At 38.0% G+C, this 144179-nt stretch overlaps 1 protein-coding gene across 1 annotated transcript; it reads right to left on the bottom strand.

The window, feature by feature from the left end:
• Positions 1-38800: 38800 nt before the first annotated feature.
• On the bottom strand, positions 38801-140214 carry KCTD8 (potassium channel tetramerization domain containing 8). Its single transcript, XM_056326890.1, has 2 exons — positions 139321-140214; positions 38801-40121 (listed from the first exon to the last, which is right to left on the bottom strand). The coding sequence occupies exons 1-2, from the start codon at positions 140162-140164 to the stop codon at positions 39661-39663; spliced, it is 1305 nt and encodes a 434-aa protein (XP_056182865.1). The 5' UTR covers positions 140165-140214; the 3' UTR covers positions 38801-39660.
• Between the last annotated feature and the right edge of the window lie 3965 nt (positions 140215-144179).

Genomic DNA, 144179 nt, shown 5'->3' with positions numbered 1-144179 from the left:
GGCAGAAAGACAATAAAACAAGCCACTGTTCCTGTTAAACCATGGGTGATATTTAAATGCTGCTACGTTTGAATCACAGCCTGAAGTTCATTTGATTGATTTCCATGCTGTTGATTCCAAGAGTTATTGTTGGAACAAAGCGGCTTCACTCTGTCTCTCAACAGGGATTTCTGGGAACAGATCTTTTCCCATAAGGAGTCACCTCTCTTGTGCTGCAGCTGAAGAAGAGTGATGAACTAGCATCACATGGGAAGATGAACTAGTATCAGATAGGGAAACCCAAACCAAAGAGCAGTACACCCGAGGAAGCCATAAATCATCTCGTCTCTTGCCATGACAGAGAAGTGCAGCCAGCCAAGTGGGGATGGATATATTTCCACAGTAGTTTAACTCCCACTGGGCTCTTTCCACATCAGAAGTTACCAGGCACTTGAGTAACCTCTGCTCAACGTGGGGAAGGCCAGCAGTGTCTGAGGAACGCTTTCTATATCTCACACTCAGAATCACTGCCTATAGAAAGTCAAGACTGCTTCTTATGTTCTTCAATTCTTCATCGTGTTTTGTTTTAAATGGTTCAAAAACCCAACTCCCACCAGTTCCATCAGGAAATTATTCTGAAGAGTGCTGTCCCAGGGTTGAGGGGTCTCTGTGATCTCGCTGGCATTTTTTTCTTCCTGGCATTTTTCTTTCAGTTTAAATAGGAACAGCAGTTGCTGAATTACCCCACTACAATATGTATACCCTCATTTGTAGCTCATTTCCAGTCCCATTAACAAGCTTTTCAACACCCTTAAGTAGTAGGAAAGAAAATATTTGCAGCTACTAACAAATGCAGCGTTTAATGACACTATAAGCCTGCCTGATCAGAGCCTTTTTCTAGATATTGGATTGCTTGTTGAAAGTCAATTTTACAACAAAGTAAACACCGGCATGACATAAATTCCACTGGTTTAGTTTTCAGATAGAGTTATATACTATATTACTCCTCAGGGGTGAAAACCATAATGTGTGCAAATGAATTTAGATACACAGCAACTGATTTTCCAGTGATGATATAATTAAGACTATAAAAGACTGACTATATGTAACAGCTACTGTGGGAGTCCCTCACATGCTCTTATATACGCAGCAACCATATTTTGTTTTTCTTGGTTTGCTGTAACACTTGTCTTTTTGTAAAGCAAGGAAATTATTCAGTGTCTAAAAAAGTTTCTAAAAGACTGAGAGGCAGAATAATTAGACCACTGACTCAAATTTTGCATTAGAGAAAAAGAAACATTGCTGAATCAAAATACATCCTATCTAAGTACTTGTTTTCACTATATACACATGTATGTCGTGGGAACAAAGGGAGTAGTTCTAGCACTTTGGGTTTCAGCTGTTTTCCAAGATGATCACCTGGTTTCTGAAACAAGTGCCTATTAGAGCCTCTCTGCTTCCTAAGCAACATATTGATCCACTTTGGCTTCATTTGGGATTAGGACAGTACCAAGTAGGTACAGTGCAATATTTTCTTTTGTATTAAGGAAGGCTTCACTGCACCGTTGTTTTTTTGTTTTGGTTTGGTTTGGTTTTTGGTTTGTTTTTTTTTTTTACTGCTAACAAAGGAATTGACTAAGTGCTGCAATTACAGGCACCCTTCAACTTTCTGTTCTTGTTCACCTGAGAAAGCAGAAGATAAGTGATTGTGTCTTTACAGCACCAGGTCAGAGATAGAGGGCTGTTGAGCAGGGTAAGCATGAGAGTGAAAGGGGAGGGAATAAAGATACCCAGGCACTAGGAGCTGAGCTCCACCACTTAAAAATTCTCAGCTGTTTTACAACAGATTTTGGAATCCGTGAATAAGAATTTATAAAACCATTATATTAAACAGGCAACAGTAGATAAATACTAATAAACTCAACAAATAAACTCAACATCACTCTGCAGTATGAAGTGGATAACTATTTCAGCAGATATTTGGAGCTGTTTTTTACTCAAGATTTACATGTAAAATCTCACAGATTTCTCTGGGAACTTTGATTTACTTAAAACAAAAAGACAGACTTTCTGAAGCAGAACAAAAGGAAATTATTTCTCTTCAATCACATAAGATATGTAAGTACAATAGTTAATAATCAAGGCTGGTTGATAGACTCCTGTTAAATTTCTTTACCAATACAAAACAACACGTATGTTGATATTCTGTCAGAAAACCAAGTATCTGAGAAATGAAAACTTTGAAGTATTGTATGAAAATACAGAATATTTTTCTGAAAGACAAAACAATTTCAACTCAAATAGTGCTATTTTCTACTGTGAGTTATGCTTTTTAATTCACTCGTAGCTCATAAATCACACAACATGTTTCCTACCTTCATTAAGAGGAGATAAAAAAGATGAATTATATCAGAAGGAGTCAGGCTGGAGAGCCCATCAAAATGCTAGAATGGGATTCTAAATCCTGAGCAACAATTGTAACAATACCTTCATCTGGCTTGTGGCACCATTTTGAAGAGAATGCTTTGACATGTTTCAATTCTGGATTAGTTACTGAAAAATTGAACCTTTTTATTTAAAATTGTTTTGTTTGAAGGCACATTGAAATCTGTTTTAATATTCACTACATCTTTGCCTTTGAATCTCTATTTAATATACCTGTTCAGAGTGCCTCACCCTTCACAGGATGTAATCTGTGTTTTATTCAGACTAATATTCCTTATTACCAGTTGATCAACCCCAATGTCTTTGGAGCCTTGCTTTACTTTCATTAAAGATGCTCAGGGAGCTTCCCAGGTTAAATTTGCTGACGTTCTGAGTCTCAGATTAGAGCCACATCACATCTGCCAAACAAGCAGAGGCACTTTCAGTGCCAATATCATGAATAACATAGATCTGTAATATGTTGTTAAAAAAATTATTAATAAATTTGAAGGCTGTGAGGGTGTCATCACTGTAATGCAATCTCATTATTTACACATAACTACTAGTTCTTGCCAAAAAAGTAAGTCTTTTGGAGGTTTCCTAAAAAGAAATGCTGCTTTTTGTCTGTTTCACTTTGATTTTACTGTCTAAAGGCTCTCCGTAATGTCCAATTCTCTCTTAAAAGAGCTTTAAAAATAATATTAGGCATAATGAAACCTCAGATTGCAAATCTCAAATAACATCAAATTCATAGAATTCTGCTGGGCCCAGTCAGTACAGACTTAAATCTATTGCAATATTTCCATTCACCCAGATGACTACTTCAAAGCTTCACAAATTCAGAATTGAAATATATATTTGCTCTTCATCATTTTCTATTCACCTGCTATGAAACTTCAATCTTCTGTCAGGAGCAGAAAAAAAAACAGGCAATTTTTGTGACTACTTTTCAGCTTTCAATAATAGTCTCTTTGGATGCTTGAAAGCAGAATTTAGTCTCACTGCCTGTAATCATTCTTAATTGTTCTTAAGTGTCAAACAGTTGGAAATATTTCATAAAGTTTGTAATTCTTTTTTTAAAACTCATGAATTTTCACAGTGTTTTGCTCCATTGTGACCCTTGGTTGCCTTCAGTAATATTGTCATGAACTATTTTTCAAAGATTTGAGATTGTATGTGCAATCTTACTGAAATCTTTAAAAACAAGAAGTTGTTCTTCTACCCACAGGCAAAAAAAAAAAAAAAAAAAAAAGTTAACTCAGCAATGTGATTACAAGACCTTTCAAGTTTTCTAGGCCTTTTATAATATCTTATGCCCTCAACATGTGAGAAAAAAAGTTTACTGCTTTTACTCTCAGTAACCTAGCCAATTAGTGGGTGACATGATAACAAGGAAACACCAAGAGCTTAGACACAGAAATAACTCTCTTTTCAACAAAAAGCTGGTGCTTTGTGATGCTCCAGGTGTAAGGTCACTGGGTATAAAGGCATTTGAGAATGGGCTTCTTCACTACCTGCTACAGCTCTTCCAGAAATGCATCATTCCAGCAGCTTTAGAGTTCACTGCTGGGCTGGTTTGCTTTTATCAGGAATTTGATTATTATCTGTGACAATTTTCTTTTGTTTTCATTAGGATTATAAGCAATGGGAAGTACAAGAAATGCTGACTCCTGAATAGCCTTACAACTGTAACAACTGATTTCACAACAATGAAGAACTTTAAACAGATACTAAGTCCTAATGCTCACAGCTGATTCTCAGGTAACCTTACTCCAAGGCTGATAAACACAATTATAGAGGGATATATTAAGAAAACTTAATGTACTTTTTTGCTCACTCCCTTGCTTTTAAGGACTACCACCAGAAAACAGCTTCCACAAATCAATGGTTCTGCTTTCCACTGGAAATGGAAATGCCATATTTCTTTTCTGCATTTACACTCATGGTGTAAAATACCTGACCAAATTACCAGCAAGTCCCAGAGATTTGTACGTGCTTGGAGGGCAGCACAAGAGGAGAAGGGAGGATACATGAATCCTCTACATGAGATCATTTAGGTAAGAAAATATTCCCCAGCATGAGCAAGGGGTACACAAGACCCTGTTATATATATTTTTTGTACAACTTGCAAATTATAGTTTGGTTTGCTATGATAGAACGATAAGCTAAGAGCTTTACTACTCTCAGAAGACCAAAGATTTATTACTGAGGTTAAGTTGGATAGTGTAGTGAAAATACAGTAAGTATATTAACAGGTACAAACCCCACAGATTTCATTGTCACCTACTGATTTTTAAGGTTTTTGTTTGTTTGTTTTTAAGGGAGAGGGAAAATGGATTACAGAAGCTTAAGAAGGGAGAAAACATAAGGACGTCCAGAACCAAGTTAAAAAGAAGAAGATATCTATGGTTTCATATGGAAAACTGAAAACAATCTGAATAAACATTAAGGACTATTTTGTGAGAAAGGGTGACTAAGATTTTCACATTTATATTTGCAAGCAAAACTCCTGCTCATAATCGCAAGACAAGAGACAAAACATTAGATAACCAGTAAGTCTAGTTCCCAGCCAGACTGGGGGGAAAAAATAACAAGAGATCATTTATAACATTTTCAAAACTGCCAGAGTGATAAAGAATCTTAAGTCCCCCTTACAATATAAAAGATTTTCCATCAGCTTTAGTGAAAATCAAATTGAAGTATATGAAGCAAAAACAATTAAAGATAACTTCTTCCTCTGGGGCTCCTAGTGCATCCCAGGCATAGAATCAACATGCTTCAGTGGAAAGCTCCACATGCAGTTGCTTTTTTATTCAATGCTGGTCCTGTTATACTATGTAATAAATAAATACAGAGAATGAAATTAAATTATTTCTAGATTCAAAAGTATATGTTCAACTTAAATGCTGAGCTCAGTTTTTAAGGCAGATTTTCAGAACCATCATGCTGAAACTATGCTTTTTGAACAAAATGAGAACCTGACATGATGGTGAATACTTATTTTTCAGAAAGTAAAACTGGGAATTGAAATACACAGTGAATGCAGGTTTAAGTCTAAAAAAGGCAAAATTCTGAATACATTTTATCTATTTATTCCCTTGAGAAGTCAAAATAAAAAATGCTAAACATTAGGAAGAGGAGGATAAATATAAGTTGTCTCTTTGTCAGTGACAGGTTTCAGCCCCGTCTTCATTATTATTTTTTTATAAATCTAAATGTTATTCTCTATATAACATAATATAACATAATAGCATCATAATGAAGGCTACACCTGCAAAGGCTAGATTTAACTGTTCTCCCCAAAGGCAAATCAAGTTACTGGGACCAGCAGTTTATTTTCTACCTGAATTTTTTCATCTAGCCATTAAATATTGTTATTGCTGTGCTATGAAGGTTAGACCTTGACTGCTCATGTGGCTCAGGACTGACTGATTATTCTGAGCTGATGCAGCTGATCATTGTTTTCTAACTAACTTAATAACAATCACAACCAATTACTACACAGTTACACACCATAAGGTTACTAAGCAAGAAAAGCATAGCAGAGAGCAACTTAAACACCATCAAATGATGAGAATATGTCATATTAAATAATAGCATTGGAGATCAGAAAGCATACTCTATCTCTGCCCAAAGACAACTTCATTTGTTCCTTATTACAATGATGTGTTCTTAGAACTTCAGAACCTGTTAACAAACAGAAGTTACAGCACCAGTACTGAAGTAGTATCAGTTACACATAAACTGCTGCATTTACTAGGCAGACACCAGATTCCCAGCTGTGGCGAGTTTTGTGCTTACTTGCAGTTAAAAGAGGCTCTCCTATCCTGTTAGAGCCTCCCTACCTGTTTTTAGAAGCCTCTCACACTTATTCATGTAGTGCTTATCAATGTGTGAAATTAAAGCATGAACTGATCAGTATGTGACAGTGAGGTTCACAGAGTCAATTTATGAATAAATTATAACTGGGATGCTGAATACATTTAAGGAAGGCTGTGCAACCTACTGAAATTAGCTACTACAACAACATTGGGGACTGAAATCAGACCAGTTGAAAATGAAGACTGGCTGGAATTCACTAAGGTCAGGCAAGTATAGGCAAGTCGCTAAATACAGATAGTTAATTGCATTTTGCTGGGATGGCTAGTATAAAATCATATTTTTAAATGTGAAAATCAGGATTGCCGAAACAGCTTTTACTGTTAAAGTTTTACAATTTAAAGACAATGTTTTAACCTAAAGAAATGGTTTACAAATAAACTATTTTTCAGCTTAAGTTATTAAAAACAGCTCCATGTATAGTTGTAATGTCTCTATGTTAGGAATATAAGTGCTTTAGCTCCTCAGAAAAATGTGTTCTGGAGTAAGAAAGAAGCAGATATATCCTGCTAAGTTAGTCTCATGCTCCCAAATAAACTGGATCACTTTCATACACCTAGGGCTCAGAGAGGCTATGAACAACGTGTGGAGTCAGGAGTAAAACAAAATGGAAAAAACTAATAGCATGGAAGAATATTGCAGCTAAATGTTCCATTGGACCTGAAATTCTCTAGAAACTCAAAGCACCCAGGAAAGATTTAAGCCATGCACAGGGTACTGGTAGGAAGACAATCGGCAAGTAGCCTAATTTCTGGTAATGGAAGGTTCTGGTACACTTAATGCATCTGGACAGTTAATTGAATATATCAAGCCAAATTTGCTGGACATGGGATACATAGCATAGCATAGTAATGGCTGACATGGTTGATAGTTTATCTAATGTCCTCTTTTAAACAGAGTGGTGGGCTTTGATAGCATAATAAATGGCTATTTTACAGCACTTGTTAAAAATTATTATGTGGACATGATGACGAAAATAAGTAAGGTAAGGTTGGTCTCCTCATCCTCAAAATGCTTCCAAAACGTGCTCTTGCTTTTTCTTCTGAGGTGTTCCATGAGTATTTGACAAGCAGAACATACTAGGCAATAAAGCTGTCAAAAAAGTGGCAAATTAGAGGTAGATATTTTCCCAGAAAATTATGCTTTAAAATCATAAAAAATGGTCATATAGTAACTAGTCATAAGTCAACAATTAGCTGTATGAAGATGGAGCTGTGCACCTACAGAAATACTGCTAGTAAACTGGGACATACATTCAAGCCCTTCTGAAACTAATGAAAACTATTTCAGGGGTTTACAACTACTAAGCTGAATCATTACCCTTCAGTTTTGTAGGCCATAACAGTTGCGATACTCTGCTAAAACAAAACGGATTTGTGATTAAATTGCCTAACAAATAAAGCAGATATTTCTCAAGTTAGAGTAATGGATGCAATGCTCGCTGCACGTTTGTCAACAGCAGCTGTAGCAGGGATGGGAGGCCATATTTTGGGAGAGTTTTGAGAATTATTTGTGCAAGTATGCGTTAAGTGCAAGGCTAACCATATATGAGCTAAACACCAATACAGAGAGTCTCTTTCCTCATATTGAGAACTGGAAGATGCCAATTCTCAGTTTCTTCTGAGCTCTTCTCTGAGCTTTGCCTTACTCTCAAGCATTTTTTCTTTCCCACCCATCTTGCTGATCTTGGTTCTTTGCTTTTCATCTCATTCATAGAAACTTTCCTACATCTCTATGGATTCCAGTCTCCATGTTAATGACACCAGCGACTGTCCCTCTCTTTTAATATTTTAAATCAAAATTGAGCTGAAAGTAGACATGTCATGGAGACTAGAGTCTTTTTTTTTTTTTTCTTCAGATATGGTGGATATGTTTACTCCTGGCTAATAATATTATTTTCATATACTCCTAACATTTCTTTACAAATAAAATGGAAGAAAGGAAAATGTACTAAAATCAACAAAAACAAGTATAAAGCACTATGTGTCAGCTGAGCAGTTTAAAATGTTTTTGGTTGTGCTGAAAGAGTGTTAAAAAACCAAATTTGATAAAAACATCAGCAAGGGTTTCAAACATCCTACAAGACACATAAGAAAAATCTTTCAAAAAACTGCAGATGTCCTCAAACATTTAAGTCCAAGATTAATCTATACTTGCTTATTCAGCTATAAAAATTGCTTAGCTTGTTAACCCTTTTTCAAGGTAATATTTTAAAAATTAAATTAGACTGACTTAAGTTTCTACAGCTCTATCTCAACAGTGTTGTGGGATTTTTTCAAATAATACCACAAAATGGTATTTTGATACTTTGGGAAGATCAAATTTCCTTTTCTGTTTGAAAATTAACCTCTTGTTTAATTTAGAAATATATACATAATGGAAATTAGCATATTGGTTATAAATTCACAATTGTTTTTTTGTCAGTATTTTAATTGATCAGGCAACAATTTCATATTTTTTTCTGTTCCGTTGTTAAATGGAAACTTTTTTTAAATTTTGAAATTACGGGGGGTGGGGAAAATCCTAATTCGATGCAGTAGTAATATACTGGGTGTCAAAGTAATAGGTGAATTGAGGCCTCTTCAAAAAGACTGGCATTTTTCAGAGGTCAAAGAAAAGAAGATATGGTTCCAAGAAGTGCAAACATGAGAAGGGGGAAAAAAAAAGCAAGCACGGGAAGGTATTTTGTAGCACAGCTTTCGGTGCGATTAATGAAGTACTAGTACTAGTACACTGGTGCACTGAAGACTTGTACTTCTTGTCATATTTTCTGATCTGGTAAATGTGGAGACTGATTTTTAACATACCTGTTGGTTCTCTCTAATTTATTTTTTTTTTTTAGTCCAACGGTTAGCTCTGTTTAGGCTGGAAGCATGTGTCATCTGAAAGGACACAGACGCTTTTGCTTCTGTGAAGACTATGCTTACACCTTTGAAAGGAAAGGAAATGCTTTAAGTTTATTTAAAAGCAAGCAGGTTTCTAGACATAAAAATGGAAATGTGGTCAGGTATATTTGTGTAAGTTATACATACTTTAGATTTTAAAAGACTGTAATCCTCTGTGTACTGCTGTTGTTTCATGTATAAAAGCACAATTTGATGCACAATTAAATCATACAAAAATACATTAAAAGCTCTCATGCTGCCTTGTATGGCTTATGAAATAATGAACATGTTCTGCTCATAGCCTTGGCCATTATAACGTTATTACACACTCATTAAATTGAAGCTGTTATTCCACTGCTAAAACAACTGATCAATATCCATTACCATTCAATGATGGTTGGAGCCAAAATGAGATTATATTGCAAATGAGCCACAGACAAGGTAATGATCCCTCCACTTTGATATATTTAAAGGCATTCCCTAAAGCAGATAATTTCCTTCAGAGAGAATACAACTTTTTATCAGGTCTCCAATCTAGGCAAATAAAAATGGGCTTTAATTATAAAGAGCCTTACATAATAAGGTTTATAATGAAATAATAGTGTCCTCAGCAAAGATAACCACCACTGGATCAATGAAATTGTTTCTAGTTTCTACCTATTCAATTTTACACGTTCTGTAGTTATAAATGCTGTGCTATATCAAGTTTGTGCCTTACTAAAGTAATGAACCAATTAACGTTGGCTTGAAGTCATACCTTAGTGAGGCAAATTTTAAAGCCTGACCAGAAATAAATATATAAAGGCAGGAGAGATGACCCATGACAATCTCGTTTTCCACTTTCTTATCGCTTAGAAAGTCTGGTTGAACATCTTCCAAGCTGTGCTTAGGTGGTTCCTTCAAGACCCTGTCAGTCATTGACTTGAGTGATCCAGTTTATGCTATCATCTCTATTATCTCTGGCTCATTAACATATCTGGGTGTTTATTAGTTATTGGTGTTTTTTTCTTTTATGTTAACTAGATAGCCTCACAAGAGAGAAGTCCTTACACCCAGGTGTTCATATCTCCTTTACATTCCACATATCTTTACAATATGCAGAATACAACAGGTTTTCTAATTGCTCTGTCTTGCACCTCTTTTCAGCTGGTCCTGCAGTTTCCCTATTGAAGCAAAAGGCTTCACAAGCATGTTAAACACATTTGGACAATTTACTAATAAATATATAGCATAGTAATATATAATTATAATATAATCCAGTGATACAACATAGTTTACTACTATGTCCTGAGTTCATTTTCCCTTTACCACTTGTTTTTCTTCTATATTTTCCAGATTTCTTTCATACTTTTCCCCAGAATGGCTGGTTTTTATCATACATGGACAAAATGCTCAGCTTCTTCCAAATAGCCCTTTTGTAACTAGAAAGTAATTTCTTTTGTTTTTTATTTTGAACTCTGTCTTCCATGATTTTGAGTATACTTCCAGAATATTAATAACACTGTAGCCCTCATTAATGCAGACCGGCTCAGAAAAACAGCTTTACTTTTGACACTATAATGACTATTTGGAAAGAAAAATTACCAGTAATTATGATTAGGCTTACATAGGCATTTATATACTAAGTACAAATACTTCCTATGATGGAAAGAATTTTTCCAATACAAGGCAAAAATATCAGAAGTCTAATTTCTTCTTCACATGCCTATATTTGATATTCCTGTGAGTCTTACTTTCTGTGATACTGTTCAGTGAGCTCTGCAGCAGAGGTCTGAAAGACTTTTGGCTTGTCCAAAAATCAGTGTCTCTGCAAATGCGCAGCATAATAGGCAAAGAAGCCTAGCCCCTCCATGGATATAAATTAGTCTATTCTCTTGGTTATCCTACACACCCATAAAAAAAAGCTGTGATTTAACTCTCTATAAAATGGACACATTGTTCACCTGAGTTATTGAGTAGCAAAAAACCATGTTGGATATAGGCTGGGTTCTGATGGTAATCTTTGCCATTGCTCTCTTCTTTCTTATGTAAAGCTAAGGGCTCTTACAGCTTTTGCAAAACTCATGTTTCTAGTCTATTTCTTTGAAGAGGTCATCTTCAGCTTCTCATCTCTCTGGCTTGTTCTCAAAAGCTTTTCCTCTCTTACTATCTGATATCTCTGTTTAGCAAGTACAATTTGGTTTTCTCCACCACTGCCTCTGAGACTTGAATGGCCTCTGCAAGAATAAACCACTCCTTTGCAATATCTCCTCTATTTCCCATGAAGCCTTCAGTAACGGCATTAGCAAATAGGCAGCTGTTGTCCTATGACCACTGTGCACGTAACACTGGGCCTCACTGCTTCCTCTGCTGCCTGCCGGCCTGTCTCACTTTCACCTTATCCTATATCTTGTCCGTGATGCTGCCCCACAAACTGCCTGGCTTGGCCACCACCACCATCACTGTTGTACTGCATACTGCAGTGGCAGCAGCGTAAAGGCACACAGGAATAAGATCTTAAGATCATATCAGGAATGGACCGAGGCAGCCACAGTGCATGCTATGGTGATTTCACTGCTGCTGTTACCCACGCTAGAGCGAGTAAAGCTGACCTGCTATGCTTTAGTCATGCCTCTGATTGGTCTCTGACACCTTCTCAGTTATAAGTTCCTTGCCAGAACTGTGTACAGCAGCAAGAACAATTGGATCATGGTCCATGGCTACTCCAAGGCATGATGATAATAATACCAACAATAAATAATAAACAGTAGCAATAACCTCACATCATCTGACAGCTCAAAGGCATATTTAATGCAAAAATAAATAAATCATTGTTATGAAGAGACTCTTACAGTCCCTTTTATACTACTATATTCTGCTTCATTTAATGTAAAGTACGTATCCCAGCCTGACAGCCCTGACAGCAGAACTGTCAGAAGATTTAGTGGAATTGTATGATTTTCTTTCTCTGATCAAACTGAGAACCGACTTTGTCTTGGCAAATCTGTAATGAGGTTTTGAATGTTGACAGAAGAAGGACATGTTGGGGAGAAGCGCCGGTCATGAAAGCTATCTAATCTAATGAATATTATAATTCTTAATGAGTTTTGTCTTGTTGATTTTTTTTCTTACACAGCCATTTGTAGGCAGTCTTCTAGTCTTATTAGTGTATTCATATAGAATACATAAACTTAGATCTCAGCTTTCAGAGATCTGAGTGTTGGCATTGGTAGCAAAGCTAGATGCTCCTATTTATAACAACTCTTTGATCAATAATATATTGCAGATGCACAGTCCATGGTATGTTGTTACAAACATACAAATGGGATGCCTTCCTACTGTGGTAGCTTGCTTTGCACTGCCTAGCACTGTTCCACTCCAACAGAGGCCGGTGAAAATCTTGCTGTCTAATTGCAGGTCCATTAGAACACTACTAAAGGTTAAGTCATTGCAGTTACTGACATTTAAGTGGTAAATAAACAAGGCCTGTCCAGGAGAAAGGAAGCGGGATGATATTTTTATTGCATGAAAAGAATAATTGTACTGGAGTCATAAGGACATTTCTGTTATTGTTTTGGAGCTGCATTCTCATTGGCTTCAGCTGAATATAACAAAAACATGCAGAAAAAAAGAATTTTAAAAGATTGAAGTTAAAGACCTTAATTCCTTTTTACTTACACCTGCCTCATCAAGACTGACTTCACTGAAGGAAAAGTGTGGGTGAACTCATTCTGGTGGATTGATTCTCCCTTTTATGACACAAATGTCAGTTGAACAGAATCAGATTCTGTCCGTATTACTTCAAGTTCAGTGGGTACAAATGAGAAAAATTTCCAGTGTAATGCAGCTTAATATAGGCAGCAAGCTTACTTAGATTTGATGTTATTATAATAGACAATGAAAATTATTGCATTCTATTCAATAAGCAATAATGATCAACTGTAGTCAATATATGCCTCAGCTTATAAGAATGGCTTAAATAGCCCTAAGACACATACATGTTAATGAGAATGTTTTCTCTTTTATAAATAAAACTTCAAAATGCTTTTTCTACCTAAACTACTAACACTGTTCCAAGGAGTAATCTGGCTTCATCATTACTTTGAGGACTTAAATCATATTGAAAGTCTTTTTGTAGATATTTATCTGTAACTTCCTGAGCTGGATACAAGAACTGCTTGGTAAAATTCTACTGCCTTGGTTACGCAGAAAGATGTAACTGTCTCTTTTAGCTTTAAAAGCTAATAATATTACCTTTCATAACATTACATACATAAACATCACAGTCAACATAGTTTGTCAAGATAAATGATGTTAGAATAGAAAAGATATCATTTTAATTCTTTCAGAAGCTAGGCAAAAAGAATTTAACATACTAAACTGAACCTTTTGCTGTCCTTTTTAATTTCTAAAGTGTTTTTTTTCATTCAGTTGATTTTTTTATGTTCATTATTAAGCACTATCGTGCATGACTTCTATTGTCTTCATACATTTCAGCCGTTTCATCAGAACTTCACATAATGTTTTACTCAACAAATGGTAACTGAACAGCCAGTGGTCTTTTTGGTGTTTGAGAATAATTCAGAAAATAATTGTTTTCTTATGATTTTCAGATATTTTAAAGTACACTTGTTTATCAGACTGTCTTATGAACTCAGAAATTTACATAGGTAAGGCTAGTCACCCTTCTCAGGAAAGTCAATATACGAAAGGCCAATATCAGTAATATTCCCTTTAAGAAGTTCCTTTCAGAACATTGAGTCACTCCATTTCTATTACAACACATACACATTCTGTGTTGAGGTATATAGAGGTTTTTCTATCGTATGTGAGGAAAATTTCATTACTAACATAATTCTATAGACAGAACACATAAATTAAATTTTAATGCCTGGATGCTAATCATAAGTCTATCATATTAAACTTTAATTATTTTAGTATTCGTCTCAAATATTTCCCTGTAAAATTACCCAAATTTATCCTTTGTTGTTTATTCCTGCTGTTTTCCTAAAAGGCCTTTTTATATGCTTGAGTTTAACAGCAGAAATTATAGCTACATACTGTTTTATATCTCTGCAACACTTTAGTTTATAAAGTGAAAAAACCAAACCGTACCAATCCATCTGGGTCTTCTTGCCTTCTGAGCACATCACTGATGTGTGTAGTGTTGTCTGTGGGATAACACCAAGTGATTGATGGTACATTTTTCCTACCTAAATGCTGTGTTATGTGTGTTTGGAATAAAATTAGTTTTTCTAATGGAGTTTACTGGAGTATGAACATCATTGGGGAGGGTTCTAACACAGTTTTCCAATGATCCAATCCTGCTCCAGCTGAAGTCATTGAAAAACATCCATTAATTTTCAGAGAGGCAAGTTTAGGCCACAAGAAATTTAGGATAGGGAGTCATACAGCATGAAGATAAAGTGGCTGTAGTCCAGTATCTTTTATAACAACATTTTACAAACATAACTCTGTCAACATCACTGGAGTTGCTCCCAGTTATGTTGGTATATAAAAAGAGATTGGGCCCACCAAGATTAGATTAAGTTTAAAATTTAAAACAGTCACATGGAGTATTACCTGATTCAGTAATTCTCAGTCATCAAAATAAAGTCTAATTTCTGCAGGAATACCTACATAGGTAAACAGATACAAAACTCAATCCAAAGCAATAGGAGTTTATAGTTTCTTCTGCATCATTGGTTTCATCATAATGGAAGATCATATTATGTTTTTATGCACCCACATGTATATTTGCCATGTCTCTGAGGAGTTGGATATTTATTACTTTGACTCTAGGTGAAAAGGGAAAAATGCTTCCTTTTCTTTTAGGAACTTGATCTTCTGTAGCACTGAGCACATTGTGGAAATGTCAAGGGCTTTGAATTGCCATTAAAGTCAGAAGCTTGAAAGGTTGAGTCATATAGACATTTATTTTATAGCAATTAATAACCTGAGAAATTAAGTCACTGATATACTATACATCTTAATTAGAAGCAACGTCTTCACTTCATTTTAATTACTTTACCACGTCTTCAATTTAATTACTTTTCTTTGCAGCTTGCATAACAAAGGTGCAGATTCTATATAAGATTTACAATAAATTCAATTGTTGTTTTGTTGTTTGTTTATGTGAAACTTGATGAGAAGAAAGATGAACACTAAGTGATCTATTTTTAATCCCCAGTTGACATGCATAATTCTCACTGATACTGGAAGACACATCACAGAGAACACTCCCCAGTCCTTTTAGGCCAGTACTGAAGTGACCATGTATTTTAGATGGCTAGCTCTTTTTAGTTTATTCCTTCACAGTTTTTACATTAATTTATTTTCCCACATGTCCAATTACAATTACAGGTTCAATAAAGTGAAACAAACAGAATGGAAAGGATGTCCTTTACACAGAAATTTCAAAGTACATCATGGACTAAAACATATGTCTCAACTTTTAGGGAAAAAAAAAAAGAAAAGAAAACCAACCCAAAAAACCAACCCAGTAACTCCTTCCCCTGGTGTATTCAAATCAATTTACTACATTAATTTAGCTTTTCAGGCTTTGCATAATTTGTTCACTTTTTTTCCACTGATTCAATGCTACACAGCTACCACACTGACTTCAGCCCACTGTCATGCATACCTTACCTCACCTGCCTAATTCTGTCTTTACCGACCTCCTATTCAGATTACACTTCGTGTTGATGCTGTCCCCCAACTGGCATGCTGTCCCCAATACTTGAATCTGTTTCACATAGCTTTGCCCTTTCCAACCAGCATGGTCATTTTTTATGGTGACAGCATGCCCCTTTATTCACAGACATCCTCTTTTTCCCTCTGCTTCTTCCAGATGCCAGTGGTTTGGTTTTGTAGCCTTTGAGACTCTTGGATATTGTAACAAAACTGTCAAGAAACTCATCATAATCTGTAGAGGAATGAAGCTGTGTTAATTAGCATTGATAATATACAGCTGTGGGTTGGCCGATGTAGAAAAGGTGCATCTGTGGCTGGTTCTGTTAAGAGGTTGAGAGCCAAGGAAGAGAGAGCAGCTGTGGAAGAAGCAGAGAGAGGAAGAAGCAAGAGAAGAGAGAGTGGGCCCTGGATGAGGTGAGGTGAGATGAGATGAGGAGAAGGCAGCAGAGGGCCTGGCATGAAGAGTGTGCTGGTATGAGGTGGTAAAAGACCTTATTGCAGCTTGATAGTTTGGAGTGTGCTGTGACAATAATCTCATAAACCTGAAGAGATCTCAGACACCTCCCAGTGTAAGGTGTTTAGGTGCTTCTCCCTTCCTGTTATCCTAGTTCCTCAGTGCTCAAGAGAGGAATTGTAACCTTCTCATTCAACAGAAGGTCAAGAGAGGTACAGAAGGCCTGGAACCAGCAAAAGGCCTATCCCTTAAACTTTCTTTGTATTTTGCAAAAGGAAGCCAAGGTCCTTAAATTAGGGCCGTGGATCCTGCTTCTAGGTGCCAGCTTAAGTTATCTAAGTTTGGGAATGAGTTGCTATAGGATGCTGCAGAACTAAAGGCATAAATGGGTTAATGGGCAGTCTTGGAGAATATATGCGTGAGTGTCTATTAAGCATAATGATCCTTCACTTAGGTCAGGAAACCCTTGGCTGCTGACTGTCGGTTGTGGAAGGGGGTGTGAGGATGCAGGTGCTCTGTTTCCTGAGGTACCTATTACTAATCACTTTTCAATGCAGGGCAACAGACTGAATGGGTTTTGTTGCTATCCTGTAAGGCTGTTCATATCTAGTTTAGATGTTTAGACTAAGATACTTCTTGATTTAAGATACTCAGGATGCCAGAATAAATTCAAATGAAGTAATAATCATAGATGTCTAAAAGGAGAATAGTCAGTATTGAAGATATTAATTCTTGACATAAATACTATCCTGGAGCAAAAGGCACAATTAATAGCAATGATTTTTTTAGATAACGAAGTTTATTCAGGATTTAATATAATCTTTTTTGTCTCAGTGAACTGTACATTAAAAAGCTTAAATTAGCTGTATCAGAAATCTACAATGATGGTAACTGAAAAATATGCATATACATAAGTGTGTATGGATTTCTGCAGATTTTAACTGTGAAAATATTAAGACGTGAAGTGTTGATGTAAGGATTTACAAGGACCAAAAAAAAGAAAAGAGAAGAAAATACTCTTTAAAAAGTTGCTGCTTTTTTTTTTTTTTACAATGTTAGAAATTCTGCAAATACACTGAATCACTTTTGTCCGATTAAATCTTCCTAGAGCTGGTGGATTTTTGTTTCCTCTGATCTGTTGTGCAGAAAACTGATAAAGTAAATCTACCCTCACAACCCTCCAAAGACAGTTAGTTTCTTGACATTTTAATGGTCCCAATTCACAGCAGATTACTGTTGTTATAATGTCAGAGCTATTCCAAAAATGAGAGTATTCCCAGCAGCCGTGTATCTCATTGCTTACAAATGCTAGGCCTCTGGTTTTTAAATAAATATCTTGTAGGTATAGTGATTGGGGGAGTGATGGTTCATCTCTTGAGTCCCAGACTGCTGGATTTGTTCAAGCTAGTAAAATAAATGGAAGAAAGTTCCCTAGATTCAGAGAAATATGTGCTTCATTTTTCAAAAAACTAAGTAGTGTAGAGTCCTGCTGAGGAAGATTTCTGAATCACCTTTGGCAGGGCAGATGCAGACCCTCAGAAAGTAACAGGGCTGTAGTAACCCTACACCTGCCTGCAAGGAAAGGTTATGCATGGTTAGGAAAGCTTTCATCACCTGGCTGAGAGCATCCCTCTTCCAGCTCCCACAGACCTTTCCCTTTGCCTGTGCAACAAAGCAGGTGAGGGCATGGGAGGGAGGAGGGCCAAGTGCACAGGCAGGCACATGGTGGCCATCCCAGGGGAGAATGGCACAGAAAGAAAGAGAATTTGGGAGTCCTGATATCAAATAGTAGCACTGTGAATGACTGAGGCATATGACTGACCAAAACAGAAGAAAATACTTGTCATACGTGTGTATATATAAGTGTGTGTAAATATATATATATATATAAATCAAATTTATTCTCCCATGTCTTCCTTGGACTAGCTCTAAAACAGGATTTGCAAGCTTCACTCCCAGAAAATTCAAGACTGGCATTATACTCTCTGCAGGGGGTGTGCAACGTTCTCCCTGGATGACAAGGCAGTTTCCTAAAGATGTTCACTGACAGTATGTCAGTCTGCTGAGCAGCCAAAGCCCAAAACTGTCCTTCCAAGAAAGCCTCAACAGAACTTTTTCTGGAAGACCTCCCTCTTACTCATGTTAAGGGGTGGCCAATTATAACATGGTCATTCATTCCTCTGAATGTCTTGTGCTTTCCTTGGGTCTAGTAGGTTCAAAATGGTTTGTCATTGCCTCCAGGAGCTCTTGAATCAAGCAGATGGCCGTACCTGAACGTGCCTCTTGTTCTTTCCTGCCCCTACATTTCCTAGGAAAGACCTGAAGTAATAAATCTGGTCCATTTTACAGCAAAACATCCCTCTGCTGAAATCAGGCAGTCCCTTGTACATCTCTGCTAGCCTCTGGTTGATAGTGATTTCTCAGTTATGTGCATAAGGAGCAGAAGAATAACTCATCTCTGCATATCAGCTGCTACAAATATAACCTTTCTCATTATATATTATATAATGAGAAAAGTCACCAGTTCAGAGCTGGTGAGCACTCAGAAAATGCCACAGGTGAGAATGCACCCCCTTGTCCCTTTCTTTGCCTGGATGCTTCTGAGCTTACCTGGGTAGAGCACAAATTTTGGTTGTAGCTTGCCAGTAATATCCTGCATCTCTACCACGATATCATTTGTTTGCTGCACTCCCATGCCTACAGCAGTCCTACCAGTAGCAAGCATCTCTGATTCAAACAGCCCAGCATCTCCAATCTGAGTAGTAATGAGCTGTACTTTACTGGGTACCTGTAAACTGATGGTGCCCAGTCCTTCCTACAGGATGCTATAACATCTCCCAAGAGAAATCACTCACTTCTTTGAAACTGAGACCAGCCTCTCAGCTGTGTTAGCAGAGATCTGGCTGACTTGGCCCCTTGTGGTCTCTGAATACCTTTAGGCCTTGGAAACACTGCTCTTGCTTTAAAGCATCTTTTCATGTCCTCCAGTTCAGCCTATTAGGTTCTTCATGGGTCATTTTTGGATGGTTACAGTCTGTTTCCCTAAATGTTATGTGGTCAAAACATTTCCTTTAAAACAATATTTTACCAGTACATTAAATTCTATACCAGGGAACTCAGGCTCTTGGAAGTAATTTAGCTGCTTTATTCCTTCTGAAGACATTAAAATAATAAAGACACAGCAACCAGGACAAATTCAAGAGATAATGAAAACCATTCAGAGATCTATTTTTAGTACATTTCAAGCGTTTTTCCAGAATGTATTTAAAAAAAGCTAATGTCGTGATTCTCTGCTGCTACCCTGTGAGAGAGCAAGTGAGTGTATGTGTGTGTAAGGGAGTGGGGAAGATGGGAAAAGGCAGGTATTTCTGGGAGACACAGTTCCAGCTAAGGAGCAGGAAAGCTCCCCTCTAAAACAGATTTTTATTTCAAAGTTTGCCAAATTCAGGTACAATGAATATTTGCTAAAAAAGTGAGGATTTTTTTTTAAGTGTCCTGAATGTGACACCAATCCTAAGAAGAAACTGTATACATCCAGGTAAGATTATAAAATATGTTTGTATATTTTTAAAATACCAGGTGTAACTGAAGATTCCTAACTTTGCAAGGACTGACCTTGACACTTTTCACAACATCCTTTCAATATAACCACGTTGATGGATACTGTAATAGGTGAGTTTTGTGGTATGTCCTTAATAGGCTTCTGGAACAGAATTTTAAACTTATATTTTTATTTGTTATTATTTATTTACCATATACTTGCTTTTACTAAAGGTTACACCCAGAGGTCTCAAGTGAATTGATTGCATAAGAAAGACTATTTTTAACACAAACCATCTCAATCTTCTTCCAATATTATTGTTGCATTTCTTACTTACTTTTCTCTTCTTCAGGCATGAGTTATGCATAGTATTATATAGCCCAAAGAATTACTATACCAGCAAAATATGCAAAGAAAAGCTCCACAAGAGGTCTTTCACAGACAAATCTTTTTATGCTTAAATACAATGTCCATATTAGAAAAATGGCCACTATTATAAAAATTATAATTGAATGAAAACTGATATTTAAGAATTGTTCACCAGCTGTTGAAATGGGAGAGCTGTCAACAGAAATGAAAAATAATAGAATAATATAATAGATTATTATAGACAAAATAATCTAGAATAAAATCAGCCTTGTACTTAGATGCAACAAAGTTACATCTTATCTGCTTTAATTCTAGTGTCTTTATGCTATTTTTCTTTACTTAAAATATGGTGTTGTGAATTATTTTCTGTGGCTTTAAACTTGAATAGATGAAGTTTGTTTCTTCTACTGACAGATCATGAAAGAGAAACTTTTTGCTCACAATCAGCTCATTTCGCTAACATATCTATGATGAAACTATTATATCTTATTCATATATAAACAGGAACATAGTCAGATTCTAATTTTGGCTCCCAAGCATACAAGTTTTAAATCAGAAAAAGTTTGAAGCATTAAGCATTACACATCTGTTGTGTATTGGGCTTTTCCCCTTCTTTTTTCACTGTAATGCTCATCTGTGATAATTTCATTCAGGTTAATGAAAGCAAAGCTTATACCTGCAGTATTATCTGAAGATGAAGTTTCATAATGCGCTCTACGCTCTGGATAAGTAAGGATTTTATTTTCATCTTACGTAAAGTGGCTCCCTAGGAAAAAGAACAGAAAAAAAATAAAAAGAACACAAGGGATCCTCAAGGTTTGCAGAAATTCTTGGGTCTTAAGGGTTCAATGATGCAATCCAAGCACCTTCCTGATATCCTAAACAAATGATTTATGGCAGGTGGGGGAAGAAACTCTTATAGCAAAACACAGAACACACAGGTCTGTAATTGTTTGCGTTCTACAGAATTCCTGTTTGTTTGTTGCTGTATTGTTTCATCAAAAACATTTATTTTACAGTGATTTTAAATCATTATATCTCGTTTTTATTTTGAGTTTGTCTTTTCCTGTATTTAAAGAAGACAACACTTCATAGCTTTTGCAAATGTTTACAATCAAGAAAATCATAATTTCTCAAAACTAAATGTATTTAAGTATCTGATGTTGGAAATAGCTGACAACAGAACAGATACTCATCACGTGCAGTAGGACACAAAGTAAGTTTCTCTTACATGATGGCAGATGGAAAATTTTAAACAATATTCAGCAGAGCCAGATGAAGTGAAATAAATCTTTTCTTGAGCATCTCTGAGAACTAATAGATTATAATAAAATGCTTCTTATGAAATAAACTTTGTCCTAGGACAGAAGAAAGAGAAGTCTTGGACAGAAGATGAAGAAATTAAAAAACCTAAAACAATGAGAGGTCTCAGTACTTGAAGATGCTCAGTTTCAGTAACTAACTTTTCAAATTCTCAAATTTTAAGTAGACAGAAATCAATAGAGCTACCAGGGGCCTGGCTGCAGTCAGCTGTGAAGACCTAGCTAATTTCCTAGCTAACTGGAGCTACCACTACCAAAGCAGAACCACTGTGCTAATGATTCCGTCATTTTGTTTTCAGCGTATACATACAGGTATGAGTCCTGCAGAGAAAATAAGAACTCAAATACTGTCATATCAAATCAGGACTCGAGTATCTATCAGCCTTAATACGACATGAATTAATAGAGAGACTCTGCTAGCTTTGTGTTGCAAGTTACTGTCAAAGTAGAAGCTGGGGCTCTCCAGTCTGAAGCTGCTGTTGTTTCCCCCGTACTTTTTACTTAAATCAGCCAAGTCTTATTAGAAGACAAAGATCTGATGTAACACTTACTAAAGCTACTGTGCATGTTCTCTTTAATTTCAACTGGCTTCAAGAATTTAACTTAAAAGCTATTTGGCTAAATTTGTAATTTCAAAGGGACAGAACATTCATCCTGGGATCTCTGGGTCATGTATGATGAGACAGATTTCATTCCTAAAGGTCTTAGTTTGAAACTGTAGTGTACTGCTGGCTTTTGGTAAACTGTCTTTACAAAGAGGGGTTTTTTTCCCCATTTTGTTCATTGTTAATTTGTTTCATCAAAAGTGATATAGAGTTTGTTTAGTCTCATTATTGAAGTTGGTGCTGCCTTAATAACCTTTCTCAGTTCTTCCTCAGTCTTTTCCTTACAGTACAGAAAATAAATTTGCAAAGACAATGCCCCATTAATCAGATTGAATCCGAGTCATTAATGTCTGTTAATTACAAAGCAAGAATAAACAAATATACCCCTCAACCATTTTGTGTCCTTCCAGAGACCTCTTCACAGCCTTTTGAAAGTTAGATCATTTCTAACATAAATATGTTCCATCTCATCAGAAATACAATTTAATTTTGATATAATAGGATTCAAAGTTCCTATAAAACAATAACATGACTTTACTGCAGTAAATGGTTTGTGTTTGCTATATTCATATTTCATATCTTTTTTTTTCTGATTTTAATATGGTACAAGCTAGGTGATTGTTCACTGAAACACTATTATTGAAGTTGGTGCTGTCTTTAATAACCATTCTCAGTTCTTCCTCAGTCTTTTCCTTACAGTACAGAAAACAAAAACTGTCATTTCAGTCAGAGAGTCCACTTGCCCTATATCAAAATGTTAAAAAAAATTCATTACTTGATGGAAATAGGCAACTTCCTTTCCCCAGCACTTCCTGAATGAAATAACATAAAATCTTTACTTCATAGCCATGTTTCATATCCATTATTAGAAATCTGTCAAAGAAATAAAGGACATGTAATTGTGATAATGGTAAAACTGGCAAGTAAGAACATCACCAAATTCAGGTATTATTGCTAAAGAAGGGGAAAAACAATGACTTCCACGCATGTATCTCAGATAGCTATCTATTAGAGTCCCCATGGTAATGAAAATTCAAGAAGACTCACTGTCAAAATACTTGCTAACTTCAGTGTGTTAGAATGGGCTCAGAAGAAACACTTAGTCTTTCTTTTAACAAATGGATAACAATTTGCATTAGTAGGCTCTTTACCCATCTTCATTTTACTACTTTACTGTGTCTGGAGTCTAACTTCAAGTCAAGGATTAGAACTTTATTATCAGTGGGAAATTATTGAGTGAGAATGGTCCCCAATTCTTATCAGAGATTTTTAATAGCATGCTTTTCAATCTTTCCTCACTCAGGAATAAGCAAGGAAAAACAGAGAACTTCTAACTGCAAGTTACTGCTGTGAATGTAAAAGATATTACTTAATGTTACTAAATGTGTAAGTGTTTTTTTTAATATGGTGGATGTTTAATGAGAGAGAACTAGTTTTCTGAAAAGTAAAATAAAAAATGCTATAGGCTGTTGCATCAGTAAATATGAAAAATCATGCATGGATTTTAAAAAAAAAGTCTTCCTTTTTCATTTAAAATCATAAAAAGGAAAGCTGACAGGACATATGATGTGGGAGGAAAAGAGTTATTGACTGTGAGATACAGATCACAGAGGGAGAGAGATGAAAGAAAAAATTAAATGGAGAATTTTCCCTGATAGATTGGGTAGTTATTTACATTTTATATATGCATAAATAAATTGTGTGTGGAAAGAAGTGGTAGTCTGAATCACGTGTCCCTGTTAGAGTGATATGTTACCTTTTGTTTTAAAATATGGCTTAATCCTAAGGATATATTTCAAAGATTATTCAATCAAAGTTTAGTTAATGCATGATGGCAACTGTAAACAGAGAAAAATAGGAACAGAGAATTATAATTAAAATATGTTTAAAAAATTATTTTAAATTAAATAATGATAAATTTAGATGGGCTGGATAGGGAATGGAGTGTGTGTGGTGTTTATTTAGTATGGCACGTCTGTTGTAAGGACTGATGTGAGCACTGAACAGGAGGGAACTCCAATACGTGGCAGTGAGACACAAGAAACTGTGGATAACAGGAACCAAATTTAATTGCAGTACAGGCTGCTGAAATCACACTGATCAACAGCATGTGACAAGAGAGCAGGGAGCAGCTCCATGGAGGGAGAGCTCCACAGAGACACCTGCATGTCTTTGCACTCTAAAGGGTGAGTCCTACGTTATTTCACATATTTGCATTCCAGTCTAAACTAAAATGAGGGAGAAGCTGACAGGAAAGTGGAAGGGAAGTAGAAGCCACAAGTGGCATTGATAAACGTTTATAGAGATGGTATATATTTGCATTAACACAATCCCCAAGATATATCCTTCCTGGGCAACATGAAAGAAAACATCTGTTGCAGAGAGTGCAGAGGCTTTGCATTCAGAAGATGTTCCATCTTTATGCGCAATTTGGTTTTTTATGTATATTATGAGACATTTATAGTGCTGCCTCACATAAACTGTGTCTCCCTTGTGGTATCTCACATTGGGGTAGGTTATTGGAAGCCGGTAGCCATTACAGTGGTAATTTGAGCTGGGACAGAGTAATGGCACCACATTATGGACCAATAATGGGATACTAATGTTTGTAGTATGCGCTTGCAGTGCATAATAATGAAGGGGAAGTATAAGTTTAAAATCAAACCTTAATTAGGTGGATGACTTTCTATTTCTCACAAGCACCGAAACTTTGAGTCATAGAATATCTCAAGATGGAAGGGACCCATACGGATCATCGAGTCCAACTCCCTGCTCCTTGCAGGACTACCTAAGACTAAATCATATGACTAAGACCATCCTCTAGATGCTGCTTGAACTCTGACAGACTTGGTGCTGTGGGAATCCTGTTCCAGTGATCAACCACCCTTTCAGTAAAAACTTTTCCTAACGTCCAGTCTGAACTTCCCCTGATGCAGTTCCATTCCATTTCCTCGTGTCCTACTGCTGGTCGCCAGAGAGAGGAGACCAGCACCTCCCACTCCGCTGCCCCCCTTGAGGAACATGTAGATTGTGATGAGGTCACTTGCATGAACTTCAGTGCTGACTCAGTGTTTGCAGTATTTCTGCCTTAGGATGCACAGGTCCTTACCAAACAGTAATGATGGGCCTGTTTGCTTTAGTTTTTATTGAATAAAGCCATCTGAGCCTCTGTGTAGCTTTTCCAGTCCCTTAGGTTTGCACACAGTTTTATTCCTCTAGCACCGGTGATCTTAAGCCATCTGGCAGCACCCACGGTGAACTGATGTGATTTCAACAGAGTGGGACAGGCAACAAAAATGGAAAACACTGGCATTTTGGGAACAACCGGCTTACATTCAGTCCTTGTGAGGAGGCAGACACTTAGCTGATGAAAATGTTTTCGGTAAGTATCCTTTAATCTGTATTTCAGGTGGCAAAGGCTGTGAACCTTCCCAGCACAGGCCGTGGCTGGCTACAGGATGTCTTCTGTGGGCAGGGCAGCGTTTAAATCAACCTGTTGCATTAGATCCAGTGCAAATGGCACCCACAGGGAATGCTGTGGATGTAGCTCTTTTCATCTCCTGGAAGGCCTGAATATTATGCCTTACTCATATGTGGGGATTTAAGTCTGCCATGGTATTTATACGCTTGCCCAAATTCTCTTCTGTTGCACAGCAGTATCAGTCAGAGTTTATAATCATATAAATGGAGAGTGAAGTTGGGTTCCTGAAAGATACACTGCAGAATCTCTTTTTTTATTTCTGTTTCTGTTTTAATAAGCTTTTTTTTTTTTTTTTTTTTTTTAAATTTAGGAGCTTTCTTTTTTTTTAAGAACATTGTGTAAGACTTCTGCATGTGACCTCAGGTTCAGCTGTACCAGCTTCACAGTCCATTAAGCTAAATGTCCCCACTATTTTTGCTGATTTTATAGATGTGGTGTAAGGGTTAGGGAACTCTGCTGAATATCTAGGCCACATGTTAAAATCTGAAGAGCACAGATACTCTATATAGAGCACGTTCATCAGTCCATGTCTTCAGACACCTGTGACAGCTGACAGACTGCTTGCTGGGCACTCACAGCACAAAGGAGCTGGGAGTTAAGTGAGGCAGGAAAACACAGCAGCAGAAGAAAAACTGCCCATTTGGCATCTCCCGCTTTAAAAGCTTGTATTGGGAACTCCTTCATTCAAAATACTATTTGAAGTCTCCCTGCTAAAGCCTTTGGGTTTTCCCAGAAATTAATGGAAACAGTTTTAAAATTATAATCTTCATGGGCCTGGAATTTTTATATACGTTATTTGTATTTTCCTATAGAGATGCATGCTCTTCTCTCAGAATACACATTTATTATCAATCCCTCCTCAGTTTGTTATTTACTGTCTGCTTACAGGTCAGGTCAACCAATTCATCTTTTTAATATCCAATCATGATTTTAGGTCATTTAATTTAGGGCAATTAAATGAGTTGCTAGAAATTTCAGCACATTCCAGGTCAATCCATTACATTTCATAATACTTCTGAAGTTTAAATTTAATACTTTCCTACTGAATTACAACTCTTAATTAATTATCTTCTATACTATGCATCAAAAGGACTCTTCTTCTATCTTAACCTGCTAATAAATGGCAGTGCTTATGCAGAGGAATGCGCCATATTCTCATTTGCATTAAGGCTCTTCCCAAGAAATGACAGTAGAAAAGGCCCAACAGGGGTGTAAGATGCTTTGTCTTCAGTTTTAAAGACCCCTTCTAGTGATATAATGGAGAGTTATTTTGACAGTGTCTAAATAAGCAAAGATTTAAGATTTTGTGAGTAGCGAGGCAGATAGCAAATGAATGACAAATGCTAGTTCTAGACTTAGAACCCATTAAATGTATATACACCATTTTCTGTATGATACACTGTATGTATATTACAATGAAGACATGTCTCAGTATCCCTAGGGACATACCCAACTCTCTCCCTGTTGATAAAACTTTAAGGTTCATGTTTTTGCTTCTCCCAGCTCCTTGTTTATAAAAGCCGGTCTTAGCAGTTACATAAATTGAAGTGGGGGACAGATAATGGGGTTATCTTTTTTGTTTCTCTGACAAACAGGTATTTCCAGAAGCATGCTGACATTTCATCATCCTCTGGAGTCTTCTGTTTTGGAAGAAGGGCTATATTTTGTGGGTGATTGCTTCCAATACACAGACTTACAGCTTCATTCCTGTCCTGTATTAGGTTAAGCACATAACCTTTTTGTCCTGAACAAAATTATTATGAGCTGTTTCAAATGCAAGGAGGGGGAAATGAACAGTGAGTAGAACTGTCCAAGGCAAGTATTTGCACAGCTTCTATTCCTTGACCTGAAAAATACAGAAAAATTATAGGAAAGTGATTACTTTTAATGAACCACAATAGTAATATGACAGAGGCACTGCTGCTGTTCCTGAATTGTTGTGATGATTCTTCCCCCAAAAATCCCACCCCCCCTTTAGTAGTCCAGTGTTATTTTTCTTCCTAAGAATATATCTAGTTGAACAGCTCCTGTATGCATATACATTGTCAGGGATCATGGGAGGCTCCCTGGGGAGCATCAGGACAGGACCTGGCAGCCAGGGCCAGACCCACTGCCCCAGCCAGTGAGCAGGGCAGCCAGAGCACCACCAGCAGCCTCAGCCCTGGGCAGTGGGCACCTCCCTGTGGACGGGGATGGACAGTGGGCAGGACATTAGCCCATGGGTGGGGGTTCATAAAGAGGCAGACTGCAAGCTTTGCTTGCAATCCAGGCATCCCAGACATTTGTTAGACTAACTCATCTGCTGCCTAAACCTCTAGTTAGCTGCCCATCCATCATTATCTAACTACCCAAATGCCTACAATCTGAGTACACACCAAATGATTACACCCCAGGGCTTGTACACAGGAACAGTCTCCAGCTCATCCAGCAGAACATCTGGATAGTCACATCTCCACCTCCTGGAATCCCTTTGCTGCTCCGAATTTCCCTGAAAGCCTAATTTTTGTTAATGATGTGAGGGACACACCTGTTGTGCTGTTGGGGATGGCTCAGTTAGTGATGATGGAACTGAGCAGTCATTCCCCATCACAGATCCATGTCCGATACGCAGCACTGCTGCAATGCAATCAGTCGAAAGGCAGCTGGTGAGGAAAGCATTGAGAGCAGATGGGTAAGGAGGGGCAAGGGAAGATCTGCACTGGGAGGCAATCATTAGTTCAGTGAAAGGGTGGGTTAATAAGAGAGAAAGTTTTCTGGGTTGGATGAGGTCGGCAGAACTCAGAAATTCCTCTTCATCTCCCTACTATTCAAGGTAGTTTCCTTCTGGAGGCGTGTTTCTACCCTCTGCAGCTTGCAAGGGGAGAAATTGCAGTTTGTTTCCCATTCCACCCTCTTCATCCACCTACCGAGCAGTTGCTCCTTATTTTCATGCCCTTGACTCCAGCCTCAAGCCCCCTCTCACAGCCTCCCCTAAACAAGAGGTGCTGCTGGCATCCCCACAGCGCATCTGCTGAAGATTCCCACCTTAGCCTGGGAAAAACCATGCTCCCTGAGCACACCGCACCTGCTTCTGCTCCCTCCAGGACCCTCTGCTTGCCTGCCCAGGTGTCATGGTGGCCCAAGGAGAGCCCAGGCCCAGCCAGTGCCAGGGGCTGTAGGTCTTCTGCTCCTGCAGCTCTGTGCCCTGCAAGTTCAGGAGAAGCTGAGATCACCTTACTGCCATCACCAGCTGGGCTCTGCTTGGCGAGGAGCCACACATCCACAGGTGCCTATCTGTCCATATGGATATTGTTTAAGACTCCTTCTCTGGGGCAGCACCTCAGCAGCTCGCTGCACCTCGGGCAAGCGTCATGTGATTGATACAAGTCGCTGTGTGATCTTCCGCTGCCCTCTCTGCACTTCTCACTAGATCCGTCTTATTTTTATTCAAGGAGAGACGAAGTTGGCTGCCAGCCCAGATTTGCAGCTGGTGTCTCTAGAAGAAAGCTTACCGAGGGGAAAAAACCCCACAAACTAATAAAAAAACCCAACCCTAATTCCGTGCTGAATTCACAGACTATGTAATTGGCATCATTCAGCCACATAAGACATCGGAGACTGAGAAGGAGGTTAAGGCTATAACTATCTTCTCCTGTGGTGGGGAGAGTAGCAGCAGTCACTCTCTCTTCTTTAGTGGTGCCCAATAAACTGAGAATCCCATGCGGGAGCAATGTTGTTAGTTATATGGCTCTGCTGTGCAGTGCAGGAATTAGAGCCTGAAAAAAGAGGAAGAAAATAGGAATTTGCTGCTGATGGCTTATAGAAGATACGCTACGACACTGCTAGAAAGTACTGCCACTCCCAGAAATAAATAGCTCTTGCTTTCCAAAAAATCAGCTTGTTTTCCCACCTGGATTGTACACAAAACAGCAGAGCACAGGGTTACCTTTGAAGAACTTTAGGTGGAATGTCCTATGTAGTCAGGGAGCAGAAAAGTGCCCTCCACCCACCTTCTGCCCGGTGGGTGGGTTACCTGGAGAATTCAGTTGTGTGGTATTAAGCTGGAGAGACCCTGCCTTGAGTCTCTGGGAAGGTCTGGGTCTCCATTCTTACAGGTAGGTGCACTTGCAAAACTGTTAAATGTTCATTTTTTCAGCTGTTTAACCAGTCTTTCTAAGGAATAGGATGCTTTTCCATCTATTACTCTTCCATTAAGTAAAATCTCATGGCCACCAGCTGCATCAGAATATTGCTCTGCACTGCTAGAACTTGAAGAGATGGGAAGCTTAAGGACTCGATTTTAAGGCGTTAATCCTGCAGTTTGGTACCCGTGGGCAAGGAGCACATTCATACCAGCAGACCAACCAACAGGGCCTTGCTTAAACATTAGGCTGTAGAACTGCCTATGAGAAACCATCCTTATCCATTCAGGAGCTTTCTTGCTTAGTGACACATGACAAAACTCAGCTATCACATACCAAGCAGAATGTTCAGTACGGGGAGAGGTTGTATGTAAGTGCTTTTTTTTCCTCTATTTTTGTATTCACATTATATGATTTCTATGTTAGTTGATCACACAGTTGTTGAGCAAAGAATAGAGCAAAGTAATTTGATAAGTTTTAAAAATATGAAAGTGTCAAAAACCAAGAGAGGTAATTAGGAAGATTTGGTGTAGAAAAGCATGGTCTAGACACAATTTCACCTATAAGGAGTTTCGTTGATTTAAAAACAAGAGTATAAAGAGATTGTGATATTAGCCCACACTGTAATAGAGTTTAAACAGAATGATTCTAAGGAATACTAATAGAAATTACAGAGGACAACCGATCTCTTTACATTTATGTTACATTCATTTCAATGCTCCCAGTGCTTGTTTTGCAATTTCCAATTGTCTTGGGCCACGAGACAAGTCTTTATGTTTAACTGTAAAGCACTAACCATGCATCTCATGTAAAATAAATAAATAAGAATGGATCATTACAGGCATTCTGGGATATTAAGTAAGTCAGCACATGCCTACTGCATCAATAATCATTCTTACTGAATCTCCTTGTGTAACTTAGGCACCAGCAGGGAAGAAGAAAAAGAAGTAAACATCTCCAGAACTGGGAGGAAGCATCAACCAGATAATCACATAAACACGTGTACAGCTTAAAACCCTGGTATCTTATCAGCTGAAAATAATCCTTTAAGAGTTACAGTAAACAAGATATGATAATTGTGGATGTGGGTCCTGCATAATATGGCAGTTTTGCTGGATCTTCTGCAGTTAAGATCATGATGGGATGTGGCACACATCCAAAAACTTAATTCTTTGGAGTAGTATATTGCACTCACGTTGTTAAGGTGTGATCTATGAAATTACAGCTGTTTTCTAAACTGGGGTGTTGATGGCATTTAGGTGAGGCTCTTGATAGCTGCTATGAAGTAAAGCAGAATCTCAGCTCCTGAGCACCAGCTAGGAACTATTCAACCATCAGGGAGCCCCAGCCCACAGGATGTCCATCAGCAGACAATCAAGGTAATCACGTGGGAAGGATGACTGTTAACTGCCTAAAGATCTCACTGCTCCCCAGTTACTTGGAAACAGGAAAAACCCACTCAAATCACTTTCAAAGCCATAGAGAAGCTTTTTGTCTTGTTCTTGATTTGATTTCCCTCTGTTCCCTCCATGACAGCTTCACTGTTGGTAGACTTATGGAAGAAGCCTTTGGAAAACTTCTGTAGATTTTCAGAAACACTGATGTACAGCTAATTTATTGGAAGCTTATATGCGTAAGAGCTCTTCTCATTTCTGTACCCCACAGAGCAGCACCATTGCTTACCTCCTGCTGAGATGCCTATCACAGACTGGCTCAGGCAATTGCTGTCTACCACAGTGTGAGAATGAGACAGACTCACAAGGAGTATTAAAACATAGCTCTTGTCAGACAAACTTGATTATTCCTTTCAGTAAGCTCTACAGAATTAGCTGATGAAGGGAACAGGACAGCATAATAATTCCTGATTTCAGTTTCAAGAAAACTTTCTTGTAAAATTAATTCAAATTGCCTTGGAGGGGAAGTGGAAAGCTGCAGTTAAAGATGACTGACAGTTCCTGTTGAAATGAGGGGAAGGGCGTAGGGATCACTTCAGAGATAACATGAGTTTTTCAAAGAGAGAAAAAAAAAAAGTTACATGCCCAAATCTCAGTAAATGCCATAGGGAATTAGGAATCTCTCACCTGTGTGCCTTTGAAAATCTCATATGTTTTATTTGCCACCTTCTCTAATTATCTAAGATAAAGTAAGTGGGATGTTCATGAAATTCAGTTAAAAAAAAAAAAAGGAAGGCTCACGAGTAATTAGAAACATAGAGAAAGGTAAAATGACTGAACTTTTGAAGAAAGTGGTCTGGTTGGAAATAATTGGAAATCCGTGCTGTGCATTTCCAGAGGGCTGAAGTAACCAGCAGAAAGGGATATTTAAGAAAAAATATAAAAAAGTCAAGAATAGTGACATAAGTTTGCAATATAAGGATGCAGTAAAAAAGAGCATGCAATAATGTATTCTATATATGGAAGCATCCCATCACATGCAGGAAGGGAATAATCTTTTTTTTTCTACCTCTGTCCTTCCATTACTGGCCAAAACTAAAATACGTGCATTTGCGGGTATCTCCCAAAAGAGTATTGAACAGTTGGAAGACGTTCAAGGAGAGTAACAAGACATATTTGAAAAGACAGACCTACACTTGCCAGGGAAATTGCAGGTAATTATTCATGTAAATTTAGTGACTGTAGTCACAAAAATGGGAGCCAAGCCTACTTTGTCTTCAGGGACCAAGAGGGTGCTACTTAATTTTTCCACGAGGACGTTCAGGACTAGCATCATAAAACCTGTGAAAAAGCAACTGTTTTTTCCCAAAGACAAGGCTTAGTTCTGCAAGATGGTGAAACCAAGACTCCCCTTGGGGAAGGATATGCAAGGGCTTCCCCTTCCTCCCTGTCCAGAGACTGAAACATCACATGCCATGTCCTGGAGGGGCTGGGGCTTTCTAATCCTTCGGGATGCCCCCAAATCCACAGTGGCACCCAGGGCTATGTTTAACCCTATATTCTTTAAGCTCATTTCTTGATTGTATGGCAGGTGTTCAATTACCCAGCAGGCATCTCAACTGCTGATGTCAGAAGCTTACTAATGTAATTTAAATCAAGGATAGGTATAAATCAGAACAATTCAGGGCCACAGTGTCAGTGAGTGGTTTGTGCTGTGTTGAATCTAATGCTACCTTCTACAGAAAAATGATACACGTGAAACACATAATTCACCTAAATAGGAAGAGAAACAGAAAAGAGCCTTTTTAGGGTCTTTGACTGATGGTTTCCACACTTCATTCTAGGCCAAACCAGCAATCTAGCAGGGATGAGAAATATTCCATCAGGTGTTACCTGCTGCCAAAATTTACATTTAATATGTACAGTATACACTGATGAAGCAAGCAATCTTTCAGAAATGTATTATAAGAAATCTAAGCTTTGGGCACATGACGAATTGATCAATATTAAATTAATGACTTGCATGGATGTTAAGCAGATAGTAGATAAAGTGATAGTATTTCAGCATTAAATGTTGCTTTGAAATCTGTAAAGATTATTTATTGCCTGTTTGTGTTCTCCCTTCCTTTTATGTTAATTTAATTTACTTCGTGTTACTGGCACTTATCTGTTCTGGGGTGACTTCTTGCTAAAAATTACACTGCATTGTAATTGAAATACTTAACATGCTCAATACTAGAACTTCATCAAATACATGTACGAAAGATTGTATGATCTAGGATCTGAGACCTAATCCCATCACGCTATTTCTACATTCCTTTTTTCCATGTGTAAAGGAACATTAAGTAGCATTGTGAAGAAACACAGGAATTTTAAAAGGCAATGCAACACAAAGACACAGAAATTCCCACTATCTCCATTTGGCCTATTGTTTTCCACAATTCCTTCTCGTTTTTTATTATCTGAGGAGAAGAGATGGCTCAGCAAGAATAGAAGAAGTCCTTAGGGGAGGAGAAAATTCTCAAATATGTATTCTTTTATATTCATCATTTACTGCACTGACTCCATTTGTACTTTTCCCCAAAGTGTTTTACACAATCTAATCCCTGCAGCTGAAGATTGCCAGGGTGCCACACTCCAAACAGATGGGAGCGCTGTTGGTGCTGAGCTTCTTTTCCAGGCACCATTCATACTTTGTTTTCACAGCACCCCATTTCACATTGTCACAAACCCGATTTCAAAGAAGGATCAGTGTGCTAAAGCAGCAGAGATTGCCATCTTCTGTGAAGAATACCAGGATTTGGTCCCACGGGACAGCTGTTTTCTGTGCAAATAGTGATGCTCCAGCAGAATAAAACAACAATCCTAGTTCAGATACAGTGATGCAGGGTGTATCTATGTGAAGGCACGTATCCACTACAGCAGCCTGCCATAAGTAGTATATCCCCATGAATGCATGAGTAGCAGCTCTTACAGCTCTTGCTGGTACCAGCCTCGTGCAGCCCAGCACCACCGTATCTGGACTAGGATGACTGATTTAGCTGCAGTGCCAACACACAGCAGGTGCGGATGGCAAACTGGATGCTGACAGCATCGGCAGTTCATTTATGAGTGAGTAATGTCTTTGTGGCCCCCTTCATTGGGTGACTGGGCAGCACTAAAGGGATTTGATGCCTGACAGTCTGACAGAGAACATGAGCTGTAGGGTGGGTGACTTCACCTTCCATCTTGTGCTTTATGGCGTCTTCTTGCTAGCAGGGCTGAAGGTTATTCAAACCAGCAACATTTCCTGGATGCCCAGCTTCCCATGACATTGCCCAGTGTGAGGACTACTGTAGTCCCTTCTAAATTTGGACACATGTCTTCAAGTAAGGAACAGATAAGCTCTTAAATAAAAGTGATTGTACAAATGCCCATAGTAACAACAGAAAAGAGAGGTAGTGTGGAGAGTATGAAACAAGTTGAAAATTACTTCTAGATAACAGATCCTGGAAAAGAAGAAATTATTTGACGGCCTGTAATATATAAGCTGAAGTAAAGTGTGAATGCTATTTTTATGGTGAGCCATACCAGTGGTGTGATCCCACAAAAAGCTAAAGATTTCTTGAGAATTTCTGAGCATCCTAAAGAGCTTGGTTTGGGACATGAGTCACTCATAGAGGGAACCCAACATTGCCCTCTTGCTACCAAGTATACTAAATTTGGTTTTCCACCTCCAGTAGGAAGTATAATTTTGCATGTCATTACTTGAACAAAGTCAGCATTAGCAAGTCAAATGATTTTGCATAAGCACTTTTTTTTTTTTAGAAGGCCACAAAGTGATGGTTTTTATACAATTTAACATTTTTTGTAAGTTGTTAGAAGTGAATCAAAATTAATTATAAAATCTTATTTCAGAATTAATTTCAATTGTTCTGAGACTTGTAAATTTTTGTTAGTGGAAGAAGAGCTCAGAAATATTCCTTAGCAATAGACTAATGACTAATCAGTACACCATGTGATTCTGATCTTTGTTCACACATCTTAGAGGTGTAAACATCATTGTATGGCAAAACTATATTGCTAGTCCCCATCTGTTTGGTTAGAACAATAAAGTATATGAAAATTGACACAAATAACATCCATTATGAGGCCTTAAAATTAACTTTTATAGTGGATGGGCAATAATAACAACGGTATTTTTGCAGCAGATTCTGATATGTTACTCTTGTGAAATATTAGTTTAACTGGGAGACTACTTGTGAAGGAAGATTTATTAGATCCAAATCCTTAAACATAATCTAGAATATAGCAATCTATACCGCTGAACATGATAAAAATTATGAATTAAACCTGGCTGAAAAACATAAAGGGATATGTATTCTATGTTGAATTCTGAATGGGACCATAATTTAAAGGATTGTGTTGATTTAGAAAAAAACTCTGAAAAAGAAAAAATTCAATTTTTTAACAAGAACTACTTTCAATACTGTAAGGTGCTTCATTTGCATGTTATATTCCCTCATTGTAGTTTATTTTCTATTTTTTTAAATCTATATTATCAAAGCATTTATCAATTATGATCTATGATAGCAACTGCTGAATAAAAACTCCTTGGTCTTTAATGACACTAAATTAAATTTGCACCCATTGCACCCAATTTTAAAAAGGGTAGAAAGGAGGGCCCTGGAAACCACTGACCTGTCAGCCTCACCTCTCCACCTGGGAAGATCATGGAAGAGACCCTCCTAGAAGCTATGCTAAAGCACAGGGAGGACAGGGAGGTGATTTGAGACAACCAGCATGGCTTCACCAAAGGCAAGTCTTGCCTGATGAACCTTGTGGCTTTCTGTGATGGAATGACTACACCAGTGGACAAGGGAAGAGCTATGGATGTTGTATACATGGACTTCTGTAAGGCCTTTGACACGGTCCCCTATAACGTCCTTTTCTCTAAACTGGAGGCATATGGATTGGATAGACGGACTATTTGGTGGATGAGGGATTGGTTGGATGGTTGCATCCAGAGGGTAGTGGTCAGTGGCTCAATGTTGAGATGGAGATCATCGGGAAGTGGTGTCCCTCAGGGGTCTGTATTGGGACCAGTAATGTTTACTTATCAATGACGTAGACAGAGAGATTGAATGCACCCTCAGCAAGTTTGCAGACACCACCAAACTGAGTAGTGTGGTTGATATGCCTGAGGGATGGGATGCCATTCAGAGGGACCTGGACAAGTTCAAGAAGTGGGCCTGTGTGAACCTCATGAGGTTCAATGAGGCCAAGTGCAAGGTCCTGCATGTGGGTCAGGGCAAGCCCTGATATCAATACAGGTTAAGGTAAGTAAAAGACAAAATTATTTATTATTTACATTCCTTTTTTAATTTAAGATTGACAAAAGTCAGTATTTTGAACTTTCTTTACAGAAAAACATTGGGGGGGGTGGGGGTGTTAAGCATAAAATTTATATGAAGTGGAATTCTAAAGTACTGACCACCTCACTGAAGTCCAACAAAAGGCATAGATACACATGGTAGCTTATTCCTGTTTGTAACAAAGTGAATAGCTGGAAAGAAGAGAAAAAGAACACTGAAAAGGAAGAAAAAGTAGCTATCGTAGTAAAGTAAGAAAAATGGAAGACAAAGGGGAGAAATGAAACTCTCCACGTACTTCTAATACACAGTTCTCTTGTAACACCTGGGAATTTCCTACCAGCCCTAGCCATGTAACTGCTTACAAACTCCTCTGTTCCACCAAATTTCTCAGCTTACTTTCTCCCCAGTTACTGGCTGGAATCTGAAAACTATAGATTAATAACCCTATAGATAGAGCTAGGGCTCTGAGTGAGTGACCTGGATGAAAAGTGTGATGGGAATTAGAGAATATGACCAAAAGTTTCACAGGAGCTGTTGTTTTCTCCTACTCTCTCTCTGACTATAACACATACCAATTTTTCACTCTGCAAGGAGGAGGACATTGTACACTGTGCAATTTCAAAACCAAAACACTTAATCTTAAGATGCCGGTGTGGTTGCTAAGTAACAACAATGTAGTTTATCTGCCACATTACTGACATGTCTTGTGGAAAGCATTAAGGTTATCAGAAATCTTACATTGCCCAAGTATTAAGGTATGTGTTGATAATATTTTGTTCTCCTCAAGAATGAATCAAAAATGCTCTGAGAAATTTTAGGTAGTATGTTACAAGAAAAAAAACAACCACACCACACTTAAAAAGCTCATAAAACCTTCTATATATAGACAAATTATAATGGAAGGACAGGTCAAACAATCACGTAAGCATACCTCAGGCAGATACTACCTGGAGTAGTGAGAATAACTAAGAAAGCAAAACAAATCTCCAAACTTAGTGGCAAGGTTTAATGGGAAGGTTCAAGATGCTGTCTTGATCCCGGTATCATCCCAGATGGAAACTTAGCCTCAACAAACATAACAGAAAAAAGCATAAGGTGTAAGAAGTGCAATGAAGACAGATTCAAAAGGCCAGAAGAAAACTCAGGGTGAGATTTTCAAAAGCTTTTAAGAATAGCCTAACTTTAGATTAAATAAAACCAGAATTGTATCTACTGGAGGTTAGTAAGTCATGGTTAAATAGGTGGAAATTTCAACAGGTAAAGACCAGGAAAATTAAAAAAGACAGAGAAAGCAACGTGTCTAAGAAGTAAGAAATTTTCAAAAGAAGGAATCGGTCTTTTGGACCCCAGAGAAAGAAGCAAGCAAGGAACATAAAGGCAGAGCTGAGAAGCCAAATGGTTTCACACTGGACTGCATCAGTTCAGACTAGACTTATGCCAGATATACTCTTTCAAGTTATAAAAATGTTGTCAAAAGATGGAATGTTGGAGCAAACTGATTAACTGAATAGGAGAGTAATTAGCTCTAGATAGGTGTTTTTTAAAAAAAGTGAATAAAGTTGCTGAGCTACTATCAACAGTATGCACCCTTTTCTTAAAATGGCCTGTCAGAGGACTGAAAAGTAATGCAGGCGTTAGGCATAACCCTGGAAATTAAAACAAAGTTATCTTTACTTTAGCTAAACCAGTTAAAATTAGCATCATATGTAAAACATCTGACACAATTTTACAGTTCCTTCTATAGAATACATATGGGGATGAATCCTTCTAAATGTGTATGTATATGTTCATGTATGCACACACTAATAATTTCAAGTCTATAAGAACTCAGCAGCTCTCTTGCAGACTCCAACAGTCCTTACCCATTCCAGCTATGGCTATCTGAACCACAGTTGTCATCTTGGTGGTGTTGTAATGGGTTTTTCTTGTACCTGGGCTGAGAAAATAGGTTTGCCATATAGAGCTGACAATTCATAGAAAGCTTTTCATTTGTAAATGTAGCACACTCTGTTGTGATATTTTAAATCTTCTATTTCTAAGCTGATTTTTGTGAACTTGTCAAATTGGAAGCGCTTTCTGCTCTGTTACTAAAACCACTCAGTTTTTTAGTTCATTCGCTGCTGCTTCTTAGCATAACTCTCTTCCTCTTGGAAAGTCTGTTTGGTAGTTCCCATTAAACAGCACTACCCTATTTTTCACCCACTCTTGAAACATGTTTTCTCTTTTGTTTTATTTTCAGCAAGGTACTTATGAAAACATTTTAAAAGTAACAATTTGCTGGATTCCATTTTTAGAAAGGAGATAACGATAGTCAAGAAAATCTACCAGATGGTTCTTTTAATAAATACATTAAAGTCTCTTTTATTTTTCTCCAATTTTAGCAACTAACATAACAGAAACTTTCAGACCACCAAACCAGTTTTCACAATCTGCCATAAATTTGCATTTCACAGAAATAATCCCGACAAGCACTAATAGATGAACATTGTTGGTGCAATAATAAAACAGTGTAAGGCATATTTACACCATCTTTACATACAGAACACTGTACACACAAAAAAATCACAGATCCAGAACAAAGTAAATTCAATCCCTTAGACATTTTACTTTTATAGGCTTGGTATTAAACAAATAATTCTCCAAGCAACAGACAACCTCTTGTTCTTGTGTGATTTATTTGTAACATTGTGCTCATGCAAAATAGGTATTTGCTTTATTGCATTAACATTGAAACAACGTTGGGAATTAGTTCTGAAACCAGTTCAATCAAGTTTTAAACCCTGTTTCTCTTCATCCATAGCAAGTCTGAGTAATTTTTATTGGTGACATAAAATGAGGCGTTAACTGATGATTGAGATTTTTATTTGGTAAGTTCCAAAACGATAATGAAGCTCAACTGACTACAGTTCGAAAACCATCTTTCTTGACCATGCACTTTTTTCTTTGCTATCATGAGGTGGTGTAGATGAGACGCCTTTTATATTTTTTAAGTTTCTATCTTTTCATATATATATTTTTTTAAAGAAACCATGTACTATCCAACATCCACTGTTCACAGAAAGAAATAAGCAGCAGGAATAGCTCTGGTGGCAGAGTTGGCCAGAAAGAGGACATCAGTAAGTTAGTGGCAACTTAATAAACATCAAATGCCCCAGAGATACGTCACAAAAGAGTTGATTACTATAACCCATACTTCTGTAAGAGTTCAGACTGCCAGGGACGTTTGCGCTCTGGAAAGTAATCTGGAATGTGGATTTTTTTAAAATCTTGGATACATTTTCTCATTTCTTCCTCAACACTGAGCTTCTCACATACCTTCTTTTTGGAAAGATTTGTTTCTCTGGACTTGCTAATGAGAGTTTGAAAGAGTTCACTGTTCCTGCGTTTGTCTGGTGGTGGCATCCACTGTACCGGGGCCTTCTTAGACGGACGATCCAAAGTCAGAGTATTTGGCTGGTGGGCTGTGGATGGCTGAGTGTTGGTGGCGTTTTCTTGAGGGGTGCTTGCTTCTGAGTGGCTGTCACAGCTTGAGGTGGACAACTCATTACAGGAAGTCCCACTTTCACTGCCCTTGTCCAAGACTTTGTCATGCTTCCTTTCTTCGTGGTCTTGTTTGGGGGAAACGGTTCTCTGGGGAGGCCCTAATACAAGGCAGGGGAGAAAAAGTGTTAAGAAAGCACTGGTTTCCACAGAAAACCAATCAGACATCATTTAGAAAAATGTGATTCAAAGTCTCAGCTGGCACAAATTGGTGGCAATTCCTTGCAGTCGAAACAACTATACAAGACTGGTACACAGGTTGAAGCTCTGGCCCTCAAAATTCTCAATCCTAAAAATGCTTACAGCAAGAGTAACTTTACATTCTGCCTGCCTAAGAATCCAGGTAATGAAATTTGCATAATGCTCGCAGATTATCTGCACCAGAAATCCCTTCAGGCAAGTTTAAATGAGCTAGTAAACTATTACACCCGAAGAAGTTTATTATGAGAAATTAGATTTTGCAGTATTAGAAAAATACCACCATACAATTTGCAAACTCTTTGCTTAAAAATATTCCAAGGGCTTCAGATTTTTTTGGTAGCTCTTGACTCACCTTCCCAGAACAGTCTACTGATGATATGCTCTGCAGATGTCAACTCTGCAGAAGCCTTGTACAGAAAAGGTGGTATTAATCCTAGAATAACAGAGAGATCACTCACTAATGACAGAGTCTTTAAGATAATTTTTTTTTTTTTTTGTTATCCTATAGTGATTTCACCGTACTTCTTACTGTCAGTGATTATCCCAGACTTGGCTCAGTGCAAGCTCAGAATTCAGTGTACACCTCTTAATGCACAAGCTGGCAGGGAAAAGGAGGTTATGAAGTTATCGGTAAAGAGGCACCCTGCAATGGCAGGGAGAGCGGTCTGATGGCCTATCATAAGGCATGGCTCAGCACTTCACATGCCTGAAAATCGGATCTACGTTGTTATTCTCTCCAGATATCACTTTTGCTTTGAAGTCTTAAGCAGAACTTGAATGTGAAAATTAAGTGGTAGCAGCTAAATCTGTACAAGCGTTTTCATTCCTGAAGCCTTATTTCAAAACTCCAGCTGTGAAGTGAAATGATGCTATGCTGACATCATAAACATCATGATCTTAAATTAGGACACTATCTAAAGCTCACAGAAATATCTATAGAGTTTAAGAGGTGTTGAATCAGACCAAGGGGAAAAATTTCAAAGATGTTTAAAAATCTAAATAAAAATATAGGCCAGGGCTTCAGTGGCAGTTGTGTGTCTGCTACAAATCCCGAAAGTGTCCAAACAGTTTAGGTATCTAAATATCTTACAAAAACTAGATTATCCTTACAGTTTACCTAAACACCACCAGCATCAATTAACTGCCTTTGCCAGAATCAAAAATTCAGGGTATGACATCTCAACCTGGAGTTACTGGGACAGAGTTGCAAGGAGATTTTTGAGTCACTTACTAGTCTGTCTTTTCAGAATTAAAAATGAAAAATATAATTACAATTATAAAGAATGCAGGAGCAATATGAACACTCTAGTGTCCATTTGACAGTGCAGTTCTATGACTTATAGGAATCTAAGTAGATTGCAATATTTTATATGAGACACAGGGGAAAACAAAACTCAGCAAAACACAAAAGTAAATAAACGATAATCTAACAGCAGCAGCATTCAACAAACTGCTTTGCTTTTGTTTTAGCCAGCATCCCAGGAAGCTATGTCACATTTCTGTAGTCAATCTAGAGAAACCCATAAATAACCAAGATCCAAAGAGGAGAGAAAACAATCCATCAGGGTTTGTACTTACATTATTCATAGTGAAAAACACAAGCGATTTTCTACTTCATTATAATCAACCCAAATATTTAGCACATGTCTGCAAGAATGTCCCTTATTTTTTTTTTTTTTGTTCAGAATTATGTTCACCTTCTTAAACAGATTTACATGCCTTCCGTCAATTGTTGTATCTGGCATTTCATTCCATACCTCAAACCATTATATGAATATGCTAAATTGTGAGTCAGCTGGCATTAAGGAATTACTCTGGCTTTGCAGTGTGAGATTAAAAAACTGAGTAGTTAATCAGACTGTGATTTCAGTATCGTTAGTCTGATTTTCAATAACATGATTAACATCAATACCTAATCTAGTTTACAATCTTAGCTTTTTCAAATGTAACAACATAATCTATGACTAAGAAACTGAAGTTTTCTGTTAGCAATGCCCTGTAGTCTTCAACTCTGCCTTTCCTGCTCATTTTGTCCTGTAACTTCATAGATCAAAATACTATACTTAGTTGGTCTATTTATATTTACTTCTTTATTGGTACTCTCTGCTTCTGAAGGGCTCAAACCTGGAATGTACTAAGGATCTATTTCAAAAAAAAAGCATGGAAATACACCTTCAAGAATATAAAAAAAATATCCATTTTCTGCTACAAGATTATTCAGAACCCTGACAATAGGCAGTATTTAAATGCTTTTTTGGATCACAGCCCTGAGGTTCAGTACCTTACAGCACTGAGCTCTGTATGCTTCACTGAATTGCCTAAATTCACAATGACTTTAATCCAAACATGGGTTTCTCCCACACATCTCCTTTTAAAAATTAACAAATCCTCCCTCACAAAGAATTCTTTATATCCTCCTGCAGTTCTTTCTCAGTAGCGTGTTATTAACAGAAGCAACAGTTCTGCTAGAGGGGAGGTTTTTCTCACAATATTTTCCATCTGCTGAAACCCAAAAGAATTTATAAATATGTAAGAAAAAATCCTGAAAAGATATTTGTTTAATGTTCAACATCAGGGATTATCAGATAAATTTAGCTACACCTCTAAGTCGGAAAACATCTCCTTATTGTCTTCTATGCTAGCCCACTCATCTGTGGCTAGGATTGTGTGATGGGATGCTGTCTCCACTGTACCTTCTCAACCGTTCCAGAATAACACCAAAGACCTTCAAATATCTCAGTCTACCTGAAACTACTAACTTTCCAGGAGTCCAGAATAGTTCTTAAAAACTCAGAGGAAGTATATTTGCTCCCCTGTGCACACAGGTTCATAGAATTGTTTAGGTTGGAAAAGACCTTTAGGATCATGGATGCTGTTAATGTAATACCGCTAAGTCCACACATAACATTAACAAGCTTTACTGACTTACAACTGATGACTCCTGTTCCTGCCCCTTCTAGGATCTCCCACCTGCTGCTGGTTCCCCAACTTAGAGAAGCTGGAAATGAGTCACTGTACCTTGGTCCTCTCCAATTCATCCTCCTCTACTCAAGCATGTCCAATTGCCCTCTCCACTGCCCAGTTCTCCGAACAGCTTCCCTGTAATGCTTCCTGTCCAGGCAGTTTCAGTAGACACTGAACTTCCTACTTCTTTTTCCTTTATTTGTCTTAATGGTTGTGCCTCTCTTAAGAAGTTAGAAAGTGAGCTCGCCCTTTACCTGGGCTTACTTGCAACCTCTACTATGGTGGCTACTTGACACCTAAGTCTAGTGGACTTGAGCAAATACCACACACACATTTCTCTGATCGAGAAGGCATATTACATTTACTTTGACTGTATTTATTCCTCATCTATGTTGCTCCCTGCACACGTTTTAGCTAACATTTCCTGGCAGAACTGACTGATAAAAGGATCACTTTCAAGCAATTACTACAAAATATTCATGGGAAATGAACTAGAAACTTATAAACTTAATTCTCTGCAGTGAAAATCTGCTTCTACCAGTTATGACAATCAAAACAGAAGTCCTCTCTGAATTCCCTGTCAAGCAATAACCGAGCAACAGAGCTCCAGTCAGGAACAGAACATGACAAATACCACAGAAAATTATCAACTGGGCAATAACTATTGGTTGAAAATTGTAACCATGTAATCCTGGAAGTCAATAAAATTTAGGTCTAAACTTCTTGTGGATGTTCATGAAGTGCAGTCTGAATAACTTTTTGAAGATTTTTTAGCTCTGTCTCTTGCAACTGAGAAAAATACCACACTGGAAACGTTAAACACATAAAAATATTCTGCTTATCAATATTTCAGGTTTTGCGTACAATTATTTTCTTAAATATTAATACAACAGGCTTAAAATAAAGGAAATCATATTAAAATCCAATTAAACTGACTGCTTCATAACCTGGCTTCAACAAGGGTAAGTCCTGCCTGACCAGCCTCATGGTCTTCTGTGACAGAGTGACTACATCAGTGGACAAGGGAAGAGCTATGCATGTCATCTACACAGACCTCTGTAAGGCCTTTGACATGGTCCCCTATAACGTCTTTTTCTCTAAACTGGAGGCATACGGATTGGATAGATGGACTGTTTGGTGGATGAGGGACTGGTTGGATGGTTGTATCCAGAGGGCAGTGGTCAACAGCTCAATGCCCAGATAGAGATCAGGGAGCAGTGGTGTCCCTCAGGAGTCCAGTAATGTTTACTATCTTCATCAATGACGTAGACAGAGGGACTGAATGCACCCTCAGCAAGTCTGCAGACACCACCAAGCTGAGTGGTGTGGTTGGTATTCCTGAGGGATGGGATGCCATTCAGACGGACCTGGACAAGTTCAAGAAGTGGGCCTGTGTGAACCTCATGAGGTTCAATGAGGCCAAGTGCAAGGTCCTGCATGTGGGTCAGGGCAAGCCCTGATATCAGTACAGGCTGAAGGACGAAGGGATTGGTGGCAGCCCTGTGGAGAGGGACTTGGGGTACTGGTGGATGAAAAACTGGACATGAGCTGGCAGTGTGCATTCACACCCCAGAAAGCCAACTGCATCCTGGGCTGCATCAAAAGAAGCATGGCCAGCAGGTCGAGAGAGGTGATTCTGCCCCTCTGCTCTGCTCTGGTGAGACCCCACCCAGAGCACTGCATCCAGCTCTGGGGCACCGAGCACAGGAAAGACATGGACCTCTTGGAGCGGGTCCAGAGGAGGGACACAAAAATGATCAGAGGGCTGAAGCACCTGTCCTATGAGGAAAGGCTGGGAGAGTTGGGGTTGTTCAGCCTGGAGAAGAGAAGGCTCCAGGGAGACCTTATTGTGGCCTTCCTGTGCTTAAAGGGGGCTTACAAGAAAGATGAGGACAAGGTTTTTAGCAGGGCCTGTTACAAGGGGTAGTGATTTTAAATTAAAAGATGGTAGATTTAGACTAGATATAAGGAAGACATTTTTTCCAATGAGGGTAATTGCAAATGACAGTTGCCCAGAGAGGTGGTAGATGCCCCATCCCTGGAAACATTCAAGGTCAGGTTGGACAGAGCTCTGAGCAGCCTGATCTAGTTGAAGATGTCCCTGCTCATTCATTGCAGGGGGTTTGGTCTAAATGACCTTTAATGGTCCCTTCCAACATAAACCATTCTGTGAGTCTATGATTCTATGATACTCCTCTCTCTTTCTGTCGGTCAAATGCTGGTGTTATTGTACGTGTAGTACAGATGCACAAATTAACCTCTTCCTGAGTCAGCTATTTTATTCCTACAGTGTCTTAATATCATTTGCTTGTTTATAAGTCAGTTTATTTTTACTGCTGAATGCAAAAGAAGTTGTGAACATTTGCACAGATTGCTGTGGTTAGCTATTTTAATAACTGACTGCATTGACATGAAGAACGGAAAATCTTACCTGTGGACTATGACAGTTATAGCTTGATATAAGACATGTAGATAAGAGTTGAAGCTGATATAAATATAGTCATTTGGGAACAAAACATAACCAACACGTGAAATGTGTTCAATATGTGGTACCTCGATCAAGAAAAATGGAATCTGTTAAAGAGATGCTATCTCGTGGTTTAACCCCGGCTGGCAACCAAGTACCACACGGCCACTTACTCACTCCCCCCCCCCGCCCCCGCCCAGAGGGATGAGGAGGAGAATCAGAAAGGAATGTAAAACTCGAGGGTTGAGATAAGGACAATTTGATAGGTAAAGCAAAACTCTGCACGCAAGCAAAGCAAAACAAGGAATTTGTTCACCACTTCCCATCGGCAGGCAGGTGTTTGGCCATCCCCAGGGAAGCAGGGCTCCAGCACGCTTAACAGTTACTTGGGAACACAAACACTATAATGCCAGATGTCCCCCCCTTCCTTCTTCTCCCCCCAGCTTATATACTCAGCATGACGTCATATGGTATGGAATATCCCTTTGGCTAGCTTGGGTCACCTGTCCTGGCTGTGTCCCCTCCCAATTTCCCGTGCCCCTCCAGCCCTCTCACGGGCAGGGCCAAGAAACTGCAAAGTCCTTGACTTGGTATGAACATCACCCAGCAACAACTAAAACCATGAGTGTGTTTTTAGCACTGTTCTCATGCCAAATCCAAACCACAGCACTGCACCAGCCCCTGAAAAGAAAATTAACTCTATCCCAGCTGAAACCAGGACATTATCTTTCACTGCTGTCCCAGAAGATGTACATGAAAAAAGTTAAACGGTTCGAGTTTTACTAGTCCTCTTGCCAGCACTATCAAATTAATCCTATTTGTTGGTTTATATGAAAGACTAAACCAATTAAAAAAAACCAACAAACCAACACCACCAAAGTTTTTCTATTATGTAATTTTAGTGAAAACCAAGTTATTGGGGATATTTTATCTTCATCATTTTCTTTTTCTTCAAATGCACTTTTTAAAAACCAGAAGTTCTAGATATAGTCTACTGAATGAATCAATCAAATAATCCAATTAAGGGTTCCTTTGAACCATTACAGGTATGAATGGAACCAACTCTTGCATAAGCAAAAAAATTTTAGCAGATATTTTTTACATTTATTGAGAACACCACCTTAAAAACATTGCAGCAAATTTGTCAATGAAATTATGGTGTAAAAAAATACTGATGCAGTAAAAACATTCCATGTTTTTAAATGATTTCATAAAAAATGAAAACAGGAGAACAACAGGGTTTAAAACTGATGGATTATGTTGGATGTCTCAGAAACATAATAGCAAAGACAACACAAGGTTTTTTTGTTTGTATCTGTAGAAGAAACAATACTATTTCCCGTCAGATTCATAATTTTTGCATGCTTGAGAACATCAGTGGTATGTGATTTGCACATGATTTTGCATGAAATGCAATCTTTTTGCATTCTTTACACAGGGAAAAATCCTTCTTTTTATAGGCTACGCAGGACCTTCAGTCTGGTACATAGCTATGTTAAACCCCTGAATAGATTTTTCCTCTACCTACTCTCAAAATTACATTATATTCAGAGTGACTATAAGGTGAATACTATTGTGTTTTATGGTTTAATCTTAAGAATTTAAATAAAATTAACTATAATTAATATAAAATTATAGAAAAAATACTCATCAAATCTCACAGTGTGATGGACTTATCTATCTTACATATCTAGGGTTTTTTTTTATTAGCTTTCACCAACATTCAAAGTATTACACTAAACTGAATTCTTAGAGAGAAGTAATCTGTGAAATCTGATGACAGGTTATGGCCACTGTGGGAACAGTTTCATTACCAGGCTTTTGACTACTTAATATCACACTTCAATGGTAAATGATTATCTTTTATGTCTAATTTCACTTTGATTTTATTTTTTAAAAAGATTATTTTTAAGAGCTATAAAAGGATAGCTCTAAACCCTTGACATTTGCTGTGGCATATTAATGATATTTCCAGTTTTAAAAGAAAATCCTGTTCTTAGAGCCCAGCTCAACACATGAATTCACACCCTGAGACCAGCAAGGTATTCAGATTGCTTCTTACCACTAGAGCTGTAGGTTAAAACTAGCTTTATGGCAGGCAAATTTACAAGGGACTGCCTGACCACTGCACTCTGTCCTCTTTAATTTAGCTACAGAATCAAGCTAAATGCACTGCTTGGATTTAGCAGTGAGACTCTACATGTTTGGGTTTTTTTAAAACTCTATATGGTTTGTCAAGGAAACTGTTCTACTTATTTTAGGTATTGCAATTTACATCTAACTTAGTCCTGTTGGGAGGTGGGAGGAGAGGGAAGGCCCTGCCATACTTGACTTGTATTTTAAGGTTAATATGCAGGCCTACAAAGGAACTAAGTGGCACGCAGCCCTTAGCTGTCCCTCTGCCTATGGATCAATTTTAACCATCATGAACATTCCAAGCAAACAATACTAATAACTAAGTATATAATGTAAGAAATATCCAAGTGCTCTTGACAAGCTCTGCTCTTGACAGCTTGCACTTACAGCAAAAATTGAAGAGTTCAGTGTAGACATTTCAGTGGAACAAAACTTTGCGTGGGAGTCTTTCTGCTTTGTGGCTTCAAATCAAGTAAAAAAAATACATTCAGTTTCCAATTTGGGTCTCATCTGGCACAATATTTCAAACCACTTTTTGGATTAAAGGCCTGATCCAGAGAATGCTTAGTATATAACAGTGAAGTATTTTTCAGAAAGGAGGATTGAAACTCAGCATTTCCTATTTTCTTCCTCCTTTCAGATGAGTGACAAATTGTTATGGATAGCCAAATGCTCACACTTTCATGTTTCTTGACCCAGCTGAGACTTGACTTTAGTCAATGCAAAGTAGAATAGCTTCAATAAAATAAGAATATTCTCTTCACCTCCCATTACTTCAGGGTAACATGTTCATTTGGAAGAAGTGAGTTAACTTCCCTCAGGCACAAGAAAGAATTAGTGTCAGCGATACTTTGATATATTAATGTGCTAAGTCTTGAACTCTTGGGTAAAAGGCCAACACTGTTGACATATCAACTTCAGTACTTCGAGCAGAACCTGAATTTTATGTGATTTAAGGAAGCCAAGCAAGTCGGCTTGCAGATGAGACTGCCACAGAGAGGTCTTGTGAATCTCAGCAGGGCTTCCCTGACATGAAGAATAGCACTAAGGTTACTCACATTTTATCAAAGCAGTTTTGTAAATATGCCTTATGCTCTGGCAAAGCTTCAAATTTGTATCTACAGGGCATGTAAATTGGTTTGGCTTCACTAGGCTGATTCTGAGCTGTGGGTCTGGATCCAAAACTGCATTCATTTAAAAAAAACATTTTAGACTTAAATGTTGACCCCATTCAAGTCAAAACCAACACACTCTGTGACCTCAAGTTACAAAATTTAATTAAAAAATAAAGCCTGTTCATTCCAGTGTGAATGCAAAAAAAAGATCTTAGAAGGAAAGCAATTTAACAGTGAAAGCAGAAAGGGTGAAAAAGTACTCTCTCTTCTTACAGAAAAAAGGAAGTTAGAATGATTTCTATAACTTTTCAGCACTTTACTCAGAAAGCATATTTTTATTGGTATCCATGGAAAATTCATCTTTAGATGAAACAAAGCCAAATTACTGCAGGTAATAATTTGGCCCCAAAATATTTGAGCAAGAAGATCTGAAAATGCTATGTTCTAAAGAAAACCTCACCATATACTTAATTATCTTCTTTGCTAGAATATAGAACCTATAATAATAGTCACTGCAGACAAACTAAAGAAATTATGGGAAATTGGAAAAAAAAATGGTGATTATGAGAGATGGAGGGAAAATATGCTCCTTGATTATTCTGAAATGTTTTACTCCATTCAGAATTTAATAGGAAATGCAAATTTTCAAATATATCATGTCCTCTACTACCAAGCTCATGAGGCATCTCACATGTTTTGATTCCAACACAAAAATTCTAAGTGGGAACTGTACACTGAAATCTTGGTAATGTTTAGAAGGATTAAGATCTTTAGGAGTGTTTATTTGCTGTTCCATGGATATTTCAATAGGAAGAATATGTCTGTGATTGCAGTCTTGATGAAGCCTTTTATTTAAATCTCCTTACCTGCCACGGAAAGATAAAAAGACACTGTGTAGAGATTGCAGCTCTATTGGGCATAGCTCCCACAGGGGAAATTACCCTTTAATAGCATTAAGCTCGATGGTGTGTGAATGGTTATGTGGTACTTGAAGTGAATGAACCAATTCATCTTTCAGATTAGGACCACATGCCTGTAAGTGATAAGTGCTTTGTCTCAAAAGAAAAAAAAACAAACCCAAACACAGAACACAACATAAAAATATTTTTCTGTCACATTTACTACCACTTGATGTTAAACTAACTTCTAGAAATGGTACAGTAGAATGAGTTAAATAAATCAATGAGGAAAATTTCTTTGCTTATTTCCAGTTAGGCTGTATTTTAAATGTTAACATTATTCACAACATAAAAAAGGCTAATTGATATATAGAGAGGGAACTATTTCTGTTATTTGGAATGACAGAAGATACACAATTAGCAGCCACATGCCCAACTTGAATTCATTAGATACTTCGTCCTAATCTTGTTTTGAACAAATAACAAAATGACATTGCTTTCATTTGTTAGTTTTCCAGCTGGGTTTTGTGGTAGGCAAAACAGTACTTAAATAGGACAGAGCCAGTGAAGTTCTGACATAGACAATTTGTTGCATTCCAGTAAAACCAATTAAGAGTCCACACCTTTTTTTAAGAAAAATATATATTAACCTGAAAATTTTGAAGTCATTCAGAGAAGTGTCTTTTCTTAGCAGATAACCTAAAGATAACAGGAATGACCAGTTATTTTCATTTCCAGCTACAAACTGAGTCAAATATTGAAGATAATATATTTTTTTTTTATGGAGTTAGAGATGGCTACCACATTAATGCACTGCTGGAGATATAGGAAGAAAATGAAATGCTTGCACTAGATAAGATAAAGCTGAATCAACATCAAAAGACTAAAAGTCAGGAAACTACCAATACTGCCAACATCCACCCACTGTGTATGATGCATGACAGATTTTACCCATTTCAGGACTATATCATTAGGTCAATACTTCATAGCCAAAGATGTCGACCCTCCTGACCACTGTTTAGCAAACAGATTGTAAGATCTTCTGCAGAATCCCAGAAACAAAAGTTAAAATTCGATCCCAGGTAAAGGAATATTGTAAAGTTATCTGAGAAGTTCCCAGCAGGCAACACAAACTTCCAGGGTCAACCAGATGGTTCATGATTTGCATGTAAATTACTTGGAGAAACAGGACTTACTGAAGCAGTACAGAATTTTCTTCCTGAAGCAAGATCCTGGTAAATCATCACTAAATTTCAGTGATGGTCATATGCTATATTAATCTCCACTAACAGTAGAGTAATAGCAATAAAATAAAAATTATACTAGTAGCAGTAAGAACTTGAGCTTGAACTTGAGCTTGAACTTGAGATTGGAGGGGTTTTGTTATTTTACAATGAAAGCAATTTGACACAAATGTATTTTGCACGTAGAATGGTTGACTTGTTCTCTCTCTACCTGCAGAAATATTTTTCCCTCGCCCAACATCTGAAAATGTAGGAACTTAAAATAATTTTGATGTTTGAAGGAAATCTCAGAAATTAATGCATTTGTATACTTAACAAATGAGAACTACTTTTATAAAAAACATGCCTCTTCTGCAACTTCACATGCTACAGTGAGTAGCCCCAATTGCTTGTATTGCAGTAACATCTCAGCAACATCTAGTAGATGCACTAGTCATTAATTTCCAAACTATAAAGTAGGTTCATGCTCAAGACTGTATACTAGTATTAATTTGCCTTTTTTTACTGGGGTTTTTTCAGTGCCTATCAGTTAAGAGCTAAAATTTTTTGTCTGTCCATGAAAAATGCTTATTAGTTGCTTATTAGATGCAATATTTTCCCTTAAAGAAATAGTTACTTTACATTAAACTCCACCAAATTATGTTCAAATGATAAATTTAGCATCTGAAAATTAGTAAGACTTATCTAGAGTGATATTCTCAATTTACCACAACAAGAAGTTGGAGAATGATCGAAAGCAGGACATTTGATCATGTTGCTCTCATAAACTCCCTTAAGACTTCAGAGATTCTTTCCCCTAGATGGTCCTAGCAGAAAGTTTACTTTGTTGATGCTGATTGTGGGAAGAGAGTCTTCCAATTCCTACTCTAGCCACTGTAGTTAAAAGCAAAGGTAACTTCTTACTGTTTCAACACCAGGAGAATGGCCACTACTACAGAATCCCAGGGTCAAGGATGTAAAAGTCCTTAAGTTGCTCTTTTTTAATCATTTTCTTGAAATCACCTCTAACACAGTCTTAAGTTACAAGAAGGAAAAAAAAATTAAACGCCAATGACACACTTGCGAAATCTCTGTAAGGCCAACGTGACAAAAAAGAAAATCACCCCACTGTCGCACTGCAGAAACACATCCGAGATGCCTCTCCCTCTCCGGATTCATAGGACAAACCATAAATGACTGCTTAAACATGTGGGTTTAGAGGCTCAGTTCCATTTCCTATTCCATGTCCTTAACACCACATTCAGGGAAAACAGCTGTTGGGCTGGGGAAAGATACTGACTTCTATCCCTGTCTATCCCCGATATAGCTCCTGATCCTTGGGGGTCCCTCTGAGGTTGCCAGATATTATCATTCTCCTTTCTCACTCCCTTCCCCTTTCTTCTAAGGACATATTTATTTGTAAGATAATCAGGAATTTCAGTCTGTTGTCAACCACATTGCTGGCTGCTGCCTTCTGCTTTGTAAATATTAATATTGGTTGGGCATCTGCTGAAGTGTGAAATAGTCTTTTAGCCAGCAGGTCTGTGCTTGGCAAAGCCCTAATCAGAGTTCTAGGCAACACGAAGCTGAATCTCTTTCCACCTAGATAAGCAATGCTCTTCTTTGAACCACTCACATTTTGGTTTTCATAAAATTAATTTCAACTTCTCAGCTGTCAGATGTGGCTCCCTATGTGGCAACCTAAATGCTTGTGCCAGAACAAAAGGTACCAGAGAGACCAGAAAAATTATTCATGGGAAGGGACTACACCTCTCAGTGATGGCTTTCAGCAATTTGAAACATACGTGAAGCAATTTCTTGCCTTCTTGTGACACATGTGTACATTAAATATATTGACTTAATAATGTCCTCTTCAAATATAGTTTACTTTCAGTGAAAATATACATGGAATGTAAAAAATGCCATCTCAAGTAAGGTCTACCAATCAGAAATATATTTCAGTGGGACTTCAGGCAATGAGAGTGATTAACACAGCAACTTCAGGAATCTTCATTCTGAGATTTTCTTTTAAGAAATGTTCACTCATAACTCATTGGTAAGAACTCTCCTCTTTGGGGACTGTCAGTGGCCTCAGTCTTAGTTACTTTGTTCTAACAGTATGAGCAACAGGAAAAAAACCTGAACAAAAAAAAAAAGGACAGAATCAACTGTAACCTTTGTGGCTTGCTTCCCCATTCAACTTCAGATACTAAACCGAATCTTTTCCTTGCTAATTTTAATTTCTGTTTGTCTACTATGATCTCATACTACTTTGTCAATTATTTTCTCAATCGCTTCAGATAAAATGTGTAATCTTCATTTTTTCCTTCCAGCTCTTTCAATTTTACAGGTTGCTTTTCTACTGGCATGCAAAATAAATTCATGTTAATGTGAATTTACAGAATGTGTATAAAACATGGTAGTAAAAAGTTGCCAAAATGCCATGCACTGGCTTTGGCATTAGAAAAAGTCTCACATGAAAGAAATATTTCAGACACTAAAAATCTCAGGCTTACGTGACACTTATGATAGCACTTCAGGCAATAAGCAAGTGCAAAACAAGGAAATGCATGCTTGAATCAAGTTTTCATTTTACTTTTGGTTACTGAGAACTAGCAGTGAATTATATGAACTGGGTAAGAGTCCACAGTGAATTATCTTAAGGGTTCAAGCACTAAAAGGGAAGCAATTGAGAACACACTCAGATGATATTTGTATAGTTCTTCCTTGCTGGTCCCTGGGATAATAGAAATGTCTCAATCTGCAAGAATCCTGTGAAAAGACCAGAAATGTTTCCTGAAAGCTTTCCCTAAGTAACAATGATGGTCATCAATGAGATCTTACTCCTGTGTATATAACACAAAGTACATTTCAAAATAACATTTCAACTATTATATCATTAAGGTCTGGTACATGAAAAAATAAAGTAAACCAATTTGAAATTAATGGGGCATTGCATCCTAAAGTATGTAAACACATGCTGATAATAACATGCTATATTTAGATCCAAATTCCTAGATCAGCCTTATGGAACACTCAAAGCATCCACTCCAAATAAATAACTACAGAAAACCTGACAACATATGCAGAAAACCAATTTCATTTATAAGGTATGTATTTTAAATAAAATAAAAATTATTGAATCCCTAAAGGATAATGAATTCACTCTGCACACAACATCTTGTCCTCTCCAAAAATCAAAATATTCTGCAAATAATTTGCATGTAAAAATATATTTCCGTACAAACAAAATATTATGACTATACAACATAAGCCCACAAAGAGATAAAAAAACTGGCGGTTGAATTCATTAAATTAATTCTCCTTGGGAAACAGTGAAACCAGATTACAACTACAGTATAGTAAAGACAATGTGAAGTTCTGAACAGAAATCCTGAGATTTCTGAGCAGAGCAAACTTCATTTTTGACAAGACAGAACCAACAGCATTTAAGGGACAGGACTACATTGTTCACATTTAGAAATTCAAAATACACAGGGATTCCTAACAACAATATTTGAAATACTGCAAAATTTCTCCAGACACTTCTAAGATAATACTTGAAGATAAAAGTGACGTTATGTATCTTGAACTAACTTGAATGTTTCCTCATCACTTAATCCTATAAAAGTATTAAAAAGGAAAGTCTAAAAATGATTTACTGCTATTACTGAGGTGGTTATTAATATTCATTTTATTTCCCTTGCAGACTATATGTTCTAGTAATAGGCTACATTGTGCACAATGTAGTTGGGCTGCATCATCATTAATTGACGACCTCTGCCTGGAACAGGTTAAAATCTAAGAACAAAACAAGAAACAACAGATGGGAAGCGACAGACAGATGGGAAAGTACCGAAAAATGCAATATTGGTCAGCACGATAGGATGGTTGTCTCCAACCTCCAGCTGTCTAATCTTTTGTCAAAATTTATATGATCAGCACAAACCCAGAGAGTTTTAAGGAGGATTTTGAAGGATAATAACACAATAGCTTTTCAGATGTTGGTGGTATCTTCTCCCTCAGATAAGAAGCAGCATCAGAGGTGACATGAATGTGAGCAATAGAGAGTCACCATGGTCTGGTTGGGGCTAAGAGTTACCATTGCAGCAGCAGATGGTAGGGGCTGGGTGAGCATAGACAACCAAAGGTCTTAAGTGTGAGGACAAGCAACCCGTGTCTGACATAAAAATGAGAGATTTAATGTAGGGACTGAGAAATAAGGTCAAAGCAATAAACCGCAAAAAAGATTATTTTTATTTAACAACACAAAGCAGATGGTCTGGAAGCAGATAAAATAGTACTTTCCACAGCTAGATACTTAAAGTCTGGATGGAAGAGGTGGAAAATAAAGCCCCTTTCTTAGAAATATAATTTAATTCTTCACATTTATAAGCAAGCTCATTTAAGGCTTAAAATCCAAGCTGCTTTTCATATAAACAAAAGTGCCTGTAAGCAGTTTCCATCCAAACATAAGACACTGCTACTTCAGAGTATCTGAATTTAATTTGGATATAACGGAAAATATTTTCCAGAAGACTTTCCTCTGTCCTTGGTTAAGCAGCTACATAGGTCTATGGAACAGCCATATCCTGGCTGACTTTTCCATGCTTTCCTCAGAACTTTCTAAAACACTTCCATGCCTCACTCTAGCTTTTCCCAATGAACTCCTCCCGTCTTCTTGCAGCAGAACTCAAGGGATAAACAGCACCAGACATGTTTTGAGCAGTCTTAGGCTTGTAAAATTGGTCTTACAGAAACTACATACCCTTTGGATTCAAATTTGCTTACGTGTTCAACATGATGTGTAATTTATTAGCAGAGAGATCTTGTGTGCAATATTTGTTTATTCCTTAAATCACTTATCCCTTACAGAAATATTTTCTGTAAGGTGACTGCTAGTTGAATCCAACAGTTGCATTTACATATGACATTTACACCCCTGACCAAGTAACAAAGACTCTGGTTGCTAGCCCAGGTGAAACCAGCATTAGAAAGAACAGGAATATTTCATCCTCTTATTTCAAGTTTCAGATATTTGTCAGGAAACGCGATCAATATACATAACTGAGGTATTTAATCACTTACTACAGTTTGCAATGAATAAATTATGTCCAGCTCACTGAAATGTGTTTGTTTAAACTTATTCTTTCTTAAAATATTAACTAAATTTGCGAAGTTTTTAAATAATAAAAATGTTAAATAATAAAACATGGACTGATGTTCTACTATCCTGCAAATTGAATATCAAATGGATACAGAAGGCTATCTAAAGAAGCTGGCAGTGTTCTTTAGTGAAAATTTCATTTCTTATATTATTTTTAGATTTTTTAAAATAAAATATATCAAATCTTGAGAGATTCACAAAACATGTCTTAGCAGTACTGAAATAGATACTATTAGTCGATATCTAATGTAGCCCTAATGGAGGAAAAGAAAACAATAAAAAAAAGACCTACAGGAATAAGTGTGAGAATTTCAGAGGAGAAATACACATTTATTTACACATTTCATCACAATCCTACATTCCAGTAAAGTACCTGAAGAATGTTTCCATTAGGAGCTGAGTGGCTTTTGTAGCTTTGCATAGCAAAAAAAAAGGATGAGAACAGAAGGAAAAATACATTAAAAATCATCTTGGGAGAGTGAACAGACAGCACTACTGAAATTTTTTACATCAAATTTCATTTGCCGAACAAACCTGAGCATTTTCATTTTATCATTGTAACCTACCTTATGGTAAAAACATTACACAGAAGAGAATAACTTCATTCTGATTATCACTAACAGTTCTACCTCAGTTTGGCCAAAGGCAGAGTCAATAATTGTTTTACTAGAGTTTCATTAAAACTTATCTACTTTGTCATATTTTCTTTTCCCATCTTTGACTGGCTCAAGATACGATTAAGCAGCAGATGGAAAAATTACTTTGGAATATTGTCTCAATAAAGAAAAAAAAAGTCACTGAGTCAGAAAAGCAGCATTCAATGCATTTTCGTAAGCAATCATTTATAATGAATATAATCTTATTTTGTATCAATTGACATTTTCATTGCATTCATGTAAAAACTATTATATTTTAGTTGTACAAAACACTAAAATGCACAAAATGTGAAAATTAAGAAAAAAACACATGGCAGTTGATAAAAACCGACATCTTTCTTCTAATAGCCATAAGTCTTGGGAATATTTACTCTTTCAGAATACCAGACTCACTTGTTGCCTTACAGTAGTCGACATGAGTCTGCAATAACAGTTGTAGTTCTGTATTTGAAAGTTTCCAACAGCAACCCAAACTGAAACCTGCTTCTGATGACAGCTGAGATGGCACTTCTTTTCTGTCACCATCCAGAGCTGACAAAAAAAGACCAGACTATGTGCATAAGGACTGTCAGGGGCCAAAAATGTACCTGTAGTGACTCAGATTTCTGAGGGCAAACTGTAGTTATTAATTGGTGAAAGGGCTGTGTGTGCCTTTTCTTCTGATTTTTTGTATTCCCCAAAAAGGAACCCAGAATCAAAATACTCCTCTGTTGTTACATTCACTGGTCTCAGGCTTCTCATAGTGAAATATTTTACTTCCTACATACTTTTTTCTCATGATTCGCTTACATAGCTAGCTCAGTTTAGGCAAGCTATATCAGTGATAGTCTATCTTTTCTACTCAGCTGTACACTGAGCTTTCAAATACAACAAGGCAGTTACCCTGAACAAATTGTTTTTGTGTCTGAAAATGTAATTTTCTCCTGCTTTTCAATGTCAATATGAAAGTCAGGGCCCTTCTGTCTCGGTGCCTGACTCTCCATCTGTAAAATGTGAGTTGTCCCTTCTGTAAAACACTTCAAGACCTACTGCTGAAAATATTATATGACAACTGGATACTAATAATATACCAGAATAAACTCCACTGATTTCTTACAAAATAAATTCAAAATTTATTTTGGAGGTTACAAAATAAAGTACAGCCAGGGCAAAAGAAAGTAAAATCAAGATCATAAACTAAGTAACATCTTTATTTCAGGGGACTGTAGAAGTCTCTCTTGTACATTCTTACTGGTATTTCTGGTTTGCTAATGCATGGTGTGCCACAGTATTACTGTGGCTTGGCAAATTTAGGAAAGCAAAGGAAGTCAAAGTCTTTAGTGGAAAAAAATAATCTAAATCTAGTGATCACTGTGTTGTTCTCACTGCTTCTGATTGGCTTTGTCTGATTTTCACTCTGCAGTCAAAAGTTTATGAAGTTATCCCTTTCTGTGTGTTTTTTATTAGCCTTAAAGAGTATACAGTGTGGAAAGGAGGAAGAAAAATGTGCTGATATAGAGTCCTATATTCTTCACACATGATCCTGTAACTTATGACACTGAAGATCTAGCTTTCGTGTTATCCTTAGTATGCACGAATGGCAGAGCTTTAGAGCTGCCTGTATTCCCGGCAAGGTCACAGACGGGAGATGAACACTGTCAGGAACACTTATTGACAGAACAAAACTTTGAGATTTCCTTTGAAAGAGACTGGCTGCATTTAAAACAAAACAAAACAACAAAAAAAAAGGAAATGCGTAGAGAGAACTCTCTTTCCTTCCATGTCCCCACAAGCGAGGTCAGGGGTTTCACAGGCTGGGAATGGTGACTGCAGTACAGTACCATTTTATTATTCCAGCTGGGTGTGTCCTTCATATTATACTAACATGAAGCAAGAGGTATAATCTTGGGGGTTATATGTTCTATTTCTTTAGAGAAAGTCTTTAAACTGGATTCTTTAAGCCAATCATGAAATGCTTTCTGACAAATGCCACCAACTGTTCCTTGTATAAAAAACAAAATAAAAGAGCATTCTTCACAGTAAATTTAATAGCTTCTTTGACTTTACTTTTCAACCTTTTGTCATTGGCATTGGTTGCTTATAATTTATCCTCCTCAGCAGAAGTTCATAATAAGAAAGTGGAAAACATAAGTATTTGCAATACCTAATCATTGTTGGAGGTATTGCATTTTTTTAAAATATATAAAGGTCTACAACAGAATTGCTTCTTCTCTTGTTCAGGGTGGGTTTTGACTTTTCTCTCCTGTTTTAAGACATAAGCTCTTCCATTTCAGCAAGTAAGATGCTTGTTTTATATTTATACAATAATGTAAAGAAAGAGGGGAAATTCAGATAAGTGGAAAAAAAATCAAAGTTACTAAATTAACTTGACTTTTGGAAATCACCTGTTTTTCCTCTCAAAATTGCTTTATCTAAAAAAATTAAATATTTCAATCCGTATGCTTAAAATGTTTTAGTTTTTGACAAAATGCATATTTTTCAGTGAAAAAATATTTTAGATTTTTCTGAATACAACCAATGCCATAAATGTCCTCCACATCTTCCACCACTCTGTGTCTGTGACACAACTGAACCAAAGGTCCCACAGATCACTTTTATGATATTTGTCTAAAGCTCTTTGATGTCTTTATATGAAAGAATAAAAGGGAGAAAGGAATAAAAAATAAGAATAATTTTAACATGGATGATAATTAGAATAAGAGTATCTGTGGATTATGCAGTATCTATGGATAATACAGATACAGTACTAAAAATACAGATCCATAAATAAATTTCTACTAATGGCAAGACATTATATAATATATCTGTATAACACAAAAAATGCCACTTTTTTCTCAGCGGGTGGAGGCAGGCAATTATTTTAGAATCATCATGTCCTTTGCTTCCTACTGCTATTGCTGCACTCAATAATGAGAATTTCAATTCTGGCACATTCGTATGGATACATTTCTGATAGCCTAGCTCAGATTCTGAATGGAGTTACACTGCTGTGAATCCAGCTTCTCTTTAGCAGCGCTGATGAAGGTGCTCTGGCCTTTCACCACGCTCACAACAGAAGTTAGGTTCAGGGAGCTCATCTCTTTTATTCTTATACATTAACCTGAATATGTGTGAGAGAGACACACTCCAATATTCAGCAATGTTACAGTTGGACCTGCAGGTTCTCAGCCTCTCTTCCTTTTAGCACCTTCTAAAACCTCTTGGTTTCCAAAACCTCAGAAATGTTTTCACGGTCATCATCAAACAGCACTGTTAAGATTATATTCTTGCAGTTCATTTTTTACAGTTTCTGTATTTATATGTTTTATAAAACACAGATGCTAGGAAAGGATTCATCATTTTTAGATGATGAATTATTTTCTGCCTTGAGGAACAACCTCAGTAGATGGTTCAGGCACACACACACGCGGAAAGCTAAATGTCTGGAAAGTGGGAAACTCTGCTAGAGACTGCAAGTGTTTCCAGAGGAAAGCAATAGCCGAGACAGATTTCTTAGGATGACATTTTGGGCTTAGCGGTCTAAGTTCCACTATATACGTCTAAATCTTTTTTTGATGTGGCTTTCGGTTTTCCCCTAAGTGGAACACAGCTTAGAGGCATTTGCTACTCTCCTGTCACGTAACCAATGAAAAATTTCAAGGTTTCCTGCCATCACGTTTTTTTTGATAAAGACTTTGCTAAGCACATTGAGCATTTCAATTTAATGAAAACACAGGGAAAAGCTTATGGCTGGGAAGTGAATGAGTGAAAGAGATTTGGAAACGACAGTATATGTAGGAGCTGATCAGAGGCAAAGCTAACAAAAGTAACATGGGATGAAATCCATCACAAAATCCTGCTTTGACTGGGACACAAGTACCCGCAAGAATTTGCCATGCTTCTTTCCTGCCCTGCCTCCCACTGTAACATCACTTGGTGGTGCCTGTCCACCCCTGCTTTGAAGCATCCATGTAGGAAAATGGGCACCTACTTCCTCAAAGAGGTCCACTGCAGTGCTGACCGTGAGGGCGGTGGGGCCAGGCTGGATGGGCATTTGACACGTGGCTGGATGCCTGAATGCTTGCCCAGCCTGGGTGTTGAGACAGGGCCACCCAAGGTACTCTCCGGGAAGAGCTGGGAGCTACACTTTTTAAGGAGAAGCATCAGTGCTGACCTTTAAGACAAGCTTCAAACCTGCTTCCCACTCAGTTATTGGTTTTACTTGAGGGTGGTTTTTTTTCAGAAATAAATGAAACACTTGCATCAAGGGACACCCCGAGAATGGGCTCAATTTACAGAGAAGCATATATTGCCTGATGTGGACGATTTCAGACATAAGAAACAGTGGTAGTCACTGAATGGCAGTCTGCAGCATTAAACTAACCCCCTCTGTGAGCAGCATGTCTTCTCAGGATTAACAATTTATGAAGTTAATGCACATCTAAGTATGCAGCTGTCCTTTTCTATTTTTAATAACCAAAAAGAGAATGTCACCAAGTAAAGGAGAAAAAAGCTGTTTCTCAGTTGGGACTGTACATAAAACAGTGGCAGAATTATTCTCTGTGCTGTAAAATGGTACTAACCAGTTTTGTCATGGAGCTTAAAAATATAATAGACCTAAAAATTTAAACTCCCTTCATATCCCCTTCATGTATTATTAAAGTGTTCTTCAATTGAACTTATTTTAACTGTGATTGTAAAAAGAATATGACCTCACGTGTGTGGCTTGGTATAAACAAGCATTAGGCAAAGCTACTTGAGAAATTCCAGGATTTAATTGAATTATCCTACTGTTTTACACAAGAATTAATATAAATAATAATTTACTTTCTTTGAGAATTTAAGTATAAAGAATCCTTAAATGCTTTGCAGAATTATATACATGAAGGAAAAACTTACAGTGTTTAAATGCAGCAGTCCTCTGAGCGGGCTTTGTGTAAATACGTATTTATTTCCGCTTGCCATGGGTTTCTTGGACTTTAGTAATGGGTGTGCTATAAATACTTTGATAGGAATAGAATCTGCAGCTGCATGAAAAGATGAATTCCAAGCAATAAATATTTTGCTAAGACATCGGTACAACTTCTCACTCATTTAAGGAGTATTGTGAAGCTTGTGCAGCAATGATCTGCAAAAAGCAACAAGAGGAGGACTCATAGAGGAATGCAAAGGTGGTTACAGACTTGAGTAAATGGGAGGTGAAGATGCACTGAAAATTAAATTCTTGAGCTAGAGAAAACTGACAAGTGTTTTTTGTTAGGAATCGTCTTTGAGATGAGTCTCATTTAATATTTGTAGTAATGATCTCTGCACAGAAGCATGCTGCTAAAATGTGGCATTGACATAAAGCTGTAAAATATTATGTTAAGAGGGAAGATCAGGATATCACATCAGAGAAGTGAAGTGATGCTGAAGACTTAAATGATAGAAAAAGGATAAAATTTAATGGTACAAAATACATCTTGGACATTATTAACAAGAATTTCTTCTTTAAGCATCTGAGTGGAAATTAAAGGAGAGGAAAGGATTGGTTGTGTTAATTGATCAGAGTTCCTGTGAACAAGGTAAAAGTCATTAAAGAAAAAGTTGTGTGCAATTCCAGAACATGATGAGTGAGGCATACCCAGAAGGAAATACTGTACTGCTCTACAAGGTAAAGGTAAGACCTGACCCAGAATTCTGTGTTTTATTATGACTTCTCATGCTTGTAAAAGACAATTTCAAACTAAAGAAAGTGCTTCTAGCTTTTTTTCTTTTTGCTTTTTTTTTTGCCTTTTTTTTTTTCATTTGAAAAAGCCCAAAAGAAGAAAAAGCAATGCAAACAGAAATGACAGTGCTGGTCCAAAAATAAGTTGATTTAAACCAATTATGAATTCAGAAGCTTTTTAACAAGCAAAACAACAAGGTTTTGCAGTCTGATAAGTTTATACACAGGATTATGTGTGATTGCTGGTGGTAGTACAAATGCAGTAAACTGGGAATTGTATTCCAGCCACATCTATGATGAGACCCACAAATCAGCTAAAACTCTGAGCTGGACGTGCTTAGATAATTTCGTTATAGGTACATCTCAAAAGCTTTTAATAAATGAGAGGAGAAAAAAGAAGAACAAACCCAAATCCAGGTTTTACTTGAATTGCTTGTGCTGTGCTTGTACCAATTTTTTTCTGGGAATTGCACACCTAGTAGCTTTGCAGACCTTTTCCACCTTCAGTACACCCAGTGAGGGCACTACGCAGAAACAATCCTCCTCCCTTTGCTGAGCCTATGTAAAAGAGCACAACATATCAGCCTAAGGACAAATAAATGCAACATGCATTCTGTCACACCTCACAATGACGTTGGTCAATTATACGCAAAATAATTTTTATGAAACCTGCATTCTAATCAGAAAAAACAAACACACAAAACCCCCTACCCAACAGGTCTTCCTGCGAATTTGCTCTGCTGCTGGCAGTAGCACACGTATTACACGTGTGGTGCTGCAAACATGGTGCTATCAACCAGGCTCTCAGTACTCTGTCTGGGACCAAGACAGTGTGTCATCCCTGACAAGAAGAGGCTACAAAATATTTTGAAGCCAGATGAGAATAATAATCCAAACTCAAAATGGAAAAAAAAAAAATATTCCACAGTTCAGACTTCATATGGGTAGATGACAGGATGAGACTGTGTTAGAAGAGCTGCTGGATTCAACTAACTTTTATCTATTTTAAACTATATATGCTGCTCTTGTTCCTTTGGAAACTGTCTTAACAGCTCTGTTTGTGTGTAATGGTAGTTGGTCTACCTTTTAGTGAAACCCTGGCATCATAATTGGTGAGTATGTATCCTACATGCTGTTGATTTCATAAGACTTCATCACTTCCATGGCTGTCAGTCTCAGCACTTGCAATGTTATGTTTCTTCCTCCCACACTCTAATTTCTTTAGCATGGGGCAGGCAGCAGAGCATGACGTTTATGCTGTTATCTCTGCTGCTGTTGCTACTTCAGCTAATGCATCTGTGGTACAAGCTGTTATATCATCATGAGAATAATAATACATTATGAAGCAGGCTACTTTATTATATAAGAACTATTCAGTAACACTTTTTAATGTACAGTTCATTTCCCTTCAGGACTACAATATAGCTAAAGCCACCTGTAAGTCTAGAACAAAACCAAATAATTGCATTCCAATGTCAGTAGTGCTACAGGTTATTAAGTAAATTCACAAACACATATGAAAAACTTTTGTGTAATTCAGTAAGGCAACTCTTTTGGGGTTATGTTAATGACTTGTACATTTTCCTAGTTTATCTGCATTACGTATCAGTCACTCCATTCAGAAAAAATAGTATCCTGTGTCCTGTTCTGGGGCAAAATGCAACATACTTTGCTCTTTTGAAGGTCTCAGCAGCAAATGAATACAATACAATATTCACTGGGACTGGATATGAAGGTTTCTTCCATATTAATCCTGAAAACCCTAAATTTATCCACCAGTGCCATGATTATAGGGGGGAAACTTAGACTTACCAAACCCTCTGGGTGCCAAAGCAATTTATCTTTTCTTTGTAGTATATTTGTAGGGCATACAGCAGCATACAGCAACACAAGTGGTCACCAACAGGATCAGAATTCAAGGGACATACAAAAGTAGCAAAACCAGACAATCACTGGTAGATCTTGCTGAAGGGGGACAGGAGGACAGGAGATCTAAAGCTTAAACTCTCTTTTGTTCTCTCTGCACCTCTGGAAGAGGTTATTGCCCCCTGAAACAATAAAGAAAGTAATATGCTGGCACCTCAGCTGCCTCAGATCACAGCCCAATAACCAAATCAATTAATAAAAAAACAATTTCAGTGTTGCACTAATAAATACAATTCTTGTTTGGTTCCATCATGGTACATCAGAGATGTTACCTGTATCACTGAGATACCTTGTATTTCTAATGTAAACACAGTATAGCCTGTGAATTTATTTTCCCTGTTTTTCACAGGCTGTTTTGCCCAGTAATCCTGTAGTCCATAGATAATAGTCTTTGTGATCAAGTCTCCTGATATGTAGCAAATACTTTACCCATAATAGCATTTATTTAATATAATGGCTTCATATTAATAAATAATTTCATCATTAACACTTACTGAAAATTAAGAGAAAAGTAGATAATTATAGCACCTCATTAATTTGCATCACAGTGTGTGCAAAAGTCCCACACAAATGCAAGATATTGTATATTATGGAAATATATTGTGAAGATTATCTATTATGACTTGTATCGGGATGCTAGATATTGGATAGTGTCTATGTATTATAGCTCAATTTTACTGATATTGGTGCTGTTATAACTGTTGCAGAAATTCCTTTGGCCTTATTTTTCTTTTTCAAATGTTTATGTAGTCCAGCCTCACTTTTACTACTTTGCAGACATTTCAGTGTTGATTTGCTTCACTCTATAACCTAAATTAATGAACTACAATGAAAACTTTAGATTGTAGCATACAGCTGAATTGCGCAAAGAAAACTTCTACAGATAAATACATACTAGTAAATATAAGAAAACTCAGCTACTGGTCAAGGACTGGCCAGAGTGTGTAACTGCTAGCAGCTGTCTTTCAACAGTTATATCCAATGTCAACAAGCTCTTTCCCGAGGTTTGGACATGGCTTAGGAAAGAGCATGGGTTAGGGTCTCCTCCCACTAGGTCGGTTACACATGGCCACAATGTTTTTGTGTGAAGAGACTTTCAGTGTGTAAATGGGGACTTTTGGTCTCAGGCACAGTTTTGGTTGGGTTTTTTTAGGTGCTGTGATAAACACAGTCCAGATATCCAAAAGTGACTTAGCACTCACTTTTGCATAGCTTTCTTACATTCCTTTGCTGGGGAGCCTAAGAAATACTTCATGAGGGATCAGAAACATACAATCCAAAAGGTGTTGTACAAGCACATCTGCCTATATCTGCTTTGCTACTGTTTTTCTCTAATGACCAGCTTCAGAGACAGATAGTTAACAGGCATTAAGTAAGCCAACAGCAGCTCTGACTCTCACAGCCATTGCTTTGGGTTAAGCTTTCCACAACAGCCCCCATGCCTTTAATGCTGCTGTGTGCCACATAGTCACTCTTTAGTCTTCTTTAGTGAAGTCTAAACTTACCTACCGGTACAAGACACTCAGGATGAGAAGTGAGGGGACAGTCTGTTCTGCAGCGCTATCTCCAAATGAAACAAGTGTGCATTACAGTTTAGCAACATATTGCAGCTGAAATCATTAAAAGTTTCTTGTTGCAAAATGGTTTGGAAAAAAGAAAGCAATTCTAGCTTGAAAGCAGATTTGCATAATTTGCATACAGAAGCTTAATTTATCAAACTGTGGGATGTATTTTCGAAAGAGAGAGCATACAGGTGGAGAAAAAGAGGATATTTCAGATGATTATGCCTTCCAGTAACATATATCTTCACGCCCTGTATACTTATCTTCTGACACGTAAAGCTTCTATTTTCCAAATAAAAAAACCTCAACACCTTAATTGAAAACAAATACGTTGACAAACAGAGGAAGAAGCATATCCTAATCCTATAAGGTAAAGTGATATAAAGTCAGCTAACAGCGTAATAAGGTAAGAAATACAGCCTAATTGGTGATAAAATGCCAATATTCCAATAGATGTCTACCAGCAGTCCATTAGATTTAATTAGGCTCTCTCAGCAAGCAATAAATCATGTAAAAGACAAATTGAAAGAAAATCAGCTGACTGCTGTGAAACACTCATGGGCTGGTTTACCAAAGCTAATCTTTGGGTAAATGAAGAACCAGCACAGACATGTTAAACAGGATTTGGAAAAAAAAAAAAAAAGACCAATGTCTAATATTAGTACAGGATTAAGCGATTACACATGAAAATCTAAAGGCACTGTTGATCTGCTCAGGTTTTAATTATGATCTCATTTATTGATATCATAAAAAAGTATTAAGGAAGATTTGAATAAAGGGAAGCACTAGACTGAAAATCTGGGCTGCTTACGCACAGCCCCATTCTGGAAACTGATAATAATTAGTGTGCAGCACGCAGACACTGAAGCTGAAGCTTCACCCCATGTTCAGCAGGGCTCCATGTATCTGCCTCTGTACACACTACCAACTGGATTAAAACCAATAGTTCACAGGGCATGAATGGAGAATGAAATGCAAATTAATTGGCAGCCACATTTGCAGAATAAGGGCAGAACAGTAGCAAGTGCAACACGCATTGGCTGAACGCACAAAACCAAGTAGACAGTGTGGATATGACTATGATAAAATAAAAGCAGTATTTCTTGTATTACTGTAACACTGAAGAGTGAAAAGCCAATAGTATTGGCTTTTATACAAAAAGATTTTATATTTACATGGCTTTTGTCAGCTCTTCATTAAAAAGATGTCTGAAAAGGAGCACATGACATTTTAAAAAGCTTTAAAAGCAAATGAAACACAGAGCACATGGAAACAAAAGAAGGGGCGATTTTGAGTTACTGTTTGGAGGAGGCCAAGGCATGATAGTAACGAGAGGATACAAGAAAACACACTTTCTGATTAAATCTGAAAATAACAACTGATTTTTTTTTTAAAACTCATCACAATAATCATGATTTCTACTGTTATTTCAAATGGGTCTAATGAAACTAGGGTAGGAGAGAACTGACACAGACTGTCATTTCCCAGAAGCTAGACCTGCTCTAGTCATGTGCAAAGCGTAATAAAAAGTCTTCATTTATTCAAAAGTGATGCTATGACAGTTTGCATTAGGCACTAAAACAGGCATTTAGTCTGCACGTTACAAATAGAAAGGGACTGGTGAGAGGGGAAGGTTGAAAAAAAGTTTCTGTGTTTTTTGTCTTTCAGGAAAAATTTTACATTCTTTTAAACTTCTGGCCCTAATCTGCCCTCTGTGAAATTACTGAGAAGAGAGGAAGTGAGAGGCCAAGTTCTACAGGTGTTTGTGGATTTAACTACTACCCTCTGTTTGTCTTTTTTTTTTAACTGTACATTAATATTCTATGAAATTAGCTCAGTGGTAAAAATGCTAACTGGAACAGTGATTAGCAGTGAATAATGGAGAATAGCAGCACCAAATAAGCTTTTAATTTGTAGTCTTGTAAACTCCCAATTTGTCTTTCTGTGTGTGTGAGATTGCCTTCATGTCATATCAAAAATAGTTAAAACTGAATGTTAACCCATCTGTATCAACTTTTTAATAGTCATGCTTGAGGTCTGGATAAAATCAATTAAGGAAGAGAAATTCTGTACTCTGTTTTTAAACTAATTAACTGATCTTCATTTGTTTCCTACAAACACGTCTCTCTCTGTTGGACACCAGTGTGGTTTCCTCTGTGAAACTTTGACCTCTCCAAAGAAGCCATATTTATCAAGGAAAAAAGTTCAAAATAGGGGTGGACTGGCTATCCTGTACATCGAGCAGGGGTCTGGACTGTTAACTCCATGCTTTACAAAGCATGTGCTCTGTCTGCTCAGAAGAACAGATTCCTGTGGATGCTGGTTTTCCAGGTGTGCTTCATTCCTCACAGTGAAGTGCTGTACCTCAAACCCAGAACACCAAAACACATGCATCACTAAGTCTGCAACACTAAGATCAAAAGTAGTGCTTAATGTAACGTGCTCCAGCCAGGAGTGGGGATTTATTTTCTTAGCTTATGTACAAAATTATTTCACCGTTATAACAACCACTGGATCTGCACTATGCTTCAGTTTGAGACTTTCCGTGTTACTGACAGCTAATACATTACACTGTGAATTACCTATGGCATATTTTCAGTGCTACACCTGAGCAGCAGGACAGTGCTAACATGCATCAAGTGTATCACTTCTGGCATCAGACAAGCTTCATCAGCACTTGCCTGGAGATGTGCTCCATTGCAATGTGTAGACCTGTCCTATAGGAGGGAAAGTGTCCAAGCTCCACTATGCCTTAAGCAGTTCATTCTTCATTTCATTTTTATTAATTTGGAGATGTCCTTTACATTTGCAGTTTATAGAAATGGAAGTGTGTTCACGCAACCTCTGCATCGTTACTATGTTTTATATGCACTACTATTATGTTACTATCAGTAACCAGCGAGTCCACACAGAGGGGGATAATTTGCTCGATTATTACTTTGGTATTTTGCAGTTTTTCGAAGACTGGAGCTTGCCACCTGGCACCTTCTGATAAATAAGGTCTGATAAACATCTATTTTTCAATAAGTTTCCTGGTAAAGTTGGTGTTTTTTCTTGTTGGATAAATATATGGGAAAGGTTTAAATCTACAAGTTTATCTGTTGGATTTTTTTTATTATTACCTTTAAGAATATAATTTAGGTGTTAGAGCATGTTCTTCTGACAGCATTAAAGCACATACCTACTCAAACTATTCAGTGAAACAACTCTGGGAAAATTCTTTAGTTAGGATCTGCAACCTACACATGCAGCCACTTCCTTAGACTCACTTAGAACACATATAAAGATAGGATAATTTTAGTATTAACTTGAGGATTTAATTAGTTTGATTAACTAATTCCATTTCAGTAGAGAATAATTTGCTGAGCTGACCTTGCTATGATAGAGTGCTTTATATTTGCTCTGTTTAAAATTATGTATAGTAGCCTAGGTTTGGTGATGTGCTTTCATAAGTGTTTTACTAAATTCTACTAATACTGTCACATTTTGCAAAATAAATAATTAGGTTTACAACTTTTGAGGGATAAAAGGACATTAAACTCTCACCTAAATCAGTGTGTTTCTTGCAAAAACCTTACACTGAACTTTTCTTGACAAAGTCACAGAACAAGAATTAAGTATAATTTGATGCTTGCAAATCATCCTGTACATTAATTAAATAAATTAATAATTACAAATTATTTGCCTAGTGGGAATTGAGTATTTAAGGGAGAATTTGGCATTTAAATTCTGTTTCAAGCTGTTTTCATATAAGAAAAAAATGAAAACAAACACCACCATTAGATCTGATCAATATATGACAGAGTAACCCAGCTGAGGAAGCACTTTGGTGATGGTTACTGAAAATTGCTCATACCTTTATGTTGATGCATATATTGCATCTTTTAATAACCACATAAATTACCCCAAAAGAAAGTTTATTTGATATTTTCTGTAACTGAGTCTTATTCAGACAATGAACAGCATATACCACCCAAATCACCTCCAGTGGTACCTCTGAGGCATTTGCTGGTAATAGAAGAAAAGCTATTTAGGCTACAAAAAACAAAGACTGAATGTAAAGTGTGCCTGTATGATCCAGAGCTGTTTAGCTAACCCTTAGAAGTTACCTTCGTAATCCTCAGCAAGACTGAAGTGAATTTACAAGATGCTGACGCTGGAAGGAATCTCTGGGGATCATCTAGTCCAAACTTCCACTCAAAGCAAGGTCAACTACAGCAGGTTGCGCAGGGCCATGTCTAGTCAGGTTTTGAATATCTCCCAGGATGGAGACTCTGCAACTTCTCTGGGCAACCTGTAGCACTGTTCAGCCATTCCCACGGTAATAAGTTTTTTGTTTTTTGGGTTTTTTTCCCATATGTTTAAATAGAATTCCTTGAATTCCAAATTGCGCTCATCATACCTATCTTGTCAGTGGGCACCACTTGGAAGGGTATGGCTCCATCTTTACTCTCTCCCACCAGGTATTTATACACATTGGTAAGATCCCCCCAAGCCTTTTCTTTTCCAGGCTAAACAGTTCCAGCTCCTCCTTCTTCTTCCTACGTGACAGATGCTCAAAGACTTTAAAAATCTTTGTAGTTGGACTTTCTCCAGTATGGCCATGTCTTTCTTGTACTGGGGAGCCACCACAGGAGTCAGTACTCCAGACGTGTCTCACCAGAGCTGAGCAGTTGAGCAGTGTTCAGTATGTATCCTAGGCATTTATGCATGAAAGAAGTTTGCTACTCGGGGGTATTCTTGAATCTCTTGATATTAGAGGTGATAATAGGTGGTTCATGGGAGACTCTGAAACTGTGCTTAACATACGAAGATATAATCTTTAATATATTTTATTATTAAATCCTGCTGATTCATTAGTTTTATGCAGCTTCATTTAATTATTTTCAAACTAAATGGCTGAAAAATGTATGATATTGCTTTTACTTGTGTTACCAGAATTCTGTATCACACTGGCAGCAAACTATTCTCTGAACTAAGCAGTAAAGGCGCAAGGTCTTACTCAGAATGGAAATAATTTAAAAATATTTCTTATAATTGATAAATAACTTCCAATTTCATTTTCTCTGTCAAGAATTTTGCACAGCATTGTTAGAGAGAGAACCATGTGGAAAACCAGAAGGGACTCAAGGAAGAGCTGTCAAAGCCACCCAGGTACAGCTTGGAATATGCAATCCCAGCTAATGCTTCCCTCCTGGATCAGAATGTGATTTACTGAAATTAAAAAAAAAAAAAAAAAAAAAAAAAAAAAAAAGGAGCTATGCTGTGAAAGGAGGGGCACAGTCCTCCTGCATCTAGCCTGATCTTTTGAATTAGGCAGTGATGATTACTGCCTCAGTTTTTCTCTGCTGCTTTTATGTAAGCTACACCAACAACAGCACTGGGTTGGATGCCTATTACACTTAGAGACCATCCTCTGGAGTAGCTCTAAACATCCCGTTCTCCACAGCCTGCTCACTTTCTGTTCAGAGGCTGCCCCAGAAGAAGACGAGCAAGCACATGTGCCAACAAGCCAATGCATTCAGGCAAGGTTTACAGGCTTGGAGGCGTTTCTACTGGCTTGTAGTGAAAACCAGTAGCATGCATTGGTTTCCAGTCAGCACTGGGGCCACCCTTAGCAGACAGCATGCACGCAGATACTGAGCTTTTGTATCCCAGTGCGGAAGCTGCACCCAAAGCCGCTGTTAATGTAAAAGGTGTGATATGGGAGAGAAGCAAGAGCTTTCTTGACAACTGTCTCATGGAGATTCATGACAGAGGCGGCCACCAAAGCAGCTGCTTCTTACCATTTGTCAGGCTGCTGGCAATTCATCAAAATTTACAAACCATGTATATTAGCTTTAGAGAGAACAGGGAGGAGCCGGTAATTCTAGTCTCCATTTCAAGTACAGGACATAGGAAAAGGGAGGAGATACAGGAGTGTCCTAATAGGTTATTACATTATTTATCTCAAGAAACTTTACTACTTAATGTGTTGTCACAGTTACTGCATTTCCTTCAAAGCCTTCTATTCTCCTGTTACTGTATTCCCTATCACCTATGTTTTCCTTAACCTCTCTTTCAGATAAAGAAGTAAAATGCTTTGATATTTCTGAAACTAATAGCTGTAAGGAATGAAAACATCTGCCAAATTGCTGTTTCTGTCAAAATATTAAAACCATTTTTAACAGCCATACCTGATAAATACAAAGATGAGGAACAGTGTGTGCATGTGGGCAGCCTTCACACCTAGCACTACTTCTTTCAAAATATATGCATTTCTCTAACCCTACCTGTTTTCATCAGAAATGTGAGCTTCAGAATAGAGTTCAAAGTGTCCCTGGTTTAAGTATCCCTTTTGGTATCTATGGTACCCACATGTCACTGTATCACTGCTTATAGGGCTTCACTACTGTACTATAAAGAGAAATGTTTTATTTACTAACAGGAACATGGGTAATGAACATCTGTTTAGAAAATGGAAAATAAGTGAGTCTGAATTCAGTGCATGTTGGAAATATTTTGAATGTTACACATAACAGTTCATTTCTATTATTCATCAGCTGTTCATCCAAATAATATGAATGAGATGCTCTAATAAAACCAAATTTAACACCTATAAATATTCAGAAGGAAAGTGCTTTTCCTTTGGGGCACATATTCATTCATTTGTTCTACCTAACTAGTATCAGCATCCGGACAAACTCCATGATGAGAAACTGGTTTTATCCATGTGTGGTGTAAAGTTTTTAATTTGTGCCTGAATACTGTTTTTTGTAGATATGAGGCATCAATTTCCCAGTAGTGGTCCTTCTGTAAGAAGCTGAAGAATTCTGAAGGTTAGTACTTTATGAAGTTCTGAAGGTTTTAAAGCTTAAAGAAATTTTTAATAAAAAATTGCAGGGCACAGGAAGCCTGGAGGAGTTTTTCTAGGCTGGATGACATGAAGTAGGCTGCAGACCATGACTTTGGAGTTATATGTACAAGGTACAGAGTAATATTTTGAGATCTTTGAGGTTTTCTTTTTATGCCTTCAATTTTTTACATATTTTGAGTCAGACAACCATATATAAATAAAAAAAAAAGGTTGATAGCTATACCATTTGATGATAAATCATTATAGTTTGGGGATATTCTCATTTAATCTGTTCATCAAATACAGACTTCATAATAGCCTCAATTTCTCATGCCTTTTAAATAAATGAGAAAACATAAAGAATTAATACGTATTAAAGAACACACACACAAACTCAATATACAGATATAGGTATATATTTTTCCTAGTATATTTTCCTAGATGTAATAGACTGAATTCTATAGAGGAAGTTACAAGTAAAAAGGGCAAAAATGTTAATGAGAAGATAGTTTTATAGAATCACAGCATCTTTTAGGCTGGAAAAGATCTTTAAGTTCATCAAGTCTAACTGTACCTGTAGCACTACCAAGTCCACCACTAAAGCATGTCCCTAAAGTGCCACATCCACACATCTTTTAAACACCTCAAAGGACAGTGCCTCAACCGCTTCCCTGGGCATCCTGTTCCAATGCTTGACAACCCTTCTGGTGAAGACAATTTTCCTAATATCCAATTTAAACCTCCTTTGGCACAACTTGAAGCCATTTCCTCCTGCCTTATTGCTTGATATTTGGGAGAAGAGACTGACACCCACCTCACTACAACCCCCTTTCAGATAGTTGTAGGGAGTGATAAGGTCTCTCCTGAGCCTCCTTTTCTCCAGGCTAAATACCCTCAGTTCCTCAGCCACTCCTTGTAGGACTTGCTATCTAGACCCTTCATTGGCTTCATTGCCCTTCCTTGGACATGCAAAATATCTAGATTTCTAATACTGAGAAAGCCCCTTCCTGGAGGAGTATGGTTATTTACTAAACACCTTCCAGTTTACAGAACTTATCCCAGCAAGTACAGGCTGAAGGAGTCACAGCACTAGGGTACCAACATGCTGACTCTTAGGACCTCAATCCAAATTTTTTCAACAACTACTGCAGAATAAACACCACAAAATGAGCACTGTTTTGGTGAAACGGGTGTTTATTTCCTCCTTATTAATTATCCATATACAGCTTAACTGGCTCATTATTAACTCAATTGTGTGGAAAAATGTGAGTTAGAATTTCTCTGACGTGGATAAACTCCTTTGACTGTTCAAACATCTACATGCTAGATCAACAAAATTGTACAGGCTCTGCTCTGCCTAAACATCCTAATCTTTGCAAAGTGAAAATGTAATACACAAAGAATGCTTATGGATATTTACAGAAAATTAATTATATTTGTTTATTAAGCCAGATGTCACCATTCCCAATTGTGATGAGTAGGGCTATACTGCACAGGTAGTCCTTAGATCTCTGCAGCAGTCTGCTTGCTTGAAATACTGATGAACTGAAGAAATAAGCTATCTCCATCCTGACAGTGATGACCAATATAAACTGATACTCCAACAAGATGTTTAATATTTCATTTAAATTTCAAACAATACTTAATAATACTAATAAGTAAATCTCCTCTCAGGGGTTCGTAAATTGATAATAGAAATTCATAGAAAGAATCCTTGTTAATTTAGTAAATTTTACAGTGAATACTAAGTATGAAAATATCTAGTTTCTAGCAATAATAACTTGGTATTCTTCTCATGATTTTTAGTTACTGTGGTTATATTCTAGATGCTGAAAATAGCGAAATAATACAATATAATTGGACTGAAAGGCAAAAATGCTAAGTTCTTTATTATGACACCTAACTCAGTAGCCTGAAAAAGCACCAGCATATCCTAAAGACATATCTTGGAAATAATTATTTCACTTTTATGTAAAACAGAGCAATTAAAAATCCTGCTCAAGTGATCTCGTTTATTCACACTTATCTACATCATGCCTGCCACTACATTGTGCCAATAATCAGCAGCAGCAATCATGTTTTTCTATTTCCATTTAGATGCCTGCATGATGAGACTGTTTGAAATAGACCCATTTTCTTGCCTGACAACCATGTCATCCAAACAGAGGTGAAGCTTTCCCACCCTCTCATGAAAAAAACCAATATATGTCTTTGAAAGCACATGGGCACAAAAGGCTTTACTGATGAAGACTCCAAGAATTCCAGTCACCTGCTAGACCAGAGCAGTGATGGGGAACTGAAGCACAATAATGTTATGCTTTTCACAGTCATCAGAAATGCTCAATCCTAGATACCTCATTTCTTCCCACTATGCCACCAGTCGCCACAGTTCACTTACCTGCATCAGGTAAGGTAAGGTATCACAAGACAAGAACACAAATGTAAAAAAAAACCAGCTGAAATGGATTATTTCAGTACTGAATCTCTTCCTGAACAGTGGTTACAAGTGAGACCAAAAGGTACTTTGCCTTCTTCAAAATCAGGTTATAAATGCAGTCCTTGAGAGAGAGTTTGAATTCTCTGCATGTAGCTTCAAACTCTCAATTCCCTGTTTTGTGAACTCCAGTCATGGAAAGTTCTTTCCAGAACAGGAGAAAACACGCTTCCTTAACTACATTTATAACTATACATCCATCACATCAAATAAATAAATAACTTTTTACCTGATGTAACCTAATAGCAAATGTGTGACCCAGATTGGGTTCTCAGGCTAATCCAAGAAACACTGCATAATATAAAACTGATGGTAAACATTGCAAGGGTATGGAAAAGCTGCCGTTAGAGATCAATATATAAATCAATGGTGACTGCACTGTAGCGTAGAAGCAAATAATTTAGCTTCAGTTAACTTTAAGATACTGAGATCATATTCTGTTAGGCATCTAATTGTATTAGCAGAGCTCAGTGAGCCTCACACCAAAGAATTAATTCTGTTCCTTGAGCGATGATATGAACCTCACAGCTACAAACCCTGTATCTCGGTCAGGGCAAAAGAACAGCAAAGACCGCAAAGAAAAAGCCTTTTCCTGGAAGAGGGCACTAAAGGTGTTAAGTTTACTAGAGCAATGAAGAGGAATATAAATCTTGCAGCATCGTCTCAACATCTTCAGTTCGAAAGGTGGGAAAAAATATGAATTCACCCTGAAATTCCTTGTATTCACCTTTCTGGTGCATAAGAGACAACTATTGACTTAATAGTGCTGATAAATGAATGAGTAGTTTGGTATTGGTCTATGAAATGGATCTTTCTGAAGTAAATTCGAACTTGTGTTGCAGTCAGAAGCAAAACAGCTGTCAGAGAGATTTAGCTCTCAAGAAGCAGTGTTTGATATGAGGGTATGTTAAGTTTTATGTTCTTACCAAACACAGTAATTCAAAAGAGATTTACACTTTAGGAATGAAAACTGATAGACCAAGAACGTTTAAATTATCATAAGTAAATAAAAACTATAAAAGAGGAGTAATTCACTTTCATTAATGCTTCAGGCTGTCCTTCTCTTGAGAACTGATTCAGGAAGAATAGTTATTTGCCCACTCCATCCCAGTACTATTAAATTGGCTCTTGCTATTCAAGCAATAAGGAAGCATCCTCTCAGATCAGGTGGTATCATCAGCCATCTTATGAAAGAAATGTATTTGATTAGTTTTAGCTTAGATTGGCAGGTCTCAAAGAGATGATAGACTGATTTTTTTCTTTTCTATATAATATGCTAAATAAAAGACTTACAAAGTATATTTTATAACCCAAAATGATCATGTGCTTGGTAGAAAACTAAAAAATGGTGTTGCCAGGGTTTCTCTCTCAACTTCTTTTTCCTGTTCCCCACTGTATTTCAGCCCCAAACCCAGGACAGTCATCCAGCAACAGGTTGCTGACATGTTTCTTTCCTAAAACAGAGGCTTCGCAAACACTTACTGCTCACTTCCACTTTAAGAAAACTGTCAATACATATTCAAATAGTAAAAGAAATTCTGAACTCCAAGCCAATGTTAACATAACCAAGCAATTATGTCATTTTACCAGCACAAGAAATGTATCTTAACTTACACCTTTCTATAACCCATTTCATTATTATTTCATTTCTTTAAAAAAACTATAGAAACAGATTAAGTGGCAAACTTCAGGGAAGGGGTTCCATTTTTTTATTTTTACAGTTAAACCCCCACAGTTATAGGTACTATAATACCAAAGCTTAATAGTAACCCTTTGGATCTGTCACCAAATAAAATTTTGGTAGTTCTCTGGCCACTTCATTGTAGGGAGGAAGATTAACATAGTATGATTTTGTTAAAAGTGGTGAGTCTGTGCAGTCTGTCTGAAAATAGTCTGTACTTCAAGTGGAATAAGAAATATTTCACATCTGCTGCTGTAGCATGAGATGCAAAAACATTTTAAAGGAAGAATATATATCCCACAAGGAAAAGAATTTGCTGGAGAGAAGGAGTAAAAACTCAGACAAAAAACCGAGTCCAAACCAACAATATGAAACAGGCATCAAAGTGGAACTTGGACAGGATTATATTTGTAACTCTTAAATGGATGATTCTGGATTTTATTGCCTGTAAAGGAGGCAAAAACCTATCAGTATCTTATTATTGGAGTGTTGGCTAAACTCAAATGACATACAGCAAGCAGGCCTCCAGCAAAGTCAAAGCACTATAAATCCCTAGAAATAGAAATATAGTATTAGATACTGATTTTCAGCACCATATGACTTTGCCAGTTTTCTCATGTGAACTCTCCATGTAAAAGTTCGAGAACCCCTAATGGTAGACGAGCAGATTTCCTACTGATACACACAGGTGCACACACACTGCACTTGTCACGTGTTTTGAACCAAAACAAGATGGAAAACTGTGGCATAGAGGAACACATGTCCAAGATCATGAGCTTTGCTGAGAGAGCTTGTATTTCTGTTAAATCAGAGTCAGCACATGTTGCAACGCCAAATGCTGAGCAATGTTTGGATAGGAGCTTGCCCAGAACTTGAGCAGGTTTCATCTGCGTTAGCCTGAAATCTACCATCTCTGGTCTAAGAGGGAAAATTACCCTGGTACAGAGACCATTTGCAACAAGGATGCAAAGACCAGGGGCTCTTTAATGCACCTCCCAGGGGCCTCCAGCTTACTCATCTCAAAGTACCCCAGAGTCACCACCACCTCCCTTGAAATGACTTCTGAAAATCAGCAACTCTACCGGTGCAATTCTCAGTACCAAAACACATACCGGTAAAGGTTCTTCTGTCAGAGCAGTTATGCAAGAAGATTAAGAAAAAGTCCAGCTGAACATCAGCAAAAGCTACAAAAGGAGCCCAAGAGGCTAACCCTAAAGTCTTCATATGTTCTATTTCACTAAAGTGTTTAATATGTTTCGCTTTATTTTATAAGAAGATTTATGAGCACTCTTGAAGAAACAATATCATTTTCAGATAAATTCTATCTTTATCTACTGGAACCAGAAGACAAATCAATTTTAGAATCCTAATTACAAGAGGAGAGATAGAAGTCTAGACACTCAATCAAAACCAAAAAAGCAATAGGGGCAGATGGCCTGAAATAAGAATTCTTTCATGCAGTGCAAAATCTCTTAATCCTTAAAACAGAAAAAAACCCAGACAGTTTCTAAAAGTATTTGGCCTAAAGAGTTATATTTTTAATGTGATAACTACTTCTGATGTTTTTCTTTTCACAGTGTTCAGTGTAGGCTGTAATGCATTTTCAAGTATTTCCATGTTAAAGTGGGAGAATATTTTATTTAAAGCATTCCACAGGATGAGGATTAACAATACTTCATTGTATTAAGAAAAGCCCACCTCTGATAGACTTTCTTAGAATTGCATTTCCTTTTTGATAAGATTTCCTATATAATTTCTTTTCAACCTCTTCCATTTGGTGATGACATATTAAAATAGTAAAATATTTCATGAAGACACGGCAAGACGCATCTTTAAAAGTTCATCATTTTCCCTGGGAAATCTGTACATTAGTTGATGGGGGCAAAAAATAAAATAGGGCAGCAGTTTTCTGTGTCCAGATGTAAGCATGACAGAGGTAACTGAACCTTAACATAATGGAATACAACTGCATAATAATTTTTAAAAAACACTATTGGCTGCTTGAAAACCACGGCCTAAAGACTTTCAAGCTTTTCAGTCCCTACCATTTGGCTTCAGATTTCCATTAACTTCCAAGAAAGTATTAGGTGAATTCAAGTTCTTATCGGGGCCTGAAGTTAATGATAGTAAAATGCTCATAGATAAACTCCAATTTTCAAGTCCTGTTATACTACCTGAATAGAGAGAGTAGTAAATAACAACTGCTTCCTCAGCTAGGAAAGCTCTATAAAGTCCGTACAATCTCTTAAAACAAATGGCCATGGTGTGCTAAGTACAACTCAAATAGGTAGATGACGATCTCAAGACGATCAGAACAATTAAGTGCCTAAAAAATGAATTTAACCTATGACCTTAGTTAAAAGCCTTTGCATGACTAAATCTAGCAAGTTTAGAAAAGACTGATTCAACTCCTACCAGCATTGATCGGTAGGATTAGGTAGAAATGAATGCCTGGCGAAGACGTTTAGTTTGTTTGATGTTATTTCCATAAACGTGTATATATGAGATAAAACAGTTCCTTCTAATTGCTACAATTACCTCAGCTCTTTAGCAAATAGGAGGCTTCATTACTGGGCTCAGAAGTTGACTTCTTTGACCTTATTTTGTAGGGAACAATCCAGATGGTCTAACCTTGCTGTTGGCAGCATTAGAGATGAAGCTGATCTTAATTCCAGTTAAAGCCTTGCTTGCTCTTTGATCACACTAAACAAGGCTGAATTTATTTTACCTGAAGGTGTAAAACTCAAAAGAGTAAGCACTACAAAGAAGCAATAGAAGCATTCATAATTCAAATGACATCATGTTTTATACAAAGGACTGTCATGGAATATGACAAAGCTATAAAGTAAATTTAATAGAATTTAAGGAATCTAATACAGTTGGTAGAGGTAAATGAGAAGGATTCGAATCCTAGGTAAAAGAAAGGGCAATGGACAAGAAAGTAGTTAGAGATAGGTGTAAAATCATTTTAGTGATTGTGGCTAGCACATTTCTAGTATTTTACAAATAAAAAATAATTGCCAATTAGAAGAAAATCGTTATTAACAGTGTAATAAAAAAGAGAACGGAAAGACATGAATTCAAAGAACCAAAAGACATAGAAAACAAAATGGGGCAGCCTGCAAACAGTATTTCAGTTATAAGTTGAGGTACTTCTAGTGGTTGAAGTTCTCTCGCTGATGAAAACATGTAGGGGGTCTTACACTGCTCATGTGGTCTTGTATAAGTGTCAGAAAATAGATGCTGTATGAAGATACCATGCAAGTAAAGATGGAGTACCTTAAATCCTGATTTTCTCACTAACTTCTTGTGCAATACTATGGAACATTGTCTTGTGTTTTATTTGATTTGTTAATGGTAAATAAATAAGAGCTGTTTTTCTTCTCTCCAATGCATACACATGCACACAGCAGTCTTATAAAACATTGTTACACCAGAAGAAAGATCAAACGCTGAGAAATTGTTTATATCAATATCAAGCTTTATGCTCTAATTACCAGCAAGCTCACAAGAGATGAAACTAAAGTAGGGAAAATGAGAAGAGCCACTGAAATGAATGAAGCTGTGAGACATCCCAGGGATGGTTTCTGTCTGTACCCATGTCCCCGAGCTGTTCTCATTTGCCTGGCAGTATCTCATTAAGATGAATGGGCTACTTCACCAGTCTTTGGAGAGTTTCTAAAAGGGCACAGAGACATGAAAGAGAGAAATGATAGCATTTACCTTCTTCACCATTTAATGGATACATACTGGCATGGGGATTGGGTGCTTTACATTTTAAAAAATAACAGAAAGAACCACTTAAGTTCTTTGAGATTTTTCAGTTTTCTTGCCCAAACTTTCACAAGCCACTATGAAGAGCTTTTTTGTTTTGTTCTGTTTCTTCTAATTAACTAGTTTAATGTTTCAAATTTCAGGTGCTAACAACAGAATTATACAAAGTTTTTATTAATATTGGTAACTCTCAAATATAGCTTCACAACAGGTAAGTGCTAACCTAAATAACTTCAGTATGTATAGATTTCTCTGAAAGCCCATTAAAGCAGCCTGTTTCCCTTTTAGTACAGATGTACCCAATGTACCTTCTCCAGCTGATCTGAAAGTTGTTAGCTTGTCTTCAGAGTTCACACTGACTGAAATGCAAGCAATCCTTAAAGCAGCAGGATAAACCTGCTATTAGCCTAGCTTAACGGAAATTTCAGCCTGCTTATTGAAAAACAAATGGTGGTAGGTGAAGTTTTGATACAGCTTTAATTAGGCCAATGTAATTTCCAAGGGAGCTGTAAGGTCTTAGAAAATTTCAAGCCAATCTCCTCTTCAAAATAAGCACAGATGGTACGCTCCATCCACTACATGGTGGGATCTAACCATGCTCCTTCCCCTCTGAACCAAACTGTCTTTGGATGAAGGTACAGATTTCCTTGCTGCCTGGGACAACTGAATTTTTCCTGATGGAAAAAAAGGACAGTCCACAAAACCAGTCACTACTGCATCTTCTCCTCATTCTGTACAGATTCCTCTTCTGTCTTCCTACAAGGAATTATAAAAGTAAGACATGATGCTATGTCTTCACTGCTAGTTCGAGGAAAGAAAGGATTTTAGCAATAACTGCCTTCTCCTCCAACACCTGTAAAGGAGAGGAGATTGATTGATCCCACAGCTATTTGATGGCTAGGTATACACAGGATAGAACAAAATTCCTCCTGGTAGAGACAGATAAGGTAGTAAGACGATGTAACCTTGCAGGAACATATTACAGTTTGGGAGGTTCAGGTCGCATGTTAAGAGAAACGTTTGCACCAGGAGGACAGAGTAACACTGGCACACATTGCTCAGGGAAGCTGTGAAACCCCTTGCTTTGCCGCTTTCAAGACTCAGACAAAGCTAGGCTGACCTTACAGGAGCTTGATGACAGTCCTGCTTCAGGCAGCAAGTTGAGCTAGATGACCTCGGGGCGGCCCTTCCAACCAACACTTCTAACATTCTACGAGTATTACACACTTAGACAGGCCAGGCTGGATGCCTTAAGGCAACAAGTGGAACCGTATTTGTGGAACCATCAGATGGTACAGAAGCATTTGAATCCGCTCCTTACCTGTGCCACCTTTAGGATTATGGATTTATTTCTAACTAGGTCTTTAAGTATGTCCAGATGTTCATCAAACAGTTAAAATGGACTCAAGTTAGTTAGCAAGATAAAGCTTTAGCTTTAAGGAATCTGTAGCTCCCTTAGTGAGTCTGAGAACATGAGATCTGTAATCCTTTCTCATGTTTTTAAAATCATTGTCAATGCAGAGTGTGTCACAATGCAAAGAGGTAACAGACAAGTTTTCTTCCTGAATGGGAATTTCTCATACCCATATTTTAACAATAACTAGCTATAATATGGCAGAAGAAGCCTCAGCTGATGATATAACATTCACATCTTATGGAACATTTAAGATTTATCAGTATTTAACATTTGTATAAAGACAATTATTTATACAGCTATATAAATAATAGGTTCATTGAATAGCCTAGCTGAAATTTATATATACTACTGAACATATACGATTTCCAGTCTCTTGCTCTGGAGGACCAAGCATTTAGCACCACAAGATTTTGTGGCACACATTGTAAACATAAGAATAAGGAAAATACAGAAGACGTAAATTCTATATTTTATAATTATTTTAGCAAGTGTTCAAAGGATTCAGACTTTTCGTGAGACATTTTTGGTTGAGCAGTAATTTTTAAATATCCTGATATATGTCTAAAGTGTTGTGAAGTTACAAGCTTCATAGAATTCCATTCCAAAAAGAACAAAAAGATCATTTCTCTTATGCTAATATTTTTCTTTGTCAATTTATATTTTACCTTGGAAATCTATTGGAAATCTATAATTATATTATTTTTTAAAATAAGTGACGTTTAAAAAAATTTTGAAGTTGATTCTTTCTAGTAAAGAAATGTTAAACTGATTTTTAGTGACTGTTTATGCAAGTAATTTTCCAATTAAATCTACTTGAAATATCACTTGCTTTGCACACATTTGTAGGGTGTTATGAAAAAAATGTTATCCCCAAATGACAACAGTTTTATAAATGAAGATTCACCCCAAGTGGACATAAATTCCAACATTTTTTTTTTAGAAATATTTTAAAATAGTTTTTACCTAGAACCTTTTCAAGAAGTGGGATTTTTTCCTCACTCCTCCCTGATAAAATATTTGTAATACCCAAGTATCAGTTTTCTATTAACAATACATATTACATGAAGATTGCTCAATAGATGTGGTCACTTTTTAATCACTGCTTCTAAGTTGTTGGTTTTTTTCTGTTTAAAAACTGAAATGAGAAAATAAAAATATGCACTTTAAGCCAGTTGGGTTTAAATCGACTTTGAATGATTAAGTGTTAGAATAGAGAAATTAGCATGCTTGTAAGCAACTCAGTAAGCATTCAGTCTTCATGAAACAGCCATATATCTATGGGCATTAATTCTGTAATTAACATAAAGGACAATAACAATGTAAAGTAGCTGAAGAACACTATTCTAAAGGAGTGATTTTAATAACTCATAGATAAAGGAAGCAAAATTGGGATTATCTCTTCTTCCCATCTTAAAAATTCTAGTGGAAAGAACAGCTCATGTGGAGCCATTTAACTTTTCTTTTCCTATGTTGATGTCAGCTTTGCAGTTATACTTGGCATAACAGCTTTGATTAAACATTTTATATAATTGTAAGCTTCCTGAGGGGACTCAGAATGAAACTATCAGGTGCTTGGGTTACATTCCAGATGGCAAGAGATTTTCTCAGCTTCACACTTCTCTTCCCACTGATAATACTAAACCACAGTGGAATCTATTTGCAAGTAATTGCGGGAACCATCAGGTTGAATTTAAAAGAATTAAAAAAATCAGCAACTCTGCTTTTAAAATAAAGTAGATGATTTGTACTTGTTTTTTAAACAATCCCCAGGCTTTCCCCTGAGAAATTTTTAAACCCATGTCTGCAAGTATTACACATTAAAAGCACTGCTGTTGCATTAAGGTTACAAGGGAACTGAAGTGGCTTTCTACAGTTAATCCTTCCCCACTCCTGATTTAACATGTAGCCAAATAGATACTAGAGTCAACAACATCTAGAAGCAGACATGTATGTCAAGGTAATGTGGAGAAGGCAGCCCATAATAAGATTCATTTGGGCTGCCATCACACCTGGCCACTATCTAGACAAACTTTCTTTACTGCAGAAAGTTATTCTGCAAGAGAAAGGAAGCTAGGAGGGCTCTAATCTCACCTGCAAAAATAGCAATGCCAAGGCACATCCTAAGTATGTTTGGGAACAAACCTGGCGACACTGCTGCTCTATATTCCAGACAGCTTTAGCTGTGGAGGGCTTGGAGGACAATCACAATAATCATTCTCAGAAATCTCTAATAAGCCTGTTCCACTGTTTGCCATTTCCCTGGTTCTAGCGGGTTGTTGATTGGTCATACTTGTTTCTGAGTTGCAAGTACAACATTTTAATGTGCGCTTACACATGCATAACAATAGATCTGAACTGGCTTCTGGAGTTTTCCTATTCTCTGAAAATGGGCATCTACAATGGGACCTCAGCACAGTGGAGGTATTTCCACCCAAAGCTTCATCCCAAAAATTCTCTTTGGCGACTGAAGATTCCTAAACTCACTGTTCTGAGTTCAGATCCACTGCTTCTCATGCACAACACTAAACCAGGCTGAGCTAAGTACCTGTTCAGCATGAATTGGACATTCTTTTCTTTTAGCACCCTAAAAGACTTCATCTGCTGGATATCAGGCTCAACACAAAGCAACAGACTGCTTTTCCCCTCCCTGTGTTCAGTAACACATGGTTACGACAGCTTGAGGGTGCCTGAGGAAAAACAAGTGGCCATGGAGGACTGAGTACTGGTTTTGCATGTCATCGAGAGCTCGATGATAATAATAATGAGATTGTCCTGCATAAGCTATTTGAAAGAGTAATGATAGATACCCAGTCAGAGGAGAGGAGTTTGAAAAGGTATTTTTTTCCTGACCCAGACCCAAAGTTTTGTTCTGCGTGCTGAACAAAATTGTAATGCAGAATCAGAACTGATCTAATGCTAACAGCTATAGGGAGGTTACTGGTTAAAAGCAAACGCTCATCAGAGCTACTGCTATCTGCAGATTCACTCGGAGTTATTGCAACAGGTAATAGTAGAAGTGGTGACTGCAGTGAAATTACTGTCTGATAACCAGGACTGATAACAACAAACACAAAAGGAATTCATTCACCCCAGTTCCCTTTGCTCACTCTGTATTATCCACTTTTTTACTGATAACAAGGGAAGGTGGAAGAGCAAAATACTTATAGAAAATTTAGACTGACTTGATTTTCATGTCAAAGCTACAGGGGGAATGGCAAACCCTTGAATGGACTTCACTGTTATACCAGTAGACTGTAGTTTTTAACCAAACATTCATCAAAATGCTGTCTGACAGAATTCATTATCTTCTGTAAAACAATCAAGAAATTTAATCGTGGGTAGTAATTTGAAAAATTAACATTAGTAATCTAATGTCAGACTGTCTTGCCAATGTAAGATAAGACCAAGCAACCCTTGGATCTCAGGTTAATTCAGGACACAGTTATTTCAAACCCCACTTAACTTTGCATAAGCAAATGGAGAACCATTGCACTGCAGCATCTTAGTAACAGTATGAACACAAAGAAATGCATTCTGTGGAAAGACCTCTGCTTTCTTATCAATATAGTTTGCAGATAGTACCTTTGACAGGAGAAGAAAAATGTTAAAGTAGTATTTTACAACATGGGATTCTCTGAATAAAAGAATAGATGTTAAACACAGAGTAAAGGTCAGATCTTGGAAGATCAGGGTAATGAACTACAACTCTTTAAAGCTTCTGAAATCTCAAAAAGAAATTTAGAAAAAAAGGTCAATAAAGGATTTAGTCAATTTGCTGATGAGTAACACCTTAATGAAAAATAAATCTTATGTTCTATCAGATGATTAAAATGTCACACCTGAGCTGTATTACAGATCTAGCAACATAAATGAGAATAAAAAGGACATTCTTTCATCTCAAATATATACAGTATTATGCGACAAGTATTAGAAGTTTTAAACAGTAATATAGAAGTGTAAAGAGTTCTTCATAAAAATAATGCTTAGAAAATAATATTGTAATAACAAAAAAATCACATGAAGTTAAGTTAAAAAATTAATATATACCCAAAAGGATATAACTTCAATTAAATTTAAAGTTTGAAGTCTGTTTTGAAATTACCAATTAAGGCATTTAAAGGTATTTGTGTGCAGTACTGATATTTTTTGTGTACTTAAGAGCTACACCTTAGTTCTAAGACTTTGATCCATCAATTTTTTAAATACAAACCCACCAGTTTTGCATTTGAATAAAGTCTTCAGGACATATGCATCAATTAAAACCCACTGTTCTCATTGTTTTATAGATTAAAAAAAAGAAAAAGAAAAAACTTTCAAGTAATAACATAATCCTATGGTACAGGAAGCAATGCAACAGAGAAAGCTACAAAAATTAGTGGTTTATGCCACTTTGGAGACTTGAATATGTAGAAGATTCAGAATCCATTCAAGGAGCAACTACCTGAACTTAAATAACAAAGGATTACCTCCTCTGTAGTTCTTAAAGAAAGCTTTGTTCAAGAGAAGAGTAAAAATGGGCAGAGCTCCTTTAGCCTGGAAGGAAATCTTCAGGAATGTTATCAGGCAGGATAGTGGACTTTTGCAAGAGATGATTTTGCTTGCAATTCAGCTGATTTCGATTTATGAATTTCCTTTGCTCTTATCTCTTGTTACTTACATTCTCAAAAGGGTCTCTGAAATTAGATAAAACTGCCAATAAATGCCTTATGCCTTGTGTGCATAAGGATCTGCTGTGAAACTATGCAACATCCAAACGTTTGGAAAGTTAGATTTCAATGTAATAATTACTGAGACTTCATTGGATGTCCATGGACTTTTAAATTGTCAATGATATATTAGAAAAAGTATCTGTAATTACTCTGTTTATGCAAAATATCATTCTCTATTCCTATTAGAAGTATATAAATCAGAGACAATAAACAAACCATTTTAAAATACACTAATTTTTCATGTAGAACGGTTCTGGAACCTATGTATGATATATTTATTTATACCCAAGTTTTGTCCCTGTCAAGACTTGTTGCAAACACCTAGGAGAGATCATATTCTTAGTTCACCTCAGTGCAATCTTTATATTTTTTATGAATTTGTGTTTTATCAGTCCTTCTGAAATGCTATAATGGAACATAGTAAAAGTTTGCCTATTCCTAAATGGATAAACCAATAGGTATTTGGGAGGTCTGGGAATGCCAAGCTGTTACAAAGACATGATAAAATAAAGACATGATATTTGCAGATGTAGCGATGCTACCACACTGATGTCTACTTAAGATGCTACCCTGCTGACAGTACTTATTTGAATAATAAATATCTGAAACTTGATTAATTTTAAAAAACTTAGGCACCCATTAGGTGTCTTCTACATTTTCAATTTGGTATAGTCTTGTCTGTTCAGTTTTACGACCTTTTCTCTGCCTCTGAAGCAGAAAAGATGACTATTACCTGCAGTGAGATAAGTCCCGTAAAGAAGTTGTTAATCACGTGAATAATTTCATAGATAAGAAAGATTCCTCTTTTTCTTAAGAACTGTGATCATACCTGAGTCCAAGGCTGCCTGCCTGACTTGCTAGTCATTACAAGTAATCAGAAAAATTGTGGGGAAAGATGTACTGATAAAGAAACCATCTTGATGCTTGTAGTTCTTTCTTTTCTTTTAATGCAGACTTGTACTGTCCATTGCTTTTAGGTGTTTCAGGAGACACACATGAACATCTCAAATAAAAATCTGGCAGCTTCTTAGTAATTTACATGACATTTCAAAGAGCAGTTATGGGTCAGATGGTGCAAGCTCTCTGTGAAGCTGCACAGAGCGGCAGAAATTAATAAATCCTCCATATCTTCTCTTGTGCACCCATCTGGGAAGAACAGCAGCTCCAATACTAACACAGCTGTTCTTTCTGCATTTTTGCCCTAAGAGAAGTTTCTGGGCTGCTTGGACAGTCCTTGGGAAGGCAAAAGGAAGTGAATTTTCTCGTCTTTTTTAGCAGATGTTGCTTAAGGTGCACATTACCTGCATGCTTAGCCTTTGAGAGGTCATTGAAAGGACATGGATTTTTCTGAAAGTTTCAAAAGAAGAAAAGGAAGCAAACTGGCACCCTGTGTTTGCTAAAATATGGTTTCTTGTAACAGCCAAGTGTAAATATACCTGATCTTCACCCTTTTGGATGTTGTGTATAAAGGAATCTGGGAGGAAAGGAAATCTCCAGTTACACTGAAAAAGAGAAAGGAAATTGTGAAGATAAAGAAAGAAGTAATATTTTGTTCCATGACTAAGTGAAAAAAAGGACAGCTCATCACTTCTATATAAGTTCCAGATATTAGTATAGACTTTACCCTCAAAGTAAACGAGACAGCTCAGATTGACAACAAAAACTTCCCATGGTAACCAGTAAATACAGGTTCAGCATTTTTAGGACAAAGGTTCTGGGACTGCCTACACACAAGATCCATCAAAAACTTACTGAATCTGGCAGTAGGGCCGCTTTTTTGCTCAAATAGGACTACAATGAAAATCCACAAATACTCAAAACTTTCTAAGAAAAGCAACAATGTATGTTCATTTTTTTCTGAATGGACCCCTGCATGTATGTCACCTTCTTATGTCAAAAATAATTCTGTAATACAGACTTCTACAGTGAAGAGAAAGACTTCAAAGACAATGAGAAAATATAGTAAAGTATGCAATACAGCAAGCAAAGGGAGAGCAAGTCACTTCTGGATGCTATTTTAGGGCAATGTTTTTATTAATTAAGCTCACAATCACAGAGCATCTGTCAGCTATAGCAAAACATTAAGGAAGAATGAATGAAAGTTGTACTGTAGAGGAAAAAATTATTCATAATGAGCTGAGTACAAAATTATCTCCTGTAGAACCTCCGAAGAAGACTAGATTATATCATATGAGGAACAAACTAAATGTGTTCATATATCCTGTCTTGGAAATGAACACAGCCACATCTGGCTGAGTCAAGGGGAAAAAAGCTATCTTGTGCTTTTATTCTTATGGGCAGTGTGGACTGACACTTTTGAGTGGCTGAAACCACAGAGCTAAATATTCATTAGAGAATATATCCTTACCGATGTAGGTAAGCCCTTTCTGAGACAATGAAATGTTTGTAGGTGCACATTTTCCAAGCATGTTCATTTTTCATGACTCATTTTAGCTGAATATATTTTTGCTGGGAAAAAATCATGAAGACCCTACCTCAGCTGCATTTTTCCTTATTTTTGGCACAGTTCCTGGAATTATTTGTCAATAATGAAACCACGAAGCAGAAAATAGAGAATGAGACTATGTAACTGTTTTTCAAGAGGTACCTACCAAAATGCACACACCCTGAAACTAAGGTTTAAGGTGTGTATTTTCCCCTGTACATACCTTGTATAGTGAATAACAGATGAAACTAATACGATTTTGATATGAATTTTAAGCAAATAATAATCTAAAAAATGTTCTTAAGTCCCATGAGTTTTCATACACGACTGGAAAGTTTCTGTGTAATCACAGATAATGAATAATTTGACATAGAAATCACAACAGTATAGCTGTAACTTTTATTCATGGAGGTGTTTTAAACTTGTATCTCTAACCATATAACTATTCCCTGTGAATCCCAGAGCTCCCTGTGTAGCACCTTTCAATAATTTCTCATTTATTAAGACCTACAGAAAAGGTTAATGCTGCCCTTTCATATTCTGTGCAGTTCTTTTGCCAGAATAGCCAAAAAGCAATTTTCTTCAGCTGAGTCTTGAGCCATATTGTTTTGGTATGTGTGTATTCATCGTGCAGTGCCACAAAGATTTCCAATTTCAGTTATATTGCAGGTTGGTGCTGTACCACCAAAAATATATAGCACCATTGTGACTAAAGAAGAAAATAAACTGAAAAGCTCCAATATATTCTTAAAAAAACAGTTGCAGTAAAGCAGCTCTCAATCTGAGTAACTGCTATGTGGCTGTTGCTGCTCCTTCTATAACTGCAGAATTACTTCTGCAGATTAAGCCTGCGGTAATACGGTGGTGAACAGGGGCTGCCTAACTCTGTCATCTTTTCCTTTCCATCTGTTAAGAACAGCTATTTTATTTTAGTATTTGTACTACCATCGTCGTCTAATACACATGCGTATTGGAGATCAAAACATGGGGAGAAATGTTTCCTTAACAATATAAAATCAGTTATGAAAATTGAAGTTGTTTGTAGACTCATAGAATGATTATGTTGGAAAGGACCTTTAAGATCATCCAACCACTGCCAAGTCACCAAACCACATCCCTAAGTGTCACATCTACACATCTTTTAAATACCTCCAGGGATGGTGACTCAACCACATCCCTGGGCAGCCTTTCCAGTGTTTGACGACTCTTTCAGTGATGAAATTTTCCCTAATATCCAATCTAAACCTCCCCGGCACAACTTGAGGCCATTTCCTCTTGTACGATTGCTTCTTACTTAGAAGAAGAGAAAAAAACACCCATGGCACTACAACCCCCCTTCAGGTAGTTGTAGGGAGTGATAAGGTCTCCCCTCAGCCTCCTTTTCTCCAGGCTAAAGAACCCCAGTTCCCTCAGCCGCTCCTCATAAGACTTGTGCTCCAGACCCTTTCCCAGCTTCGTTGCCCATCTCTGGACACGCTCCAGCACCTCTACATCCCTCTTGTAGAGAGGGGCCCAAAACTGATCACAGTATTTGAGCTGCGGCCTCACCAGTGCCGAGCACGGGGGACAGACACTTCCCTTGTCCTGCTGGCCACATTGTTTTGGATACAAGCCAGGATGCTCTTGGCCTTCTTGGCCCTCTGGGCACACTGACTGCTCAAACTCAGCTGGCTGTCGACCAGCACCCCCAGGTCCTTTCCCTCCAGGCAGCTTTCCAGCCGCTCTTCACCAAGCCCATAGCGTTGTGTGAGGTTGTTGTGACCCAAATGCAAGACCCGGCACGGAGCCTTGTTGAACCTCATACACTGGCCTTGGCCCATCAGCCCAGCCTCTCCTGATCCCTCTGCAGAACCTCCTGCCCTCCAGCAGATCAACACTCCAACCCAGCTTGCTGTCATCTGCAAATGTACTAAGGGTGCACTCGATCCCCTCGTCCAGATTGTTGACAATGATATTAAACAGAGCTGGCCCCAGTACTGAGCCCTGGGGAACACCACTTGTGACGGGCCACCAGTTGCATGTAACTCCATCCACCACTGCTCTCTGGGCTTGGCCATCCAGCCAGCTTTTTACCCAGCAAGGAGTACACCCGTGCAGGCCGTGAGCAGCCAGTTTCTCCAGGATGCTGTGAGAAACAGTGTCAAAGGCTTTACTACAGTCTAGGTAGACAACATCCACAGTCTTTCCCTTGTCCACTAGGCAGGTCACCTTATCATAGAAGGAGACATAGCAGGACCTGCCTTTCATAAACCCATATTAACTGTCCTGATCACCTGGTTGCCCTGCACATGCTGTATGATGGCACTCAGGATGATCTGCTCCATAACCTTCCCTGGCACTGAGGTCAGGCTGACAGGGCTGTAGATTCCTGCATCCTCCTTCGGGCCCTTCTTGTAGATGGGCATCACATTTGCTAACCCCCAGTCAACTGGGACCTCCCTGGTTAGCCAGGACTGCTGGTAAATGATGTAGTGTAGCAGGTCACTGACCATTTCCCTTTGGATTATGGGGGCTTCATTCTGCTCCCTGTCCTTTTCTTCCAGCTCAGGGGGCTGGGTACCTAGAGAACGGCTGGTCTTACTGTTAAAGACTGAGGCAATTTTTATTTTTTTTTTTTTTTTTTTTTTTTGTCTTGGATTCATATACTTGGAAAGCATTTCCCTTAATCTTACCTGAGGAATTTAAAATGTGAAGCTAATGTGCAATTCTGATACTAACATACTTTATCTAATGCCATTTAAATTAAATATTGTGTGTGGGGTTTATCCCTATAAGTCAGGTGTATTTTTTTATTTTCCAGGATTAAGCCACACTAGTTTTACATTCCAATTAAAAGCAATCATCGCAGCACAGTTTCCAGTTGAGTACATCCCCCTCTGCCCAGGTGTTCACATGTCCCTCGGCATATGTCTCCTTTCCTATATTAGCCCAACATTTCTACAGTCTATGGTATAAGTTCAAGCAGGACTTAAAAATTACTGACTTAAAAATTACTCATGCAAGCAACTTGTAACTATGTAACAACCAAGTTTTCTCTCCAGATTTTTTTTGCCCTTATGGATGAAACATCTTGCAGTCCTAGCTTGATTCATTTTGCTGAATAACATAATATATATGATTAAAATTTTAATAACATTTTGATACAAAAGAGCATTTGCATAATTACAACGAAAGACATGAAGCTAATATTAAATATAAAATTTTGTCACTCATTCTATACATTGAATCCAGCTAAGCTTTCACAGAGCATCTGCAAAGGTTTTCTTGAACTCTCCCAGTGTTTGCTTTGGTGTGAACTTGGTTCATCCCTTTAAATTTTGGTAGCTGTCAGCCCCTTTAAATTATTCACAGTTAATGAGTTATATGAAAGCCCTCAGCACTGCTGAGGTCAGAAGCACAGACGCGGTGTTAGACTGGTATTCTGTCACCTATGAGGGCATGATGTCTGTATGGCCACTAAAACAGCCTTAAAATGATAATATGCCACTACAGCACTGAATAGTAATGGCTCTGAACATCACAGTTCAGACCATACTGTTCTGGGTATCCTGTAAACAGAGAATTGGATATAGTTCCTGCTAAAGTCAACAGTTCAATACACTAATAAACTAACAGATTTTTAAATGCAATGTTTTAAAAGAACCTTATAACCTGTTTCAGACCTTGGTTATACTGGTAGCAATCTACTGTAACATCCCTGTAATTCATTAATCAGTAGTTTTCTTCTTGAAAAACAACCCAACAGTCTTCTGGATTCCGCAATGCTAACCAGCCACGTAGACATCCACAACAGAAAAAAAAAGTGCTCATTTCCAAATATGACTGCTCAGGTAACAAATGCTTTATCTATCATGTGATCTACTGGAGATAATGATTAACCACAGCCATGAGCTGCAGACTTAGTTATCCCAATTCATGTACAAACTTTGCATTGTAACACAAGACTATGAAGATACTATGATAATTATCTGCTCCCCGTGTGCTTTCTTCACTGAACAGTGTCTCAGACATCTCTGTTTCCTGGAATTTGAGCACTCCTATATGACTTTTCCCACCTTTCCCTTTCTTCTATTCCCAAGCATGATGATTTTCTACAATAGCTGGGTTCCTCTGAAATGGTGAAATCATATGGTAAAGGAAAAGTATTCTGAATACAAGACACTACATATTTCACTGAAACCAGAAAAAGATAAATGAACTCTACATGAAGAAACATCAAATTATTGTGGGCCATATTCATAAGAAACTGCAACATTAACTCTTTTCCTTGGTTCATCCTCATTGTCTCCACACACATGCAGAAACTCCTGCTGAAATACATATACATGAGAGTACACACACACACGATTGTTTTCAGTTTCTTGTAGAAAAGTACGCATATTTGCAATACAATCTGAAAAAATAATAAATAAAGTACACATGACTTTATAGCTAATTGTTTTTTATAACACTTGAGATTTCATTCTTAGCTATACCAGTCAGCTTTACGTCTGATGGGGAACCTCTGTTAAGGAGAATCCTTAGCTTGCCACATAGGATATTTGACTATCTGAAATGGCCGCAAACATCACTTTTTCAGTTAGGGTTGTTACAAGTTCTTTGCAGTATTTCTGTAGATCATGAAATTACAAGTCTGCATTAAAAAATATTGTAGGAATGAACATACAATTTCCTATACATGAATAATTCCATTGAAACAGATTTTTGTTCAATTTCTAAGATGGAGAGCAAAGTTAAGCAACAACTAGTAGGTATCTTCCAAAGATAGAAAATTTACATGTTAACAAGAAACTGGAAAAAACATATGTAATAGTACCAATCAGTAATGCCTATCAAATCGTTTCACACTGACAGCAACCTTACTGCAGATTTCCTCAACACAAGACATTTTGTTGATACTTACAAATGACAAATTTCATATCTCATTTAATCTTATTACATATACTGCTATTATTAACATCACTTTATGATAATAAAGCCATTTCCTTTTTGTATAATTTTTCTAAAGTGAGTGATGCTTCTTTATGATACATTAAATAGATACATGCACTGTATTTTTGTTGTCCATTAAGCTAATATTTTATTCTGAAACAAATCCCAAAGGCCTGCTATCAGTGGGTAGCAGATGGAACTTACGAACACATGAGCAGGGCTGCCTTTACTCTTTTTAGTGGCTGGAAAACTTCCCAAAGTAATATATGTCTTGTTCATGCATTCATCACTCATTTCTGATGTACTCTGACTAGTTCTCAAGTTAGAAACAAACCTACACAGAAAAGGAACTGCATGTATATTCCCTTTTCAGGGAAGATTTATTCTTCCGAGAGGTTCAACGGAAGCCTTGGGACCATTCATTTAGCACTGCTGAACACTGCCCGTCTGTGTGAACTTCTTTGACTTTGTGGAAAGTCAGTGACTATGGAGATACCCAGGACTTTGATGCTAAAACTGACCTTTGATAATTAGTTAGAAGAAGAAAAAAACCCCACAAGCTATTACATGCATGAATAACCTTATCTTAATTGCCAGCAAATGAAACCAGCCTTTTTTTTTTTTTTTTTAAATGCCTCAGACTTCCACAAACTCACCATAAAAAGTTATGTTTGTGGTACTTGCAGGCAACTGAAGCTCAGGAGAACCAATTATGCTGAGCAGAGCCAAATGGACACATTTTGACACAGGCAAGGACAGACTGTGAAAAAGCAAATGCTTTGATCTGAGCCCCAGTCCGAGTAAGAGGGCACACACAACGAAGCCTCATTACAAAGCACTGGATCTGGCACTAAACAGTTGGCAAGAAAAGGAGACTGGGTTCCACCCACCTTGGTAAAAATGCGAGGATTGGCGTTGGGCCAGTTCAAGATTTTGGTTTATTGTCACATCTCTCTCTAGGATGAAATGAGCCAGTATTGTGACGTTAATGGACTATTCAAATAAATGTTATTAAATTTCAAAATGCCCTCCTTTGACTTCAGAATCTGCTATTTTTACTGCAAATTTCACTCATCACAGGAGTCTGTGATGACTTGGTTTCCTCTGCGCTTTTTTGATAGGATTGTGTGTTATGGCCTTGATTTTAAGTAGGGTTTCTGGAATGCCATTTTTACAGTTTTAGATTGACTGTTAAAAAGCTCATCTTTACACCATTCTTCTCTATATATGTACCCAGTTCTGTTTTCATTTGCATGCAGATCTTCCCGAAACCCCTGAGTTTCAGAAGTCATATGAATATGGTTGCTTTTCAAGTAAGTTTCAGTTCAGTAAGAATTACAAAATTTCACAGCAGGGTTTGCTGTGTCAGCTTGGGGCAGGTTGCTTGAAGTTTCCAATACTGTCCTCCTGGACAAATACTAAACCACAATTAGTGTTACCCACCCCCTCAGTGATGAAAGTCAGAAGCATAAAGAGAAGGAAGATAAAGGAGGACCAGATGCTTGCAGCTAAATTTTGCCTCTTGTTACGTTCCAGAAGACGCATCGAAGCAACTCAGCACAATTTCAGTGGATGGCAGGTAGCTGATATCACTCACAGCTCACCACATTGCCAAAAAAAGGGAGAAGACTGAAACCCACAGAATGGTTAATTACCTGAGACTTTTTTTTGAAACAGCAAAAACACAGTTCTGAATTTTTATGACATTTTTTACAATTTAATGCAGAGTTTGTCAGTTCTACAGAATGAGACACATGGCTGAACACGTACCTCCGTATTAGTTCTAGTAGTCTGAACATGTCTTTCTTCCTAAAGGTGTATCTACTCCCTAATAACTATGTTCTTCCACAGCGGTTTGACCATTTCGGATTATGAAAACATTAAGAAATATTTCAGTTCTCAATACATTGTCCATACAAGATGGAGCTATTCTAGTATATTTTAACAGATTTACTCAATAGATGAACTTTTAGGTTCCACCTCATTTATGAAACATAAGGGGATGTAAGTCCAGAAACATACACTGTACTGGAGTCAGGTATTTAATGATTAGTCTGGGTAGACAAAGAATTTTTAAACAAATAATACCAATTCCAAGCATCCAAATTCAAAAGATAAAACTACAATCACAACATTGACTTTAAAGTCTTGACAGGAAGAAGGCAATGGGATTTGTCATCTCATTTTTATCCTACTGAGGTGCACTTGTCAAACTTTTCTTTCTAACTTACAAAAGCCGGTAATTATTTTAAAATAAAATAAATAATAATAATGAACAAAGCCTAAATTCTGGGTAATCAGATGAATCCAGGAGCTTGGGCTTGAGTTTTGGAGGAAGAAAACCAAGATGGGATGGGGGGTGGGTGGGTGGTGAGGATTCTTGGTAAATCACGGGACTTGTCATAGAATTTGGGGTGGGTAAACTGTTAGATTATTTGATTTTTTCATAAAAAGATATGTATTCTTGAATGTTATACTAATAAAGTACCAACTGTATGTGGTTCTTAAAGACATTGTCTTATAAATAGATATTAAAACACTTCATGAAAGTAATCAGAATCTGTAAAACTACTTTACAGATGGAAAAACTGGGACACAAAGACTGAAACTGCCTGACAAAAGGAGCATCCAGTAACACCCTCATATTGACCTTATATCTCAGAAATCCTACAGAAGTATTGCTTACCCAATAGTATCCCAAAAGAGGCATGTCTATGCTTACAGATTTTAGTTATAGACAATAAACTGTTCAAGTTAACAACATGCAGCTTGTTATTTGCAGTATCTTGCAAATCGCTCGTACATTTTTTCTTAAAATCTTTTCAATGCTTTGCATATATACCTGATAAGAACCATTTTCTGCAAGCTTCAGATCTGATCTAAATATAAATATAAAATTCATATTGTCTTTCTGAATATGTAGTTTTCAAGCCTTAAATTAGAGTGAAAATACACCAAACAAATTCTAATTGCTTTGACTCTGTGTCTTTGACACCCAAAGAATTAAGGGCAGAGTATAGAAAGGGAAGGGAAACGTAGTAAGGATAATTTCAAGGTGATGATTAAATTCATTATTTGTCATCAAGACAGAGTAAAACTTTAAATCATTGGAAGAAACACCCGTACCACAGTTGTTGCTAGTTTAGCAATGCAATGCACCAAGATCTCCCTTTCAATAACATTTAATTGTCTTTGCCCTCAGCAAGGGAAAAATCAAGTGGTGGCATATCATTAAACTGAGTTATTAATTAAAACACTTTGTCAGTATTTAGTGTAAATATTTGGCAACCAGCCCCTGAATTTTATGATTTAATCCTGCAAAGACTTATATGCAAACTTAAATTTACTCAAATGCTTAAAGTTTACAGTGTGCATAAATCTTTGGGACCATGTCTGAGTCATCCATTTAATCCTTGTGACATAAAAGAATGCATCACTATAAAAAGTAATGTATCAACATCATTACTTTTGGAATAAGAACTTTGTCTTGGAAGCTCACCCTGACCACATGGGCTGATAAGGCAACATTTCCGAAAGTGCACAAGAACACTTTAACACTTCACACAGAAGAAGCTGGACATGAGAATAATCAGAATTTTCAGAATTACTGCTAAAGTTTATAAATCTCAGTGATATTGACTAATTATTTACAGGTTACAACACTTGCCTAGCTATGACCTGTCACATATGATAAGCCATTAAGTTCTGAAAGCCAAAAAAAACCATCTGAATGAAAGCATGTCCCTAAAAAATAAAGCATAAAAATCAGCTTATACTTGTAAAGGCTCAACTGTACTTTAAAAAGACAGTATTCACAGACAGCTTCAGCTTCCGTTCATTATGGAGAATGTTTCTAATTTCCTACTGCTGACTCACAGCAATTAAGCTCAGAAACACAGTCGAGACAGAAAGGCTCTGGCAGACAATTCACCGTTGGCAGATAATTTTATTCACAATGGTGAATTTGGCTCTAGGGGCAAGAAATGAGGTGTCATGAAGTCCTACAAAAGGAAAGCTCTCATGGGCTTTAATTTGAAAATTACAGAAAATTGAAAGAGGTGCATGGAATAATTAGGCTGACAATACTATGCTTTTAGTTATAGCAGGCAAAGCCATAACAAAAACAAGCAGCTGAAAGCAGAAGCAAGGTGTATAAAGCATTAGGTTTCTTCCCACCCTAAATGCTCCTCTAATGACAGAAAAATCTCTGTCATCTACATCAAAGAAAAGGTTTAGGTAAAAAACTTGCATTGTTCTGCCAATATTAAAGCAGCATATGCAAACAAAGAAACAAACAAACAAAGTGTAAAGTGGCAGTGGTGCAAAGCACAACAGAATCTGAGTCAGAAATTGAGCTTTTGCATATGATCTTATGCAATAAATACTCAAGAGACACCAGGTTTTCAATAGTTAGGCAAATACACACCCACAGAAGCTCAGATAATACTTTGTTATAGTAATTACAGACATATTTACAAACCTGTAACCTTTAGACACATGAGGTTTTATTTCTTATTCATTTAAACCAACTGTGAAACCAAGTGGGCTTAGTACTGAATCACAGGACAGAGAAGTTTCTGACGGTTGATTATAGCCCCCAATACCTATGGTAGGAGCTCAGACCTAGCTGTGGTACATCACAGAAATGCAAGGTCCCAAAGGAACTGCCTGTAACCAGCGAGCTGGGACTAGACATTGGTACCATCTCCATCAAATTCTCATAAGCATGACCATAACAAGAATTACTAGAAGAAAAAGCTACTCCAGTTTTTTCAGCTGTCTACCCTGAAGTAACTTGTTAACATCTTTACCTGTATCTGCAAAGAAAATAATTGCACTTTAATATTTTATATTGCTGCAACCTTTTTTCACGGCCAGTTTATCTCAGAAGCACTCTTTTCAGAGGGAGTTTGCTAAAAAAAAAATGTCACCCAGTACTAAATCCCAGATTTCAGATATAGGTTCTCTCAAACTTACTGCAACTGTAATTAGATGTTACTTGGGGTTTATACTGCTCTGCATTTAATACCTTGTCAGCTGCATCCAGTTGCCAAGGTATGCATTTTTCCTGGGGAAATGCTTTCTAAATTGCGGGGGAGAAAACTATACAGAATTTGCTTCATACAGATAATTCTTTACAAGTCACTTCGTCATTACGTGTCTTCTATTTCCAAGATGTGTTTTTCAAAATAGGTTTCATTTTTAAGTGCACTTCAACAAAGGAACAAGTACCATTGCATGTTACTGATATTTGAAATCACTAGTAATACAGGGTATTCTGTGTTGTAGGACCATACATGTTCAAGAACAATAGGTTTAGTTTATATTAGGAACAGTCCTTGCAAGACATGTTGTTGTAATCATCATTAAGGTATGAAGTGCAAACTATTGGTCTGGGCAAGTCTTCCAGTGCAGATGGACTGCCCCTGAAGTCAGAGATTTTCAACTAGCTGCAGCAAGAAACAATTATTTCCCACTTTGCCCATGAGCATTTAGAACAAATAAATGAAATAAATCCCTGATTGGTAGTGAAGTGAAGAAATACTTGGTGCTAGTGGAAGCACTGCACAGAAACAAACACTATGTGCCTAATTTTCTAAGTAAAAGTAGGTACCTGAAAAAAGATACATACCATTTAAATAAACATATATAATAAGGCTAGAGAGCTTACAAATATCTTTACAATCAAATACAGATAGGGGTGTAAATGTTTTCTTATGCAGACTACGTTAATATCCTTCACCATCTTAATGCCATTTAAAACTTTCAAGCACGTATCATTATTTAGAACCAGGAGACTATTTATCATTCTCAAGGTCAGATGCTTATCTACAACCAACTAGACTTTAATCAGTGCCAGTGTTCTGTGAGAATAAACGTCTCAGACTGTGAATTCTCTTTCATACTATGAAGACAACATAAGGGTGGGAAATTCTCTCTCTCCTGAATTCTACGAAAACACTTTTACTGGTCTCTATCCTTTGATTATAATTTTTTCTCTTCCTCTACTTTTCATATTATCATTTATCCCACAACAAACTTGTTCTAAGTTTATAAACATCTATACTTAATACTCTTTTTCACTGTCACAAACATAATAGCATTTTCTTATTTTTAGAGTAAAAAATATTATATTCTGTTTTTAATGAACATTCTCCAATAAAAGAATTTCAGTATCATTGGTCATGGACGTCAGTACTCCAGATAGGAAATCACAGAGACATCTGAAGCCTGAGATGCTAACGTCTGCAAAAAAAAAAAAAAAAAAAAAGATTATTTATTCTCATTTCTACTAGAAGAGTGGTGTACAGAGTTACAGCTAATGGACAAAAATATCCTATCAGTCCAAACATGTCGAGTGCTTGCAAATTCAGTAACTGTTGACAAAGAAGTATACTCACGAAAAATTATGAACTTAATTTAAAACTAACCCAGTTCTTGATAGCTAAAAATTTGATACTGGGAAACTGTTTTATGTGAATATTCATGAAGAAGAGAAAAAAATATTTAAATCCTGCAACTAAATTATTAATTATTTTCTCAGCTCTTTTCAGGACACCAAGTGATGTGCTTTGGTGTCGTAACTTTTTTTCTGCTTTAAACATAAAAATTATCATATTTTAAAATTTAATTAACAAGTCATAAAGGTATTACAAAGGATCTGTGAATAATAGTTACTTCAAAAGTATTTTAGGTAGGTAAAGTTTAATGTTGGCTTGAATATAAGTAGCAACAAAATTGTCTACCTTTTGTTGGCAAGACTTTAAATTCTAGGGAAAACAGATAGTTTGTAAAATTATTTCCCAAAGTATATCCAGACATTTATTTCCAGGCTTCATGCTTTGGTGGGCCAGCATGTACATTTCAAAATTACAGCAAAGTATTTTTCTATCTTTATATATCAGCAAGAGTAAGTATCACTACAGGATCACCAGTATCCATACACTTTTCTGGGCATTTGCTAATTGACATTGATCTCATCTGTTCTTCATACCTCTCTCTGAAACTTCTACCATTCATATGCACCTCTGACTAAATACCCTCTTCGTGCACAAAAATGGGGCTACTGCCTGCTGTTCTGGACAGACGTACTGGCCTACATAGACACTTGGTTTGATGCAGCACAGACACTATGCTCCTTTGAAGCACAAGCTTTAAGGCAAGGTGTATTTCATTTTCCTACATGATGCCAAAAGCAGATTTTTTCATTTTAATACATCCAAACTCTATGTCTTCTAAATGGCTAAACAGTTCATTTTGTATTACAACATTATGATTAGTTTCATTTCACCTCTTAAAAATAGTTAAGACCTATTAAAAAAATTAGTTTTATTCAGACAAAGTTTTACACTTGAGAGCATGAACTTATACCCAGTTGAAATCAAGTTAACACTAAAGAAGGTAATCTCATTATCTTAAAATAGGTGTGCAACTTCAATCCTTCGAGGTTCCTCTGGAGGTATCTCTCCATTGACTATACAAAACTAAACACAGATGCTTTAAACCTTATCTAGATTAGATACTTAAAGGTAGCCTGAATTTTGCAGTGTGAAGATTAACATGAGCCTTTGAACATTACTTCAGATACAGTTTAGCAAAAATTGCAGAATGGACAAGCTCATATACAACAAAAAGGCTTTAAAATCCCAATTAAAATAGGATAGCCAACTTTCAATGGCTTGAATTTACTAGTGAAGACGACCTTATTTGGACTGTGACCTAAATGCAAGAATACAGTAGCACCAAAGCCATCAATTCCCACTTGCAAGCATTCATTAAAATCATATTGGTGTACCTAAAAAACAAAATATTGGGATGCGGTTGAAAAATTGCTTCTAGATAAATATTTAGATATTAATAATATAACTGCTGTTTAAATTTTGTATATTGCATTATCCATTATTATTTCTTAATTATGTGTTACCACCAGCAAGTAATTAATTTTCATCATACTTTTCTACATGAAAGACTTGAAGAACCTAAAGGCATTCTGTGAAAGCTTTGAACTTTCAATTTCCTTTGTACTTTCCATTTCTCTTCCTATTCTGCTGGTTCACAGTTACATATTGAAAGATATAGCAAAAAGGTCACAAGCGAAAAAGACAGCTCTAGTAGCACTAAAAACAATACAGTATTGGAATAAACAGAATGAAAAGTAAATCTTTGTATACATAGTTCATGAAGGCAACAGAGACAGTTGTTGAAACAAGTTAGTGATTTGCTCTTTAGTGACACTGTTGTCACTAAAGCTTACATCTTATCTCCGAACCTACTAAACTAAATGTCCTTGGCATTCCCGTTTTCTAAACCATGAGTTAAATTAATTCTCGAGTGGACTTAAATTATTAAGCCCTGATATTTTGCAAATTCCCTTAAGAATCTCATACTTTTCATACAAGAGGCTTTCCTTTTACTCATTACAGACTTCCTGGAAACAGAAACCATTAGCTATTCCCAGCTAAGACTGTAATTTTTTATATAAACAAGTAAAATCACTCAAGTAGCTTAAATTTTAGTCTTCTAAAAGGAGAAAACTACTGAATTCATTTCAGAGCATTTCCAAATAGCTATGACTACATGATACCAAGTGGAATAATCAGCTTTCTGTAGGAACAATTTAACAAAGCATGTGTAATATTGTCCAGAAATATTGTTATTTAGGAACAGTTTTCAAATTTCAAATTTAGTGTAGTTTTCAAATGCCAATGGCAAGATCTGACATCTACATACTTTACTATGGATCACTGTTGGTGATATACTTATGGCGACGTAGTGTACTATCTTAGCTATATTTTGTATATTGTTTAATTTAATAGTTACTTGTAATGTAGAGCATGTGACTAGCTATAGTAATGATCTACTAGTGTTGTTAGCTAAGTATTTTTAAAAAAGTGTCGGTAATATTAACAGCACTACTATAAATATTTTTCATGAATTTATACAAAAAACAGTCAAGTTTTAAAGAAATACAAAAGGAAATCAGTAAGCAGCAAATACATCTATTTCCAACAGGGCTTTTTTTCTGTGCCAGTCAGGAAATGACATAAGGACAAAACCAGACGGGCTGCTAGCTGGCAACCAGGCAAGTGAACAATAAAAGGGACAACGTTATAACAACCAAAGTCAGCATTTGCCATGTCAGGCTGTTGATGGGTTTCTGAACAGATGAAAGGATTAGAGAAAGAAAGGTGAAGAGAAGTATTGGTACTGATAAACGCAAAGAAAGAGGCAATAGCCACGGTGGTAACGGATTTACTGATTTTCTCTCTGAAAAAGATGGCAGACTCCTACACAGGCGGGGAAGTTAAAGCAGGAGGCAGAAAATGTTATGTATGCATAAAATGCCACGTAAATTATTTGAGGTAGGAATATCCAGATGAGATGCCACTGCTGTATATGCAGACTATTGTTTCTGACCTATGAAGAAACAACGTCACGCACAGTTCCTCCCTGTGAAAGCGCAGCTGGTGTGGTTTTGTTCATATTGCTAACCACAAAAAGTCACACTTGTTTGCTGCTGGCTTTTTATGCCTGGTGTGTCTCACTCTACAAACACAACTCCAAGGCTCTGACAGGAAGGGTGTAACTGGAAGAATGAGCAGAACCAGCAAGAGTGTGGCACTGCTCCTCAGAGAAGGAAACAGTAGTCCCGAGGACAAGAAGCAAGCACTGGCAGTCTAAAGGGCTGCCGCAGTCACTGAAATAGCCTGGGAATCAGATCAACACAGCTGGGATACATTAAGCAACTCAATATAAGTGCTTCTGCATCATGGGATTTGGTTTCAAAATTCTCTGAATTCACAAATAATTTTGAAACAAGAGAGATTATTCCTAAATCAAAACATGCTGTTCTTTCAAACGCCTGTGTTTGTCATTACAGGCGCTTATTGCACCTGCTGTGCTGAAGAACAAGGCATAAGATGATCTCATAGCCAGTTACATTTCTGCCGACATCATCTGTCATTGACTAGATGTTTCAGTTCCACAAACCGGGCAAACTGAGGTGGGTACTGCTGCCCCCACCGCTGAGCTCTAATGAATCACTGAACACTACACCATTGGTCATTCCTTCAACTACATGTTGCAAGGTCTGTGCTTCATCTGCACAGTATTTCATCACCATCCTCGTGATGCACCACTGCAACATGCTTCCAGATGGTGCTATTCTACCTGCAGCAAGTCTGGACAGTCACTTCCCTCCTTGGCCAACCAAATTTTAGAAATACTTGTCACATATCCATCACCAGAACGTGTTCTCCCTGAACATTAAGAGGAAAAACTGAAAAATTATTCAGAAAGGAAAACTCATATCTCTGTGCTTGAAGAAGATTGTTGAGCAATCTTAGCCATATTGCAGAACATAAAAAAAAAAAATATCTGAGACTGAAATCATATCAGAAGGAAGTGAGAAATGAGTGTATCACTACACAGATTATTCTTTGACATGTAAGACGCCATCCAAGAAACTGTTGTCTTGAAACTGAATTGATGCCCCTGTGTTTTTCAAAAATGAACCCCAAACAGTGGCAGACTCTCACTTGAAGTGAGTCAAGATCACAACCACCTACTGTAGTAGTGTTTGCTCTTGTCAGGTGTGACTAATGAGTTATTTTGGTCCTTTCATACCCAGTGACACACCTGCATTTATAATGAATTTGAGGACTTCGCCAAAAAACTCACTTGAGCTATCACCATCAAACAATCAGCCTGAATAAATGATGCAGAGAGTTGAGACTGCCTTATAAAGAACTCCTGAGGGAGACTGGCCAACAAGGTTTGTCAGATCCCTCACCTGTGGCAGGTCATGTCCAGAGCTGGGCAAGGATGGCCTCTGAACACCAGTGCTACAAAACGGACTCCACCTACATCTCTGTTGAATGCCTGGGGATCTATTCCAGCACTGAGCAGCCCTAATTCACAGCCTGACTCTCCTTATTCTTGTTACTCAAGAGACACATTGCTGCCGTGCTTGGGGTACATGGGGAGTTGCAGTTTCCCAAGAAACTTGCCTAGCTGAGGGAGTAGACATAGTGCAGATACGTACTGCATGTCCATGTTGTAGAGATGGGCATTCCACAGGAGAAGCAGCAGTATTTATAACAAGGGAGACTACAATTTTGGTGGATAGGATGAAAGTCTACACAGCAGGTAGGGGGATAATAAAAATACAGATGGAAGAGGTAAAACCGGATTTAAAGATTGTCCTAGAAACCTCCCAGGCAGGCAGCAGAGGCAGGAAATAGGAAGTTACACATACCTAGTACGTATAGTTTTGCATGCTGTGAGCAATTGTACAACTGCTGACGGCCTCAGTGGTGGTGTAGAGTTGGCTATGTGTGGAATTACCCTGTGCAGATATTTGAGCTTCATTGCATGTGGGTTAATCACCAAGTTGCTCTAGTAAAGCAGCCCTGTGTATCCACTGCGGAGCCACTCCTGTCACCAGTGGCCAAGGTCCTGGCTAAGAGAGACTAGAGCTGGGAAGGTTTTATTCACCCTACTGCAGGAAACCTGTCAGCATGTGCACTGCAGGTTTCAAAGAATCTGGGAGCACACAGCAAAAACTTTAGGAAACCTGTGGTTCTTCCACATGATCTGGTTTAGAGGAACCAAAGGCTGTCCAGATGGTTTACATCATTCTTCTGTGCTTATAGTGTTGAGCATGGGAATATCTGGGGCATGAGAGGAGAAAACACCATCTCTTCCAATTCTCACCCATTTTTTCTTTCAGTAAGGGGCCTCTAACAAATGTGCACTGATGAGAGAGACACACATTTCAGTCCCATATAGTTTCAGAGCCAGGAAGGATGAGTAGACATTAATGTGTGCCTCTCTACCAGCTGTTGACAAGCAGAGAATCATTGCAGGAGTAAGTAGAAACAATAGATTTAATAGCAAACCAAGACACCTGTAGCAGGCTTGAGGAGTTGCAGGAAAAGGTGAAGATGCAAGTATTGAAAGTGATGAAAGTGAGTGCAAGAAAGAAGGAATATAATTAATTGTTTGGAAGGCTTTTTATTGATGGAGACTTTTGAAAATATTTGTAACTCTATGAATTTTATTTGGGCTGCTTCTAAAGACAGAGCAAAAAAGTGAGGATCATGGTCCAGGGTCCTTCAGAACTCTTACTCCACCCCTGCCTTCTCCCTCTTTCTCTTCTTCCTGTCAGCTTGGCCATGCTTTGTGCACTTCTGGTAATACCTTTGTGGTGTGGAGCTCACCAGTCCACTGGGTCAGCATCCATAAGGTGAAGCTGATCAGTAAGAAGACAGTTGAACCATCACCACATAACCACTGAGACAGTGCTGCACCTCTGCTTTCTGTGTGTTTTGTGCAAACTTTACAGGCTTGTAGCTGCTTACACATCTTAGTGAGCCCAAAGGATGCGGTATTACTCGAGATGGATGCCTAGGTCTCTCAAGTACATCTTGTGTACAGTGGAATTTGCCCATCTGGTCTGAAGTAGCTGCATAATGATCAAATGTAGCCACTGCATGAGGTGTTTAATTGCATCTTAGTTTCCCATCTTTCTGTCTTTGGACTGAAGCAACTGAAACTCTCTTAAAATCAATAGAGAGGAAGCCTGACAACATACAGTCAACAAGAAGTTGCAAATACACATGCTGGATGGGAACTGTTGAGGACAGTGATAGCAGATTGACCTTAATGGGAGGGAAGGGCACAGGAAGGCAGAAAACGTAGTAAAGCAATTGTTTTTACCAACAGTGCATGGGAATGGGAAGGCTGCAGTTGAAAGAGTAGTCACTAATGTTGACAGGCTGCAAGTAGGGATAGAAGAGAGAAAGGCAGATTAAACAAATGGGCATAAATAAAATACAGCTATTTATGGTTGGGAAGGACAATGATTCAACGACTGAAAGCTACTCAGCAAGAGACAATCTTTGCGAACACACACCTCAAATGAACTTATTATTTGTAGAAAAGCTGCTTGAAACAAGTGTGATAATAGGTCACAACTGCAACAGCACCAAGTAGCATGGGAACAATGACCAAAGCCTGTCCTGCTGTGAGACAAAGGGTCACAAGTCTAAAATCTGAGCAAATGTATGAGTGTGGATTACCAGTGAAGTGCTCCCATAATGGAAACAAGTGTATATATCTCCTCCCTCCATTCTTCTTTTATATACAATAATTTGCTAAAGATTATGATGAAAGTGGCTAGGAAATTGAAGACAAATAGCTCATTTTAAGGGCAGACACTTTACTGACTTTACTGGTGGTTGTATGCTGGTAGTAAGGAATCCTGAAAACTAAAGATTTAAATATGAAACACCCTCTTATCTTTATTGCCACATGTTCCAAAAACAAATGCTACCTATGGTCTTACTAGCAACATCAAAGCTTTCAAACCGTTTGTGGAAGTCTTACATTTTCCATTTGGCTTAAAGACACAGAGGAAGGTTCTTCAAAGCCTTTGGGAATATATCACAAGCACAGTTACATATATTAATAAGAAAACGTCCTGGTCTCGTAACAAAAAGACCAGCTTGCACATTATAGCCAAGTCCAGAGAGACTTATGCAGATGGGTTGAATTACAGGTGGACTAACAGGCAAAAATACTGATACCAGCTTATTTGCATTTCAACGGGAGCCTGATATTACGTATTATATAAAAAAGCTGGAAACATTTCAAAGAAAAAATTGCTTGGTATTTTAAAAGTAACTTTCATTTTAGCATACTATGTGGAACTAAAGGCCAGAGAAAAATATTACTACTCAAAATGCTGGGTTTTTTTTCCCTTAGATAATCCCTGGTAGAAATGGTGAAAATGTAGATTTTAACCTTTCAGGTATCTACTTCACATGATTTCACTGAGTGTGATATTACACTGTCTTATTTCTTTGTGAAGCAGTCGATAATGTTGATGAAACAAATGACATCTAATGATTACAGAGGTAATGTCATTGATTGACCAAGAATTCAATTATAGACATTTCACAGAAAGAATATGAAAGATTTCAAAGCTTTAACCTGGTAGTTAAAGTAATCCTGGGCAGAATGTTTTAACATGCTGTTATATCCGCCATGGAAGTAACCAAAAAGCATAAAGCTTTTTACATGAAGTGGAAGTTTGATTAGCTCTTACATTCTGGAATAGAATTCAAATATAAATGGTTATGGTAAGAATTTAAAATGTTGTCTTTAAAAAAAAGTAGTTAAAAACCTACATATTAGTAGTACAATTTACAATTTTATTTAATAGCAACAGGAGTGCGTCTCATAAGTGGATTTCCATTATATTCTTCCCAAATGACTGTGTCTAATAGTCTATAAATAGAAAGCCAACTCACAAGACACAGATTGGACTTTGTGGCTGAGAATCAATGGGTCTGACAGTGTCAATGATGCCTTCTGTTAGAATAAAATATAGTTCATAGCAAAAAGTTACCATATGTGAATATATGTTTATAATTGCCACTCAAAAATGCATGGCATGTTATGGCAAAGCATTGAAAACAACTGATGAGAATTTTAAAATTCTGAATGTAGATGTGAAAATATCATAAAGTGGGACTTAATTAATACTTTTTGTGAAAAGGTTCTGAAATAAAACCATGTGAAATCTAAATCTCATGCTACTTCCTATTTATTGCAGAGTGCATCTACTCCACACAAAGTTCTGAAGTAGATGGTCTTATCAATTTTGTGCAGAAGAATTACACTGCAGGAATGGTTTAAATTCACTGTGCACCAAGAGCCCAAGGCAAGCAAGATGTCTAAGTCAGTAGTAGGAATGTCTTTTTGCCCCTAGAAGAGATAATGAATCCTATTACTAAAACGCAGCAGTAAGCCTAATTTTCAAGTCACATATAAGTTATAACTTTAAAATTAGCATTTTTAATTTTATTCCTACTTTTAATATAGTTTCCTAGAAAACTGGTACATAAAAAATGTAAAGAGGAAACAGCAGGCAACAATCAACTCTTGATTATACACTTTCAGACTCTGAAGTGGTTGGATAACCTGGGTAACCCAAACCCACACATAATACAAGATGCATGTAAGATTTGGACATAAGAACACACAGCAAGGGTGCAGTGGAAAAAGGGTAGCACTGCTGATGAGCGTGGAGCAGGGAGATCCCCCAGATGGCACCCGGCAAGCAGTCAACAACATATTGTGCACTCAGCCTGGCCATGCCTGCACTCCTCCCGAAATGAAACCGGCTCGTGCAGAGCCAGCTCCGGTGTCTCCACATCAGTGGCAGACTTAACCCTGAGACTGAATCATTAGTCCTCGGATAATCAAGAACTGACTGTATCTGGATGAACTGAGTCCATTTATTAAACAGGTCACCTGTAACTGTGGCTACAACCAGCACAGGAAACTTTTCCCTTGCCATATGCTGTTTGTTGAATGGGGTTCAAATGTCCAGATCTTCAGTGCGTTAACTGCTTATTCAGTTTAAAGACCAAGGTAACATTTTTCATAATGAACTTTCACCCCGTGTTATGCATGTTGCCTTAGCCTGCTATCTTGCTACTTCCTGTTTGTTAACAATTTTTTACATAAGCTCAGCATGGAGAACTAGTTTGCATTGAACTGACAAATTATTTGCTTTCTACACTCCTTTTCTTCTATTTCAAACACTTAAATTTATTCATGCAATTCCTCACATTAGTTTTAATTCTGCAAAGCACTACAATTTCCAGCTACTCACATGCTTAGTGTAGCACTTGAAAATGCCTTGCAGATTTGTATTTTCTTCTCTGATTTCATTACACTATTTTTAAAGGAAATGCTAATCCCACATGTCCTAGAAAGATGTGAGCACTAGATCATATATTTAAGGTGCACAAAAACCTTCAAGTGTGAGGGATTACAGAAGTTTAAAATCTTATTACTAATAACCACCAAGACAAGTAAGACCAATTGTCACAGCACTCTCCAAACTATCAAGCTGCAACAAGGTCTTTTACCATCTCATACCAGCACACTCTTCATACAGTCCCTCTGCTGCCTTTTCCTCATCCCTCCTCACCCAAGGCCTGTGTTCTCTCTTCTCTCTGCTTCTTCCTCCCTTCACTTCCTCCTCAGCTGCTCTCAACCACTTAACAGAACCAGCCACAGCTGCACCTTATCTACATCGGCCAACCCGACACCCCTGAAGCCAGACCACAGCTGTATATTATCAATGCTAATTAACCCAGCTTCATTATTCTACAACTAATTGCTGTTACACCTCCTTATAATATTATACTACCATTGTCTCCAGTGGAGAACAAACTATGCTGGCAACCTATCTGTTTAGCTTCAGTTAAAGGATCTAGAAATATTTTTACTACAAACTGTGGGAACATCAAACAAACAATATGACTGAAGAGTATTGCTGAATTTACTGTCTAGCTCACTAAATATTGTTTTAATGTAATTTTTATATACTTCTGCAAAATGTAAAATTATGACGGACTGCAACCTAGAACACTCTTTTCACTCTAACACATGCTAAATTTGTAACTTCTTAAAATTACTCATATTTAATAAATCATATAATTAGTACCATTCATTAACACACACACAAAAATTACTTTGCTATTAAAACATTCAAATGTTTAAGAATTTTGTGCCACTAATTTTCTTTAATCACTCCATTAAAGTTCAGTATCAATAAAATTCAAAACCGAGGCAACAAGCTATTATGTAAAAATTTTAAATTTTTAAATGAGGATAATTTAGGGCCAAATGTACAATGTAAAAGCATTTTGACCCTGAAGTCTGGCTACCGTAGTTAGTAGCACAGTTAAAAACATAATTAGACCGATACTTTTGTACAAAGAAATATGCTGCTGTTATCTCAGTGGGAGATAACCCTGGCCTTTAACTTGAAATAACTCAGCAAGTTACCTTCCTGATAAACAATGCAATATTAATATCACAGCTGGGAGCAGTTCTCTGAACACTCACAGCAGGTATCAAATTTGTTGCTCAATTTTTGTTGGAAATGTAGCATTCCTTTCTAATGGGTATCTTTAGCTTCAAGTAAGAGGAACAAGTAGAGTTCAAGATACAATTAAAGTAATTTTATATTAAGCTAAAGGACAAGGCAATCCACAGAGCAGCAAATATTAAATCATGGCAAGCATAAATGTTACAAATTATTCAAGCTATGTGTAATAATATGATGCAAGATTCTTAGTTACCAGTAATACACAAATACACATATAAAAATTGGAAAAAGCACAAAGAATTGGGGAAATGCTTATGTATGAGTTCAGTTTATGCTGAGATTCTAAGTCGAACTGCATGATATATTATGGTCCCATAGATAACCCAGTATTTAAAAAAAAAAAAAAAAAAAAAGTCCTCTATAGAAAAGTCTTGGGTACTTTTTAGATTTTTAAAATACAAGAAACACTGTTTTGAGTAGGAAAGGGTGAAAGTGTGACACAGCTGTTTCTTCCACTTTTGAACATCACTGACCCTAACATAACCACTCTACACCTTTTAATACACAACAAGATGAGAGGTTTTCTTTGTGACAAAGCACATTATTTGGTAACAGACTGAAAATCAAATGTAATGCAGATGCATAGTAGGCCGCTGCTCAATTTCTAGATTTTTTCAATTGTATAACCAAGGAGTTCTCTTGGAAAAGCAATAAACTGTAGTTACCATAAGATTTCCATATCTAACATTATTTTTAAATAGCAAGTTGTGATAAATGCCACTAAGTGTTTGCTGTTCTTGTATTCTCAGCCTAATTTTACCTACAGCTCATTTTGGCATTCATCATGGCTCCTCTTCCCCTTCTGTTAACACCTGAGATAGAAGAACAGGGGGTTTACTGTACTGAAAGACTCAAAAATGGAAAACAATGTTTCCTGAGGAAAAAAAAAATGCACTGAAAATTTGAAAAATGCTGATTTGGTCTCTGATGTTTATGATGATCACATTGTAAGGAATTTTGTATTAGAGTATTTAATTCTTTTTAAAAGCACCTTTTACATAGTTTCTAAAGTAGCTTTGGCAATTTCAAAGAGCAAGGAGATTTTATAGCCACAGAGTGCTCAGCAGTTTATGCACCAGAATAGTCAAAAATAAACTTCTGAAATCCCCCAGTCAGCTGCTCTTATCTACAGTTGCTTTTAATTCTGCGTAAAATAAAGTGAGATTAATCAGAATGTCAGCTGTCCCACCTGTCAGTATTATCTGCTGGTGGAATAAACATACCACAAAGAGTAGAGCCTGTGTATGGTAACATATTGATGTTCTGCTGCACAACAGAAAAACTCCAGTCAGTGATTTTGTGTTGCCTTTTATAGAGTCCTTCCTCCCAAAATTCCTTTTGTAATCTTGTCAGGTGTTGAGATCAGCTATATATATAACAGATGTCCAAAAGTTATTGTTAAAGGCCTCTATTCCTCAATACACTGTCTATAGAGAAAAAAAAAAAAAAAAAAAAAAAAGGTTTACATGGTATATATTGTAAAAATAATGCCAAGAAACCAATGAAGACTGACTGTTGAAGCATCTGCACAATACGACAAACAAGGCTGGATCTAAATCAATGTGAAGAAGCATCTGGACTACCTCACTCAAGTAACCACTAGAACCACATGTCAAAGAAATAGTTTATAGAAAGGAAATAATAAAAAAAATAAAGCAGCTTTGCATTCACTCTGGCCATACTTATCCTGGATCTCTAGACTGTGAGCACTGCAGCATGGCTGCGACGTGGTTGCAAAAATACACAACAGCTTATAAACAAAAACCAAACAGAAAAAGGAGAAATTAATAAACCTTCCAGACAACAGAGGATTCATACAAGTCAATAAGCTAAGATCAGAATATGAAAGAAGAATCGAGGTAGTGTGAAATATAATGGGGTGAGTTGTAATACTACCAAGTGAACTGATTGCTAGGCTAATGACAAGAAATTTCTCAGTTGGAGAAAACGAAGAGAAAGATACGGTTATCTTAATTGGGTAAACTAATGTCTGCATGATATGGTTTTGTGAAAATAATGAGTTATCCTGAAATGTGTAAATGCCACAGCAATGATACAATCTCATTGAATATACAAGTATACCTTTCTTCAGAAAATGTACAGTTAAACAGGATCAGATGTAGAAAATTAAGCTACTAGAAAGATCAGAGGAATGGCAATACTATCAAATAACAGTACATGACAAAACCCTATCTTGTTCACCTTAGCAAACCAACACACAGAAAAAAATTGATTGTTCTTTATAATGGAACAAGAAGACCTTTTAAACTGAAGCAGTATCAGCACATAACAAAAAGAATAAATTGACTCTGACTAAAGCGAAGGCTGGACATTTTAAAGTGGTTTCTAACCAATAAAAGTAGTGATAGTGAGCAAAACGTTAGGTTTTACATTTATACAGATGTATTAACAGGATGATGCACATTTACTTATTAAGACAAAGTACTGGATCATTAGCATCTGGAATGTCACTCCCGTGCTTATGTCCTACTTTCCTACAAGCCAACCAGTACAACTGAAAGTTGCACAGAGAGCACAATAAAACAGAAAGCTAAAGATGTCTCAAAGGGTTACTTGAGGAAATCTGTTATTTTATCTTTACCCTTGGTCTTAAGATAAAGAATGTACTCCTAAATGAAGACTGAGAGAGGAAATAATCCACCTCACCCAGTTTTTTGTGATATTTGATTATCAATTGTATTTTGTTCTTTAATGAAATGTTTGGATAATATTTGAGTTACCTTACCCTTCCTACAAAAGAAGATTCACAAAATCTTACAAAAATTAAGGTTCACTACTAACCTGCAGGAAGGAAACTGATCCTGTGATAAGAGAAATAAAGGCACTGTCACGGCACTCCTACGCAGCCACACTAGAAAGAACTGAGAATCTCTAATTTTTGCAGACCACATCATAATGAGTGTGATCAATTCCATTTTAGTTCACAGAAATAAAATTATTGTATCACATCAATTTACATATGCTTTAAAATATGTAAAAAATGCATCAGACTGAGACTGATTCCTCGTCAGACCTTAGCTGGATCCAATCCTTCATACTCCTCAGCAGAACTATTTAAGCAATTACAAATGTGCAGGTTTGCAGCCCGCTGCTGTGTTTCCAGGAATTACACCATCCCCACAGGTATTACTTTTCAGAGACTTCACTCCCAGAGAACAGAACATCAATGAGATGTATCCTTATGTCACCAAACAGGCAACACATATTGGCAATTTTGAAACATAAAGACATGCAACACCAATAGTTAAGGAACAGAAATAGGATTTCATACCTTATATATTATGCTTATGTTTTCTTAAGGGGTCTGTAACAAAACAAAGCTAAAGGTTGCGACTTTCTTCACCAGGCTTTTCCATTCAATAAACATAGTAGATGAATAAAACTTTTATGACAATAAGAAGTTAAATTGTCTATACAGTCTGCCACCAAATACTACTGCCTTCATCTGCACATCACACTGTTTGCTGTCTATATTGCCATGACAAGTCAGAACCCAGTAAAATATGAAGCAAAACTCAGGATGCCAAACTGATCTATTCATACCAGACAACATGTAATAAAATCAAACTTTTGCAAATATTCTATACATGTTACTGTGGAAACCTAATAAGCAGTTTGTTGGGGGTTTTGGTTTTTTATGCACTCCATTTTCACTTGCAAGAAAATCTTATTTTAAACTCATAGAATCATAGAATCATTTAGGCCTTTAAGATCATCGAGTCCAACCATTAACCTAACACTGCCAAGTCCACCACTAGGAAAATACAAAATCTTTTGTAAGCTGGAAGGAAGAGAGGTAACATTTTTTATTTCCTTTTCCAAAACCCATCACACTCGGAAACAAGTTCCACCCTCCAGCCATGGAATGAATTACGAACTCGGAGTAAAAATTAGGCAAACTCAGAGTACAAATTCAGCAACCTCTGCCTAAAGATTTTTGGCAAATACTTCAAATAAAAATTAACATTACCCCCAACCCAAATGATTTTAAAAATGTAAACAAAAAAGAGGAAAAATATATGAAACATGGTTTGCAAATGGAGAGAAAAGTGTGATGTGCTTTGGGAAGAACAGGCAGAAATTGGGATTTTGCCTCTTCATAGTGTCAAACAAAAATGTGTAGCTGTTTTGAGGGATTTTCAATTGGTCTCCCTGATATAGTAAATAAATAGCGATTAGTACTAAAAGGTGTGGATTGAAGAAACTAGTGGAACTGAGAGTTTTAGGGTGGATGTTCCACTTTGTGACATTGAGTTCAACTGGTACTTTAAATGTCAAATAGGAAACCGAGTACACTAAACTCTGAAATGATAAAATATTAGGCTTGTCCATCAAGTCCAACAGGAATGCAGGTGTGAAAACATTTTGTTCTGGGGTTTGTACCACCAGTTGACCAAATGAATCATCCTTATTCACTTAAAAAATGGAAAAGTTTTCTCTCACATCATCTTGTTCCTCTTTTCAGCCTCCTATGTCTGATCTGATTTTTTGACTCAAAAAAGCACCTCCGTTTATTGCTGAGGACAGCAGCTCACTTTGCCCATGCCAGCCCCAGGATAAACAGCGTCACCTCAAGCTACCAACTGTATCCAAACGTCAAAAATGGAGAAGCAGTGGCGAAGTGCGAGCTGTGCAGCCAACGACAACACTCAGCATCTCAAACTTAAGACTGTCAGTAATGAGCTTCTGAAGTACGGAAAAGAATAATTTTAGTAGTGGTAACTGGGTTCCTCAGGTCCAGCAATTTTGGATATTTAAATTAAAATGCCAGTTCTGATTTTGCCTCCTGTCTGTATACAGTGCTGTGATCATTCCAGATAAATATCCTCTGTCTTTTGTTGTTGACTTCTTAAGAAATGGCATGATTGAATATGATGTTCCCTTCCCCCTCAAACAATTCCTCTTGAATTTTAGTGCTTCCTAATTCCCTTGCCGTCTTTGTAGAGAACAGTATTTTCTAAAACATTCACTTTAATATTACATTTAGCAAAGTTAAAATGACAGTGAGGCAATGCTAAAATTACACACCTAAAACTGGAATATCCAATCTATAGATTACAGGATGGGGAATAAAAATAGCTGGCGGACAATAATTTTTAGGATAGCATTTTTTGTGCTTTTTAAAAATATAAAAAAATGTCAAGTTAGGTAAAACTGGCCATTTTCCCTTTAATTTCTTAGAGGCTTCTTAAAGAGAAGAAAAATAATTTCATAAGCATGTAGTAATATTAGCACAGAAAATATTGCATTTCAGTTTTATAAGTTATTGCCTCTTAACAGCGGGAAGGACATAAATCTACTTCACTACCTTTGCTGCTATTATTAGATAGTATATATACACAAATCATGGTGAAGCTTTAGCAGAAAGTTTAAAAACTGGAATGAACAACAAAATGGGCAAAAATACAGACTCTAAAATCTTCTTAGTTGTTATTTAGTCTTTTGCATGTTTTTGTGTGTTTCTGTGTTAAGGAAAAAAAATGCATAAAGCTTTACTACTTGTGAGCTATAAGGTCAGCCACGGTTTACCAGGTATACCAGCATTTGAACCGTATATCCTGTCAATGCTCAGGTCTTCACATAGAAAGGTGACATAACTGCTTTACATGTGAAGGAAATAGGAAGTTGCTAAATAATAAAAGGACACCTAAATGTTGATTTCTAAACGACAGGAGTCGCCACAGAAAGCACGGGAAATCAGAGGGCCAAACAGTCACCTTGCTGGACCTGCTGCGACCATCTGCCATTCACCAGAGAGATGGGTTGGTACAAACTCAGACATCTTGAGGGGTCTTTTTTAGAAAAGAGGCTGCATCCATTTGAAATTGTCCTCATGTACACAGCAAGGGATCTGCATGTACCGCCAGCTAAGCATACTGGCTCTGTGATTAATCCAGGGCAGTTAAAATGATAGCGTGAAAAATGCTAATTTGGCTATTGTTATAGATCCCCCAGCAGAACATATTCACAGAAGCTCTGCAGATTGTAGCAGAAGTTTCTCACTTCTCTGCTTGCATCTGAAACTTCTCTCCAGCAGCCAGCTTGACTTTTCAGCTGGACTGAGGATTTTAATCTATGGCAGCAACCAAAAGTAGTTAATGGAAGTGATGGATTTGAGTATGTTGCAGAATTGTACTTGTGAATGCAGTAGAATAAGGAAGAGTTAAACAGTGAAATTACGTATTTCAGCCCCAATTTTAAAACACATGAATTGAAAGAAAAAGGAAAAAAAAGAAACCATGGCATTTTATAAAGAAAATACCAACCTCTTAACTCTATTATGCCACCCAACAAACTCGCATTGATTTGGTAGAGCATGTGACCCTAGGAAGTAATAATTAAGGAACGGAAACAAGGGAACAGGAACCAGATGTTTTCCATATGTCTAGCAGGATGGAGATCAGAAAACAAAGACAATGAAGAAGCAACAAAAGCTGCTGTCCTTTAAAGGTTTTAACTTTGCTCAAAATTAAATAAAATGCAATAGAGTGAACTACATATTAAAAAAAAACAAACCACGAGTACACAGTCTTCAATTGCTGATAGAAGAATGTGTTCCATTTGGAAGCAATTGTATAAGGAAGATTTTTAAGTCAAATAAAACCTTCAAGGTAATTAAAGAACAGGATAAGAAAGAGCAAGGGCAAAACACTGGTGGACATTAATAGTAACAGAAAAAAACTCAAAATGCACACAAAAATCAAAACTGAGAAAAGAAAGGTAAAAGAAAAATGGTATTACAGTGGAAAGGATAATTGATTCATTTTAAGCCTCTAAATAGGAAGATGATGCACATGGGCCGGCAATGTGCATTTGCAGCCCAGAGAGCCAGCTGCATCCAGGGCTGCATCAAAAGAATTGTGGCCGTAAGGTTGAGGGAGGCAACTCTCCCCCTCTGCTCTGCTCTGGTCAGACCCCACCTCAGGTGGGGCAGTTTTCAGCTCTGGGCCCCCCAACATAAGAAAGACATGGACCTGTTGGAGCAGGTCCAGAGGAAGGAGACAGAAACAGTCAGAGGGCTGGAGCACCTCTCCTCTGAAGACAGGCTGAGAGAGTTGGGGTTGTTCAGCCTGGAGAAGAGAAGACCCTAGGGGACCTTATCGCTGCCTTCCAGTGCCTAAAGGGTACTTACAAGAAAGCTGGAGAGGGACTTTTTACAAGGGTCTGTAGTGATAGGACAAGGGGGGATGGCTTTAAACTGAAAGAAGGTAGATTTAGATTAGATATTAGGAAGAAATTCTTTACTGTGAGGGTGGTGAGACACTGGAACAGGTTGCCCGGAGCAGCTGTGGATGCCCCATCCCTGGCAGTGTTCAAGGCCAGGCTGGATGGGGCTTTGGGCAGCCTGGCCTAGTGGAAAGTGTCCCTGCCCATGGCAGGGGGGTTGGAACTAGATGATGATCTTTAAGACCCCTTCCAACTCAACCCATTCTATGCTTCTATGATGGTAAAAGGGAAACAAAAAGCCAAACAAAAACCAGCTGTATAGGTCCAAGTAAGGAAGAAAAAGGCAAAAACTGTGAGGATAACAGGAGTGCTTAACAAGTATTTTGCAAGAGTATTGTGGGGAAATTACTTTGGGAGAGAAAACTGGGACCTAATAGAAGCATAGTATTACAGAAAGATTTTTAGGATAAAATACAGCTATCGCTTTCAGGATGGTTGGCATGCACAGAACATACGTTACCACAGCTCCCTAAGCAACACCCCCTGCCAGCTCAGCACATGCTGATAGGAGTGACGGAGGGAGAAGCAGAGTAGAGACACAGCAGCCAGGCTCTGTTGTGCTCCCTGTAGGAAGCTGTATAGCAGCTGTTGCATGAAGAATATATAAGATGTCCACTGCTGAGCCAACCATTGTGGCAAAATTACTTTCCTCAGATGAAATAAACTCATTGTAATACTAATGCACACCTCCATCCCAAAGTTACCCACCCCCAAGGCACTACCATACCTCACTGGGCACATGATACCAATCAGTAACAAAACCATGTATGACTAGAGTCACTCAAGCTCCAACTAAATGCAAAGGAAATGGACAGCTCCAGGGCTGCAACTCCCAAACTGCCACATTTCCGATTTAGGGTCACAAGGTTAGGTCAAGATGACCCACTCTCTAAAGTTTTCAATATTGATGAACAAAGGGAGGGGACTCAGTCTTTGGAAGGAGAGAAGCTAAGAAAGAAGCATTCAAGCAAGGAAGTTCTGACCACAAGACATAAGGTGTTGCAAACCCCCATACATTGAAAGTAGGACAAAGGTAATTGTAGAGGGAGATTGCGACCTCCAACTCAAATAGCCCCTCTGAAAGAGGGCAAAACCCCACTTGGAGAGCATGCGTAGTTAGTGAAAAACTTCAATAGTGCTATCTGAGGACATGTACTAATTTACATTAGAAGAAAGGAACTTGTAACAATTCCTGTGTATGACAATGAATATGCAATGTACTATGAAGTATAAAAAGTGGACAGCTGATGGGATAAGTTAGGGAAGATTCCATCGTCACTTCTGGGATCAGTCGACGAGCTGAACCTGTCTTCTTCCCCATAGGGAAGCCTATTGGGTAGAACTTTATTCTATGACTAACCCCTGCCAGCTGTTACTAAGTGTATTATTTTAAAGCTTGCTTTGCAATCTTATTTTTTAAAAAATCTTGTAAGTATTCATAAGTATCTTATAATTAAGTATCTTATAATATATATATGTAGATAGATAGATATAATATAGATATATAAGTATCTTATAATTAAGATATATCTTGCAATCCTATTATTTTTTAAAAAATATCACCAGCAATCTTTGAACCTTATTCTGTCACTACCTTGTATTTTGTATAATAAAAAATCTTCACCTGAAGTTAATTTTGTATAAATCTCCAGAGATCTGAGTTGTTACAAGGGATTTGACTCAGTGATGCTGTCAGCAGGGGTCCCCAAACAGGTTGGTCGAATCACCCTCCAATACAGTGGGCTGTCAAAACGCAGGTAGTGGACAGGCTGGTCGGACACGAGGGTCTCGTCTTTCTTGGGAAACTGACAGGCTGGTCAAATATAAAGTGTTGGAGGAAACCCTCCTTCTTAACATGACAAGTATCTATGACAAGAAAAGCCATTCAAAACTGAATTTATGATTGGATGCTTTTCCCAAGTACAGTGAGTCAGAAGGCTATCTTCCAGGTGATGGCTGGAGTAATTCAAGTGCAATCCGCAGAACTTGACTAGTAAGTGAACAGTATAAAAGCTGCAATGAGGAATGCTAACATTAATTTAGCAACAGTAGCAACTTTGTTGCTCTTGTTGTGGAGATGTCATTTCAGAATCAGGAGAAGGCAAACAAAATATGGGGGAGGGGAAGCAGTAGTACAAACCGCTAAGCAACACTGTCTAACGAGAACACACCTTCAATGTTTTCTTTATGAATGCCAGATTGTCAAAACTGGACAGTCCTGACATTTCGTTTGGTTTTGTTTTTCAAAAACACAGCCACAGTAAACCCAAGAAAATAGTCTGGAAGAGCACATTGCCTTTTTGAAGAAATTAATTTGGAATTATGGGTGTTAGCAAGGGTAGTCCTTATGCGTACAAAGCTGATTCTTGAAGGCAAACCTACCGCTTACAATTAAATCATGGATATGCGTAAAGACAAGTCATTTGTGTGGTTTGAAGCATCCTGTCATTCGTTTTTGAGATCTAATCAGAAATGCCATGCAAGATAAAAATCTCCTATTAGAGCAAGTTGCTCTTAGCTTGCACGATGAAAAAGAGGGTTCCTCTTGCTTCCCAAAGTGCTGGGCACGGCTGTTAAAAAAAGTGAAAACAGCTACAGCACTACTGATGAGATAATCTAATTTTAATGAGACTCCCCAATTATTTTTAAAATATAGATGTCATGTTCCTTTGGTACTTACATTAAAAGTTTACAAATTATCTTTCTTCTTCTTAACTGGAATCTGATCTGCATACTACACAGACTGGTTAGAGGAGTCCCTGAAAATGGTGTTATGTTAACGATAAACTCTAGCACTGGGGTACCCAATGGGCCCCTGTATCTCCAAATACATCATCTAGTCTGTGAAACTGTGTGATCAGGAACACTAAAACTCTGGAAGGAATTCACTTACTCTTCATATGACTTCCTTTTCTCAGACTTCTCAAAGACCTGTACAAAGGGAATATCCCAGTTTTTCATCTAACCACAGGATGAAAGAGAACCAAACCAAGACAAAACATAAAAAACAACCCTTCCAAACCCAAAAACAAACCTCCCCAAGTTCGAATTTCTGCATAATATTGTCCATATAAATATTCATTTTTTCTCAAGACACCTCATATCTTTTTCCTCAAACAACTCTGTCTCAAGCTTTCTTCACACTGATGTGAAGAAACCTAATTGGAAAACAAGTTTCTGTTTTATGAAAACCTTCAAGGCAAGATATTTATATTCAAATTCAGGAAAAAAAAAATCATTGTTGCAAAGTGAATAGGTATTTCCCTTGATAACCTAATCTGATGATTAGAAAATTCATCTGGGAGGTGGGAGGTCTATATTCAATCATTTGTTCTCTCTGATTTAAAGAACTGGCAACTTCTACCTCCCACATAACTGCCCAAGGCATGAGGCTCACTCTCCAGCACCAAATTCCTGACAAAACCCAACTTGGCACCATTTGTTGCTTCCCCTAACTAATAAGGAATTGTCTAAGTGGTACTATCAAATATAATTCACATTGCATTTTTATAGCAAGCCATCTGCATCTTCTTCTCTGGCAGAATTATGTCATAAATTATAGGCAGGACTATCACTTTCTGTGACATGCAAAAAATGACAGCAAATGACAGCGGCATATTTTGCAAAAGGGTTCTGTTTCTCTGAATGTTGTGGTAGAAGATAGGTAAACATTCCTTTGTCCGTCCTTCCTTCCAGCAGTATTAATAAAATTTCAGCTATTACAGCAGAACTAGTAAAAAACAGTGAAAGAAAATTTGTTTTCTTGTATTTCAATTTGGTTTTATCCAGCTCATTCAGTAGGGATGCAGCAAAAAATAAAATAAAACTGAATAAATAAGGCAGAAGCTGCATGCAGTGAGGTCCCAGGAGACACAAAGTTTAGTTAAAATTTCTTTAAGAAAATGTATTCATGGCAGTATTCTTCCCAGCCTCAGGCAAGAGCTTTCCTGATTTTTAAATCTTTAGCTTCAGTAAGCAAGATAAAGGTATTGCATCAAGTTTATCTCCTGTTAAGTATAAATTGGACTGAAACTTGAAACAATGATCTTATTTTTGAACAAACTCAACAATGAAGAAACTCCTCTGGAATTTTACATAAAGAAAATTTTTCTTTGCGCAGTTCTTAACTACCTGACATCTTTTATTCAGGCTTGTTTATACCTTCTTCCTTTCAGCTGTTTCTCATACAATCATTCATTCCTATGTCAGGCCTATTTTTTTTCCCCTACTGTTACTTGTCTTTTAAGGTATTTAATTTCTCTTGATAATGTTATGTGACCATTTCTTTTATTTTAACTGCAGAGTCTATTCGTATTTGCTGTTTTTCAAACTCCTGTTTCCTCCTCTCACAAGATTAGGTGGAGGTTTCCTTTCAAGCTTGTGAATATCAGACTGAAAATATGAACACTAGAGACTCAAAAAGCAAATTAAAAAAGGGGGGAGGGTGTGTGTTTGCTTTAATAACCCTGTGTTTTTAAGGACCTCATCCATATATTTCAAACATTGTATCTTAATTTCAAGTTGAGTTTCAGCTCCATGCTTCCAGCTTTTACCTTTCACCTTTTACTGCTACATATATACTTCCAGAGCCCATTTGTTTCTAACCATGATCTCCCCAGTCCTCACCATCAGAGCTTCACAGACTTTTTGCATAGTTAAAACCTTCAAAGTAGTAAATTTCCAGTCTTTCACCTAACACTAAGTCCAGAAGTGCATCCCAGCTCACAGGTGCATATATGCACCCTGGCTGTCTTGTAGCTCTAGCACAGCAATATCTAGGTGCACCCCAGCACCTCTCAGATCTCCATCCCCACATCTCCAGAACCCAGTTTTCTTGGAAAGAGAAGGAAGCCTGTGTTTTCTCTCACTGACTTCTCAGTATAGACAACATATGGCTCAAAACTGTGAGGCAATCTGCTCAGAGTCTGGATGCACTCTCAGCTCTAACTTAATACAGCGTTTCATGTGAAGTTTCTATAAACACAATTCTTTGGAGACAGCACAGAGAGAGAGAGCCCCAGTTCATCCCACCTATAGCCAATGTAAGCCTGGTTCGATCAACTGGAATAGATTTTCATTTGTACAAAGGAAGAGGGGAAATAATTGGCATCTTCCTTTGCCCATCCATATGTGGCTAATCATAATCCAGTCTGCTATCTGCAATTCTTTGAGCTATGTATGTAAAAACAAACATGAAACAGAAGGATTTCTTCCCCCTTGGACAAATTAAATCAATTCCCCATTCATGCACTAGTGCTAAGGCACTGCCATCTAGTGTGGAAAATCAATATAACAAAGAAAGAGGAGGGGGGGAAGAAAGAAAAAAAAAAAAGATAAAGAGTGTTGCAACATGGCAGATGAAATTCTATCAGCTTCCATCAAACATTTTGAACACCTACACATCATATACATAACATTTATCATTCTGCTTTAAGAAAACATACATCAACCCTCCCTTTTACAGGAAACTCCCTGACTTGATAGACTTCTATGGCTTCCATAGGATTGTATTGTATCATGTCAGACAGGCTCAGCAGTAACCTTAGTCCTAGCAGCCTCATTTGGAGCAACTCGGTGAAAATAAAATTAAATTCTACAGTATTTAATGACAGAAATCTCTTCGTAGAAAAGATCTTTTTCTTAATTACCACATACTTTATTGCAAATTTATAATATCAAGATTTTATTCTCTAATCCACATTATGTGGAAAGCACTGCAGCCTAACAGTCTGCAGGACCAGAAAATCAGGAACTTCGGAGTTTTGCCTCTGCATCTGTACTAGTTGAAGATTTTCTCTTGTCTTCCAAGTACACTCCTGTCCATACAGCCCCAAGTTTCCACTGTTTTGTGTCCTATGCATTTACCTACAATGGCTCAATGGACATGCAAAGGATCTGACCTGTTTTGCTTCAACCAACTTTGTACAGATGAAGTACACGTGACATGAGCCAGTGGAGCATAGATATGTTATTTTACAAAACTTGCAGAGCTGTCATAAAGATCAGTGATTATGAACACCTTTATACTATTTATTATTTCTACAACTTGTTGTAATCTCTGTATTACCACTGTGTTAATCAAGGGGTTTAAGTACTCAAATAACACTCCAGTCTACTTTCCAGAACTGTAGCAAGACAGTGTTATATACTATTTGGCTGGTGCAGATACTCCATATCATCTTCACCACGACAAAACCCTGTTTAGAATACAAGCTGTATCAATGACTTTGAAAGTCCCTATAGCAAGATTCTAAACCTGATAAACAGATGGTCATTTTTGTCTCCAATAATGCTGGAGAAACACTGTTAATCTGGAGAACAAGAGAGTAAAGAGAAAATAGCCTTATGTGGCAGTGGGACTACTTTCCTATCCAATAAGGATTGGTACATCACATTCTTAAAAGAAATAATGTGGAGGGAAAATCCTATTTAAAAAGTACAACTCAGAAAGAACAATACACAAAAAGCAAAGTTACTTTAGTGTAATCTTCTATATTTGATAACATAATTCTTATGTATTTGATGTAGGATTTAGCACTACATAGAATGATTACTAAATCAATATTTTGGTAACTGTATAGACACTGGATCTTTACATATGCATATTAAATCACTGAACTGAATGCAAAGACTTCAAGAAGCTTTAACCAAGATGGAACAAACAGTTCTTAGTTTGTGCAAAATAATTCAGGAATTCTTTTATATTGCAAGACATACCACAAACCAAACAATTTCAACATTCTAAACATTATAATAATTGCCACAGATCACCGAGGTATTTGTTTAACTTCCTAAAAATGTACAAAATAATGACAATTGTGATATGCCAATACCATGATCCACTGCTTCTAGGTCACCACACCAGCTTAGGAAGACAACGGATGTGCTGAAACCCTGTGGCTGCTGTTCCCCAGGATCCCTTCCTCCCCTCTTTAGCAAATCCATCTCCACCACTTTCCCAGAAGCAAAATACAGTCAAGACACGGTGTTTTGAATACAATGTCACATAAGTTTTGTATCGTGTTTAATGTGGACGTAAGTTAACACCATCAAGGCATCCAAATCTTCTCTAAGTGGATGTAGGTGAACTCATAACAGGGCTATCAGTACCAATCTGCCCAATCTCTCCATCACCATGAATGCCAGTGGAACTACACTGTACCTTAATAAAGCATGTCCTGCCCAGGAGAATAACTTCAGAGAAGAAAACATTACCAGGAGTAACTGACATAATTTCATTGACATCAAAAGTGTTTAAAAACCCACAACTGACATAAGACCTGTCTCAAGATCTTTTTATTGTCTTCTTTATATATGTATATTTATCTATTAGGTGTCAATCAGTGCAACTAATACCCTGTTTTAGTTTGTTGTCATAAGAGAATTTTTAACAGCAGTCTCCAGACACATCACTTTTGCAATCCTTTCAGTAACATGAGAAAAGCAAGAGGAGCATCCAGCATTTTTAATATAATCATAGTTACTAGTGCCCCATGTTCCACTCTTACATTAAAATGTCAAGAAGGAAAAAAACCCAAATTGTTTAAATATCCTAACAATTATCTACCTTGCCATTATGCTATGCATTCATTCCGCAATGTATTACTAAAAAGTAACTCAGCATTGTTTGTGATTGCTTTATGGTTATTATTTTTCAAGTTTTCCAGGCTAAAAGAAAAATCCTGTTCAGCATTTTTGCAGTTGCTACGTAAATTGATTCAAGCTATGCTAGGGGAAAAACACAGAGGCTGAAAAAATCAAGCAAAAAAATATGTCACATTAAAGGAACTCAATACTGATGAAAAATAACAAAATGAAGAAAAACCTGAAGAAATCCAAGGTGGTCTGTAACCTTTGTGACAGATACTACCAGAATCTGTCTAAAGACAATAAAAATGTTTAAAGGTTTAAACAGTGCTGATTAGCTAAAATTCTTGCGATTTCTTTCTTCAGGCAACATGTGATCAACAGCCACAGTGCTATCCAACATTCATTTTGAATATTTTTTCAGATACTTTCTTAACTGTGGCCTATTTAACATTCTATGGCTTTAAATTTGGGCCAGAAAGTCCTGTAAGAAACTTTCTCCTGAAGCATTTGTTTCAATTCTGACTACAAGTAGGACACACTAAAGTAAGTAAAAAGATAACATAAGATTGAGGTATTGAACCTTGTGATTTTCAAAATAATCAGAATTTATAGCTCTCTAGCATCTACTTCATTTACCTGCAGGAGTTTACTCTTCCTTTCCTGAGTAGTGATTTCAAATAGCCAATGCCAACTTAAATCACACCAGAGATGAGAATCACCAAATAATTTAGGTGGTCTCTAGTCCAACCTCCTGCTCAAAAGCATGGTCAGTTATGAGGTCAGACCAGGTTATTGGGGCTTGATGCAGATAAATTCTGAAAACCTCCAAGGATGTACAACATGCACAGCATTGCTGTGCAGCCTGTTCCAATGCCTGACTGTCTTAATGGGGAGAATGTTTTTCCTTTTATCAAGGAACTTATAAATCTAATAAGAAGCTTGAAAGCTGAGAGTGTTATATGGCTATCACATGTAACATTTAATAGTCTTAATTTACTGATCCACAGTCTAACACCACATACCTTCTTGACCAGAAATTATGACAACCCACTCTTGAACCAGCAGTAATTACATAGTAACTTGCTATATTCTTGCTACAGGACTGCTCAATACAGTAAATAGCTTTTATCACTATTGTTTTCACTGTTATAAATAGAATTAATTAAGCAAATTAATGACTGAGAGCTAACCACTACTAGAAATCAAGGTGAACTTTGGTAAAACATTGATTTCTCTATTGCTAAACCTCTAATATAACCACAGGATAAAAAAGAAGAGAAACAAGTGCATTTTATTGCCAGTCATGGAGGTGATAAGAACTAAATTTTCCAAACCCTGAGCCTAAATTTAAATTTGTCTATCCCTACTGCTTGCCAGGTAGTCAAAGTGCAGATGGAAATTTTCATTGAACTTGGTTGGATTTTCTGAAAACACATTCAAGATTGCAAGCATTGATTTGGAGGTCAATTTTAGACTCGTATTATTCTCAAATGTGATTCATTATACGGTTCATTAAAAAGGATAACCATTTTTGCTAGTAGCCTCACCATTGATGATCGAGGATAACCCTGATTGCAAAAACAAGTATTAAAATATATAAAAACCATGTATCTTCTCAAACTTCAGAATATTTTAACTGTTTTCTGAAAGTGCTGCTAAGCAACCCTCCCAAGTTCCTTCATACCTTTTACGCATCATAAGTGTGACAATATAGAAAGGCTTGCATACAGTCACATCATTAATATTTATTATAAATAAAATATTTTAAAAGGCAATTTTTTTTTTCCAATTTTTTTCCACAGGTTACTAATTGCTTATAACAGGTGCTTTTTTCCCCTCTGTATTTTACAGCCAAATGTAAAGAACATTTAGATTAACTGTATTAAATTGAAGATTACTACTAAATTTACAGTACTTCAGCAGCATGGTTGCAGAAACACAAATAGTGTGCCATGCCACTGAATGAATATTAGTTAGATGCAACTCTTCCCTTACTAGTGTCTTTGACAAAGAACCCCTTGCTGTTTCTGCCTAAAAATAACTTGAGAGTTATTTCTCATGTATTTTATGTTATAAAAAGTTCATGGAATTGTGAAGAACCCTACTCCGCATCATTGCTGCGGTGTTTTGAGGCCCTGGAGCAGAGCCAAGATCCTGGCACCAGGCCAGAGCTCCTTGGAGGACACAGCTCTTGGCTTATTTGTTGGTATTCACAGAAAGCAGACACGGCCACCACAGTGCTAGGCCCCAAGGGGACACCACACCAGGTGATACTGGCCAAGAGAGACCCCCTGGGGCTCCCCCAACCCTGCCCAGGACCCCATTTTAGCCACCACCACCCTGGGGCCAACAGCTCCCACGGCCACGGCAGGGCCAGCCTCCAGCTCACCACAGCCCTGCCTTGCCCCGTCAAGCCAGGGCCACCCAAAGGCACCAGGAGGCTGGCACCTGTGGTTGGTGGGGGTGAACGATCTCCAGCCTTGCTCCTCAAATCGGAAAAGCAAAACCTCCTTCTGAAGACACAGACTCACACAGGCTGTGTAGCTTTTATTCATCGCATCCGCAGCAGTGGGATTTAGGAAGAAAGCACTGCCAGAAGTCAGTCACTGGGGATCTGATTAGACAGACAGCATTTAACCTAATCTCCTCTACCGTGAGCGCATTCTTCTTCCTGTAATTAAATGTGATCACAGATGCAATTATTTAGGGGCATAATTCCACTAATTTAGACACCAAACTACTTCAGCTGCAGGTGGAAAAAGTGAACGCTGAAAGGAGAGGAATAAAAATGTAAGTATTGTTACGACCGGAGGCTGGACCACTAGGCAGTTAGAACTCATAGGAAGATACAAACTTAGGAGGTTAAGAGGTACAGCTTCAAAAATTTCAATAGTCCTCAAAGTATCACATACTGAATAAACGAGACATTTCTGAAAAGTCTGTGCCTCCTATCCTAAAGAATTAGAGGATTATTCTGAAGACAAAGGATATTGCTGTCTGTTACCTCAGATGGTTTTTGGGGAGCAAAACCACACAGACTTTGTCTACCTCTGTCTATAACATCGAGAAACGTTATATTCATTTATTACATCCCCAGAGACAAACCAACAGCGTGAAGATCAGAAACCGACAGCGTGAAGATCAGTGACCTATGACAACACTATAACAGGTAAATAAGCACAGCTTTATGGGGGACTGCTAACAGAAAATTAAAAATTTCAGTGGTCCTAGTTATATTCCTTATATAATTTTGGTTTACTGTTTTTAACATGATAAGGCTTATCTACCCATACAGATGCTGACAGTCCCTCTTCCGAAGAAGGTGTACTTTGAATGGGTAAGTGGAATGGAAGTAAGAGATGACAGATACAACCTTTCTTGAACACCAATCCCATTCTATCTTGCATCATAAACAGCTTAATTATTTTGTTGGGTTTTTTTTTTCCCTGAAGTCCACATAGTTTCAGCCATATTGATCACACTTTTATAAGGCTGTATACTGGTATTTTTAGAAGAACCAAATGAGTGATATTTATATTCCCAAACACCCAAAAGAGACAAAAATAGGTGGAAAGGCAAGAGTAGGCTTGCCTTCGCTTTGTTTCAAACCAGCTCAAAAGCCACAGTAGGCATTAACAGCAGAAATAGTAACAGCTGTCCGAAGAGAACAATACTGAGAAGTGATGGCTGTAAATGGGTGACTGTGAGAAGAAATGGAAAGAAAATGTGTTTATTAAGAAAAACTACCAAAAAGTGTTGTTTAGTTTTAGTCTTTCTCCACTGTATTATCTACACATTACACTGATTAATTTGTTGGCACTATATTTTACTGACTTATTTTCTCTGCCTTCTAACCCTTTTGTAGTTGATTTTCATATTATTTTGTATTCATGAGTTTCAATGAGAATGAAAGAACCCTGGATTAAAAACCAGAAGTGTGAGAGAATACTTCTATATACACAAAATAGACATTTGTCATTACTTTTATAGTTCTACAGGTATGGCAGTTTTAATGGGGATTTGAGTAACAGATGAGATAAAAAGCCTGGTTTAATTAAACTGTTAGTAAGAGGTTATGAAAGTAACTATTTTGCATACAATTTATTTATATAATCATGTATATATGCAATTCTGGGCCTTTTTCCCTATTATTAAACAAATATAAAGAGCTTCACAGATACCTGAGATGTATAAAATACTCACTGATAAAAAGCCTTTGGAATGATAGTACACTTAATAACCTCTGTGGAATGCACTGACATAGTTATAATCCTTACAAGAACCTCTAACCATCTATGTTCAATAAAATATAAAACAATTTCACTATTAACTTATGTTGCAGGAGGCTGTTTACAACAAAATGTGACAGGAGTCCCTGAGCACTAACTCATCTCTCTTTGGGAATATTTGTTGTTACTACTAAAGGGTAAAATCCAGTAAGGATGAAAGAGAAAAGATAAAAATGCAACTGAAGGTTATTGTTGTTTGCTTATATAAAAAATAAGATATACTGACTGATTTTGTCCCTGAATCATATCTTTCTGCTAACGCAAAGAGAACAACTCTGTATGTATTAAGTACAATAAAACTGAACGTAGGCCAAGTGAAGACCTGAAATATTTAATTTCATTAATAAAAGTTAATGATGGTGTTGATTTCTCCCTGCAGTTTCTCAGCCCACTCCTTCTCCCCACAAAGAGATATGCAGTATATCTACTTCAATGCATTAGTTATTGTCGCTCTGTGCACTTGCACTTGTGATTGAGTTATTCACAGTATTTATTTTAAAGTGTTGTAGTACTCCCTTCATAAGGAAGTACAATTATTCTTTTACTCTCTAAGCCACTCTAGTTTTCTTTATTCACTAAGTGCATGTCACTGGAAGAGAAAACAGGTCAGGCACAGGGTATGCGACTCGAGCAGTACAAAGCAAACCTGACGTGCACACAGCCCAGAGGCGGTGGCAGTCCCCCTGAGGCAGCCACCCCTGCCTCTGCACCTCCTTTGCTCAGAGACCCTGCCATAGGGTTCAGGCGTATCGGGGACAATGAGAAAGGGTGCAACTAAATTTTGACCCAGCTACTCTCAGCTACAAAATGCTGATGGGAATCATTGCACCAGCTGTAACCAAGAGCAATCCTAATAGTGCTTATGGCTAGGCAGACCCCACAGGGCAAAGAATGGGTAAACACACTGTTCCCTATCTTTTAATCCTGTTTTGAGCAACTTTGGGAAAGACAGTATCAAAACAGAAGTCATTCCATAAAGTAGAAATAATATATGCATAATCATTTATAAAGCATTGTAATCACCTTGCTGCTAGAAACGTGAACCTCTCATTAACACCACCGTGATTTTTGCATGTGTGGTCAAGTCCTGAAAATATTTAGTTGTGATAATACAAGTGGAGTGATACCTTGCAGCAAGATGTACTCTTTCATTTAAATATGTCTTCTGAAGCTAAGCTGTCAAAATATAACAAATGACAAGTTTTGTTACCACAATTTGATAAAACGCAACCAAAATGGAACAGTATTAGTTTCTGCAAGTGCCATGAAAATTACAAAACATCACTGCTTACCTCCTGTACTAGAAACAAGTTATGAAACCAAATAATCACTCATGTAATTTGAATTTCACTTTTATGTGAAAGATTAGCCCAAGACTATTTGCTGCTTTAGTCCCAGTGAAGGTCTGCCTTGCAGCTGTGAATGGGACTTGAGTGTGAGTTTCACACACTGTTAGTCCCTATTTATATGATTAATCCTATTTAGGTCTAAGAAAAAAAAGAGAAGAAATAAATTCTGAATTTACATGAGGCAAAAGCTAAATGTACAATGGCCATTACTAATTTAAAAATAAAAATCATAAAAATCATTTAAAGAAAAGAACTTAAACTCTACTGAGAATTTCATTTTAGTCATACCACCTTTTTCTCCTAACATTTAGACAATATATGAATTTCAAGTAGAGTATAAATTACCTCTTCTCAAAAAGAACATTCAGTTTTATCAAGCTGGAGTGAACGACCTCCCCAGGAAGTCCATCATGAAGCATTTGATTTGCTAAAGCAAAATGAAATTTGCCTGGTAATTTTTTTAGGGTTTTTTCCACCGGACTTCCAGTGGCTCAGTTTATAAAAGAGCCATGCTTTGAGCACCATTAATACTCCACCTGCTTTACGAAATAAAGATCTTGAAAGCAGAAATGAAATAAAATCATCCTTGGATATAAAAATAGCATATGCTTGCCAGGTTAAGATGTTAGCTAGTATTATGACTCCAGCTTTTTCCAACAGTTAAACCAAGTGAAGTAACCACCAACCAAATAATCAGTCTGTGGTGTGGAAAAGCCCTGCAGACATGACCTTGGTCGCCTCAGCTCTGTAACAGACTTCTTCCCTGACACTGGCAGTAAAGTAATCCAAAACTGGAGACAGAAAATCAGAGGGGAAATCCAGAGCATGGCTGTGCTATTTGTTTCTCCAGCAGCGACACCCAGGATACACCTAGCTGCTGAGACAACGTAGGGCAATGCAAAGCTGGCTGCCAGCTACACCAGGCACCACACCAGCCTCGAGCACCCAAGGATCCCAAGGTATATGGATGCACACCACCTCACACACTTTCCTCGTTTGCCCATCTAGGTATCTGTCTCACCAAAGCTCTCACCCTTAAACCGGTAACACACCAAAACATAACGAATTACTTCTGGTCACTTTGTTCAGGCCATGATGATGTTCAGCAAGACCAACAAGAGGGCCTTTCTTTCTGCCACGTTTCTCCTCCTGCCCAAAACTGCCTAGGCAGTTTTTCATTTCTGGAGAGCTACATTTAAATGTGGAACTGTGGCAGAAAGAGAATAATGTGAGAATTGATGAACTCCCTCTTGGTGCAATGCTTAGAGAATTTTTGTTTGCCACACAAATTCTCATCACAGTATAATAAATGTGGTATTTGCTGCAAAGAAGAAAACCAGGAGTGAAAGACCAGCCATATCATGCTGAGAAAGCAAATATATTGCAAAATATATTTTATTAGCAGTAATGTTTTAATTTTAAATCATGTGCCTGGAACAATATTATACAGAAAAGTTTGGTATGCATAAATTCTGCACTTGAACAGTAGATAACTAGAAGTTCATGTTGACAATAAAGAAAAAATAAAATATGATTTGCTCATCGTACTGTGGAAAAGCAAACATTTCCCTGCAACTACTGTCATAAATCCTTGAAAATGTATGAAGTTATCTGACACCAAGAAGCAGTTTTGTTGCAAAATATTACAAATCCAGCAAAGTCAGCTTCCCCAACACTGTTACTTTGTTCCCAAGTAACCCACAAGCAGTACAAGTCTGGGATAATAACAAAACCTGTGTGTTTCCATTTCCCAACATCAGAAATAACAGCTGCTTGTATCAAGGTGCTTATTGGTTATCTAGTATCGATCTTGGTATATAATATCCAAGATAGTTGCTTTTCTAAGTTAACCTCCAATTTTACTTCTAAAACACTGCACAACAATTCCCATCCTTAGCTCCAAATACTGAAGTTGCTCTACAGTACTTAAAAATATTATTTTATGGTACAAAGACAATAAACTGGATATAATTATTAATATCTGATCACAAATCATTGTATTGAGTCTTGTATGTTTCTATTGAAGTGTAAGAAAGATCAGAAAGCTCCTGACACAGTTTTTCACTGTAGCAGTGCCTTTACACTGGCTGTGGCGGAACGCAGATTGCTTTCATTATTTTGTTATTTAAAAGCCATATTTGTTCAAACTTCTTTTTAATCTCACATTTCAAAATCATTCTCAAATAGACTCTGTTGGTTGAAATGATGACTAAAATCAGAATACCAGTTTCAGTAGTCTTAGATTATCTCACGTTGCATCAAGTGGTGGCACAAGAAAGATATTCTCATATTAGTGATTTATGACTGCACACTTTGATTCACCCCTTTACATCCAGGGACATTTATTTTGGAAGAATGACAAGATAAACAGTAGCCTATTATTTATTTATTTTAAAACCGTTGAGCTGGAATTCATATAAAATTGAGCTGGAATCCTAAGGCAGAATATCTTGAAGTTTTATGTCAGTTTTCCCAAGTCACAGGACTGTCCACCGAATCTCTCCGAGAGATTTGGGTGGGGGCTTTGCTCAATAGTCCTACCAGAATCAACATTCCTAGATTTTGATAGTGTCAGAAATCTGAAGCTTTTCTATGTTGTGCTTGTGATACTGGTTTAATCCTTCATATCTGCCTGTACCACCAAAAATTTGTACTCTAATCTTTGAGGCTCTAGTTCAGGCTCAAAGTAAATTGTCCAACTTTACCTTAACATGCCATAGAGAAGCAATACCCTTGTTTTACTTTTGGTCTCCTTTCTCTCTTCAGCCTAGCACGTTTCAGCATAGCACAGACACACTCCACATAACATTTACCAGATAAGCAGTAATGGATGGAGAGCAGCTTGGAGTGGTCACAGAAACCACCTACAGGATGGGTCTCATACCACTTTGCCCTCAGAAGAGCAGTTTAGATTTACCTGCTGACCTGCCATCCCCTCCTTGCCCCACTGGGATGTTGAACTGGATTTGCCTTTCAAAGAGCACCTAACATCTCAAGGTATTGTACATACATGTTTGTTCCCCATGCTTCAAGTGTTACCTTCTGTTTTCTTCTCCTTTTTATTGCAAAGACACAAACCATGTCAGTTTAGTTTTGTTGTTGTTGTGAGTTGTTTGGGTTTTTTTGCAGGGTGGGTGGTGTGGTTGTTTTGAGTTTAGGGGGGTTGGGTTTTGTTTTGTTTTTTCAAAATATCATATTGTTTCCTAAAAGTTCATTGCTTCCAACTGCTTATTCCCCACTGATTACAAAATTATTATCACTCGCTTATGACAATTTCCACAGCAACCAATATAATCTCAGAGAGCTGTGACTTCAAGTGGAAAATAAGCACCATAAATTCATGCAAGCGTCACCTGTTCCAAACAAAAACAAGATACAAGGAAACAGAAATTGTCACATGTGAAACAGAAGTGTCAAAACAAAATACATGTTCAAGTTTTTTTGTGAAATATTACTGCATTCTTCTTACAATAAAGATGTCAGTTCAGCACAGAAAGCTTCCAGCTGAGCACGATGCTCTCAACACCCGTAAGTCAGATTGCGTAGCAGATGTTAAATGTAAAATCCATTAAGACCAATTAGATTCTACAGAAGAAAAAAAAAATAGTAATAGCAAGCACAGGCAATCCTGCATTACATAGCAGTACTGAGAGATACAGTGAACCACAAAAAAAAAAAAACAACAACAACCAAAAGACAAAAGTTTAAAAATGTAAATCACACCCTTTCCTCACAAAAAGGCCAGCTATCAGAAGACATGTTACTTTGCCTGCAGCCACATGAAGCAAGTTATCCTGGCTTCTGGTCTCCTGTCTCCAGATAGAAGCAACTTTTGTGAAGGCCATCACCTATTGCACACCAATAGGTTATTAATTATTAATCAGCAGTCCTCTATGGCAGCTGGACAGTAAGCAGCAAAAGAGTTTATGCCTCTTTCCCAACCTGCATACGCTTTTCATGTTAACTGACCCAAGTCATCCTCACGTGTACTAAGGCGAGAGCACCAATAGCATGGAGCCAAGCTATCAAGGGTGAGAGTAGAGAAGGAAAAGTTTGTGGTACTCTCTGGTAGAGTCTTTTCACTACTACATAAAAATTTACTCCTTTTATTGACCATTAACAGACAGGATTTGTAACAGACACATGGAACAGATCTATGAGCATGTTTCAGAATTGAGCTACCAATGCAATGTGCAAGTTAAATTCTGGCCATGTAGAAATTGTGTAGACAAATTAAACTGTCATTGCATACATGATAGTTTGCACACCACAGGGGGAAAAGAACCTAATGTTTTTCATAAGAATTATGCATACAAAGGAGGAAAGTCTGTCTCTGTATTTGTCAGGACATGTTGCCAAAAGCTGAAGCATTATTTCCTGGTAAGCAGTTTCAAATTACTTTTGTTTCTTCAATCAGAATTAGTCTGCAACAACTAATCCATCCCTAGGTATTAAGCAATCCATAAATTAATTCAATAGATATGTAGCATCCAAGGTGAATTTCATTTGCTGCAATGTTTAAGAATTTAAAGTAATTTCAATTTTTTAAAAAAAGCAATAGACGGTCATTTAAACCCAAAATACCTACTGAAGTTTGAGAGACGCTAGAAACAGACTTGACATCTGTTCTACAAACCATAGATTAAACCCTTGGCCATCAAACATTCCTTAGTAGCTCCCAGTGAGAAACTCATTTAGCTACTCATGACCTAAGGAAATGAGCAGAATGTATGTATCTTCATATATTTTTCCAACCACTTTGCTGTCTACCACTGCTAGAAAACAGCACTGTCCACAAGTCCTCAGGAGAAAATGGTGAAAGAAGTTTGTGTGGCTGCTATAGAATTACAGACCAACACCTAATACCATTGCTGGTTGCAGATGCTCATACTGTGAGTAACAAATGCAAATGCTGCTAGGGCTTTTTCCAGTGGAACATAAAACTAGGTTTCTTCTCTGCTAGCACTGAATTAAGTCTCAGGCACTAGCCAAAACCAGAAGTTCCAAGAAGTTTTTTGTCTTGATATTTTTGTCTTGTGTCTCTAAGGCACACTCCAGGGTTGGACACTCTCCATGAGAGCTGCTGAAATCAGCAACATCTCAACCAAAACTGCCTCCTTTCTGGGGTTCATGGGGACATGTGGCAAGAAATAAATTGACTGCTCTTCTCTTTGTGTATTAAGTTCTGTTTGTGAGTGAGGAAGGAGTACAGTCCTGGCTAATGCTACTGGAGAGCCTACAGCCAGTAACCATGACCACTCTTCTCACCCCTGGTACAGAGCACTAAAGCTTCCAAGGTTTGTTCTCCCTTCAATGGATTCTTGTGCAGCAGTCCAGCAAAGCAATGACAAGCACCCAATCCACCCAGAGCATTTAATAATAGTAAAGTATTGTTTCATCAACAGTCTCCATCAAGTGGACATTTAGTCATTTTAAACAAAACAAACAACGCCCCCCCCAAAAAATACTAAAGCATTATTTCATGCATTGTGTTTTGCTTGTTTCTCTTCCCATTTTGGTGATTCTTTAAGTTTTGTCTCTGTGTTATATTTCAGAAAAATCTACATACAAAAATGTATAAAATTGCTAAACAAGGTTGCTAAATGCATAACAAGCAACCAAAATTAAAATATGCTACTCATCTTTTCAGCCTACTTTCTACAATTTTTTACACTCAGAAGTTAAAAAAAAAACAAACAAAAAAACCAAAACCAAAAAACACCACACATTAAACAAAACCATAAATTTTCAGTTAACTATATCAGTTTAAGTAATTAACCAACTGTTTTACTTTTTGTATCATCATAAGCTGGAAGACTAAAAATCAAAACAAAAATCATGATGTATAACATTCAATTCATCCCTGGCATTATTCCATATAAATCAGTGGTATTACACGAGGGATTAATTTGGAACACTGATCTGAATTAGAGCACTGCTGTACACAGCAACCTCATCATAATGCACGCATAAAAAATAACCCAAAACATTATAAGCATCACAAATGCACACCAGTAATTATGCACCTACAAATCTATTTCTGAGCAAACAGAACAGACTATTTCATAGTCTTGATAATAACAATAAGGAATTTCTGCTATTTAGAAAACCAGTACACCTATTTTTCTCAGAAAGGAGATTCAATAATCATGTTATATACTTGACAAAAGTCCACCAGAAGAATGTAAAGCTCCTCCACAGCTCAGTTTTTATGTATCCTAGTGAAAAATGATCATTGGTAAATTATGCAATGGATCTTCAAAAACTGTTTTACTGTAGTTTTGAAGATTGATTTGAAGTACCCAAGCCTGCTCAGCAAAGGGTGGTCACCACCTATATAATATACAGCAACGCAAACTATTGAATTAATTTCTCCTCTGAGTAGGAAACCACTCACACTTCCCTCGTCTATTCCATACTGTGCCTAGGTCCAGTTTTGCACACAAAACAGGTTGCTCCTGTTCAGCTGCCCTGCTGGCGAAGTTAGTTAGAGGCTGCATCTCCCATCACCGCAGAGGCAGGCAGATGCTCGACCAAAGGCTCCCTCCTGCGCTCAGGGAGCTGAGACCACACAGAGGCAGGAGCAGAAAGGAGCGAATGGAAAACACCGCTCTTCCACAGGCTCACCCGGCTCTCAAACGCGTCTGTAACGTTTAAGGCTGCCTCTGCCTTTCAAAGACAAATCTCTGCCAGGGGCTGGTGTTCTCCATCCAGCTACGGTTTCATTACCCGAAACCGCTGCCCTGCCAGTGCCCTACATAGCACTACACACTCTGCCAGACTGGAACTCATTCGTCATCGCTCGATTTTCCCATTTGCAAGTGACCTGAAACCTTTAAGGCTACCCACAGCCAGCAAGCGAAGTTGCTTAGGAGCTGGGCCCTGGCTACGGAGTGGTTAATTTCCTTGTTATTTTCCCCCTTCGAGCCAGACTCTTTCTTGCGCCTCGGGAAGTTGGCCGTGCCCTCGCTGCCCCTTCCCTCACGGAGACCGTGCCCAAGCGCAGTGCTCTCGCTTGGGAAGGAAACGCAGGGATGAAATACTAAACCCCTTCCTTGCTCCGGGCTCCGCCGTTGCAACCTCTGGGAGCGCCGCAACCGCCGCGGCGGAGCCAGCGCCGCGCCCGCGCCTCCCGCCCGGCCAGCGGGGCTGGGACCCCCCCGCCGCCGCAGCCCCCGATCCGGCACCAGCGGCCCGGCCCCCCGCGAGACCGCGGCACGGGGCAGGCGGTGCGGGGGCGCTGGCTGTCCCCGCGGCACACTCGGCACCGAAAGGTGGGAGCAGCCCCGATTGCTCCAAGGAGCGGGGGGAGCTGCTCCCTCGCCGCGCTCCGGACCGGGCATAAGGCAGCCCTGTCCCGCCCCCCCAATGCGCGAAGTAGAATGTGAACTCTGGCGGTGACAGCAGCGCCAAATGACGGGGGAAAGGGGGCAGCCCCAATTTCTCTCCAGCTACATGTTGCTTTGGGACAGCAAGGGCTGGAGTGCGGGGGTGAAGGTGTACTTGTAACATGCGCCCCCCGGGGATGGGGGGCGGGGGGCAGGGGCGCGGGCAGCACTTACTGAAGAAGATGTACTCGGTGTAGCTGCTCCAGATCTTGTCGTCCCTGTACTGGTTGATAAAGGCGGCCGTGCCGGTGGAGTTGCAAGCCACCATGTGGAAGCCCGCCTCGGACAGCCGGTCGAAGGCTTGCTCCAGGTAGGTGAATTTGAGGTAGAAGCGGGAGGTGTACTTCTCGGGGGGGCGGTCGGGGTCGCGGCTCTCGTTGAGGGTCTCCCCGAAGACCTCCTTGGCCAGGGCGATCCTGCCGCACACCATGATGCGGGCGACGCGGCGGAACTTGGCGTCCGCCTGGTTGTCCCGCACGGTGGTGTAGGAGCCGCGGTAACCCACGGTGAGGAAGCCCGAGCGCTTGTCCAGCGCCGCCCGCTGCAGCCGGTCGCTGCTGCCCTGTGAGTTGCTGTCCTCCAGGTCGCTCTGGCAGCCCTCGTCGTTGAGCGAGCTCTGCTTGGTGACCTTGGGCGAAAGCAGCTTCACCAGGTCGCCCAGCTGGAAGTACTCGGCCTCCCGCAGGAGCCGCTCCTTCTCGGGGAAGTGCTCGGGCAGCGCCAGCTGCTTGTCCCGCAGGTAATCCAGCACGTACCTGAAGAGGAAGCCGTCGCGGTCGATGAAGAAGCGCGCTCGGCTGTCCCTGGGCAGCTGGCGGGCCGCCGCCGGGCCGCCCCGGCAGGGGGAGAACATGGTGGCCAGCGTGCTGTCCGGGACGCTGAGCAGCGTGGAGTGCCTCGTCACGTACACCTGGCCCCCCACGTTCAGCTCCACCACCTCGGGGAACGGCGAGCCCGACGGCCCCGACACCATGTCGCTGATGGGCAGGATGCTGCCGCCCGCCTCCTTCAAAGCCATGGCTGCGAGCGGGCGGCCGCGAAGGAGGGTCTCCCTCCTAAAAAAGCCGGCCTCCCTCCCTCCCTGCCTCCCTCCCTCCCCTCCACCCACCCCACCCCTACCCTCCTTCTCCTCCTCCTCCTCCTCCTTCTCCTTCCCCCGGCGCGCCCGGAAGCGCCTGGACGGAGCCGCTGCTCCCGCCGCACTCCGGCACGGCGGCGGGCGGCACGGCACCGGGGCGCGGCTCCGGCCCTCACCTGCCCCGCCGCGCCCCCTCGCCGGGACGGGGCGGGCTGGGCTGGGCTGTGGCCGGGGGGCTCTGGGCTGGGATGGCCCGGAGCGACCCGACCCGACCCGCGCCGAGCGCTGCCCCCGCTCCGCCTGGCCCGGCCGCTCGCTCCGCCCGGCGGGGGCGCGGGGGCCGCAGCCGCGCTGGCCTGAGGCCGGGGGGCCGCCACCGCCGGCTGCCACTTGGCACAGCGCTGCCGCGCTGCCGGGCCGACAGGGAAGAGCCAAGCCCCTACCTCGGCTCCTCCCCTCGCCTCGGCTGGGTGGCTTTCTTGGTTCGTTTTGGATTCACACACCCCCCACCCCACCCGCCTTTAAAAACCTCCCAGCCTCCCCCAAATCCCTCAGCCTCGCTGATACTGTCGCTCCGATCGGCGCTTGCAGGTGTAAGGTAACGGTCGTGCTTCCAAAAGTGGCATCCAGCAGGATGCACCTGGCAGCATTTTTCACCGTCATCCCTGTACCAGCTTGCCTTTACCGTGAGGGAAGGGGGGGGGGGGGCTTAATCGAGGGCACAAAAGAAACCAGTTGCACTGTGCTGGTGGTACAAACCTAACAGGTCCTGGTGGGGCAGGAATGCTGTATTGGGTGTCCTGCTGCTTCGCTGGGGCATGGCACACAGGATCTTGATTCTCGGAGAAGTTTGGCGTGCTCTCTAGGCTGACAATAGAATTGGGGTGATTCAGAGCAGAAAAGAAAGTCAGCTGCCATTAGGATCCAGATGCCAGGCACAGATTTTGCTTTGGAATGTGTTAGCATCTGGATCCTTGGCCGTGAAGCAACAAAATTTGTACTCTATTTAAGCAGTAGATTTTTTTAATTTTTACTTATTTGTTTTTAGCAGGGAGCACAGCTCACCTGCATCCAGATTTCTGATGCATGTACTTTCAGGCTGTGCTGCTGGAATGTATTAGAGCACAGACTTGTGCCCATGTGTTGGATGAGAAAAGTACGATTGCTCTTGCCAGTAAAAACTGAGGCCTAAACCTGACTGCATTTCTCCGAATACCAGTGCCAGATCCAAGTGTGACTGTTGTGCTGGGTGGTTCATGCATGAGAACACTTTAGCTCTGTTTTTTATAATCCTTTATAAGTTAAGGTTTCAACCCTTAATTCTGCTACATAGGGGCAGAAGCCCAACTTGTTCTTCACTTAAACAAGGGTCACTTCAGGACTGGGGGGAAAAGTGGTCAGTTTGCAGGCAGATACAGCTGCAGTCTGTTACCTCCTCACTAGTGTGTGGTGATCAGGACGACCAGTCATCCAAAGCTTAGTCACCTTCTTTAAAACACTCGCGTAGACTTCTCACTTTTAAAGCAGTTACACAGACGTCTCTACAGCACTTCATCCCACCTACCTTAGGCACCTCTTTCAAGGTGGGATGAATCAGTCTACAGTGCTCCTTTCCTCCCTCAATTTGCTATAGACAAACCCTAAATCTATGTTTAGAGAGAACTCCTAGCTTTTACGTGGCTAATGCTAGGGAAGGCACGTCCACCATCCACCTGTTGGGTAGGGAGTGTTGGAAAGACTGAGCAAAGACTTCTAGAAAGCTAGATAGTTTGTGGTTCAAACAAGAATTATGTGGGAGCGAAAGGGCTTGTAACAGAGAACAAATGTGCAGGAAAGATTTCTGCAGTGCCCCTTCTTGACCACTTACTGAAACCAATTAATAGTTTTGAAAATGGCTATGACTGTAAGAAACTAAGTTAAATTCTCTTTCCTTGGTTATTTTGTTTGAAATACTCTTAAAGGTCAGAAAAATCATCAAAACTGCTGGGGAACAAGAAAGCAGGGCATCGTCGTTTATTGACCATTTTGTCGTATTTCTTTAGGTTCAAATCCTTGAGACACAAGAGGAGACAGTTTTTATTGTCTTGTTCTTGCCTGTAGGGGATATTGGCACTCCTGAGGATGCAGCTGAAGTGTTTCTACTGATTTTTAAGAGGACAGATTTCATGTCCACCCTCTTCTGTGTAATATGGCATAACAGTTCGCCCATGTCTAAGACAGTGCGTGCCAGAGGACTGCACGGCTGTGACACTGCAGCATCGCACTGATGAGTAGCACTGAGCTACTGCCATACCTAGTGCAGTGCTATTAGCAAGGGGACATTTGCATTTCTTTCTCATTTTCAGAAGCCCATGGCTGCAGCATAACTGTATCTTAAACCTTCCCTATAGTGACTTGTGTTTGTAATGATATGTAATCTAAGGATACATAGCTAGACAAATGTTAGAGTGAGATCATTTACCACATAGGTTTGCCTAAGTTTGGCAGGTTGCATGCAAGGCATGCATAAAATAATTGTTAACTTATCACTCAGGGAAATAAGAAATTTCTTCTCAGGATTTTCAGGGAAAGAAGGGAGAATCAGTGCTTCATTCTTTCTAGGTTAAACAGCCATTGCCTGAAGAACTTGAAATGTGGGAAATATGCCAAATACTTGCAGGCATTTCTGTATTAAGCTCCTGTTTCCTGCCTATTACTTGGTCAGCTCATGGTTTCCTCTGTGAATAAGTATATGCTAGGCCCAACCTTTGTTTCAGTTGGCAAAAAAAGCTCATATAAACTCCAAAGGTAATTTTTCGTAAGAATGGGCAAAGAGAACATATTTGTGTTCTGTGAGGTAAGAAGCATCTTCTCACATGCCTACATGATGTGTAGTGCCAACAGCCTCCCGCAGCGCCATTTGAGTAAAGTCTAAGGCCAGGACAATGAAAATAAGTAAATCTGCAAGTACATAAGTAAATATCCCTAAGCTTCTGCTAGGTGAGGGTTTCTGATATTTCAAGCAGAGAGAAAAAATGCAGATGTAAATCTGTCATGATCTGTTTCCTTATCTGTGGGAGTGTTTTGAGACAGGGCTGAAGACATCATGTTAAGAGATGCCAAATTTATTTTGGCAATTCCATTAGGTAGGGATACTGGTGTAAGCAGCAGGCAACACCACCACCCCCTTGGAAAGCAGCCTGGAGGGGCACAGGCAGGACATGTTCCTCAGCAAAAAAACTTCTTTGCACTGTAGTCCGTGCCCTGGAATCAGCCAGTGTGCTGTTTCAACTAGGCTACCTGATACATTCAGACTTACCTGAGAGAATCATGCTGAGAGAGGGGGAAACAACAGAGAAGAGGGTCAGGAAGATCATCCAGACCATACCAGGGTATCCTTATGAAAAAATCATGTAAATAAAAGTATACATTTACTGCTGCTCAGAATGTCCAGTTCTAAATGGAAATTAGAATATCAGGGATTAATACATTTACTTGGCTTATTGCTTAGTCAGGTTTTGAATTGATATACTTGGCAAAAGGTAACCTTTTTTACATTTTAAAAACGTTTCAGTAATCTCTTAGAAATTGTACTTGGTAAAAACTGTTAAATGTAGTGTTTAGGGTTTCTGAGGAGAGAGGTGCCAGTTAGAGTTTCCTTCACAAGAGAATTGTTTTAAAAACACACTTCAGCATTATTAAAAAAAAATAAATTCACTAATACAATCCAAGGTGATTCCTACCGTTTTTTTAATGTCATTGAATAACATAAAATGAAGGATACATAATCACTTTTCAAATTAAAGTGTAAAATACATCCTATATTTCTACTGGAAATTAACAACAAAGTAAAGGATAATTCATAGGAGAAGAACAAACACTGAAACTGGACACTTCATTTGAGGTTCTTAGAGAGAGAATGACAAAAATTTTGTCATCCCAGCAAGTGGGTAAATTAGGTGAACTTTTTTTAGTA

Source organism: Falco biarmicus, chromosome 1 (assembly GCF_023638135.1).
Source record: "Falco biarmicus isolate bFalBia1 chromosome 1, bFalBia1.pri, whole genome shotgun sequence".
NCBI lineage: Eukaryota > Metazoa > Chordata > Aves > Falconiformes > Falconidae > Falco > Falco biarmicus.
The sequence above is the reverse complement of the archived record's forward strand: the minus strand, read 5'-3'. Positions and strand labels throughout refer to the sequence as shown.

Bases quoted from the DNA above. Each gene is read 5' to 3' on its own strand.
- KCTD8 (XM_056326890.1), bottom strand. From the start codon at position 140,164: ATGGCTTTGAAGGAGGCGGGCGGCAGCATCCTGCCCATCAGCGACATG. The intron at 40,122-139,320 runs GTAAGTGCTGCC...GCCTTGTATTAG, and splicing joins CACCGAGTACATCTTCTTCA to GGCCTCCCCAGAGAACCGTT.